Raw genomic sequence first — 120,081 nt, 5'->3', positions numbered from 1 at the left:
TCTCACTCTCCATCCTTCTATCTAGATTATCTCTCAATCTCCACCCTTCTATCTAGATTCTCTCTCACTCTCCATCCTTCAATCTAGATTATCTCTCACTCTCACTCTCCATCCTTCTATCTAGATTATCTCTCACTCTCCACCCTTCTATCTAGATTCTCTCTCACTCTCCATCCTTCAATCTAGATTATCTCTCACTCTCACTCTCCATCCTTCTATCTAGATTATCTCTCACTCTCCATCCTTCTATCTAGATTATCTCTCACTCTCCACCCTTCTATCTAGATTCTCTCTCACTCTCCATCCTTCAATCTAGATTATCTCTCACTCTCACTCTCCATCCTTCAATCTAGATTATCTCTCACTCTCACTCTCCATCCTTCTATCTAGATTATCTCACTCTCCACCCTTCTATCTAGATTCTCTCTCACTTTCCCCCTTCAATCTAGATTATCTCTCACTCACTCTCCATCCTTCTATCTAGATTCTCTCTCACTCTCCACCCTTCTATCTAGATTCTCTCTCACTCTCCACCCTTCTATCTAGATTCCCTCTCACTCTCCACCCTTCTATCTAGATTCTCTCTCACTCTCCCCCTTCAATCTAGATTCCCTCTCACTCTCCACCCTTCTATCTAGATTCCTTCTCACTCTCCACTCTTCTATCTAGATTCTCTCTCACTCTCCACCCTTCTATCTAGATTCCCTCTCTCAGACACCCCCCTGGGGAGGAACATGTCACTCTCTAGGGAGAGGTTGCTTCCCAGGTCGGCCATGCGGCTCCGCAGCAGGAAGTGTGTCCTCCTCTGCAGCAGCCTCTGCTGCTCCTGCTTCAGCTCCACGTAGGACCGCGAGAAGGTGTGGAAGATGGAGGTGACGGGGAAGGCCATGAGGAGGATCCCGCTCAGGATGCTGCTCAGAGCCACCACCTGGCCTGGGATGCTCCTTGGCACCATGTCCCCGTAGCCCACTGTCGTCATGGTGATGACAGCCCACCAGTAGGTAGCAGGGATGCTGGTGAACTCCTGCGTGGTGGCCATTTCATTCTCAATCAAGTACAGCAAGGGGGAATACAGTGCTATGGCAACGCACAGGAAGAGGAGGAGCAGTCCGAACTCCCGTGTGCAGCGGCGTGCCGTCAGGCCCAGAGTCTGCAGGCCCAGCGAATGGCGAGCCAGCCGCATCACGTAGAGGATACGCAGGGCTCTCAGGACGCGTAGCACCAATCCCACCTTGTCCAAGTAGCTGTTGCCAGAGCCCAGGCGCTTCTCTTCGTTGGAGGTGCTGTCCACCACCAGGGTGATGTAGTACGGCAGGATGGCCACCACGTCTATCAGGTTCAGCGGCTGCCTGAGGAAGGCCAGCTTGCTGCGGTCTTGAATGAAGCGCAGGGTGAACTCAAGGGAGAACCAGGCCACACACACCGTCTCCACGATGAAGATGTTGTAGCACATCTGGGAACACATGCCCTGTTAAAGACACTTGGGTTAGCATGTGCATCATCGGCATGTGCATGTGGTAGCTGTCGTCACTAGAGGGAACCACGTCTCTGTGAAATCAAGAAGCTCAGCACTTTGAGATGCTGCAGCATTGCACACAACCTGCAAAATGTTTCTACAACAAATGAAATATAGAAAGGAAAGATATTTGCTCATCATAGAAGAAGATCGCATACAAAATGGTTCTTCTGCAATTTTAAACGTTTTAGGAACGTCAGTTATGATTTAATGTATGAGTCGTGCCATAAATAAAAACAACAACTGTTCACTCAAAAATTGTCCTTCAGAATGCATGTTTTGAGCTTTATTTGGAAAGCTTTTTGTTTTGTGTGACGAGAGTGATGATGCTGAATCAAAGCGTGGCTGAGGAGGCTCAAAGCATTTCAAAGCACATAGCACATGGCACGGAGCCTTTGAATGCAGTCCATATCAGGGCAAAATATCATTATGAAACACACTCCCACAGAGGAGGAGAGGGTTTGAGTAGACCCATACAAGCACCTGAAAACTCCAGTAAACCTGTTCTCACTCCGAGAGAGGAACACTGACACACTTAATGCAACACTTTGTTGTCTGGCTGCGGAGTTGTTAGAACGCGATTACTGGCACTTTTAATTAAAAGGCGTGATTGAGACATGCACCGAGCATATAGCATATGGAAATACAAAGCAAGTGTGTCAAATATAATACTGGAACTTCATCAGTGCAGTTGTTGTACTTCTTTAATTTTCTTTTCATTATCCATATTACATGTTCCCATAATATTGACTAATGATTGACTTGATGACTGTACAAGAGATGATGTTTAAACTGCTTAAGCTAATGTATTATTTGCTTTGAAATAAAATCTGATTATTCATTGTTGTAAATATGATAGATGTAATGTTATTTCATCTTATGTATGCACAACTGATTTCACGAGTAGGATTCTTTTCCTAAAGAATAGTTGTTACCGAACGGTTGATTTATCATTTTATGGTAAAAGTAGTAATTCTAAGCTAATAAACATTTTTTTTACCAAAACCAGATGTGCTTTATGACAACTGTGGACATTGGCCCCTTCACTGTGACAAGCGTGGGAAGTGCAACCTGTGTCCAAAGGGTGTGTTGAGATGGAAATGTCAGAAGCGCAACATTTTCCAGTGTTTGAATGCAAACCAGCAATGCTTTGTAGCATACCATGAGCAATAAAGTGGATCTAATGCACAGTTGACGACTGTTGAGACTAAAATGTTATACATGCAATGTTTTTCTGTGTTTTGCAGTGTTCCCTTTGTTTGAATCTACTGTTTTGGTATTTGTATGTAACTACTTTTACCATGTAGTGACATCTCAACCGTACACCTGGTAAAAAAAATGCGGGGAGATTGTTGTTATTACTGGCCCAAAGAATTAAAGAAAATGCAAAGAAATCATTTTTCCATTACTTTTTTCTTGGTGAGGACATTAAAGGGTGCCTCTGAAGCCACATGACTAAATGAAAGTCGGCCTGCTGGATCTGAAAGCAGCATGACTCGCGTTTAGCAGTTACTCTCAAATGAAAGAACGTTGCGATTTTGGTTTCGCTTTCCACCCACTGACAGTACACCACATACCGCATCTGTACTTGACTTCCTGAGTGTATACAAGAAGTAAAAGTAGAACATTTGAAAACCAGTAAAGCGTTTTTTGTTTTTTGTTTAAATGGAAAGCAAAGTAGTGGCTGTTGCTCTCCACTTTCCATCCAGAGTAGATATTTCTACAAAAAGAGAGATACAATAATTAATTAAAAACCTTTAAGCACTTTCCTCTGAAAGAAAATAATGTGTGTTGCTCAATTATTTCCCTTTAATTTGAACTGAAAAGGCCAGTGTGCCAATTATGGTTGTGATTGAAGTCAGACATAAATATGAAAGCAGACTGAGACGTCTTCAAAAATATATTTCTTTCTTAAATGGCAAAACAATCTGCTTTCTAAGCAGCCGGCTGTTTTAAATGACATGACAGATGAGACATGCCATCATTAGAGTTTTCTAATGACTGCTTTTCAGAATAACATGTCAATTTCCCTCACTGGTGCGTTTGAATACAACTCAGATAAAGACGATCTCGGGGTTCAAATGTTCCCCCGTCTTCACTTTGGTGTGTCTTTATGTGGTTTGACAATGAAGTCGTGTTGCGTGTCTTCACTTTTACTTCTCCTCACTGACATGACAACACTTGACTCTGACAACAACATGTTTTGTACTTTCACTAACTTTTCTTGTGTTATATTAAAAGTCATTAGCCTATACTCACCGCCTCCTCCTCCTCCCTCATGGCAGGCATGGTGCTGATGGACAGGTTGACGGCAGTGATGGTGACAAACATCACTGACAAACAAGCAAAGATCTTCCCCGGCAGGCCGGAGTGAGGCCTCTCCACCATGTCTCTTAGGCTTCCCATGCACCGATTGACTCTGGATTCGGTTGCGTTCTCCCTGCGTCCACTGTCTGAATCCAGCAGATCCTCCAGGAGTTCCTCCTCCTCCTCCGCTCTCTCCATCGCTTCAAACTCCTGCACGCGCTGCAGCAGACGCCGGCGACAGCACCACTCCAGGCTCTCCTCGGGGACCCCCCAGTAGAGCAGCTCCTCCCTGAAGGAGAGGGCGCACATCTCCCTGAGGGACCGCAGCTTACCCGCCCGCAGAAAGGTCAGGATGGTACGGAAGGCAGAGGGGCTACGGTCGAAGAAGAACTCATTGTGTGTCACGTCGTAGTCATCACAAATACACATGATCTCGTCAAAGCTGCTGCAGAGGTGCAGCTGGCCCAGACGAGACAGGGGGAAGTCCTCCAAGGTGGTCCAGGGCAGCTGGTAACGCAGGCCACCCACATTGATGATGGCGTGGAGCTTACGGGCGCTGGACAGTGAGGTGTCGTTGCGGATGGAGCGGAGCTCAGGGGCACGCTGCGCCCTCTTGTAGAAGACCCCCTTTTGAGCCTCCTCTTCTTGTAGGGGAGGGAGGTTGAAGGAGGAATCAGAGGCACAGCTCAGGACACTGTAGTCATAGTCGGAGCCATCACCCGCCAACAGGGTCATCTTTACTGGTCCACTCACATCCCTATGCTCAGCCTGCCACCATCACACTGTCACCTTTAATGGGGAAACAGAGAATGAACAGTCTCATAGAAAGGCATTTATATTTTACAAATTCATTAAATTGATTTTTTGAAGAGCTTCCATTAATAGTTTGAAGTAAGACAGTAAATTGTAAACTGACTGTGATTTACAGTAAAGAGTCAGAGCAATACTGACACTTAGGCCCTAATGCTTTACCACTGAAACCATGGAAATCCCTTTTACCGAAGGACGAGTAAGACCATGCTGCAGCATTATTGCAGCAGGAGGCACTTAGATTATTGATATTGTAATGGCCACATGAAGGCAAGCATACACCTGCTTGAAATATTCCACCACAAGACCTCTGATAATGTGAAGATGAAAAATGAATTGTAATTGTTTTTTATGCTGCTCAACCAACCTCGTTTTTCCAATAGTTAAATTATGTCGACCTACATTTTAAAAAGAAATATGAGAAAATCCCAGTTGTGAAGGGTAAACTTTATTAAAGCTGTGACTGTGTTCCAGTAGTACACAAGGTTTGTCAAAAGGAACAGTCGATCCTGTAGAAGTAGTCTCCGTTACGTCACCCGTTGATTTTTGAAGTACCATTGTGAAGCTGAAAGTGAGCGGCTCCGGCGGTCGCCATCTTGGCGGGGATGATACAGTTTATGAGTGGGAGTATATTTATTGCTTTTCAACATGGCGACGACGACGACATCATTCATATTTTGTACCAGACTGTAAACATTTCTGCTATGAAGTTGGGTATTAACATGGTGATCTATGGGGATTGACTCGCTTTTGGAGCCAGACTGAATTGAGGAACCTCCGTTTTTGGCACTGAGGTTGCCACTCGGGGACTATGATATGCACTTTGTTGCTTTTGCTGCTGAGATTTTGCTGCTGAGATTTTTCTGCGTAGACTGATACCACTATCATCTAATTACAGAGCAGCAATCACGTGTTGCTTAGCTTAGCTCAGTTTAGCTTAGCATAACGTTTGAAGCGGGGGGGAAACGAGCACAATGTAAATCCACAACTTTGATTTCTGCTTTTGTACGAATTAAACAAACGAGATGGAATTATGGAGCTTTATCTGCTGGTACGAGGATTATTTTAACTGTGGAGAGAACCGGGCCCCTACTTTTAATCGTTAGTCTAATAAATAATAAACTCTGGCCCAGAGCTTCATGATCAGCGCATGTCAGATGTATTGAACTTCTCTTGTCACTCTTAGAAGAAAAGCAATTAAGCGTGCTTCGAAAAATGTCAAATTACTAAAACAATTGAATTAAGCTTCCAGAACTTCAACCTGTAGCCACAAATTGAATTACAAAATCAACATGTCTGTGCCATTATCTATGAATATCTCAGTTGCGTGTCATTAAGCATGATCACTGATCTTGATACATTAGGCATCGAGGGATAACACTTTCACTCCCAACTGTGTGCATGAACATCTGTTACAGGCAGCAGCCTGGGAATTATACATAATGGCCTGATGTTATACTGGCTGTTAGATAATTCACTGATGTAACTGCTTTGTGCAGCTACTGAACACACAGTTATTTCCAGTTTGTTCTCGGCATTAAGATGATTTAAAAACAAAACCAGAGAGATAAATCAACAGAAAGAGAGAGACAAAGCAACAATATATCTAAAAATAGGTGCGAGAAGATGTTGACTGCAATGCAGGGGGTACCTTGTGTCCTGTGTCCAAACTAATTTAATCAATTACAGTAATTTAGGGGGAGGCAAGTTAGCCAGTCAGGAATTAAAATGTCAGTGCCTGGATTTGCTGCACCACTAATTCTGGGTCAGGAAGGAGGCCCCAGTTTCTAAAAACGGGGATGTGAATGTGTCACTGAATAGTTATTAGGCACCTGCACTATCAGCCTCTGTGAGCCCCTGATTACAGTCAGCACCATCTCCCGCCCATGAAATTAGAGCAAACTCTCCAACACTCTGCCGGCTTCTGGTGTTTCATTTTGGGCATTATTTGAAAGAAAATCTGAAACTAAAATATGTCTCTTATGCATCCTTAGCTGCACATTTTCCATATTTTGAGTACAACTATTGTCTATCAAATAATCACTGATTAATTAAAAACCAACAGACAAGAAAAATAAAATAAATATTTCTCAAAAACGAGTAAAATCCCTCTTTTTTTGCTGCCAGAAATCCATAAATTCTCACATTCTCCCTCCATGGGGCGGAGGTTATCGATACGCCTACAATCCATCACCAGTGCACATGCCTCCGCCACTCTCCTGCTAGATTAAATCACACTTAACCCCTTCAGGCTGTTTGATTTCTCCCTCTCTCTCTTAAATCGACTGTGCTTTTGCCTCTCCGAAGTCACAAGAGCATTTTTTAAACTGCTCTCCGTTGCGTTGTTCCTCAGATGTCTCTTCCGGGGGACGAAGTCTATCTCGGAAGGAGAGATGAAACACTGCAAAGGCAGCGAAGGCTGTTCTCCCCACCAGATCGGCTGAGGTCTGGCCTCTCTCTGTGCCAGCGTTATCACAGCTAAGCCACAGGGCATGTTCTCCAGATTGCCGGGTGAGTCACATGGGTTGTGAGTCTATGGTGCCCGACTGCATTGAGCATGCATTACCCCACAGTGCATCACTATCTGCAATATTAATTGAGATGATTATAATGTAGCGTAACTGCCCTCGATGGACTGGCGGCCTGTCCAGGGTGTCCCCTGCCTTCGCCCTATGTCAGCTGGGATAGGCTCCAGCGTCCCCGCGACCCTAATGAGGATAAGCTGTATTGAAAATGGATGGATGGATAATGTAGCGTAACAATAACGATAACTATCACTGCGAGGTCAAAGCAGAGCAAATATTCAAAGAATTCTGAAGCCTTTCAAGAAGGTGAAGTTCATTCTCTGCCGAGAAATGTGTGAAATATTCCTCTTTATTAGGATGCTCCTGATTGATCAAATATATTTAAAATGAACACGTGCAGGGTATGCGTCTCACAAAGAGACACGAATATCTCAGCTATTCATGATTACTATTTATGGCTGCATATCTGCGTATTGGTGGAAGTGCTGTGCAATTTGAAAAGAGACAGGATCGGACCGATTTTTCCAATCTGTCTCGGAATCGAAGGATTTGCAATTCAATGACTCAAACACATGGTAATTAAATGGGTGATCGGGAGTTCTGATGAAAATCTGAAGCGCAGAGACTTACAATCAAAGGAAACATATTTAACAGCTGTTAGCCTTCTGGTGACAGCTGTTCAGAGTGCCGCCTTATTTTCTTGCACATAACCGAACAACCGTATCTATTCGTAGTGGCATGGAAATATTCTCTCTTCCTCTCTCTATCTCTCTCTCTCTCTCTCTCTCTCTCTCACTCTCTCACTCTCTCTCAGGCCTAATGACCATTAAGATCCCACAATTTCTCTTTTTTCTCCCCTACAACCAACACTCCCATCCCCCTAACGTTCTCTAATGGTCCATAAGAGGGTGGTTTTCCAAAAATGGACCTGAGACCACCGAGACCCAACTTGCTCTCCCTTTCTCTCTCTGGAATCTGGTTCAACGCTGAAACAGTCAGGAATGCTAGAAGCATTTCCACCCCAGGAGCCCTCTTCCTTACAGTAAGTCCAGCAGGAATAGTTGTAAACATAAATGTCTCTTTTGTGGTGCGAGTGGGCGGCTTTAATGCATACTGAAACCCCCAGAAGAAGCTATAGCTCCGGGGCAATATGTGTCTCCCTAACTCGACTAGATGCGGTCCACCACAATGTGTTGCTCTCTGTTTCTGAAGTGCAGAGAAATAGGCTGTGGAAGTAATGCACTTCAATAATAAGCTACGTTTGCATTAAAGGTTGTTTCATTTTGTGTTTTTGTTTATCTTTTTTTGAAAAAGCTTCATGATCATATTGTAAATGCTGAACAGACAGTAACCTTTTGAAATGGCCTCCATCTTTGGGTAAAATGTCTCCGTAACAAAGAGCAAATGAGAAGCGTCACAGCCCGGTCATTTTTCGGTCTACAGTTTGTTTTTCCAGCCCATCCCCCGTATGTCCGTCCTCTCGAAGCACTATATCCCCCAAACAGGGTCTGAGCCAACCCACCAAATCCTCAGCACTCCTTAGCACTAACAAACTGTGACATACAAAATCTAATCATCCCGCAAAACATCTCACCATCGCCTCAACTTCACACCTATACATATTCAGTGTATACGAGTGGATGATTCTACACTCCCCAGTGCTCAACTACCTTGATTATCTAAAGATTGCATAACATTAAGTTCTCTGCATTGTCTGTGTGGGCATTAACCAATTCTCGCTTTTCATATTTTGATTCCCTTTTCCAGCTGCAGTCAGTGGTGCTGAGGCCGGGCATGTGCAGGCAGGCACGACCTCATCCCGGTGAAGACCCCGTCTGTCTGTCACTATAGAGACAGAGTGTTTCAAAGGATCTCTGCAGCGGGTCACAGCGCACGTCCCCGCGGGATGAGGTGACAGAAAGTACAAGCAGAGACCAGTCAAAGATAGGTGATGGAAAGCTCTTAGCACCATTACACTGATTGAAAACGTACTTTAGTTGATGGGATGGATTAAATGGACCAGACAAACAACCACACAGGGCCCTTCTTTCGGGCTGGGTCGATGGTTGCGAAGTGAGTCTACGTGAAGAAATAAGATCATCGAGTGATGGGAAGCACTTTAAATGTTTGGTGTTGAGTGTAGAAAACTACAGTTTCCCTGTCACTGGATATGACAGGCCGTGTGAAAAAAAAGGTGCAAGTGACAAGTAGCCTTTAGTGTGGATAGGTCCGTTCCTCCGTTGAACCAGGATATGAAAGAAGCAAATCTCATTCAAACACAGACCAAATGCCCAGCCTGCAATGTGTTTGCTAAAAGCTGTGATCGCGGAGAGAAAAAATAACTGTATCCTCCATCCACTTTCATAGCAGATCCATCACTCGATTTGTGTTCCGTCTGAGCCTTGACTGAAGATCTTTGCTGCTGGGACATAGTGACACTGTTGGGACCGCAACTCTTCGATCCGCTCTAATGAAACTTAAGGACGTGTATCCCAGATACCTTACACATAAAGGCACCTGGGAATAGCAGATTATAATTCATTTGTGAGCCCATCTTTGTGGGGGAGAATCAGACTATTAGCTGTCAGAACAGGAAAAAGTAATTAGTTCATCTCATTACGGTCACAATTATCTGGAGGAGGGAGCGAGGATGATGTATTACGAGTCATATCTCCCTGATCCAGAGTCTAACAGAGGCATTTGCGACTCATAATCACGTTATGGGGCATAATCTAACATCATCTTCACAATGAGACCATGTGCTGTTTTGAAAGTGATCTCTCACTGGCACCAACATCAGGCATGAGTCACTGTTTGGAGGACTTGAAGTGGCTCTCAGATTCAAAAGTTTTTCTCGCATCGATTTTCATTTTTGAAATTAGAGGATTTTTTTGTAGCTGCACGAAAAGCCTCTGTAAACATATAGAGCGCGCCAGAGAAAGTGTCTCTCTACAACCGTGAACCTTGATCCTTACTGATCGTAACACGCTGTAGCTGCAACCTTGTTACCATGGTGTAGTGCAGGGTATACGGTATGCACATGCTTATCTCCGTTAAAGAGATGATGTACAGGGGTCGAAAGATCCCAAATAAAATAATGCCGCTTTTAATCGAAAGTGCAATCTTTTAACGAGCTTAAAGCATTAAACAATACACAAATAAGTGCACTGCATAATTCACAACTCAAAATGAAATACAGTATCCAAACAATAATCTTAATATCAACCCTAATCAGCCGTGCCATTTCCAACGTCTTTCTGTGAGAAGAAAAAAACACTGTGCTGCATGTGACAAACTCTCAAAGTGTGACTTACAACTACAAAAGTGTGTCTCAATGCACAACAAACGGCAAGTTTGACCACGTGAACATTGTGAAATAGAAAAGAAAATACTCACTGTGCTCCAGAATCATCAGCTGTTAGTTCGCTGAAGGTGCTGAGAAGAATGCACATGAAGGAAAACATGAAATCTGTGTTCAGCTTCTGCTGCTTCCTCGTCTACCTCTGCTCCATCAATGCACATCAGGCACCAGGCTTGTGGAGCACGAGGTGGATATTTGATGATCATGAGCAACAGGCTGCCCTCCCCTCCCTCATTCCCTTATTCCCTCTTTCACTTCCCTTTGCCCTCGTCTCTCCCTCTCCCTCTCTCGCTCAACTCATTGCTCAACGCTGACATCAGAGGTGGGTGTGCCATAATACCAAAAGCTTTTGAGAGAAAGCCATGGCAACTAACATCCAGAGAGCCGTGCGTCCATTCTACCTTTAAATGAGAATATTCCCAGTTTTTGTCAATCTTTTTTTTTTCTCACAAAAGGTTTATATTAGTGCAGTGGGTAAACCGACTGAGGAGGAGGTAAGGAGGGAGGGAGGGAGGGAGGGAGGAGAGGAGAGGAGAGGAGAGATGGGGAGGGCCGCTGGAGGCTGGCTCAGACTCACCGGGGTGTCCAATTTTAGACAAGTGGTGGGAAACACTATCATGAGGTATGATAAGGAGGAGGGGACAGCCCATACGGAGAATGCTTATTGCCCAGAGAAAATGCTCCCTTTATGTTTTTGCTTCTTAACGTTTGTTCCCAATGGCCAATGAAGTATGTCTTGTCTTTAGATGATATGACAGATGATAGTGTTTACATTCAGGCGGTGGTAATATTTTCCTAAGTGATTGAGTAAATGCAATTTGATAGAGAAAAAATATAAAATACTTTTGGTATGTGTGCATACCAAATCATTTGCGATTCAGCATGCGTGGCACGTCTGCCTGTCTTGGATGTAAACACACATTGACACATCAATCTCAGTGGATTAGTTTCACCTCAGTTCTGTTATTACCCATAATGGGGAAGTGGAAAAAAAAGAAAATGTCCATCACTGTTTTGGTGCAGGTTCTCTTCCAGCCTGCTGTGTATGACTAGTGTTTTTTTTTTTTTAAAAGAAGAAGATTAATATGTTATGACTGTGGGCTGATCACTGAGTGTGTGTTTTCATAAAGAGATATATTGTAACAGAAAGTATGCATGTAATTTATGTGTGCTATGATGATATCTCAAGAGCAGAGCTGTTTTCTAGCCGGGTGACCAAAGGCAACTGAAGATAATGATACAGACAAAGAATGAGAATACAGCATTGTTACGGCACACAATCCTCAACCAGACCGTGCCGCACGGTATTCTAAAGCGCTGATTTCATGCAGCAATACGAGAAATGTTGCCTTTGTCAAAACAAACACATTTAAAGGATTATCATCTACATGCTGTTGCATCCACCAGGCTGCATGTCTTATTTGGTTTTGACTGAGCTTCAACAGCACATAGCCAGACCACCGTGGCAAACCAGGGACGTGATCATGTCCCATGACATCAAGACTAAGAAGCACCAGACATCCTTCATGTTAGCAACGAAAGGGCCGTAATGTCAAGTTGAATTACAGTGCATGGGAATGGTTGGATTTCTCCTCTTAATTAAAATAGACAAGACTAAGGGTCGACAGACTAGCAGCTCTGTGAGGGTGCACAGTGCTCTGAGCTAATTGCCTCTATATTCTATGTTTAGCAGGTATAATGTTGATCACTTTCCCCATTTTAGCTTACTATGTTAGCGCGCTAACATTTACCAATCAACACAATAAGGTACAGCGGAGGTGGATGGGAATAGAATTTTAGTTGAACAGGTCATAAACCAAATAATTTTAAGTGTTTTAAATTCTAGCTGACAAGTTAACACATCACCACAATGACAACAGTTGGGGACGTGAAGGAATAAAACCTGCGCGCTGATTTATTTAAATTGTTATAACTTCAATTGTTTCAAACCAGTTTGAGCAATAAAAACCGTGGAGATGGTCTTGATGACTTGCGAGTCTATTTCAGTCTGGACAAATCCTCAAAAGATCCAACGTGGGGGACCGACCAGAACCAGACCAGCACAGAGCCAGTCGGCTAATGAGGCTAAAAATATGTGCTCACTTTCATGTTGCAGCTTTTGGTGCCAAGATTGTGCATTTCTTGATTTAGATTAAAGATGGCTTGTTGTTCATAAGTTTTGATAAATGCTAATTTTGGCTTGACACGTGAGTGGGCCAGTTTATGGGTGTTAACGAAGGCTCAGTTAGACTGCATGGCACAAACTAAGGGTCTAAATGTATTCTGAAATCACATCAGTAACAAGTCCACATTGCTGTATTTGCAATTCATAACTATTAACCACAGTACATGAGGATTCAGGCATGCTGTGTTTCCTAAAAATCAGTTTGAAGGACTACCTGGAATAGAAAATCATCCAAAAATGAAAAGAAACCAGCAGGCGATGTTTTGTGAAGCTGTTTCACCAAGACAGCCCCAGCAGTGATTGCACCGACGGGTGTTTGCCTGCTGATTGTTGATTGCTAATTAGGCTGCTGATACAATTTTAACACATTTTTATTCTATAACTCTCTATTTCTCCCACCGTTTTCTCAGTGGCGAATTGCTGTCTTTCCACTGTTTCAAGAGGTAAAAGTGTCTTTGGCTAAATCATCAAATATCATTTTCAAGGCAGCTCGTTTTTTCAACAATGTTGACGCTACTTTACTTAAGCTTACAGATGATCACACATGTGACTCATTGTTGTGGAAATTTATCATATTGTACTTATTAGATGTAACTGTATAGCTTAACTTTCACATTGTTGTACATGCGGACGTTGCAAAGTAAAACTTATGTTGTAGACTCAGACTGCCAGTTGTGGGAGCTTATGTGAAGCACATACAGGTATACTCTGTAAAACCTTTTGACTTGTTGACCTCTGTGGGGAAGAGCTGAATTATTCTAAGTGTCTGCTTAATAAAATACTTTCATCACCATTACAGTCATTTCTCACAAGGAGGTTGAAAAAGATTAATTTCCACCACAGACATGACTCGTCGTGCTACTTGATAAATGGTAAACAAACAGAACTCGTTTCCCTTTTAAACATTTTAAAGTTATCTAAATCTTAATAAAGAAAACAGGCCCATTCTAGATTAATGTGGCTTCATTTTTGCTTCACTGAGTAGTATTTGAGCCACTGGGCTCAAATATTGGCTACCAAGTACCTTTTAGCATAAGGAAATAAGCAAACTCCTGGAGAACAAATGGTTTTGAGTGTTTTGGCCAGGGTGTATGTCTGGGAACATATTTCTTCCCCAGACATACAGTATAGCGTTGCAGCCACATCACATTCAGCTCCACTGGGTGATGTGTAGATAACTTCATGGTTCTGTAAGAGGGATTTACGTTATGGTCAGATTTTGTGGGAGCCAATATTCTTCATTACCGGTATTTTAACTTTAATTTCTAACACTTTCTGGCAGTGGTGCATTAACAGCTCAGGACATTGTGCTACTGTTCAGTCAGAGCCATCTTTACTTTCTCTCCATTTCCCACAGACATCTAATTACCGTCGCACTTCCAATGCGGATCAGTCTAGGGCAAAAACTGTGGTTGAGTGAAAAAAAGAAAGAAAAGAAAAAGCACTCAGTAGTTAATCCTAATTGTTTTTGACAAGTATGTCTGCTGCTTGGTGAGAGGAACCCATTGAGCTTTGTTCCAACCCGGCTCAGACACTGCAACACGGATGGGAGACCAGACGAGTTAAAAAACGATAGATAGACATGTATTCAAAGAATAACACAACTAGCTTAAACAAACAAAACAAATGCTCTGGAGTGGAGCGCAGCCAGCCAATCAAGGGAGCAACCTCTGTCTCCAGGTGTTACCTTTTTATAGCAGCCTCCAGGCTCAGGTGTGGCTCATCAGCTGATGAACAGCCTGAAAGACAAAACACAAAGCAAACAGGACCCAGACCCCTAGTGGAAGGGAGGGGTCATCACAGCTTTTTTACTGACAGTCAAGAAGAAAATCTTGAGAGTGGCTGCTTGTGTCTTTTCAGTTTGTAAATTGGCTTGGCCACTGTGGTCTTTTGAGACAGGATAATCTGGTGATCTAGAAGATTCATACTCTCCGGTTTGTAGGGATAGACTTAGAACCAATAAGAAATAGTCCAAATGACTCGTTGTTTACCCACTGACAGAGTTCTGACAGTCGAGACGAATAAAAGCCGTCCATGTTTGCCTCTACTGTTTCAACCATGAAGAGAGAACGAGGTGAAGACTTTGTGGGAGGAATTCTTTCAATAATAACGGACAAATAAGCTCTTTCACTCACATAATTGTGTAGGTTCAACTGCTTTTGTTCCCTGCCATCGCCAGAGAAGCTGAAATGGCTTTCTTTGTTAGCAGCGCTCGCTCATTGCAGCAATCCTGAAGACATTCATTTAAAAAAAACTGTCATTGTCCGTTTTAATGACAGTTTTGAACGGAAACATATTCCAGGAATTGCTGCTTGGGGTTCTCAGAAAGACATTCAGCATGCCCGAATTGAGTGTAGGAGGGGAAAATTTGATTGATCATCTAATTTTCTTGTTAGCTGACCTGTTGTGGCAAGAAAAAAGTATGTTATACAGGATCTGCACAGAGGTCGATAGAACAGCAGCAAGGTATAATGTGCAACCTGCAGCAATGATTCCATTGGAGCAGACGCCCAGTGGCTTTGCTTTGATATTATGTGATTTCCAGTGGTGGAGGAAGGGTTCAGATGCCGACTCTAAGGGGACACATCTGGAGTGCCATACCAACCTACAAACTGTGAATAAGACTACACGTTTTGTGGGCTGCATTGAGAAAACATGCGAGTCAACAAGCCATTCAGATTTGGCTCCCCTTTCATCTAATGCAGGTTTATTGTAAAATGTAACCTACTTTGTGCCCCTGCCAAAGGATCACAAGATACATCTGAGGTGGATGAGATGTTTAATGAAGAAAAAAAAAAATGTTTTCTCATCTTTGTTCGTATGGTAAAATGTTGGATATTTAGACCTTGAACATCAAAATGAATCCATCTGAGAAGCTTAGAGGTGAAATGTCTCTGGGCACTGACAGGGGCACCCAATGTGATACTGCTTTACTGTAAGCCGAAAAGGTCTGTAAGAAATGTGATCTGTAAATAATAATAGCTGTCAGGTAAATGTAGCGGAGTCTATGTAAATACTACACTTAACAAACTCAAGAACAGGAGGTAAGTACAACTACCTCAAAGTCTTGATTGAGCAGTTATAGGTCATAGGGATGTGCAGAGAGCCCAGTATTTGTATCTGTAACAATTTGTTATGGCAGCTAAATATTTGTATTCCAATGGAGGCAATCTCCTCCTTCAGGTCAAGTACACTCCACAAGGCAAGAAGTTAGTTGTAATAAATTACCTCAGCAAACCAGAAGGTAAAAAAAACAACTGATGAAAGCATAGCCATGTTCATGTTTTAGCTATATTTTAAAAATGTTTTTACCAAATGAAGATTTGTAAAACTAGTTATGCTTGGCCAAATACCGGTTTTGGCTCCTCCTTTTGGTAATTTAGCTAATAAACGTAAGCTAAACCTTGACCTATGACAGCATGGCTCACGATCACATGCGTCATATATGATTTCTGACGCATTATGTTTAATGCTGCTCGAGTAAATGTACTTATTTCCTTCACACCACCGGCGATTTTTTTGATACTTCACTATTTTTTAGCATACAAAACGTTAAAAATCCAAACCAAAATGAGGTTGCGGTGCCAAAGAGGCACAGCTGCATTTGTTTGACTGAGATCAGTAATAATCTGGGCTTTACCTTGCAAACTCAACTGAGTTGATCCGGTATTGCAAGTGTAAATATTATAACCGAGTGTGAGTGTTAGATAAAGATAACTTCATGTGCTGGAATCAAATAAGAGAAGCACGAGTTCACAGTATAGAGAGAACGGCTATCCCGGAGCGGAAGAGTCGGAACACGATGTATGACAGTGTGGAAAAGTGTGGGAGGTGTCTGTGACCTCAGCTTATTTCTGACAGCGGCCAGGCCTATAGTGTTGGTTCAAACAACACACTCGTCATGCTAATCACATGTGAAAAACACTCGATACATCTACCACGAACAACTGTACATTATGTACGAAGATATGCATTTTTGGGCTTGTGCAATCCGTTTTTTTATACAAAATATGCAAGACACATTACATTTATTTGGTTCATGGTCCCAATAAAAACATCATAATATTAGATATACAGGAAAAGAAAACCTAAAAAAAGAAGAAATTGTGTGATGACACATTTTCAGCCAATCGTGAAATGTTAAATCGTCCACCTGGACGGTGTACAAATCTTCCAGTAGTAACTCAGGGATCTATTCCAAACCCATTTTTTTGGCATGTAAAGTGGTCCATCTGTTGGGTGGGCCAGTTTGCATAGTTCCTAAAATATGTGCTCATTTTGAAAAGAATGTCATTTAAAGTGTCTTAAACAGCGTTATAAAGACTCCAGTGAGACACTAAAGGTTTAAAAGCTGCCGGGTCAAACTGGCTGAAGAGGTTGATGAATTTGCCTTCTGATTCAGGAGCAGGGTTCAAAATCAGCTCAATCTGTAAAGTCATGGCAGAGCCTCCCACCACTCACATACACACAGCAGTTATGATGCATTACATTACATTACATGTCATTTAGCTGACGCTTTTATCCAAAGCGACTTACAATAAGTGCATTAAACCATGCGTTCCCTTTACCTCGGAAATCAAAAGTCGAAGCCAACGTTACTCAAAGTTATGTGACAAATAAGTCAACATTTGGACATTGGATGACAGGCCAACTGGTGCCTTCAATGGTATTCATGCTTTAATAGAAAGATCAGAATAGAAAACCAGAAAACATCTCCATCTAAAAAAGGAAGTGAGATTAATCCCGTTGCAGAGGAAGCCTACCAGTTTCCCCTCTTTCAGAGACTCTTTGACTGAGTCTTCAAAGAAAGGGATCAGGACATTTTCAGTGACGAATTCAAGCTACAAAAGCAGGTAAACTGGCGAGAGCAGAAGGTGTATATCCAGTGGAGAAAAAAGAAAAAATATATACATACATAAACACTGTGTTTACTTGATTTTAACCACACACTGTTTTACAGTCATAAAATAATAGAAAATTGAAATTAAGAGAAAAATGTCATCTTATTTCCACTGGATAAAATAGTGTGATGGAAATGTCCCTCCTGTTAGAGCACTCATTTTTAGTGATGCTTACATCTTTAATCTAAATACCAACATTTATTGTTCTTTTTTTTCCTAATATTTAGTTTGAATTTTGTCCTTTTCTTTCAACAATACATCATTTGTCGGTCAGCATGCGACTGTCAGGAGAGGATTTTATCTCATGTTTCAGACCATAGCTGTGACCATAGTATTTTATTTTAAAATATTTGTAATGGTTTTGGAAGGCACAGACAACCTGCTGACTTTGTCGGATCAGAAAATGCTTGGATGTTTCATTTCTTATGGTTTATAGATTCACAAATTAGGCAAACAATTCAGAATAGTACATTTTAACACATTCAACTTGAATCCAGTCTCAAAATAGAGACGTTTCTTCTGAAGTTACGTACGTGATTCGATGAAAAATATTAAAGATGAACTTTTCTGACCTCCAGTGAGTGAAACTGATTGCTTCATTCATATTGAAAGGGGGATAACATGAATAATTCACTTCTCGTGCACATACATTTGGGTATCTGGAGTGCCCATCAGCCCACAATCTTTCAAAAAAAATTATTCATTATTATTATAAACAGAATATCTTAAACAGTATATAAGTATGTAACACACCACTAAATCTTACACACTTGGCCTTTAAAGAGACAGGTGCTTTAACAGAGCATCTCAGACAGAAGGTGAATACAAGTATATTCAGACAGTATGAGAAAAAGGTTTTTTAACAGTAAAGCATGCAAACATATCCTTGTAGAAACCCAAAATACAAGTATGAACCTGAAAATGAACATTATATGTCCCCTTTAAGTACTGCAACTCTTTCAAAACGTTTTTGTTTAAGTGTCTCCTTATCAGCAGGTGAGTAAATACATATATTACAGCAGAACATTGAGCTGAGAGAATCATATTTTCCTCTGCAGAAACTGTTACAGAACTTAACATCCAGCAATAACAGAACACAAGCAGAGTTTTTAGAACGGAGACTGCAAATTATATAGTATGCTGTTCTCATCTAGAAGAATAATACACAATTTAAATACAGTGTCCTCCATTCATAATTCTTGGAAAGCCCTTTGGCCGACATGACACGAGGATAAGTATAAATTTAATGAGCTACAGCGGTTGATGACAAAATGCAATTATACCACTGTTTCACATACAATGAAGTAGAAACCACAGTTGGCATAGTAATATCAGAGCCACATTTCTGCCGCTTGAATATCACAGGAGTAAACATGGCTTTATACCAAAAATAGCACAAGGTCTTAGCCTAGCATCCAGTTTTCTCAAGATGAACATGCTGCGACGGCAGAATAATGATTTGTGTTATTAGTGCTGTTGCTGCCGTGGACACAATGTCTCCTTTCCTCCCTCCCTCTCTTTTCCAGAGTGTTTTTGCTCAGCCTGACCTGCATGACTTCATCCTTAATTCCCCGAGCAGGCTAATCTTAGTGCTGAGACTGCTGTTAAAGCACACAATACAAAAGTTGATAGATACATAGACTGACATTTCAGATCCGTTGCTCCCCAATAACTCTTCTTACAATTTGTTGCAAACTGTCACATGATGTCATCTTTTCTTTCTACTCGATCAAAGCGCTCAGCACAGGCCATTTAAAATGTAAAATATCAAAAACATTTTGATTGAGGTGGAACTAATGCATTAACGATGGCTATGTTCCATCAAGTGTCCCTGGAGGCCTCCCCTGTGAGCCGGCATGTGCAAATACCAATTTGTCCTCTGCAGCCACTGAAAATGAGGGATACATATTTCTCCACTTGCCCACTCTTGACTTGAACTTGCTCCGTTAGGCTGAATGCTGCACACACACAATCCAGCATCACGTTCCACTATACTCCTGCTGCCACCGAAGCACAACAAGTGTTACATCATTTTCCAGGTCTCCCGAACAACTTCCTGTTCTAACAAGACGATCCGGTGCACGGTCCTTCTCAGCAAAGTGTGAGCTGGTGCAGATCAGATGCTGAACAAGTGGTGGTCAGCACTGTTCCTCCACAGTAAGGAGGATCCTGATGGGATTCCCCTCTGTTGACAACATTGCTGCATTTTGAAACCGGTGCTGGTCCACGCAAACGAGGTGACAGTGGCCACTTGCAGGGCTAATGGGGAACCGCTGGAGCTGGCAAGCTCCCGGAGCTTTCTGTCTATTTTCCATTGTTCTGTTTACTTTCCTCTGGCATTTTGTTCAACAGTGCACACGATTGGTAATGAATAATAATAGTTATTGAAGAGGGGCAATAAAGCTCTCCAAGCGTCAGTTAACAAACTAGCTTGTTAGCTTAGCTTAATCACAAGGTTCAGTTCATACAGAAGATGTATTCGTACCAACATTTTTGATTTGCATTTGTGATAAAGAAGTTTAAATGAGAAGCTAATGGTCTATGATAGCTTCCACTGTTGACTTTTGGACTCCCTGGCTCTCTGTTGCCTCAAAGGTCAACACTGCCAGAACTGCTCGACCAATCGGGTCAATGGAACAAACTTGCGAAAGTTCACTGAAGTTGAACTCTACTCGGAACAATTGCAAAGACACATTTTTCTTCTGCATTATGAGCCTCTGATTGCACCGATTCCATTGGAGTAAACATGTTTTTGCCATTTAATATCATGGTGTCTCCAGACCTTGATAATTGAAGTTGGTTGATTGGAGACTTGTTGTTCTCTAAAATGTAGAAGCACCATCTTTTATCTTAAGTGAGAGCTTTTTAGTAAAAGCTACACTGTTCCTGTATTTTATGTTCATTTGTGTTTTTTAAGCATTCCACATGAATTCATACACGATTGCAAATAAATAATAGGAAAAAAAAGGAATTGATGAAAACAAAAAGTCAGTGGTGATGTGGACACCATCAAGCTATACTTTATCAATTTAGTGACTGCTAGAGGAAGCCATAGTATAATCGTGGTCTCTGAAACTGGAGATACGTTGACCAATTAGTAATGAATTTTACTGGCTTTCATTTTTCCACCGGATTTGAGTACTTTTCTCTCTATTATTTCTTTTCTGCTTCTTCTCCTGCTTTCAGTCTGAACAACTGTATAACAGTAATTCTCCTTAACTTGATTACACTAATGTAATGTTCTCCACTGTGCCTTGACCTTTTTTGGACTGAGACGTTTGGTGCAATACATAATGATATTACAACTCAGGTCACACTAGAGTTCAAGTATGAAATCCTCACCAGATGAACATTAAACAAATGTGATACATTAAGTACAAACACTGTTTTAATAGTGTCTGGAAAAACACAGATGAATGCAAATCCTTATTCAAGCATCAATACCATCATGTGAGCATTGAAATATTAGGTCAATTTAAACAATCTTAAGCCACCCGTCAAACATCGTCAAGGCTTTCATTACTTCCCAGTGAAATAAATAGCTTTCTGCAGAAGACACTGCTTTACACAAGAAAATGAGGATTCCTACTGTGCAGCCAGCTTTTAAGGATCACATCCCAGTGACGGTGAGCAGCTGATGACCTTTGGCTTGGCAGCGAGCAGCAGGACTCTCATCCCTGTGCAAACAGAGTCATCTGATCACTCAGGGGGTTGTGAAAATGAGTAACACATGCTGTACATGCTCTTGAAAATGGCTTGAAAGGTCACTGTGGTAGAGAGGTCAGTGACCAGAAAGAGTGCATCCCTAAAAATAGCGGAAGATCCAGCTGTTCAAAGACACACTTGACATCATCTGTCAGTCGAGAGCAACACATGGAGCTCCGAATGTCTGAATGAAGGCATTTTCCGGGTGACATGGATTGTATTGTGAGGCTTTACTTCGTCACCATATGGAGTAGGACATGAAACAGCTGTATCCAGAATTCAATATCATACCTTAAGATCACAGTGTTAACATTATTTCATTTATTCAGGCTCTTGAGATTAATGTGCCTAATGTGTGAAGGAATAATTGCAAGCAGTGACAGTCAGGTGCGGAGTGCATCTCATGTTAATCTACTTCATTATTGTGAATTTATTTTCAAGAATAAACTTTCCATCCTCTGTCTGTAAAGCAGGCCAACCTAGTCTCCTAGAAATGATGCTTATACAGTACACAATTATATTCCCAGTTACGTTGTGGTGACAATTGTAACCGCAGGCTGGAGGTTTTGGTGGTGGAAGGTCTAACCCTGAACCTGGACACCAGAGCCGGGCCTTGTCCTCACTGCCGGTTGTGATTATGTTTAGGCAACAAAAGTTAAATATCAATATGTCTCAAGTTACTGATTTTATTTTAATGGTGCAAAAACAAAACAGTTACAAAAATGGTATGAACAGAATACACCTATAAAACTAAACCTACTATACATATATATATTTAAAAGATCTACAAGGATTAACGTATTATCATAATAATTATGATACGATGCAGTTACTGTGATTCAGACCAAAAACAGATGGGGTGAAGTGAATGCACAGGTGTCGCCAGACGGCCGACGCACGTGTCAAACGAATGCTAGTGTTGCTCTCTAACTGCAGAGCGTGTAAATACTGAAAGCAGCTGCTTGCAAACAAGTGTTCCATATCAATGTTAGTGTTGTGTTCACAACCTGACCCTCACGACTGAGGAAGATTGGGTGATATGATCAAAAGCTTGTGGTGAGATTATCTAGTCAACTGTTTTCCAAGATGAAGAATGAGCTCAGCTCTTGAGTGGTAATGAGTCCCAGAATCAGAGTTGAAAATCCTGTTGATGGGATGGCCGTCTAATTGAAACAGATCATCGCAGCTCAGCTCCTCAAATAATTTAAAGACAACGCTTTATAGAATCATCCATTACTATTTAAACTTTAAATATCGAAAAACTATTCTTTAAATTTTAAAGAATAGTTTTCGATGAAGATAGAAATATCCTTTGTTTTAAGTTTAATTAAGTTTCTCCTTGGTTGCTATGTGACAGAGTAAGAGTTTGAGATTGTATGTGGCATGTAAAGGTATGTGATGCATGTACAGTCTATGTGTTTATGACAAGGGAAACTATTGCTTTTGCTGTCCATTTTATAATAATAGGGATATTATTTTTGCAGAATCAGTCTGCAGTGATGACAATTTCAGTATTGATAGGTACTAGCAAGTTATTTCAGTAACATGTTATAGATGTCTATGCAAGTCTATCTGCTCTTTTCTGCAAATATCCACCTCAAATTTGATTTTGAATTATACAGTGGTGAGGATAACCATTCCATTTAAGCTAAACACTGAATATGGCCCGTTTAACCGCTTACGTGAACCAAAAGGGTTCATTTCATCATTGAAGCTGGTTCCTGCTGTTCTCTGTTTCTCAGCATTATTTGAAGTCTCTTTGTTTTTGTGATCAGGCTCCACAGGAACAACTAATGATTAAAGAGAGAGAGCACATGAATACGTCAACAAATATGTATTCTTTTGCTGTCTTTCCTTCTGTTCCGCTTCTCTCGACTTACAGTGTGAGAAGTTGATGTCTGCTGTCAGTGTTGAGATGTCAGTTTATAACTCAGCAGGTCTGTTGATCACTGTGGGTTTGATTATAGCTGTGGGAAATAACAGCTCCCCTCTCAGTGCAATCTGCGCAGACATTTCCTCTGCCGGCTCCGCTGCGTGCCATTTTACAGGCTCCTTTGTTTCCTTGATGCTTTTCGCTGATCATAGTTATCATCCGCAATGTATTACTGGTATAACAATGTCCTTTTTGCCCTTTGGCTAGTTGGTAAGTACACCCAGGTATTTATGTATGCTTTCTCCCATCAGTAGTCTAACTAAAATGATTCAAGCCGTGCTCTAAACTGCATGTTGTGCTTTGGTGCTTGACCAACTATGACCTCATGGGACGTTAGCAGAAGCTGTGATTTATTTCCAAACTCTAAGCTTCTGACGGTTGTAAAAATGTGTCATTGGTTCATCATTGCACAAGGTTATTTACACCATTTGGACTGAGATGCAGTCTCTGCTAGATGTAAATGATGTATTTTGATGAAGGAGCAGGGGGCCTTTGGTGTCTGTTCTAAACTCAACAGATAGATCCCCTCCCTCATCTTTCTCACGCTTTGCACAAAGACAATATGGCAAACTTTCCAACATGGCACTTTAGGTCATAAATGCACAACATTATGTACAGAATATGTTGAATATTTATGTTGGTAATAAATTGTGAAGCAAATTAACTCATTGTCTCTTGGGTTTGAATGTTTTGCTCAGTTTAAGCACTGGAACAAGGGCATTAAGAATATATATTATCATACAGTGTGGAACCGCTGCAACATAATCACTGAGAGAAACAGAATAAGATCATCTAGCACTTGAAATAATTAGGAACTCTCTTTAAATATCAATTATAAAGCAGAATGGGTTAAATCTGCTTACACACTTAAGCTTTTCCGTTAATGTAAATGTAGATATTGGACCATGTCAAAGTCTTTGCTTGTTTAGTTAATTTACGACAGATCATAAAATACATCACTACTAGTCATTATCTCAAAATAACTTACATTCAACATTTTAATTTTTCTGGTTTAAAAAAATAAAACACTGACACTTTTCCAAAAAAGGAGTCATGGTGCAGGGCAGCAGTCTGAAGGTCAGGCAGGCTGCCCATTAGGCTGAGAAGCTAGGATGGAACAATAGACAATCTGGAAAGGAGTGTGTGGAGTGGGCTGGTATATGTACTCACAGGGCTGATGAGTGAAAGTGGAACCAGGTGAGCATGGTGAATGACAGGTGACTGGGACAGTTGGATAATTGTGAGGGCATCTGGTGGATGGATGGAGAATGACATGGTTTCTGATGAAATGCACAGGCCTGGGGGAAGTGAGAAGTGATGGGGGCAGACTCAGTCAAATGAAAACAAATGAGGCAGACGTTGTGACATAAAACCACTGATGACAAAGTCAGAGGGCCACAGGAAAAAAAACGGGGTTCACCAAAGTCATTTGGATACATCGTGTGAACATAACGTTGTGCCAATCCATGCAGTAGCCGTTGAGATGATCCACGAAGTAAACGAAGACTTTTACTTACCAGCAAGCAGTCGGACGATCTTCATCCTCTTAAGTTCATGAATGTACACAAATCTGTATGAAATGTATAACCAATGAGCAAGAGCTTCTGTTCAGATGTTCCTCCATCAACAAAGCAATGTCACAATAACATACTGTGTGTGTTGTGTGAGGGGCGAGGCTTCATGATACATATGGCACAATGGTCACTAACTAGTCGACGACCTTACCTGCAACCACACACACACACACCTACCTTTGATGGAAGTCATTTCAGGGAAACGCATGTTATGGGGAACAGAGATATTTATAATATCCGATTGATTGAATCTGAGCGTGTTATTAATACTGCGAGAACACATCACTCTGCAGTGATCGGATTGCATATCTAGATTAACGAACCGATGAGGTCGGATGATGTACTTGCTTTAAAAATGATGTCTTTCCATAAATCCAGATACTTTCTATGAATATCCTGCCAATTACTCCCTTGTCAGGAGTGGACTGCAGTCAGAAAGAAGCGTTATGTAAACATGAGAACTCTGACACGGGAGAGAAGTAAAGAGCTGATCTATGGATCAGTGTGTTGCCCGTGTTGTTGTTGGTGGGCGGCAGCTGTATTTACCACTCAAGCCTGTTGTTTCCTCTGACTTAATGAGCATCACGGCCACTTCACAGCTGATGTCACTGTTCACCTAGAAACGGAAGTGGGATTTTACCAGCTGGTTATGATAATAATAATAATAATAAACCATTATAACAGTTTGGACAGCTCTCTGCACTCTCTGCTTTAGTTTGGCCACTGTAACATGTCAGTGGAAGTGTGCTCTGCTGCACGAGGACATTGTATCACTTGACATTTGAATACTAATAGAAGAGAAGGGAGGCTGCACCGTGTTGGGAGTTAATTTGGGGAAGTAGCTTTCTGTATAGCTAATGTCAAGTCTAATCAGTAGTTATTGTGTTTTTCAAATACAGTCGTATTGCTGCATTTTCAATTATTTATATCATTACAGTGTTTCTGTTCCTTGTATGTTACCTGTTTCCTGAGTCCTCCAGGGAAAAAGCAAAGGCTGTAGCCATTGAGTATTGATATGTTATAGTTGATCAGACCCATAGACTGCATATGGACATCACCATCACCCTACTGGTCCAAACCAACTTATTATGATTTATAAGTGGAGCTCAGAACTTAAAGCCTTAGTTCAATGTGTGATATGCAATATGACTTCAGTTTTAAATGATACAGAGCAAAGTAATGCTGTGGATTAAACTAAGAAACCAGTTGATATTGGACATCAGTATGTATGAAGGCCAAAGAGACGTGCATTACTTTGTTTTGCTTATTGTAAAACGTGTTCACATTTATGGTTTGCCTCTTATTGCTATTCAAATGTGGGTTAGTAAAAATGACTTGGGCTTGACTAACGTTGCTCCCTCACAATAGCCCACAATCACAGAGTTGCTTCAAAGGGCTTTACAATCTGTGCAACAAACAAATGCTTTTTGTTATGTCCTCAGAAGTTGCAAGAATGGAAACGGCTTTCGACCGACTATGAAATAATTAAATTCACTGCAGTTGTTGAAATGCTAAAATGTCTTCAGAAAAGCTAAATAAAGCAGACAGCTGTTTTGTCAAAGAAGCTTTTGTAAGCTGCTTCATTGGACTCAATTTGCAATACTGACTGCATTTTCCAGTTCAGTGGTAAAAATACACTGTGTTGTCGTATTCCCTTCTGTTCTCTAGCTGCCTCAGTAAAAGTCTCTTGATTCCAGTGCTGCTGAACAAACATTCACAACTTCTTGTCTCCCCCTGCAGGACACAAGCAGAGCCCACCACTCACTTTTAGTTTTCTCCTGCTACACTAGCTGTCACTATAACACAGGGTATGGACATACGGTCGTGTACTTGTGCATACAGTGTTGCCATGCACAGCTGCATCATTCATGTAACCACGTGAGGGCAACACAGACTAGATTGGACTATTTTAAGTATGGCCTAAAAACCTTTTTATTCAGGAAGGCGTTTTTAAATCACTGCCAGCTAGTTTATTTTATATTATAGTTTGTTGTTGTTTTTGAATGAAAAGTGCTTTATAAATAAAATCATCAGACCTGTATTTTCCCCAACCATGTTTCTCCTGGGTCCAAGTAAGATTATGTTAGAAACTTTACCACAAAATGATTGAGAAACGGGTGGCATATTTCTTTTATTGAGACAAAGACCAGCAGATTAAAAATAACATCATACAACTCTAACATTTAGATTTAATTTAATTTAAATTAAATTAATACATTTAATCATTGCCTTAATTTGGATAATGTTTGAATGCAACTTTTCTCAATCTATATTCCACCTAATAATTCAATAAGACAAACTATACTTTCACATTCAGAAGGGGGATTTACACACCTGAAGCCCAGGAAACTGACTCATGGCTGAAAAAAAATGATGTGGAGTTTTTCTGAAGCAAATGGACAATGTCATCTTTATTCCACACAAACAGCCCATTATACTGTTGCTCTGCAGCGGACCGTGCCTCTATTTTTTATACTTTATTCCTCTGGTAACACCATATCAACCCACCTGAGTGGTGCAGTAAAAGATTGGTCAAATGAATAATACAGCCAGTTCAAAATCTAAACTCACTGGTAGGTTTTTAATTTACATTTGAAAAAAAAGATGTAACTATCGTTGCGGCCCGAGCAAATTGATGCCCTTTTTGTCACGATGAGCTCAGTCCTTTTTTTTTTTTTTAATAACGCAAAAGAAAGCGAGCTGAATGGAATGCCAAGCTCATCATGCATTTCATTCTTTTTCGATTTCACACAGTAAATCTGTATGCGCTCCAAACTCATTACACCATCCAGTGCTAAAGGGCGCGTGAGTCATCGTGGCATCTCTCTACGAGTGGGCTGTATGAGACGGCTCATGCAGAGAAGCCCACGTGCTGCTTTTTTACCCCTGGTGATGTCATAACCAGAGACTTCCTGAACACAAGGTTCATTCACAGAGTCCTCCTTCCGACATGGGGACCAAGCACCAAACAAGCTGTCTCCATAGCAACTGCAGCCTCCGGGGGTGAAGCTGTGTGCGCCACTGTACACGGACGTGTTTGTCTATGTAAATAGCACATACTTTTACCAGGGTTAAACTATTTTAAAGTTAAATGAAATAAATTGTCAACAAACATGTTGAGTCTCCCTTGAGTCTGTCTGTTCAGGACAAGAGGGGAGCACTTGATGAGTCACTGTCTACTCATTTTCAATTTTCCTCTCATAATCGGGAGCATAGAGAGTGAAGAGACACCTTTGAGCCGTCTTCACTGCACACACTGACGGTACTAACAGACCGCATTATGTTCTGGGGTCAGGACATTCAATGGATGTTTAATATTCAGTCATTCATGCGTTCTTTCATTCATGAGAGTTAACTGGGGAATAATACATCAAAACGAAGACAATTGCGATGTATATGGTTATTATTTATTGCTACTTTTAAGGATACAAAAATAGCATGAAACTGAATTTTTAACGTGGCACAAAGTCTAGTAGACACAACATCAACAAAGAAAAAAAAAAAAAGACAGTATTAATTAAACAGTTTCATTACTAATGATTTTTTTAAAGATTGTAAAATAATAAAAACTGCAGAAACAAAAATATAACCTTTTAAGGGCAGATTTAAACATTTTAGATAATGTATCATAATTCCCTTTGGAAAAAGTCTTACATTTAAAAAAAACAGATAAGATATGATGATAACTAGAACTTTGTGTAATTTATATACACAAGACATGTAACAGATACTCAACAAACAACATATTGTTTCTATTTTTATCATAAGACGTTGACAGTTACACCCTAATATTTACAGAAAAGGGGGAACATTATTTAATATAGATTACATTCAAGAAATGTCAAATGCACTGGCTCAATGAACAATATCATTAATAGATCGATATTAGTTTTACTAATATTACAAAATAAAATCTTATTTTATATCAAATAGGTGCATTTCAAATATTACAAATCGAGATTCAGTCTTACATTTTCCCTTAATTGTGTTTTTACCGCTTTACTTCACTTGCAACAATTTTCTCTTTACAATCATAGAAAATGGCACTATGCACTTTCAATATACTCCAATTCACTCAGTGATATATTACAAAAATATCTTTTTTTAAATACAGCCTTTCCCATCAAAGCAAGCTGCATTAGCACATGAGTTATACACACTGTGTTCCCGTACTGTGCTTACAGTGTGTATGAAGTACAATGACATCATATTGCTCTTTACGTCAGAAAGCATGACGCTTCTGCATAGGCAGGCATGTAGCTTTGAGTATAACGATTGTCATTATGGACTATACACAAAACAATACACACAGTATAAACTTTGGAATATTTGGTTTGAGACTGTGGAAGCAGCCACATGTGTTATTACAATCAAATTTAAGAGCAATACATTGGACACAAACATTGGATTAAAAAAGCAAGAAAACCATCTTGAAATTTTTCGGGTACAAAATCTCTTACTTAGCTAGCCAGATACATTTTTTAATTATTTTTATTGCAAGATTGGAAATAAACTAAATCAACTCCAGCAAAGAAAACATTACAAAAATGTAGACTCATGCTATCGCTGTCGCATGGCAGGCCCCTGCGGAGCCACTTTGGCACTATGACCTGAATATAATGCAATATAGATTTTACGAATATAAAATGGTAAGTTATTCACATGACTCAAATATTATGTAAAAAAGTAAGAACATTGACCCCCTGTTATTGAAAACAGTGCATATTAGGAGGTGTCACAATAGTTCATTTAAAAATGGTTACGGCAGTGTGCGCTTCACTTCAATCCGAAAACTGCACTAAAAATGAGATGATCAGCATGTAAGCTTAAGACAATCTTTTCATGTAAAACTGCATATGAAGTCAAACAGTCAACACATTTTGTGCAAGAAGAATGAAACTAAAAGATGACAAGCTTTTGGCCACAATACATATTCTATATTTATTTTTTGGGCTGAATCTTGGGAACAAAATCAAGCTATTGACAAACCAATTTACTTGAAATAGAAAATCCCAAATTTTAAACTGCTGCATGCTACATGACTGTCATTCACTAGTATGAGGCAAACATGTGAGAGGCAAACCGGTGTGAGCTCATTACCTGAACAGTATGGCTAATGCTTTATTTAATTTTATTGCTATTCCTCTGTAAAGAAAACTGCATCCAATATTCAACAGGAAATATTTAAAAAAATAAGGCACATTCGCCTGTTGTTTCAGTTTGTTGGAAACCTGCTGGGTGTCTGTGGCAGACGTTATGGTTCAAATTAATTCTTCTGTTTGCCAAATGAAACTGTTTATAGCAAGAAAACATCCAAAAGCAAACACAGCAGCCGGGAGCTGATATTTATTTCTCTATGGCTAAAGAAAATGAGGAAGAGAAGGTCTGATTGTCGGTGAATGTGCGTCACCGCCTGTGTGTGTGTGTGTGTGTGTGTGTGTGTGTGTGTGTGTGTGTGTGTGTGTGTGTGTGTGTGTGTGTGCTGTGCTGTGCTGTAATTTCCTGCTCGTATCCGTCCTCTATGTCTGCCCGCTGGCCTGAACGCCCGTCAGATCTTTACTTATGATCTCATTCACTGTAAAGCAAAGAAAGAGAAGGATGTTGAACAGTGACTGGATCAATTTAAGTAATTTAACAACAACATTCCAAAATAGTATTAAAACAGCCAACATCCAAACAGTGAAATTGATCATATAACTGAAATACTGTTGACTTCTTCCTTATGGTCTGATTGACATTTCTGTGCAGTGCCTTGATGGAGGATGAATACAGGCTGCATTAATGTTGAGTAACCACTAGAGGTAGAGCTATGCAAGAGTCTATAAGTGATAACTCCCTGTTGCTCGGATGATTTAAAGTGTGTGTACCCACAACAACAAAAGAGGGCGGTTGAAATGGAAACTTTTGGTGTCATGGTTCCCAAAATAGAATCATGATGTGATATGATAGTGTGTGTGTGTGTGTGTGTGTGTGTGTGTGTGTGTGTGTGTGTGGGAGGGGGGGGGGGGGGGGGGGGGGGGGGGCATGAAACCAGTGTAATACATTGAACATTAAACTAAAAAAAAGATATTCTTCACATCTGCCAACATGTAAGTATTTGAAGCGGGAGTGACTGTCGTGTCATATCTGTGTAGATATGTCACATCGTCTGTGTGGAGCGTTGGCATTTATCTGGGAGTCCGGGCCTGGAAGCCTCCTGTGTGTCTGTGTGTGTGTACACTGGCACTTGGAGACATTATAGGCTGGTGCCACTGCTTCCACCAAGCCTCGGGGAACTCATTAGGGTCGATGAGTAATACAAGTATTTCAATGTGGGCCAAAAAAGCTTTTTGCCTGTAACCAAGCCATTACAGAGCATATTGCGTCTGAGATTTTGTAACCCTGGTAACGGGATTGGGTTATTCAACCAAAGTTAAAAATGAATATCAGTATCATTAGCGGTTTGTAAAAACATTAATGGCGGACGTTATTGGCGTACACATTTTTGTTGAGTATTAACCATAAAAAATTATGTTGTTATAGTTCATTTGCTTTCTTGCCATGAGTTAGATGAGAAGATCCGCTCTCTGTAAACTCTGAAGCTACAGCCCCAGCCAATTAGCGTAGCTTACCATCAAGACTGAAAATGAGGGGAAAAGGCTAACCTGGTTTGTTTTTTACAAGAAACAAACCAAAACTAATGTATTAATTAGTAAGCTTGTGAAATGTTTATAGTTGGCTAGCGGTTTACTCAATTTCACATTAATAAACCTTGCACCGCTATAACAAAAAAAAACTGTATACACTTTCATTTTTATTTTATTTTTACATTTTCATTTTCCTTTATTATTATTTTAACTATTTTATTTTATTGTATTGTATATATGTAAACATATTTGCTGCTGCTTCAAAAAATTTCCCCCTGGGGATGAATAAAGTAATATCTTATCTTATCTTAGCCTCATTTTTAATTGACTAATATGAAAATCTTATCTGTTCTAACTATTAGTAAGAAGGCTATTAAATCAAACTATTCCCCTAAACTCAAAAGGATGAATGAAAGCTGAAAACTGGGAAGCTATCTATAACAATCGCCATTAAAATAACCTCCAGCTGTTCAAAAATACTGAATGTTGCTACCTTGCACTGCCATATTTTAAAGATTGAGAGACTTTATTCAGTTGGCTCGTGTTCGCTCTATTTAAAGCCTCGATTGCGAGGCAAAGGGTGCAATTATTAAAACACATGTTAAACGAAAGCAGACACCACCTCACCAACACAACACCTTCTGTACGCAGATGAGAGATGGTTAAGGGCTAAAGCATTTAAGTCCCAAAGTGGTGGCATATTTTTCTTAAAGATTAGAAGGTGCAAATAAAAGCATATGGATCTATTTGTCCCTGGAGAGAAAATATTGCTTATAATTGAAATTATGAAGTGCAGTGTTATGAAATATACTTAAGCTACGAGACATCCTCGAGATATCCTCTTCCATCCAACAAAACCAATCGTTGTCTGACTCTCTTTCTATCTGATCATTTGCAGATGTGAAAGAGAAAACAAGCTATTACAGCAGCTCAACACTGAGCACATTTTATAGCCAGAGCAAAATGGGTTGCAAAACCTACAGCAGCAGCCAAACTGGGTGCTCTGCTGTTGTCACAGCATCAGCATTCCTGTTTATTTTAGTCTGTAGTAGAATTCCCTGTGACACCTAATGCCTTAAAGAAACGTTCATCTCCCCCAACGGTGCCACAGGATTTTTCCTGAACATAAAAAAAGCTCAGAGAAGCAGCAGAAGCGCCGCAGTGGGGCGACATACAGTGGGGCTTTACTGAATCTAATGAAGGGTTGGCACGGGTCGGCTATTTGAGGCTGGCCCGGGGAACACTCAGGCCAGTCTGTTCAATAGGTAAGTGTCTGGCTCCTGAGTTCTGCACCAATGAGCGGCACTGTTGACCAACCGACTGTGAGAGGCGAGAGAGTAGCTGACTCAGTCGCTGCACACTGCCCGCTGCGAGCTGGAATGTGTGTGTTTGAGTGTCTGCACGCATTTGCATGATACTACAGTGTGTGTGCGTGTGCGTGTGTGTGTGTTGAAAGGCGCACAGTCCGTTCATAGCTAACGAGGGATTGTAATGACAGCGTGAAGCTGAAAACCAAAAGAGAGAAAAGAGAAAGTAAAGTCAGCAGACTTGACAGCTAACCACCAATCCATTGACAGTTATGGTGAGTCATTGGTCACATTTCATTGATGTCTTCAATGTCTTCAAACACTGCTGACACACTCATATTTAAAAAGTTATCGGCTGCTGCTGGAGTTGATTCTTTCTACACTATGTGAACAGATCTCTTTTTAATATCATTCCAATGAAACATTTCTCCATCTCTGTGTTTAAATGTATTCTAAAGTTTAAATGAAGCTTCTATGAGGCTTCGGGAGTCGGGGTTAGGACCCGTCTCCACAAGTACAGATATTTTTTAATAATAAATAAAATAAAATGATGTCCACTCAACCTTTGTTTTACAATATATCTCCGTACACATCAAAACTCCAAACGCTCGCCGGGGCCAGTAGGTCTCGATAAAGGCCACGTCAGCGATACGTCAAATACCAGAGAAGAAGTGAATGCGAAGAGAGCTTATTTTTCTTTGTTAACAAATAGTAACTTATAGCTAGTAAACAACAGTGATGTATTTCTTTATTCACACAAATTTGTTATTTGGTGCTATGGTGAAAACTAAATTGTACTTATATGTGTAGACGGACCACAACGTGGAGTTTTTTAATAACGAGTAATGATAAATACTCAGTTGTTTCAACTGCCCCTCCAACAAAGATCAGCAACATCGTCTATGGAACCACAAAGAGGGAATTTGGCACTAAGAAAGACAATTTTGGAAGATATCCACAATTAGTTTAGCAATACCTTTTCCTTCATGCTAGCAGCATCACTCTGGGGATATTGGTTGGTTGGTTGTTCATTCCGTCCATCACTTAAAATATTATTATTAGGCAATGAATTATTGTAAAGACATTCATGGTCCCCAGAGGATGAATTCTAATAATTATTGTGCGCTAGGATGAAAAAAAATGTTGTTTTTGGATCTCAACAACTCAGCTAGGTTGTTGTAATATTTGGAAACACATTTATCTTCCCCTGAATTGTAATAACCTTGGTAGAGGCATGACTTTTCATCTGACCCCACCACCAGGTCAGTTTCCTTTTGTCCAATATATCGCTCCCTGGACACTTCAACATGAGGTCAGCTGGAGAGAGGGATGGAACCGTTTACCTTCTGGTTCAAGAACAACCTGCTCTTGGAGTAGATCTCTTCACAGTATGGAGAGTATGAACCAAATCACAGCAACTGATGAATCCTGCACTCAGTCCACTGTACATATGGTCCGATGAGCATTGTTTCAATAAGTTGACAAAAATCTACACGTATGGACAAACTAACTGAAATTACTCGTAAATGTAACAAATAACGGTTTTAGAGCAGTTGTGCTCATCAATGCGGTTGTAACAAAGCTCATCAATGCGGTTGTAACAAAGCTCATCAATGCGGTTGTAACAAAGCTGTGTATTTGATCAAGCCTTTCAAATGGGATGGAAGTGAGCTGAGACTAATGCGTGTCCACCAGGCTGTTGCTGTGTGCTTTATCTCTCCCGCCCCTGATCTCTACCTGCTGGAACAATTTCACCTGCTCCACTGCCTCTGCCTCTTAATTCCACACCCACTAAATGTGTCAATCTCAGCCTTTTGTAGACTAGGCCAGTGGCTCTTTTACTGTTTTCACTGTGTGGCACGCAGTGAGACATGCTGGATGTTCTTGACCTTTGTGGTCCGAAGGCAAGGCAGACTCCCACACAGGTATCTTTTCTTTTCTTCAGCTGAATAGATGGATATTTGTATTTATTTCCATGAATATCTCTTGTTTGAGCACCAACAAGGAGGCATGGGAACTTGCGTGAGGGCTGGAGATACAAGAACCTCTGTGTGGGAGACTGTGAGCCAAGTTTGGGCACAAAATAAAATACCTGACTTTCAGTTAACACTCTTCACTAAAGCTGACACAGTTCAAGCATGTTCAGATGTGACAGTTATCGACCACAACACTGTGACAGTAGCAGGATGTGGCATCCTCCTCTTTTCACAGATGACAACAGACTGAAACACATGTCTCTATGAGTAATGTTAACAATCTCACTTTCGTAAAGACGTGTTTGATGGCCACTACTTAAACAACTTAAATGTTGCAGTCACACACAGAGGGGATTTCTTTGACTCACTTATCTTCTCACTCGTCTAAAAAGTTTTTATTTTTTTATTTTTATATTGGGAAGTCCCCCTTATTTTCATCACTAAAACGTCAATAAATTGATGCTACAATGATGGCGGGGTGAGTGAATTATCACCAGCAGGAGGATTCAGACTATTCAGCATTATGAATATAGTTTACATTCAGGGATGTGGTATTGTAGAAGAATCATTTTATTGTAGTTTAAAAAAATTTGAATAAATCTCCTGCAGTTCTCTGGACAAAAGAAGGCCAATAAAACAAAGTAACTGCAATTAGTTTTGACATGGTTTCCAGAAGATAGTGGGCTATTTAAAATAAAAACTGAAATTGAACAAAGATGCAAAGGAAACTGGCACCGCTGACTGACGGTCATCAATTCTTGATGATGGGAGGATCAAACAGTTCGACTGTTCCTCCGACTCTGTTAATTCACCGACTCACAGCCCTGTTGCTGTTTATTGTGGAGGGAAACCCTGCAAGTTCCATCCAAAAAACACAAATTCCATTGGCCCTTTTTCTTCGTTTCATTTTTTCCATTGAAACACACACACACACACACGCAGCCCCTTCCCTTTTCCTGAAAATACCCTCCTCCCTCCCGCTATCTTACAGGGATCAGCCTGGTCTTCTGGAGGAGAGCAGCTGCAAATAGGAATTTCTTGTGCCAGATTGGCAGAATCCCGTGGTCGGAAAAAAAAATAATCCTCTGGTGGGTTCCCCCACAGAATCGAGGGGCGTAAGGCCAAGGAGAAGCTCTGTCCAACTATAACAAACAAAGAGGCTTTCCCCAGCTCTCCCAGGCAGCTCGTTCCACTGTTTGACAATGGTTGCCATGGAAGTTGTTTTTCACTTCATAACAGTGTCAACATGTCCAGGCAGCCAGCGGAGTGACATTTTTTTTTCTCCCTCCCTCTCTAACACGAGATATAAAAAATGTATATTCCTGCCAGGCAAACCCCTGCGACCAGAGGAATGAGCATTATTGATTGGAGCGACGTGATGATGACAACCTCAATCTGCCTTTCAGACCTATTATTAAAACATAATATAGTTTGGAAAACCTTTAAACTGCAAACTAAAGAAGAGGTTCAACGTCCTGCCTGTGGCTGGATGTGGCCTGACATTAATTCTGTCAGAGGGTAATGGGGTTGACAAGAGTAAAAGTATAAACACATGACTCATAATCCCTGTTATTTCCACCTTGAGTGGAACATAACTACACCTCCTGGCGAGGATTGTTTTAACAGTGTGAACTTTTTCTGTTGGCTTAGTTCAGAGGGATACTATAGGACGTAGATCATACTGTAAATATCCTTGAATTGTTCTTATCATCCATCTTTTTAAACAGAGAGAATTCCACAGATCAATCACTTATTTGCCTGCTTTTTGTCCCACCTCACACCTTTCAGCTGATGAAGACACACACTGTGAACACAACAAGCTATCCCACTCACACAGAGTATAAAAGCATTAACTTACACTCACCATCATCTAGGTAGGCCTGGTCCAAGTTCTCCTCCTTGACCGTCACCCTCCTCTGTCTGTCTCCCGGAGCCTCCATGTCCTCCGTGCCAGGCGGAGCCCGGCCTTTCTGCTGCTCCTTCTGCACGTAAGGTTGCTGCTGGATAACGGTGGGATAGTGCTGTGGGTGGGTGACCGCTGTCTGAGCCTGGGGGGGTGTGGGCGAGTTGGCGGCGGCCGCCTGTGGGGAGTAGCCATCGCAGTAGATGACCTGCTGGTCGTCGGGCTGCGGATCAGTGAGAGGTTGAGGGTCACCTCCCCGAAGCAGGTGGTGGTTGGTGGGAGAGAACTGGATGATGGAAGGGTGCTGGCCTGCACCGATGGGACCTACAGAGTGAGCCGGGGAGCCCGTGTGGACCAGGACCGACCGGTGGGAGTCGGGCATCAACCCTCCAGTCTGCTGATAAAGGCCGGGGCTGCCGCTCAGACTCTTGCCCCCGCGGGAGTACACGATGGCCGGGCTCTGCTGCTGGAAACGTGCGTCTTGGCTCGGAATGCTGGAGCTGAGACGCTGGCAGGAGGCCATGCTGGAGACCAGGCCGTTGTCTGGATGAAGGATGCTGCGCGGGTTATGGTAGTAGGAATGGGGGGATAGGCCCAAGATCTGAGGCACGGTGAAACCCATGTGGTCTGCGTCATATTCATCTATGGGCTCGGTCTTGATGGATGGAGCTGAAAACAAAACCCGAGAGATAGCTGTAAACATTCTGAGAGACGGTGGTGAGAAAGATTCGTTATGCTCTAATAACAAGTAATCATGATGGCTGTACATTACCACACGAAGCATAGCACAAAGAGTCTGAGAAGCATTCTTACATGACAGTGGTGTGTAGGAGAAATGCTGAGGCTGGCTGCGCTTCCTCTTGCCATTAATGACGTAGAAGTTGACTTTGACAAAATGGCCGACAGACGAGTCTCGGTATGACGGCACCTCCACAAACAGCATACTCTGCAAGACAGCGCTTTGTTATGTGCCGAAACTGGTTTGAACTGAACTACTAAATCATGACAATTGACTCTTTTAGTGCATTGTCATACAAGCATTGAACAAGCAGTTCTAAATAATACATACGGGCTGGCTCTTGTCTTTGTCCACCGTTGCTTCCATTTCCCAGATTTGCTGCCCATCTATATGGAAGAAAAGAGAGAAAAGTGAAAAGAGAGTCTTACACAATGTGGTAATTAACTCGTCAGTAGAGTAAGTAAGGTTGATCGTTTCAAGACGCACTAGACGGTGGTATAATTCTGCGGGTCTGTAGCCTGTACATTTGGAAAATTCGGAATCCCAAGCGATCAAGAAATACCCTTATTCTGAAGTCTTTGTATTTTCCGAACACTAGTTTATTATATTCCACTAATGTGAATACAGTTACAGACACCGTAGATGTGTAGCCACCATAACATAACGTCTGTCTGGCAACAATTGGTTCAAAAGTTGCGTGCACAGAAAAGGCCTCTTTGTGCGCGCAACTTCCTGTCTCACCACCGAGCACAGCTGAAGGTAGAGATGGTCTGCAGGTTTAACGCGAACACATGGCAGCCTTCCACTAATCAGAAAGAGTGGCTGCGACAGACGCACTTTTGAGCTCTCGAATGCAGCACTGACGACACACATTATTGGCCTGAATGTGGCGAGAACAGGCTTTGCTCTGGTTCATGACTGTCACGATTACGGTTTATGTAACGTTACGGAACACTTCATCAGATTACAGTCAAGCGCTTGTTTAGGTGAAGAAGCTAAACAAGCTAAATGTGCTCGACAATGTAAACTCCATATGCCCTAATGATACGACACGTGCTGCAGGGAGTTCTGTTTCTGTAGGTGGGAAACCCTCTGTCGAATTAAAAACACATGGCTAAAATGAGTCAGCAGGAGAAAGGGGGATTCCACACACCTCGCCAACTTTTCTTCTGAACCTTATTTTCATGATCAACTCTCTCCACGTCTTACTGCTGCTTTCTTGGCGACGGTATTTGTTTGCGTTTTGTTGCAATTTTCTACTCTCAGGGATACCCCGACTCTTGTTCTCCCTTTTGGGATAATTGTGTGCGCAGGTGGAAAGGAGGAGCGAACAAGAGAAACTGGACAGAGAGCCCGGGCAGGCTTGGCTTGGCCAGCTTCCCTTCGCTTCGTAAAACCCTCCCTGTCCAAGCACGGGAGCCAGGGGAGCTCCAGCCAGAGGTCGCTGTCTCTCATTCTGAGGGCTTTCACAGCTGCAATGGTCCAGAACTGTGTGTCATACAGAAAGTCTCCAAAAACAATGGCAATCCCTCCGTGTACAGTGTCTCTGTCTTACTATCCATTGCTGTTGTGTGTCGTAACACATCGGCAGGGAACCCCGGAGAAGAGGAAAGAAGAGAAAGTAGCCGGGGGGTATAGCATGAGCCTTCAGAAAGCAAAGCTCTCCAACAGCAGTGGAGTCAGTGAGTCACAATATCAGACAAGTATTTTAACAGAACTGTTCACCTTTGAAAGAACCTAACATTACATAATAAAAAGATAAAAAATATGTATTTCACTGCCTTGAATAGACCATAAATGCTTTCCTTTCATCCAGATGCAGTTGTCACGTGACACACAGAGCTATTAATCATAGAACAAAAGGGATAATACATCCTAGGAGACAGGGAGGAAGAAAAGGACAAAGGGAAGTGAGACTGCAGGGTCATCACTGGGATCATGCAAATAACTTGTGTGGCTCCAGCTATACAATGATGGTGGAGAAATGTGTGACACACAGACATGGATACTTATGAGTGATTGTTAACACTTGACTGTGACACTTTGTAGCAGAACTAACAGATGCCTAAAGCATACAAAGGTTGTATAGATTACATCATAGGTCTAAAAGCCTAAAAGCCTGTAAAAATATTGTTTGAGTACAGAATATTACTCTTTCCTACAGGTTGCGTGTGATGCCAGGGATGATGCGATTGGATGCCACTCACCCTGGGTTTTCTCCAAAAAAATGACCTTGGAATCGGAGCTGAAGTTTTGCCCAGTCAGGATCATCTGCTGGCCGCCCAGAACGGAGCAGCTGTCCATGTCCTGCTTCTCCACCATGGGAAGCTCATGTGCCGAGCGCTGGGCTGCCGGGACACAAGGAGGGGCGGTGTGTTACATTGACCGTCTATCTGCTGTCACACACACACACACACACACACACACACACTCACGTAGGGAGAATGTTTAGCACATAAACCAGTGTTTACTAAAAGTAGAGCTGAAATGATCACTGGATTAATTGATTGACAAGAAGAAGAATTGGCAACTCTTTTGATAATCAGTTGTCGTAGTCGTGTTTAATTTCCTTTTTTTGTTTGGTGGGAAATATGCATATAGTTATGTCCAGGGCATCAATGATGTTTCCATCTGATGAAATAGGAGTACAGGGTTTGAATAAAGGAGTTATGAGTTAATAATAGTCGGACTTCCCCATGTTGCACCTTATTGTCAACCGATCGTGAGTGTGGAGCCATAACTCCACAGTCACTGAGGCGAGCCGAGGTGTCGACAAACAACGCGGTGACCTTTAAACAGGTTTGTTCGCCCTACTACAGTGGATGACACCAGCGGGGGGTGGGGGAGGGGGCTCCTCAAACACACCCTAGCACTGACAGGCTGCTTATCAACGGGCCTGACAGATGTGTCTCAGGTGTCATTGTGACAGCACTTCTACACTCCATTGTTTTTCTTTACGACAGACGGGTAATACCGGTTGTTCTGTGATCGTAAAAAACAGATTTACACAAATTAAAAAAGGAGCATATTGCATGCAGCCCATCATGATAAGATGAATACTGTGTCTGGACCAGGGTGTTAGTCAAAGCTAGATAAAGGGCCTTCTTGTTTGAGTTTTGATTACACCCAGGGCTTTAATAACACTGTGTACACATGCGCTGATGTACCCAAACACAGCCTTTACTACTGCACACATGCAAACAGATACACTGACACACACAGCGCCCACCTACTGGAGGGAAGGCCCGGTTGCATAAAGACATCTTTGTGTGCAGGACTCTGGACTATCTGACCAGCTCCAAACTCGTGTTTGAATGAGGGTTCCTCTTTTCTTATTTTTAATAAAGTTTTGTTAACTGATGAAAACATCAGCAGTGGGACCTCAAAAGGAAGCACGTGTTCATAATTCATAAATCTTCTAGTGAATCGAAACCGTTTTTTTTTTTTTATTAAAGAAAATAAAAAAGCAGTTTAAAAAGCATATCACCAAAGTGTTTTATAAGTAGCTGCTTACAGCACTCGATAGGATGCGAGGCCACTTGGAGAGAGACGTGCTGTCCTCCAGGCTGAGGTATGTGCACACGAAACACGAGGCGGACGCGAGTGTTTTTCCGACCGACGTCCGTCTCGCCCTTCCGCAGCTCGATGTCAGCGTTCCTGAGCTTCAGGATCCCAGCGCAGTCGATTCTGTGCGAAGGGATGAATGTGTGAGCAAAGCTGACAATGGACAAAGATAGATCATTAAATAAATGCTCATTCTATTCTCACATTGCTCTCATGTTGTTCTTTGGCTCCAGCGGGATCTCAAGGACTTTGGTGCCGTGGATAACCTTCTCGTAGCTGGTGGTTGTAACCGTTTTACCAGTGATGCGGTGGACTTGATAAAAGGCGTGGGGCTTGAGGATGCGCTCATCAGCTGTTCCAATGAAGATCTGCAGGCCGAGTGGCTCCGTGCCTCTGTAGCCATGTAACTGCAGACATAAAAAGAAAAACATGTCTTAATCTTAAAAACAAACTTCACTGAAAGCTCGTGCTACCAGGCAATGAAACAGAGAACACTGTTTGACTGAAATCACTTTAAACTGGTTTGTTTTCTCCGCAGCCGCTTGTTCTAACTCTGCCTTTCCAGATGTTGTTTCCCCCAGAGGTGACTAATCAGTGTCAGACCCACGTGTAAACGCTTGAGCCTCCTTTCTGCAGCCTTGAGCAACCAGCAGAGAGCTCACATCGTACAGCCTGGTGCTGGTTCTTTTAGAACTAGATGAAGAGTCCTGACTAGTGTCCTCAACATCCAGCCTGTTTGACACATCTGTCATACAAGTATTGAGATAGGTGAAGCTGTGAACTGGAGAGAGAGAGAGTCAGAGAGAGAGAGAGAGAGAGAGAGAGATGTTACGTTTAACCTGAGAGTGCCTCCTGAGGAAACCTGCAGAAACCACAAACAGTGTTGTGCATAACCTTTATGATATAATATAACCATGAACTGTGTTGCAGAGGGACTGCACAAACACTACATGTAACTTATTTTTAAGACTAATTTAACTATATAAAGTTATGCTGCAGTTAGTCTCAATGGTATTATTTTCACACCAGAAGGTATTTTTCCTATTTGGACCGTTTCTTTTTCATTGTGGTCAGAAAAGAAAAACTACATGTGGCATACATACATCATTCACATTTTAGAAACGGTATTTGTGACTGGATGTAACTGGCAGACTCCACAGCAGCTGCTGGATGTGAGCTGGAGCGATGGCAACATGAATGAGCATGCGGGCGCCGTATAATCCAGGTAGCTGACACTCGGGGTGAAACAGAGGAAGCTGACTGCAAACACTCAACGGGCCATGTGAGCAGTCGGCGAGTTGTCATGGCAGTGGCAGGAGCAGTGAGTCATGACAGAAAGCAGTGTAGGAAAAGTAAAGTGGAGGGTACGAGGCTCAGAGAGAGAGAGAGAGAGAAGAAGAAGAAGGGAGGAAGGAGAGAAAACAGAGAGAGCAAAGGAGGAGAAGAGGATGGAAAGACGAGGTGAAGGAGTGCAGTTGTGGCTAGCCAGGCCTGACCATCTGATTGGCCTGGCAAACCAGGCAGAACTGACCTCAGGGTGAGGCCTTTGGGGATGGGCAGAAAATGGAAAAGAAGCGAGAGAAGCGATATTTCCAACGAGACCCTACTATCAACCAACAAAAAAAAAAACAGCTTGGAAATGTTGCCGCGGTAGCGCGGAGAAAGGGAAGTTGAACCATATGCTCGGACTGTACAGCGAGCCACAACTGTGTCACGACTAATTTCAACACGCTGCGTTTGAATTCCGTGTTGTGACTGTAAGAGAAATATTAGCAGACTTTCTCCCCCCCCCCTTCTCCGACAATTATCTTAACCACAGGCCCTATTCATGTTCTTTTACACATGTCTGGAGAGTGTTTCAACACTTCAGCTAATATACGAAACCCACGTAGTCAACACACCAGTGTGTAAAAGGAAGTCAGGGACAACATGAACACAGGCCTGCTTGTGTGGTTAAAACCATGGGGGCGAGGGCGCACAACGGCAAACTATTTTAAGCTGGGAGGCAGAAAAAAAGCTTGTGTTGCTCACTGACCCGAGTTCAGTTCTGAGGCTTTTCATGAGGCTACGGGGCGGTTACAGTGTGTCATATATGTCTGGGGTTACGGCACGCTTTAATTATTTGTTTTAGAAAGTAAGAAATAAGAAAAGGTGCTATGAGAGAAGCCAGAGTAACTCTTCATACTGCTGGCCCCGGGCTATAACACCACCACTGAGTGCATAATGAGTAGGAAATAGCATCACGTATCGGGGCCACCTCAGGCTCCCAAATTGGAAGGTTACTGTGATGTACTGCACAAACCTGACAGCAGGCCTTCATATGGTTGTTCAGCACTTTGCCTTAAAGTGTTGAATGCAAAACTGTGTATACTAGTTTCAATGACTTTGAGTGCTTCGTTAATTCCAACCTGTTTTTCAGCCGTACCTGCACAATAGAATGTCCTCCTGTGGGGGCTTTGACTGCACCCCTGCTTCCCTCGGTCTCATAGTGAGCTCTGTGATGGGGTTTGGGCTGCACCTCAATGTGGAGTTCATACTGGTCTGTGCGTCTGGGGATCGGCCATTCCAGCGGGGGTAGAGACGCCACAGGGATGCTACAGGACATACAGAACACAGAAGAGGAGATCAATAATTGGAAATCATTAAAAGGTATCCTCTTAGAAGATGGAAATGTGTCTTTCGTGGATCGTGTCAGCCGCGAGAAAGAAGCCCTGACCTCCCCGCTAATTTACCTGCAGATGCTGGAAACCAGCGGCTTGGACCAGATTGGAGGGATAACAAAGAATGGCTCTGCAGCAGGTTTGTTTTTTATGTCCTCGTCGCAGGACACCAAGTAGTTCCCTTCTGCGTTGTTCTCTGGGTACAGAGTGTAAACCTGGTTCGACGTCTTGACTATTTTAGTGGGCACCAGGCCTGGCTGCCCGGTGCCAAAACCATTCATGGCATCAGCGAGGCTGCTGTGTGTATAGTGGGCACCTATGTTGTGATCTTCATGGCCGCTGTGAGGGGAGGGACTGCGGGAGCGGTGCCCTGGGACTAAGCCGGGATTCCTGTACATGTCGTAGGTGCGTTTGCCCTGTGGGGAGGTGGAGCGGGAGCCAGGTTTGGAGGAAGGCGAGCGGGTTCCCAGGCAGCCGTCCTCGGCTAGGCTGTTGCGAGGGGAGGTGCCAGGGGAGGTGCGCGGGGAGCCAGTGTGGATGTTCTGTAACCTGGGGCACAGGTCTCCGGGGTTCTGCCCGCTGCTGGGGGACACACAAGGAGACGCCCAGGGGGAGTAACTCTCCGAGTGCCAGCTGGTGGAGGAGTTGCTGCTGGCGGGACTCAGGCACTGAGGCTCACGGTACGATTGGTTTTCATGGCCAGGCACAGTGAGGGTGGGTCTTGGGCTAATGTTCAGGTGGTGGTTCTGCAGGGAGTCCCGACCATGGTTGTAGTGCTCACGGGAGGGGGTGATTTCGATCCGCGGGCTCAGGGCCAGGCCTGCAGGCCGGGTATTGTCCAGGTAGTGTCTGGCCTCCTGGTTCTCATATCCTGAGAGAACCTCAGTGTTGTGGTCACTGTAGGAGGGACTGCAGGACTTGATGCCGTAAGGGGAGGCCTCCTCCAGACGGAACGCCTGCTCACACTCAGGGCTGAGGATTTTGTGAGCTGCGAGGTTTGGATCATCTGCAGGGGAGGGAAGATGAAATGTCATCACAACAGAGCATTTTTTGCAGTATTTTAGGGAATAACAGCATTATTTCTCAATTCATCCGAGACATTAATGTGCACCTCTTTAAAATCAAAGTCAAATTGTTTTAAAAGAAACAAAACCCCACATCTTTCAGCTAAACAAAAAGCTGACAAATTCGACATTTTCTCTCACACAGCTACTACCACAAGTCAGAAGCACCATCAAAATGCCTGTCACATGTACTTCCTGGTTTTCTTCTTCATTCGCGTGAATATGAATGAATGAATTCACATTAATTCGGAGCCTTAAAATAACGGAGAACTGGAGAGAGGAGTCAACTCAGGTTGCCAAGGAGCCCCGGACAAACCTTGATCTCCCGCAGCAAAGTCGCTGCAAGGTGGTTCATATTCAAACAAGTACTCAAACTCCAGATCCTCATCAGGGCAGTTGACTCGACTGAGCTCTTCCTCCAAATCCTTGTCGTCGTAAAAAGAGGTCATCTGTCTTCTCCTGTAGGCTACGACTCCTTCGAGTCCGGGCGAAGCGACGCAGACGTGGTGGGGGTGGTGCGGCGCTGGTGTGGGTTTTTTTTTGTGGGGAACCTGCTCAAGTGTCAACTAAATGCATCGGTGAGCCGGCAAGAGGTGAAGAGCACAAGTTTCCTGTTTCAGCCCGCAGCAGTTATTTTCAGATGAAGGCGGGTCTATTTTCACAATGAATGCTCTGAGTTCATCTCTGCGTCTGATCACGCCTCTCCTCCTCTTCGTTGATGCGTCGAGGAAGACCAAGAAGAGGGTGATGAACATTTAAAAAAAAAAGCAAACGTACAGCTTGGATGTGATGAACGGAGTGCTCCATTCAATCCGATTATTGCGAGTCTTCTGACAGACTGTGCAGCCTGGTGCTGCCCCCGGGTGTCTGACACGTGACAATGACTCAGCAGGGTGCTGACTGGGCGCATCACCTGTTCAACAACTGGCTTACACTATCCATGTAAACAGGGCTCAGGTGTTTGTGTGTTGTAATAGTAGTAGATGGCTGGTTAGATTCATCGCGTGGATTGGATTTCATGACATTAATCAGCCAACCTGGAGATGCAATATTTAGCAGTTCATACATAACGTACTCCTGAGGGAATCCCCAGATTTACGCACGACGCAGCGCAGACACTCGGGCGTTCCTTCCTGTTGTAGCAGCACATGCTCAGTCAGCAAAACAAACAGACGCACAGCGCCCATGGAAAACCTTACATTTAAATGTGTTGATCATTTCGGTGGTGATTAAGTTAAATTAAATGATTTGATTATTGGCTAATTTTGGCATTGAACCAAAATGGACCAAAGTGTCAAAAAATATACATCAGCCAGAACATTAATCTGAGCATTCGAGTCGAAAATACTACATTTGAATTTTAGGATGAACCTGGGACCACATAACACAACCAATAGTCAAGTAAGCTCAGGTGATTTGAAAATATAAAAAAATAGTCTTCGTTCCCATATGATGACATTAAAGTAAGTCTAAAGTTGGATAGCATGTCATAAAAAGTGCCTCTTCCGCTTTGCACCGATTAAATAAAGTTGAGAGTATTTCCTCATTAATTATAACACTTATTTGCGTCTCTATGGCTTCCATCCACCATATCTTAGTGCTTGACGGTGATGCGGAATGCATCGGAACGTCAACATCCCAACCATCTGTGAGCGATCAGACAGTCAACTGACACAAGACATTGCAGCTCACATCATCACAGACTTCAACACCGCAGGGCTAACACTCCATCAATTAAAAATCAAATGGTTTGATTACCAGATAATCACAACACTTCAGCAGTACCTTGATCCATCGACCTCATGGTGTGGTACTGTGCCAGCCTCCAAGTCTCTCTAAACATCTGGATACAAAAACGAAAAACAAATTTAAAAATGTAAAAAAAGAAAAAAGAGTTACAAAATACTCTCCGCTAAAAGCCACAGCGGAGGAAGCTCTCTTCGGTTGAAAAGGTTGAAAGGAGACACACACAAAAAAAGGAGACCTCTCTGTATGTCTACGCGTTCAAAAACTTCAAGCTGCGAATCAGCAGCTGCGCGTAAAACTCTCTTTCTTTTCAGAAAAGCATGCGGCCGCAGCAGCTACAGGAACGGTTCTGGTATGAAGTCCCCCTTCCTCGAGCTCTATAAGGATTACTTGTGTATCAAGAGCGGCTTCCTTCCCCGCTCTGGGTGTTTATAATGCTCCAATGCTGTAAAATAACGGGATTCCCTCAGTGTTTCCTCCTGTTTGTGCGCCTTTGCTATGGAAACCTGGAGCCGGTCCATGTCGGAGACTGAGGGCTTTCCTGCAAAGCCCCACACTCAGGAATCCATGACGTCTCCGGGTCCTGCGCCAAGGCATTTCTGCGGCTTCTCTCAGACAGTAGCACACAAGAACTCCATTGTAGGGATGAAGAAATTACTGTAGGACACAGTAGAGAGAGCGAGAGAACAGCTCTAGAAGTTTGACTACACTCCACATTAAATGTATTTTACACCGTTTTCTGTAGCAGTTCACTCTTGTCTTCAGATTTTAAAATGTAGACCAGACAGCTTTACAATCTTTCTGTGTTTCGAGTCAATTGAAGTGGCCATGGTTAGTTAATGCTTACAACATGGAATATAGAGAATTCCATTGTTCCATTGAGGGAAGAAGCTGCTCTCCGTTTCCATTTCCTAATGGAAATATGCAGCATCTTCTGACACTTGACTGGAAAAAAAGGCTGAACAAGACCACTACATAGAATGACCCCAGTAGTCATGAGGTCAAATTCTCAATAGAAGTTACGTAATGTACAATCCAATGTAAAAAAACAAACATAATTCAGATATTTGGGATTCATCTGTGCTCAAGTCTTTTGATGTTTTATTTCAATGTTATTACATTTCCACAAATAACTTCATCAGTTGCTTGCAATGTGGCAAAAGGTCACTGAACCATTCGCCATGTAGTGGCCATTTCTCAGAACATTTCTATGTTTCTAAAACTATAGGTTCACCAAGGTGCATGCTGGTCCTATACCTGCCTGCCTAAGCCCAGAGGGTGCCACAGTGTTACCCAATTCTAATTAATTCAATATTCTAAACAAGAAAGAAATAACGACACTAAATGAATAACTAACAAAAGAAAACACTATAATTTTTTTAAATTTTAAATAAAGCAAACATCGAACATAATTAATCAACAATTCTACTTATTATCAGTAAAACAACAACTAAATACCAACAACAACAATATCACCTCCTACATCCCAGACTGGGACTTCTTTGAGTAAATCTAGTATAAAAGTGAGGATGGGGACATTTGTTGCAGTGGAGCCTTCGTCATGTCACTGGGAACTGCCTCATGCTACTTTAAATCCCACACTGACCTTACTCCATGTGTTGGCAAACAATCTGTGAGTAAATCCAATATTCACGTCTGTTTTGTTATGGGGTTCCCTTTTAATTTCTAAACAGATAACGAATGAAAGCTCTGGAGGAATGAGGAAGTTCTAAGACCTTAAATCATGCGGCAACATAAACATTTCGTGGTATGAGAGATGTTTGAACCATGACATGTATACAGTAGATCAAGCTTCTGGTAAACTGTATTGTAATGTGATCACTAATACAGTTAGGTGGCTTTCTCAGGTAGTCGAGAACACACACAAAGGCTCTAAATCAATCCTGAATACATTTGCTTCGGCCAATAAGCAGCTTAGACTTCATCAGGTTGACATATTGCCGCGGAGAGGAAGCTGTAGAGTACGCCAGCCAGAAGCCCAGTGGAACTATACATTACTGTTTCAGAGCCATGAATTGATGCCTGCTCTGGTTCTGCTATTAGTGCGCATATTGAAAAATATAGCTTCAAAAAAAGAAAACAATTGGATTTGGCAACAAAAAAACGTTTCTCTTTTAAACTAATCCAAACTGAGAATCAACTTTCCAAATTTCCAGCTAATTTCACCGTTGCAGATTTTTCAAACCTTACAGATGACAGTGATATTGATCATCTAACTATTGGCCAGAACGCTAATAAGCCTAAATCCCCAAATGCTCTATCTATTATATTAAGTATATCGTATACATCACACATGCAGTCCACATTGGACGTCGTACATGGACGTGGGAAGCAGGGGTGCAGCACCACCTAAAATCAGGCAAAACTAAGAAAAACATTGATTCCTTCGAGTGTTTTCCCTTCTCACTTGTGGTGCTTCATTTATTGTCATTTGTATTAGTTGCAGCAGGTCGGAGCTTTTCTATCCTGTGTGATCATATCTGAAAGTCATCAGAGCACTGATCCCCTGGGGAGAGGTGAATCCCCTCAGCTTCCCAGTAGCTAGAGTACATGCAGTAACTGCACAGTGACACCTCAAGGCCATTTGGACAAGGTGATATCACTGTTAATTTGACAAATGTTGAAACATACTCCTTGTTTAGTTTAGTTTATTATGTTTTAGTTTATTTATTTAGTTTTTTAACTTTTAAAGTTATAATCCTGGCCATTGAAATGAATAGAGAGCTGCAGGAAGGAAGAATAGGTATAACTTTTGCATTTCTGTTCCCTCATCTCAAAGTCAATGGTTTTTTTTAATGGGTATTTTTTGTTTGATGCCAGAGATCTGAGGTCTGTGGTTAACACAAGATTAAAAGTTGTTAGAGTTTGTTCTGCAATATGAAATACATCAGTAGATGCCCCACTCTTAAAAAAGTCGGTTGCTAACAAGTGGCCAAATGAGACGACTAGACGCCATCACATGAACAGGAGTTAGCCGTTAGCTTCGTGGTGGCGTCGTCCATTTGTAGCCTAGCGTTAGCTTTTGACTCGTGGCTCGCTTGCATTTACGCCTCACAAACTAGTGTTCACGTGTGAACATTATCTTGCTGAGCACAACACGTATCACAGAAACCACAGAGTTTATTGTCTGCAATAATCCATAATCAAGTGGGAGAACCCCATTGGCTTTTTGTCAAGGGAACCAATGTGATGCTAACTTCGGGGGTGGCCGACAATAATAATTCTTCCCTGCCGCGCTCCATGTCGCCCAGCATTTAGTATGACATCATTAGAAAGACTTTCAAGACGCACAACGACGTTCAGAAATTTGATACCAATCCAGTGAGCTTTATTTGTTTCGCCCCCAAATAAAACACCTTCCCTATATTGCATGTGCTGAAGCCTTCTGCGTAGCCCCAGCGACTGATCCCACGCTCACATCAGTCATGTCAGACCCGAGGCCATTCATAGGAAAAAGTGTGTACTTGAGAGAGCGGTAACCAGAGGATCTGTTTGGGATTGAGACATGGATTAGTCCGAGTGAGGGCGCCTGCGCAATGGCCGTCGTTCTCGGGGTAACTAACCATCCGGCAGCTTCGTCTACCAGATGTAAATTCCTCCACTGTTACGGGACTCTTACGCAACTCAAATTATGAATGAGTAAGTGAATACGACACGCGCTTAAGAGAAGGAAAACCGCCTGTGTCCAGACGGCCGAGTTTGCACCTCCGGCATTTTTTATTTTTTTTTTCTCAGAGCGCCCACGTTTTCCAAGTTCATGCAGTTTTTTCCATCACTGTAAAAACAGCTCATTGAGGTAAAGTTGTCTGGGTTAGAGCGTTGCCCTCCTTCATGTGTGATTAAGCTTTTAAATCCAAGCAGTGGAACTTTGATATGGAAATGGTACAACGTATCGTGTCTCATGGAAAACCTTCCACGGGAATTCGAGGGGCAAATTGAAGCGTGGACTTTGTACTTCTCTACATTCTCTCTGATTAAAAACAGGTTTGTGAAGAGCGTTAGATGTGTAGACTGATACCACTTGTGTCTGTGGGCTAAATATGACACTCCAGCCAGCTGCCAGCTAATTTAATAAGCATATTCTCCAAAATGTAATCACGATCTGTGTCTGAGTTTCCAAGTGTAGGGATTTAATAATAGAATTCAACATAGTCTGTTTTAAAGGAGGTGTAGCACAACAATCGGGAATCTGTGGCTGATCTTTTAATGATGAAGTAGCATAGAGAAATGAGGTTGTGTTTCATAATTATCAATAGATGTTGGAGCTGCTGAGGCGCTGCTGCTAGGGTTTCAGTCCGGGCAGCGCTGGCATGTCATTGTGCAATAAGGAATCCGATTTCCTTCCCAACACAACTTGAGATCCCTGGAAAACATTTTCCTTATTTTTCCGTATTGTATGAATTAACTAATATGTTCCATTAACATGGAAACCACATACGTCCACGGTGGATGTAACCGCCTTGTTATGTAACAGGATTCTGATCAATACCGGAATGTTTGTAGAAAGAATTCATGCGTCTTAAGTCCTGTGGAAAAGTGGTGAACCCCCCCCCCCCACCCCCCTCCCCTCTTGCAGACACTTTTTTCTGTTCTGTCTTGTCCTGGTTTCCAATTCCATCCATACAGTATTTCATAACTTCAACATCTCTCTGTATCAGCACAGTATGGATGCACGAAAGTCAACATTTGTATAGTCAAAACAAAGTGGAGTAAACCCATTCAGCGTTGCAGCTGAAAGTAGAATTCAGTCTTCCCATTGCAGCTCCATTCTTAACTGACTGTCTTTCAGCCTCAACAATCACAATTAATCACTCGTTGCACCGGTTAGAAAACGTGTTTAAAGTAATTTGGGCGGTTTCGTTCAGTTGTTTTGGGACACATTACCCAGCGTCATTAGAGATCATGGGGAGAGAAAGGAAAACACATCTGCAGCCGTTCTTTAACAGTGGGTGCTAAGACAAATCAAAGCCAGGCCCACAGAGCTATAAATAGTGCCCGAGGAGGGTGTGTTCATGCTTTGAGATGTTTCTGTCGTTTACAAAATCCAGTGTTTACACAGAGCCATAACAGGGTGTAGTAAACACTTCACCTGCACTATGTTGTGCATTATTTGGTCTCATCCGTCAAGGGTTTCTGTTATTTCAAAACTGCATCAAGCAGACAAGTTTAATGTGGCATATAATCCTCGGAGCATTATGCGAGTTAGTTCATTAGGCCCACGAACCAATGAGATGTGACGCAGGAAGAACAGCTGGAACCTTGCAGCAGGAGTTCAGTGTTCAGGGCCAGTGACCCCGTCGATGTGGTCGCCTTGGCCTGAAGGTCGGACATGGATCCCACAAGGTTCCATGCGATCATTTGCACTAAGTGCACAAGTGGGGACCCCGTGACAGTTTGCGGTCGACTCTGGAGAGCACATTCATGGTCGTCGCTCCCGCTCTCGTGCATTGTTCCACTGGCAGCAGTGTGTGAGATGTTTCCAAGCTGGAAACAGATTCCTGTCTTGGAGTGCCAAAGATAAAAATGCACCGACCTCGTGCTAATTAGCCTGGATACGTTGCATAACAGTGAGTGAAAATCCAAAGCTTGTAAAATGCAAAGTACATTTTAAAATTTACTGGGACTCTGATTGGATTGTGGACTTGGCGGTAGAACAGCAGGGGGGGGGAGGGGCTCCCATAGCTGGCTTCAAGAGGAAAGACCACGAATGTTAAGGTTAGCAGGCCGTTCTGTTGATTCTGGAGTGGAATTTCACTTTTCATGGGACTGATTAAGTTAAATGGTTTCTTTTAATGGTATAACGTACGCATTCGGGCCGTGGAACAAGAAAAAAGAAGTTGGACATGCGCTGTCGTTTTAATTTGGCCGTGTGTTGAAAAAAAAAAAGGAAAACATTTTATGCCTGAGAATCCAATCTAAGTAAAACATGTGAGCTTCAACACTTTTGTAACTTTAACAAAAGTTCCTTCTGATAACTCTTGACTTCCAATAAAAATGCTGTCTGTAGAGTTTGAACTTTTAGTGATTTAAGAAAGGTTTAATTCATGTCTCATAAATAAAGTTACACAGTTTGTGTTACTTTGCTTTTAGATTGTGAACAACCAGAGTTATTTAGGATGCAACTGTGAGGGAGAAAACACAACAGCGTCTCCGGACATCAGGGACTCCCTCCTCTGGTGAGAGAGCACCAAGCACCCGGACTCAGCAGTGTGTGCTCTGTGTAACTCACACCTCATCAGCAACTGGGCCGAGGAGGAACACAACCATAATGGCTATAATTGTTTTTGCATACAAACTGTGATTGATGGTTTCAGTCTAAATTCAGTTTCCATGTTTGGGGAATGTCCTGGGAAAAGGGAAATAGTACCGTTAGTTGCATTCACAATAAAATACAACAAAATCTTTGACTTACTTTTCTGATCACAGCTGCATGTGGACGACCTCACTTTGAATTTAATTCAGACTCAGTTTGAGGCCACACACATTGTCAGGCCACATTAAGATCAATAGTTGCACTTTTATAATTCATGAAAACATAATTAAGCCACTTTAAGTTCAATTATTACATGTTGTGGCTATGTTTCCCCATAAGTCCTCAAAAAACTCATCATACGAATCACATAAAATCAGTGGGTACGTAAACATAAATGTTCCTCCTCTACTACACAAACACTGTAGTTTTTGAGTCAACCCCACAACAGTCCTGCTGCCCTAAATACTCATGAGAGTACCCCATGTGTATAAATCAATGTGTATAAATCCTCAGGTACAAATATCACTTTTTTTACTCCAGCTGTTTAAGATAGTTAGTGAGCCTTTAAAAAAAAAAATATTCCTTTGATCTTTTCTTGAGACAATGATATATACAAATAATAATAATAAAATAACACCAGCCTCATCTTTTCAAACAGTTTAGCCATAAACTTTTCTCTTTTTATTGTCACATTGAAGAAAAACACAGGAAAAGAAAACATGAGATTTATTAATCATTATCACAATACTGACATCAACACAATTCTCCCTTTTTGTTCTTCTCATTCGAGTGCAATAAACACCATTAAATAAAACGTGTTAATACATAAAAAATAAAAACAGGTTATTTACAAACAACAAACTTAATTTAACATCATTTATGTTTTGTGATTCTATTAAAACATAAAAATAAATTAATTGGTTGTACGGAACAAAATTATGTGCAAACAGCGTACTGAATTCAGTGGGGATTACAATATCCGTCGAACATATTAAAGAAATGATAACTCATGGCCCCCTGGATGCTCCGTTTGAAGTGATTTGAAATAAGTGTCAGTGTAGTCGTGTTATTCTGTTAGTCGTTGATTATTTACAGTGTCTCCACCGTCACACCACCAGAGAAATGACACACCAGAGTTGTGGAATCAGTTTCTTTGCTCTCGCTGGGCAGTTGTAATATTTATTGACACTATTCACATTGTATTTAACAGACAAGAGAGGATTTGATCCCCTTTTTTTTCACCCTTTCAGAGCTGAACTGTGTGGGTTATTAGAAGGGAGCGGGGCCCCGGATTAAACGACATGAAAGTGGGCAGCTGGATGCAGGTCACGGGGGTATTTCCAGTTATGGCTTCATGTCACTGTTACAGTGAGTCATCATGCAATGCTGAAGCGTGGCTGCCGCTGCCGGCCCACATGAGAGGCCGCACATTCCCCTGCGGACGCACAGCCTGACGGGAGCCCCGGCGGAAGGTTCAGGCTGCAAATAACCAGCACTCCTCTGTGGCCGTGTTTGACCGCGCTCCCCAAACACTAACAACTCCGGGTCCGTACAAAGAGACAGACAGATTTAACGTCAGACGCCACACGGCTCATGCTAAAAGAAACTACCCCGCCACCTCCGCCCGTGTCGGGCCGTCGCATCGCAGTGACGCAGAAACAAAATACACAAACTTGCAGACGTGTGTGTTTTATGCAAAGTCTAGCCAGTCAACTTTTTTTTCTCTTTATCTGTATAATTCTCAAACTCCATTTAGAAATCACTGTTTAAGGAGAGTGTGAATCAAGTCCTGAGTGAGGATGCTACGTCAATTCCAGTGTCTAACAATACCAACGCTTTGACCATTTCAGATGGAAGTGGACATTAGAGAAATTAATTTCCAGTCCGGGTGGAACATCTACAAAGCCAAGTGAGAGGCTTTCCATGATATGATTTGTGACATTATAAAACAAACTGGATCTGCATAATGAAATAAGCTGATTCCGACCCTTGATTTATTAAATACAGGCTAAATAGCCGCAGGTTTTTACACAAGATATTTACATTTATGTTCAGCACATTTGTTAGTCTGCTGACAATAAATAGGTCAGTTAAACTAACCCAACCTACAATTCACTGGAGACGTTCTCCATAACTGAATTCATCAGTTAGTCTTTGCATCAAACACGTGCAGCAGGTAACACTGCTTCGCAACACAAACCGGTCCCGGACATAAAGTGTCGGTCCCTCCCATTTCCAAGTGGAACCTTTTGGAACAAATTAAAAAGGGGGACGAATCCATGTTTGATTCTCTGGTCTAAGCGCAGGCTCTGCTGGATGAAGACAGGGGCGCCTTTCGGTTGGTTCTCTCCAAAAGCAAATGAAGCCAGAGTCTCCTCTCAGTCTTTAAGAGGTCAGCTTGGAGTAGCTGGGCGGGGAGAAGCGTCTGCGGAGGTACTTGAGGATGTAAAGGGGCAGACAGCTCACCAGCGTGATGACAGTCACCTTCCACAGGAACGATACGGTGGTGATGAAGTATACGTCTGGCATGGACGAAGGGGCAGAGATCAGAATGAGGTTGTGGGACACAGACATACATTAATACGCATCATTTAAGACTGGAGGCACACCCATGTGCTTCTAATGCAGATCCTTAAAAAGGTCCAGTGTGTACGATCTACAGGGCTCTGCTGGCAGAAATTAAATATGATGTTCTCATTCGTGTACCTGAAACTAAATAGGTTGTGTTTTCATTAGCTTAGAATGAGCCGTTCACATTTCACATCTACATAGAAAGCCGGTCTGCCATGTTGCACATCTATGTTTCTACAGTAGCCCAGAATGGACAAAACAATCGGTTGTTTTCAATCTGCAACCACACTGCTAGATGACACTAAATCCTTCACACTGCTCCTTTAAATACATAATAAATAGGTTTTATTTTCATTAAAAGTATGCCAAATTAGCATTTAGTAGTTCCTGTTTGCAGTGTACCCAAAGATGTATAGGCAACTCCCACTGGATTACGATGATACTGAAGAATCCTTTCACATGTATATTCCCCCCCTCCCCATACTTTATAATCTGATTTGCGGCTGTTGTGATTCCGTCTTAAGATGGTTTCTAGTTTTTCTATGATTTCCAAGCCTATTTATGTACATTTACTTGGACATCATAACGTATAAATCACACACTTAATCTAAACATATTTGCATGTTTGTTCACATTTGATTGAGTTACGATTCATTGACACAAACTACCGCAATCGGGCAATCTCTCTCTCCATCTCTCCCTTTACAGACTGTCTATGTTTGAAAGTAAGTAATGAGTATAATATCATTTCTCTCTGGACTTGACAAAATCTTTAGTTTTAACCGTATCAATCCTCGACCGCAGGAGACAAATGAATCATTACAGTTTCAACCAAATGTTGTACTAAAGTGTCCAACTAACTGTGTAAACCTCACATGCACCAGAAGAATAGCCTTTAAAATCTATTCCAGTCTGACTTCAAGGAGGGAGGAAAAGTGTCCAAAAAGGGTACATTTGACCGCATGTCAGTCATGATCCTCAGTGGTCGAGATTGGAGGCTGAAAATGGAACTCCACGCCCCACATAAAGCTGAAAATAAAGGCTTGGAAAGCTCCTGGTTAGGATATTGTATATGTCACAAGTCTTAATATGGCACAACTAAAATTGGCTTCTTTTTTGTCCAATAGCCTGGCAACATGCAGGCTGTAATAGAAACACATAAACACCAACAGAAAAAGTTGTTGATGTTTCAGCCTTCTGAATGTGTTTCTATCCAACAATACGTAGTTGTATATTTGTTGCCAGTGTTTCCTGCCATGCCGTGGCGATCCAGAGGAAACTAACAGGACTGATGGCATTTCCTCTTTGATACTACGGCGTGCTTGAGCGTCGTCATCATTGGGACACTTTGTTAGCCTTCCTCATATCCAGAAGACCACAGCTAATTGCACACCAGAGGCATAACATGAATAAACATGTTCACCTGACTGCTGACGCACTATTTCAAGGTCGGCAAAAGCACAATAACATCGATCAGACTGCGGTGAATTGAACGCAGACTGCATTCGTTTTCTTGGCTCGGTGAGCTACGCCGCTAACGGCCTCAGAGTCACCTTCTGTGTGGGGGAAGCATCAGTTCATGTCCGGGTGTTTGTGTTCGCTCACCTATGAACTCGTGCAGGAAGACGAGTGAGGCAACGTAGCAGGCCAAGCTCAGGAGCTCTCCGACTATCATGAGCCAGTGCCACGTCTGTATGGTCAGGGCCACCATCAGCAGCTCAGTCAGGATGAGAGCGGTGAAGGAAATGGCGACGGCGTGGACGAATTCTGAATCGAAGAGCAGCAGCGCCCCGTACATGATGATGCTCCCTGTGGAGGTAAAAGAGGGCACAGCGACATTTAACGATGGGATCCACAATCTGGCGCGACAGTCGATGTTTAGTCTGAAAAAGAGTGAGCAAAGAGTGATTGAAATACTATGCAAAAAAACAGTTTAAGTAATGCATACCATAGAAGAAATTGAACATTTTCATAGAAATTTGTAAAATCCCACCAACGGTTCCTTATCAATTACAAACTAATGAAGCTGCTGCATTGATTTGCTAACGGATGCCTTACTGAAACAAAAGTCAAGAAAACATTGCAAAGTGCAGAATTAATTTGAGCCAAATTAAATTAGATAAAACCTCTGTACACTACTGAGAGCTTTTGAGGAAGAACACACTTCATTTGAGGGAGGCCCTTTGGCTCCAGGGAAAAGCCCAGATCTGTCGAGTAATAACTAAGCTACTGCAGAGATCCTTTATACGGTTCCACATTCACCAGCCGGCTGTGGACCGGACTCAGATGAGCAGAGTCCAAACTGCTGTATGGTAATCAAACCGTGTCATCTTAAGTGTGTTTAGCTTTGAATCTTCTCAGACTTCATTATCTCCATTATGCTACCAGTGTTTTTCAGTAGACAAGCTACTGTAGTCAAAGAATCCTCTCAATTGCTTCACTGATGTTAAAATGAAGAATTAATAAGATTTTCCTAAAAGACACTGTATAGACCCACACAAAAATAACCCCACTGACCCGCTAGAAGTGTGTGGGGGTGTCTCCGTACCAAAATGGTGGACAAAGCGCTGAAAAAACTCCAGCAAAAACCGCAAGGCGAAAAACCAAGCAGACAAAGCTCCGTCCAAAACAAGAGGGAATCTGGGTTTGGCTTTCAACAGCTGGCGAGCACCAAGGTCCAGAAATACTAAAACCCCAAATCAAAGACCGAGCCGTAGCGAAGGGCGGCTGGAACGATGCCACACGTCCTCTGTGTCTTGGCCACAGAAATTGCATAAAATTGCAGTCGCAAAGACGACAGTGAACGGCCGACTAGCATTTTCTGCGCCTGTTGATGTATACGAGCCGTTGTTATGATACATACATGAAACAAAGCAGCGTTCCACTTTAACACCACTCGTGTATTGGAATGACCAGATGAGATGAGGATGAAAAATGAATATGACCCAACATCCAAAAGGTTTGGCCACCCCTGGGTTATGAGTTTCAGCCAATAGCTGGAGTTATTGACTGTGATTATCAGAAGTTTGTATAAACTCTTCCTTACCTTGATAGATACTTATTAGGACCCATATTAGAAATGTCTTGAAAGATAGTGGTCGGCCCTGTGGAACGAAAACAGTAGAACACATCATATTTACCATTTACCATGTATGTTTCTGTATCATATTTGGCTGCACTCTGGCAGTCAGTGTGTTATCACACATGAAATACCTTCAAGAGATCCTTGTATAATTCTGGGTATAACATGGCAACCTCTGACTTCACATCTTTGTCCAACACCAGGGAGAAGACGGGGAACATTGTGTAGATGGTTGAGTAGCTGAAACGGACACAATCATGTGTCTTTAGTGTGAGGAATATTCCCCGGATAAAAGGCCACATGTCCTTGAAGCTTCACACATTTCATTGTTAGATTCAGCAGTGAAATACATCGGTCCAGTCGAGACTTCGTCATATCATATTTTCCCTTCTCACATTTAAAGAGCGCTTTAACAAAGAGGAAATGCCAGAGAGCCCCAGCAGCCAAATGCTCTCTTGATAAGTCACAGCCACACTGAGTTGTTATCTCACCCAATAACCAGGAATCCTTGGTAGAGTGGGACTGAAGCAAAGTGGAAAACAGAGGAGAACACCGCCTAGGGAAACATACAAATACTTTCATAAACACTCAAAGGCCATAACAGATGATAATGCAAGAAAACAGGGGTATCACTTTCCAAATTCTAAAAGTCAGAAACCTTCAGAGAAATAGAAGTAAATGAAAGGTGCAGCATGAATCAGGCAACATAAATCAGTAAATCACAAGTCAATGAGCTATAATGCAACATCTCAATAATCCTCAATCTCCCAAAGTGCTACTGCCAGAGAATGAGAGCTTCCCTGACTAATTCTAGCATGTGTCTTGAACTTATGGATGTTACCAATATTGGGCAGTCAACTAGTCAGCCGACCATCCAGGCAGCCCCAAACCAGACAGGTCACAGCTGCGGTTGGTGTTAACGCCAGACATGTGGAGAAGGGCCGCCTTAAAACCCCAAAGTCCACGTGCAGTGACTCATGGGCTGTCCCTGCATGGCGGGGGCTGAGGTTGGCGACGGTGTTGCGTATGCGTGGGGGCCGGCTTAGAAGGGCACCACTTACTGACTCATCATGCACCCCACCCTTCCATGACCACCCCTAAAACTTCGCCCTGCCTTGACCCCAATCATTTCTTCCTCGCATTTAGATTTAAGGTGTTGTGGATAAACCCAACTCGTATCTCCCTGCCCAAAGTTTAAAGTTACAATCTTGAAAATCTCAGTTTGGTTCTCTTCGGCTCTTAATTTGCAACAAGTGTTGGGAACTTTTGGGAATATCGCCACAGACACCCAGTTTGTAACACTGCTAATGCCCGGCCACAGGCTCAATCCCCATGGTGGTAGCTCATTCGGCGATAGATAGAACAGACAATTAAAATGTTACAATGCATTACGTGTCTGTTACAATGGTTTAGATGATAACACTTACTAGTGATTGGAACATCTAAGGTTGGACATTTTAAAAACAAATGTTATGGTGGGAACAGAAAAGTGAAGTAAAATCTCAACCCTGCCTTGAATGTCTGCTAAATCAGACTCTGGACTTTATTATTTATTTTTATTGTAATATATCTTATTAAACAAACAAAATGAGTAAGTCAGTCTTGCTCTACATCCATTCTCATTGCTAATTGTATAATTTTGTGGTAAAATTCATGGTAAAACATAACTGTTATTATGCTCAGTATGTGATATTTTATCTAATTTGATAAACTGTTTCACGTAATGTGCTATGTAACGTTTTTCAGGGAGAATTTCATGTTTTTTTACCGTTGTGAAAATGAAGAAAAGGCCATTTAAAAATACTTCATTTAAATGTATCATTTCAACACGACTGGTAGTTGAACTCTACCTGCATGGTGCTGATGCACAGGCTCCTGTGGATGACGAACTGGCTGAGGGCTGCAGACCTTTTGTAGCTGTTCCGACCGTGGACCATGAGCAGACGGCCCAAATGTTTGAACTGAGTCACAGAGAAGTCGGCCGCCAGCGAGGCTTGCTTTCCTTCCTGTCAAACACACAGTACAGAGGGGCAGTGAGGACACGCTTCAAGAAGTCCGTACAATATTATGATTGTTCAGTGATATAGATATACATAGCTTGTTTATAAGGAAACACAGAAATCAGACAGATGGGGGACAAATACTCTCTGCAGACATGGCATGCATGGAAATATAACAACTTTGAATATGCCATATTAAATTCAAGATTTTTTAAATATTCTGCCGATTTCTCAATTAGTTGATTAATTGTGTTCAAAACCCAAGAAATTCAGTCATTCATTTTCACTAAGAAAATGTAAACATATTTACATTTTGAAATGCTTATTTGTTTTACACTGTTTTATGCACTGAGGTCTTGGCTTTATGATAATATCAGCTAACTGGTCGCTATCTTTAATGGACAGATTTAAGTGTGGTGTCAATCCTCTCAACTAACTCTTACAAGAAAGGGAGTAACAATAAGAATTTCCCAAAAAAAGTGAAACACTCTTAAAGTAATAACATTGCTGACGCATGTATGAGGTCCATGTCTGAGAAAACTTGATATCGTGACGGGGAATTTACAGAGAGAAGCGCAAGAGAATCACAATGAGACTCACAAAGGCCCCCTGTCATCTTTTGTTTCCTCTACTCAGACAATGGATCCTCGTAAAGAGGAATCATCTGTGTGCATGTCTCTCTACATGTCTCTGGACGTGAGAGAAATCTTGACCGGAAACCCAAAGTCAAAATCTGTGAGAGCGACACGTCAATGTGAGGCGATGAGATGGAGCGAGAGTCTTACTTTTCCCTCCACTCCCACGCCACAGTCGGCTTCCTGGATCATGCTGACATCGTTTCCTCCATCCCCTAAGAGAAAACAAAAGCCATGGAGGTGTCGGGATTCACATCAGTGACTCACCAATACAAACTTTTAGTGAGAGAGTCGTGCATGTGTTTCATGGGGGACACACCCTTAATTTGTCCTGATTAAGAGATCAGAACTACGGCCACAGACAGTTGTTTAAAATGTGCCACATAGTGGGTGAGATAAAGGGGCAGTGTGAAATGACTGAAAAACACATTAATAAAGATAACGGTCCAATGACACAATAATAAACACATGTAAAATGATTGCTGTTCAGTTCAGTGAGCTGTGTTACGTTACAAAACTCTTCACGTGTGAGAAACCTCAATAATTGATTTACTTTTCAGTTACAAGTTTCTACTAATTGCTGATATCAATGTCAAAACTTTGTAGGAAAACAACTTAAGATTCTCGTCAAAGACAATAACAATAATAGGAATCATCAACATCATGGGTGTCAATATCTTCAAGTGACGCATAGCATATTAGCATAAATGCACACTTAAAATCAGCTCTGCTTTATTGTGACATTGTATTAGTGTTACTGGGAGTACTGGTGAGATGAGCAGAAGTGAGTGAGAAAGGTTTGTTGCTGCAGGAAAAAAATATGTTTAGAGGAGGATGTGCAAAGAAGGTTAAATGTTAAAAACTTACAGTAAAAAAAAAAAAAATAACATTTTTTTTTAAAAAGGAGCTGTACAGACTAAATCCCAGCATGAAAAAGCAGTTGGGCCAGTTTCTATTTCCGACTCACCTACGGCACAGGTGAGTTTTCCTGTGCGCTCTTGCAGCAGCCGGACTATCTGAGCCTTCTGAGTGGGGGTACATCGGCAGCAAACCACAGCGGGACACTGACATGCAAGCTCCATGAACTCATACTCGTAGTATTTCAGACAAACCTGCAAGAAACCCACCAAATGGACTAGTGAGAAAACGTAGGCCCCCCGAATAGAACTGATCTCATCTGTGTCTCTTCAAAACCTCATTGCAACTTACAGTTTAACTCCTTTTTAGAAAGTGACTCTAACCACATATACCACTGCCAGAGATGCATCCGTTGCAGTGATATTATCATGCATCACCCAGAAAACATGTCAAAGTTTCATACGCAGAGATAAGCCAGTGGGAGGAGAGACATGCACAGATGCACTCAAGAGTTTACCTCAAGCGAGTCTCCTGATATCACCAGCGCGCAGTCGTGTTTTCTCCTGAAAGCGTTGAGCTCCAGGTGGGCTTCCCCTCGTGTTGTCACCTAGGGCAATGGCAACCGCATTTGAAAAGCAAGCACAAAACACACTCGCAAATAATAAGGTTATCAAGGATGACAATCTGTCTGCCTTTGCATCCTGATTGTTATCAGACGGGTCGCCTCAAAGAAGAGCAGCTCGTTTTCCCTCCAGTTGCAATGATGGCAAATGTTAAAGCAACCAAATACCTGCCAAACATCCAACTAACTAAACATGCAACTGATGAGGCTGGATGATAGGCTATGCATTTCACCCCATACTATTTGCATGGAAACATTACTTCAAATAAAAATATTTTTGTAAAAACAATTTCATGGCATAATCATATGATCAGGACACACATCCCCTGTCAAGTCAATAACATGATAACAATTTAATTAGCACTATATTAAGTGAGCAATGTGCCCACAAGTGAAACAATAAATATCTAGAGTATATCAAGCAATTATAATAAAATTGCAGTAACACTTTAATTTAGAAGTATATAACCATAATGGTGAAGGCTTTAAAACACAATATAATGCACTTAAATATTTCCTTAGATCTTTGTAAAAATAGATTATAGTGCTTTATAAACCATTTGTTAAATGTTTATGGAGTGCTTTCAAATGCTTAATAGGATTAGGATTAATAGGATTAAGCAATAAAATCTAACTTGTAATGGGAAATTGGGAAGTGGAAGAATAGACTGTGTTATAAAATTCAATTCAAAGTTCAAATATAGACCTAAAAATCTCTCCAGAAATGCAGCACTGACAGGGCATGGTGTAAATCTGTCAACAAGAGTTATGTTCGGGAATGGATATCCTTCAGCCGCCGACTATTCATACGTCAATCCAGATCAGGCCATTGGTGGCCACCAGGAAACTAATCCAGATGTATGTGTTGCAGGCCCAGTCAGCACTCCCCCCGTCCACTGGGACTGAGGTTTTCAAGCCGTGCCAACCATTGTTATGCTCTTCCAGTAACCGCAGTTGTACGCAAGTTGTAACCTTCCCATATGGCAGGCGCTCCTTCTGCTCTGGCACGGTTCCAGAGGGGAAGGCAGAAGGGGACTATCAAAGCTGCGAAAGAGCCCGAAACCTGCAAAACAAATTAGGAAGTGAGCCCTCTGCGTGTTCCCTCTGGGAGTGGTTCAGATGGTTTCTCCTTTCTGTTTGAGCGAAGGCCCGTTTGTTCTCATTGACAGCGGCTTGGATGCTTTCGCTGGTGGGAGGTGATTTATTCAGCCGTGTGGATGCGGACTGGGGCTGCATGCATAGTTGTGTGCGGCAGTATGACCACGAGCTAATGGGGCCCGGTCGCGCAGAGGATGGATGCCCGTGGGTCAGGAAACTGTCAGTACTGCATTGAACTGGGAAGAACCCTGTGCTACTAAAAATCAACTATTACCACTTTACATCCATATCAGAGGAAGAGAGGTCAATGTCCAGCACTCACGGATCTGAAGATATGGATGTCCTGGTTGCGTGTGATCAGATGGGCGTTCTTAGCGGTGCATGTCGCCGTCTCAAGCTTGTCTCCCGTTAGCATCCAAACCTGCACAGAAACCAGAAAGGAACATGAAGCAAAAGTTTTTTTGTAATTCAGAAGATGCAACGTGTTACTGCATGACACAAAATGTTTCCATCATCGGTTTGTTAAATCAGTTAACAAAAGCTTAACTCCAGGGATCGAAGACTCTAATCACTGACTTCAAGACAACCTGGAACTGCTGTCTGGGAGTCAGGTTTGTCAACTTATCTCACTATCAAACATGGTTTCCTTCATTGTAGCATTTGTGCTTCAAACAGAAGATAAAAACCAGTGATCGTATAGATTGGCATCACAGTAGCCAAACTGTCTGTCTCGGATTGATTGTTAATGGTGGTTGCTTATAGCAGAGTTTAAATGGTTAAAGTAAAACAATAATTACCGTCTCGCGGTTGTAAGCTTCTGCCAACTATGAAAGTTCATCACCTCGCGACATAATTATATCCCATTAAACATCTGTGTGAAATGTTCATAATAAACATATGAAGTCTTTATTCCCAAAGATGTGAGGAAACTCTGACCTTTGACCACCTAATTCTAATCACTTCATTCTTGAGTGGACGTTTCTGCTAAATTTGGAGAAATTCTGTCAAAGCAGAAGAAATAGCTATTGATCATTTTAAATGTAATTTCTTAAATGATGTTTTTTTTAATTTATTTTTACTGGTTTATTTGATAAGTGACAGTGCACATTAATAAAAACGTTTCTGTAAATGTGCCAGAGTTAGCCAAGAGGCCATTTTTCATCTGTAGTCCCGAGAGACAGATGTCACAAAACAAACCTAAAAACAGAGATAAGATTACACATACAAGGTTTATACAATATTGACGCTATGTGAGCAACTGAAATCTCATTCAACCGCCGCACTTAAGCGATCTGCACCGTTACCACCGGAGCCAAGTGAGTACATGTGTTTTTACATATTTGTGGTGAGCCTTTAAATTAAGAAAAGGGACCATCAGCCCAACTTTTACTTCTGTGACTTCACTTCTTTTTCCTTGCACAAAACCAAATTCTCATTTCCAATAAATGAAAAAAATTTGTATAATATTCCACATCAACCATCTAAAGTGTGTCAACCAAAACCGCTTAAAACTGTCCTTCAAATTAGATATAACTTGTTTTTTCTACAAACGAAAAAAGGCACTTGGACGAGGCTTGTTCTTGTCAGTAGATATGAAAAACACATGTTCTTGTCTCGTCTCCATGTTTTTGTTTTCTTAGTTTTTGTTGCTACTGTGAGCTATGAGTCTGTCTGGCTCCCAGACCTTGATGCCTGCGTTGTGGAGGATCTCCAGGGTAGGCCTGACATCAGTCTGGAGCTGGTCCTCGACACCAGTCAGACACAGCAGCTCCATCTCCATCTCCAGACTCTCAATTACTGTGGCCACCTTTAGAGAGCGGTCATGGACGCTGAGCTTGGCCTGGACGTACCGGGCCTGGGGAGCAAAAGAGGACGGGAATATTTTGAGTGGGAGGAGATGAAAACAGTCAAATAAAGTTGAATTGCTGTAAGACCAAAGAAGGAAACCAGCCAGGGAAAGAAGGAGAAAACATCAATATATGGCCACCAGCCAAGGAAGTCATGGCAAACACAGAGACAAAAGTATTAAAAACATCAAGATATTTCCCCCCTCAAGCATGAATTATCATCATTAAACACACACAGAAAGATCCATATCAAAGTTTTAGTTGACATATACACTTTTAGGTATTTGCCTGCAAGCAGCAATAAAAGCTACAATGTTTTAGAAAGCTTGAAATACAGAGCAGTCATGATCAATTGGTTAACGCCCAGCTCCAGCTTTTCAGCTCCAGGGCAATTAGCTAGTGAGATAAAACAAAAACAATCTGAGAGTGACTCATACAGGAACACAAACTCAGTGTGTGTGTGACTCAGTTGATGACTCACTGCTGCCCACCAGCTCTGCTTATACAATTATACACTTCAGTAATGGGCCTGGGGCTGAGGACTGCAGGGGAGACAGCCCTGCCCTGCTCAAACAATGAGTGGGGTGTGTGTGTGAGAGGGTGGGGTGTGTGGACTGGAGGGACGAGGGGTCAGAGGTCACTCTAATTACTCAGCAACACACTTTGACATTTAGAAATACTGAACAATGTCTGCATAAATATCATTCTGCATCTGTGTGTAATTTGAGGATAATCTGCACAGAGGAGATATCCAACAAATTGTTGATATTTCTGCGGTTTAGCAGCCTCAATGGCTTCATTAAACATAAGACTGATAAACTATAAAGTATTGTCCTGTTCTTGGATGAATCAGATCGCTCTGTGTTAATCTCATGAGACGCTGACTTGCCTCAAAATCTTGATACTGCTCGTCTGTGAGAGACTTCTTTGAGACCACAAGGACCCTCAGGCCTTCCCTCGCCATATTCCCGCACTAGAAAAAAAGAGTCAGCAACATCTGGTTTTAGCACGTTAGTCTGCGAGTTATTTATAACAGGGGTAAAATCACTGTTGTTACAGCCTCATCATGTCTTGTTAAAAAGAAGGAGCCCTACCTCCTCTTCCAGCCAGTCGTTATACTGCACGATGCCCGCCATCACCACATCAGCACCCTTCATGTAGAACGTGATCTCTCCTGTAGACTCATCCTTGAAAACAATAATCCACAGTTTATTCAGATTTAAAACAGGAAAGAAAAGCCGTTACATCTTACCCAGTGGGTTTCACGCAGACAGGATTTCCAGTCCATAGTTGTGTGAGCAAAAGGTGCACGTGCACTATTTTATGACTGTGTTGCCTAAAAATGTGAAACTTATTTTGGTATTCACATGGGCTCCAGGCTTCCTGAGTTCTCGCCTGGCCAACAAACATAAGGTTAGTCATCAGACATAGTCAGAGGTTATAAGGTGAGGGTTTTCACAGATAATGTGATTAATATTAATCCGTTTTCTGTTTTGTTTTGTTTGGCTAGAGTGACAAATCGCCCTCCTAGCAACACACGCTGACCTACATTATTACTAACAGAAGTATTTCAGCAATTGGTCAAACCAATTTCAAAATACACATCAGCGCCTGAAATGTAACTGACAGAAGAGTAACACAGTTATCTTGGCACTCACTCGCACTATGATGCCCATCCTCTTGCTCTCATAGGTGAAGGGAAATATCTGCAGGATGGTGAAGTTCAGTATTTGGCCAGTAGGGGTCCGCAGCTGCATGGAGGAATGGTCTCTTCCCACCAGTGTCAGACCAACACTCTCAGTCCACTGCACTAGCGACACCTATCAACGTCACATTGTAAAGGCTTTAATGGGTGAGAACAAAAATGGTCAGGCTGCAATATTTCTCTAACTGCCAATACTTTATATTTTTACTAAATAATAAAACATAATCATCGTGGAAGTACAGCAAGGGAGCAAAAGGGACAACTGCTGGTTTTTATTGTTCTCACGATGAAGCCATTATGTCAATATGATATTCCATTACTTGAGTTACAAAACAAAAAGTCAAGGGCACTTTGGACTGAGTAGGATGCCAAAGAGCACAGTGACCATTTAGTCTTAATCAATAGCGCAAACATTTTCTGCACTCAAGACTATTGATTAATAAATTCGGGAATTGTCCATTTCTGAAAAAAAAATATATACTTTTTGAAGGACACGACAGACAGACAACATTGATTAATTAATTGTTAACGTGTGTGAGTCTGTGTGGAGAGACGACATTTCCCGATAACTTCCAGACCAGAAGTCAGATCACATTCATCATTCATCTTCTGACAGGTCTAATGGCAGAGTGGCCAAATGGACACAGATGAGAGAAAACAACAACGATTTCCACAATAAAATTTTGAAACCGCAAGTTTTGTAGTGGTGAAATTACTTATTTTGGAAATGCATGACAAGCACGTCAGAAACGCTAAGATTACTGTAATGTTCCTTATCCAGGAAATATGAAGATTGTGCTTAGTCACAGTCTAGAAATATTCATTGCGGGGGCATTCTTGGATCTGGTGTCTGCCACGGCAGCACCACCTTGTCATAGCAGCTTCTGGGTTGGCTGCAGATTTGTAACTGGACTGAATAAACCAGTTGTAACCAGAATGTAACCAGTTTGCTTGACTCAGAACCTCCACATGGCTGACAAGTTTTTTTATAAGCTATAAGAAAAGGAACATGATTCAGATATCAATTCTCAGTGGTAAATTACACATAAGACACTGTGAGACATCCTTTTGATTATCATTACTTGTGTATAAGATATGTATGTGTATATATATATATTTATATATATATATAGATGTATGCAGTTTTGGAGAAAATGTAAGGTCAATAATAGTCAGTGCTTAATTATGAACAATTCAATTTCAAGTTACAAATGACTATGTTGTCAATTTTAGTTCTCAGAATGAAGGAAAGAAAGAAAACTGGATTCAGTAAAGATAAATATAAATCTTTATAAATCTGAATCGCCAGATCAGACTTTTGAAAAATCTGAATCTGCAAATTGCAATTGAGCCATTTCTAGTCATCTTTTAAGTGTGACAAGAGCGTAGTAACATGTCTGTTTTGACTGCATTGGTAAAAACCATTAATTCAGTGTTATTGTGTCCATAGTGCTCACAGACAAAACCAGATCTATATTAAGACTTCCTGAAAGCAAACTGAAGCTTGCTAGATTTGATCAAACTGATAAAATGCACCTTTCAGGACAAAGCAACAACAAAAAAAAGAAAAGAAAACAGTTAAGAGTCTTTATTCTGTTTGACCTCAAAACATTAAAACGGCTCAATTTCCTTCCCACAACATAAACCACGGGTCTCTAATCACAACAGATGTACGTGGCTCTATTAAAATATGCTATCAAAGAGGAAATTCAAAAGGGTATAAGTGCAATGGGCTGGGGAGCACATTAAGGAAATCCGTATTTACGCCGCAGGAAATGGATCGAAGTCAAATTCCGCAGCCCTCTTCCTGATGTTCAAAGAATTCATACAGATCAAGGACATGAATGTAGAATGCCTTTTGGTTTGTGAACGTTCCCCTTCATGTAAGAAAACAGGGAAGACACTTGAGAAAATGGCCTTTACTGATATCTTGAGATCGGAAGTCTGTTCTCCTGCCGGGCCTTCCGTGTTTGTCCTTGAGAACAAGTTTAAGTAGATTAAGTGTACATTTTCCAACAGGTCAAGTTGACGTACATCAACATGTAGGTTGTGTAATAACGTATATCATGGGATGGATATACTGAAACTGTTTGTATAATAAATGTGGTAAACGTCCACACAGATGCATAAAAAACACTTTGTTGGTTGAAAGTGTTTCTAATCAATAATTCCCTGCTTCTTTTTTATTTTCCTCTTTGTGCAACTGATTTGTATTTTACTCCTCTTTTCACATGAATTGTTATATTTTAAATTGCTTGATTGTTTTGTTTTGTGAAGCAGTTTGCGCCGCATTTCTTGTCGGAAAGGTTCTACCAGTATATGATTAAAGTAAAAATTGGTACTCTACGTTTTTTCCTATCAACCCTGAAGGTTTTACGAAAACTAGAAATAACACGAGTGTCACAAGACACTGGAGGAGCGTGTATCGGGTTTGGGGTGGCCGGCCGTCGTACCTCATCTGGGCTGGAAGCCTGGTAGACTCTGCACGTGTCTTCATAATGCTGTTCAGCCTCGGCCTGGTCGGTCACGCCGTTGGCCTCGTATACGGGCGTCACGTTGTGCACCAGGGCGATGGCCTTCACTGCCTCGTGAACTCTACTGATGATGGTCTTGCGGACCTTAGTGGCTGCTGGAGCCCTGGAGGCTGAAAGGTCATGGGTGGGCTGGAGACAATTACAGAAGGTACTGTGATGAAAATAATGGCATACAGGAATCTCAAAAGAGGTATAATCTTTCATTCATTGTGGTCAAAGTCAAGAGGGCAACTATCGTAGCCAGTAGAACTAATAATAAAGCAAAAACAAAAAAGAGCTGTATGAACATGTCAAATCCTGTTTACAACAATAAAGGAAACACACGTTCAAAAAGCTCATTCTAAAATAATGATAACTAACTGCAGAATGTTTTGTTCCTAGAAACAAGCTACTTCACTAATGGCAGTTCCAATGATTGCCGTGATAGTGGCCTGTAAATATAACCAGATGTGTTAAGTAAATATGAACAATTTGCTTTTGCGTTGTGGCCTTTCTATTTTTAGAAGCCTGTGCGTACCAGGGGTTAATGGTAGCGTCATTTAAGAAGTCCGGTCATTGCTTTGCTTGTGGGCTAATCCTGTTTCCTGCTTCGCTAACCTCTGGTGTCAAGGGGGACAAAGAGTGCCATCTGAGGTCAGGAAGCATTCAACCAAACAATAATCACAAACTGATATGTTTCTTAAAACAATGCTCATGTCTGTTTGTGTTACCCTTTCCCATGATTTAGGCATTTAAATCTTTTGTTTTCTCAATGGCCAGAGCACTGGCGAGACTCATGCATGTTATTTTTCCTTCTTTTTACCTGCGTGTAGACGCTGAACACAAGGCTCTGGACTTCATCCATCGAGTCCATCCCATATGCCACAGTTCCAAGATGGAGGCGCCTGAACACCATTTCATTTTGAGTAAGAGTTCCTGGTAAAAGGTTAAATTACAGCCATTCAAAGAAGTGGAAACCCGTTAAAAAAAGAATTACAATTGAAAGAGTTTTAACATATTGTGCAACACGTCACACACTTCTGCATAATGGTTGACGGGACAAAAAAATTACACGCTTCAGATTTGAGTTTCTAAATGGATGTCATTTTGAAAACATCTCAAGCATCAATATCCGTAAAGTGTTACCACATTGTTTATGCGTTTGGATTTACAAAACAGTAATCGGTTACTTAAAAGAGTTTGCATGTCACATATGGTGATTGTAAGGAAGCCAGCAGCCTTCCCTTCAACACTACACACAACCTCTGTATCCTCACACTCACTTTAAAAGCATTTTCCGCTAGTATATCAAAAAGACCTCAGGGGTCTTGCACGTACATTGGCCTGAACTGCAGACCCCACCGGCCTTATCACGCTCTGGATGGGGTAAAAGGCTGATCAGTTTATTGGGCATGAGGGCTATAAATCTGACGTGTAACACCTCGCGCCTGAGGAAGTGCACTAGTGGAGGTGTTGTGCTCTTAAGGTGTGTATGGATGAGAGACTTTGGGGCTTTTTTTATGATTTAATGGTCCAATAAGTAGCAGGTCTCCGGGAGCAGAAGCCCGACCACAGAGCAAAACCCCCAAGGGAAGGAAACGACTTAACTCTGTCCCACTGGATACTTCCTTGGCAAATCCACAGCACTATAACTCCTCATTTCAGTACTCCACACGCTGGCCTCTTCTGGCCACAAACAAGGCTATTTTTATATTAAGTGTGTTGCTTTCCCAAGCCATTCCCTGCAGTCTAACCTGTTTTGTCAGTCAGCAGGTAGGAGATGCGTCCAAGCTGTTCGGGTATGGTGCTTGACCTCACCATCGTCCCAGGGATCTTGGAGTCTTTCTTAATCATCCAACTGAAAACCATCTTTCCCATATCCAGATTGACTCGCAAACTGCATCAAATAAAAACAGTACATGATTTAACGCCTCACATGTGAATACAAAGCAACACTGCAGATGACTTTGAAGTAGAGGAGGTTACCTAATCGGCACGATGTTGGACAAGAGCAGCAGGAAGCGCATGATCTGGAGGTACCACCGGCCAGTAAAGTGCTGAAGGGCCACCATGACCAGTGACACCATCATAAGAGCCCCAAACAGGATCTTAGTCAAACAGTTCACTTCCAAGTCAAACAAACCCACCTATCATGAGCAATGGAGGCAAAGATTAGGAGTCAAATGAATGTGAAAACAAATGGTGTGTGTGTGTATATGCAATATCTAGGTCCAAGTAAATAAAAAAAGTTGAATAAATTGCACAATTAACCAATTAAGGATGAATTCATAAGAAACCAGCATCTTCATGCAAACTAAATGATCAGATGTTGGTCTTCCGGCTCTGGTTCACACTACTGTACCTTGTGTCTGGGGTTGGAGGTGTTCATGACACTGCGCAGCTCCTTGCCGGTGTAAATCACAACCCCCACCACTGTCCCTGGAGAGAGAGAGAGGAAAAGACCTGAAAAAAACCTACCTCGGGTCAATATAATAAAAAGAACGACATAAAACACACAGTACGTCAAGGAGATGTTTCCCAGAAACATAATCTTGACAATAATAGACTTTTTAAAATGATCAATGACATTTGGAATATAGGATGCAGATTTCAAATTGCTTAATGGATAACACATGTCAGCGCGGGTTAGTGTCTTCTATGGAAGAAGCACACTTGCCTTACCATTATGGGTAGCTGCCCCAGAGCTATTTAGAAATAACTGTGGGTTTTGGTTGGACCCGTCTACAGATCAACAGTTGTGAATTAAACAATGCTTCAGTGCAGCTTTTTGTGCTAGAGGCAAAAGACAGTCTGGGTTACTTCCTGGGTTTTAGCTGCGTTATCGACAGAGCTGCACGACCCGTCGTGTATTTACCAGAGGCGACAACGCTGCTGGCCCACAGGGTGTTCTCAATGCACAGACTTTCGTTGACTGGAGGGTCTGCATCCTCCTGTAACAATTAAGACGACACAGATTCACAATGATGAGGGGAGACAGAAACGGGTTAAATAATTGCTATGTCTGGTAAAGAAGTTTTGTAAACATTACTGGCTACATCTATCTGTTAGCGAACCAATGTTTGGTTTGTTCTCACACAAGATGCATCACTGATGAATTTTAAAACATATCTTGCCATTTAAGACTCAATTAGTGACTTGTATGCTCGTACCAGGCTTAATCTCCTTTACCCCAGTCCGACCGAGCAAGATTTGCGGCGTGACTCAGGCATTATTATTCAGACGTAAGACCGACATGTTACATTGCCATCAGGTGAACATAAAGGGGCTTTGGGTTCAACAGAATAGTAACGTAAGCACTCACCCTGGTGAAAGTTCCAGTAAAGTTATGGATATCAATGTTTGGTTCTTCTGCGTACACATACGATCTTATTTGTAGAAGGTCCTGTGGGACATCGAAAACACCGTTTAGGATCACTGACGGGAAAAAGTGATTGGATATTGAAAGTCGTTTGAACAAGCAAAGCTTTGCCTTACATGCTTATGAAACATTATGCCACTACCTCTGATAATATGTCCCTTACATGGAGACCAGATCCATTTAATCCTACACAGTCCTTCACAGTTTATGCAGTGTTGTCTCTATGGTTTTGCACATTACATTGAAAACCTTCTCTTGAGGCTATAATTTGACAGTAGTCAGTCTGACACCTTCAAAACATGTTTGGTATATTTACTTGACAAATATGACGGTTATTGTATTTTTACAAGTCTGTCCGGATGCACATGTTGTTTACTCTCAAAAGGTATACTGTCACCAGAAGCTCAGAGAGCAGGAGATGACAGAAACAGGTGGGAGAAGTAGCACTTTAGGGTTGAGTTAGACCTTGGGCTGCAATTAACAATAATTTGTATTATTGATTAATCTTAAGATTATTATCTTGATTTGTCAATAAAATTGGTCTATACAATATTAGAAAATAGTTAAAGATGCCTATCACAATTTCCCAGGGCAAAAGTTCCCATCGTTCCGTTTCGTCTGAACTCACAGATGCTCAGGAAGAAGAAAAAACTGAAAATATTCGCATTTGAATCAATAGAATCAAGTCGGAATCAAACCAAATAATAGATTTTCAAAATAGTTGTTAATTAATTTTCTGTCAATGGACTTGTTTTGGCTTCGGACCAATACATCAGTTTGCCAATTTAAGTCGTGTACTGCAAATCAAATAACAGCAATGCCCTAAAATTTGGATTGAAATAATAAATCACTAAATAAATACTTTTATATATTGAATTTGACGGTATCATACTTTTATTGTTAAACGTATTGACTAAGTGACAATTTAAAAAAAAATTTAAAATCTGCGTGAGTAATTGCCTTTAACCAAAACTGGTCCGACACTGAAGAACTACAAAAGCAAACAATACGGGCCTGAGTGAACCTTTGACCTTGGCGTCCGGGCCACCCTGCAAATGACCACTCTGTCCTCATGTCTTGATTCTCTGAGACCAGTCAGCATGTATTCATCAGTTAGCGTAAACAGTGTAACAACATACAACGTTCTCCTGAATGCCTCTCCATCTTTATTTTATGACTCACGGCGGCAGTTGGCAGTCTCTGTGTGCAGGCCACTGGGAGGCGTAGTTTCCAGTCCGTCTCTCCATCCAGCTGGTCAGTGCGCAGGAAGCAGGAGCCTGGGAAGGGGAGGACAAGAGCTGCCAATGAAGCCAGACAGAAACACATTCACCCCTAGGGGGCAACCATAGATTGGCTTTTAGTTAAAGGGGGTATGTCACAATCTTGAACTGCTTGAACAAATCAAAACATTTATATTTCAATAGATACTGAAAGCTACTGTCCCGGTTGCTGCTTTCTGATTTTATTTGCTATAATACACATTGTACTTTATTTTTCCAAGTTGCTGGGTTGAATAAACACATGAAAAAATATCTGTGAATGGTACTAAGCTTCATATCACTGTTGGGACAGAAGTGATGGCAGCCATCACTGGCTTGCATGCATCATCCTGCCCAAAACTAAATCCTGGCCTATAGGCACTTCATAATTGACCTAATGGCCTCCACATGGAAGAGAGATAACCAATAACTATTTCCAGTAATACAAAGCTGTTGTTTTTCTTCCTTCGAACAGGAAGACGCAACGAAAAGAACAAGATGCAACGAATCAGATCAAAAGATTAAAATAAAGTGTGTCCCTGTGATGTGCTTTTTGATGTGCTGTGCCTTGGAGGTTGTTATTTTGAATGGACTTGCGTGGATTTTGTATATGTGCAAATAAACATTGCAACGCATTTGGCCAAGTTTGTGTTATCACTGACAAATCTGGTCTTAATCCATATTTGATTATTCAGATGAGGCATCCTCCACGCATGTCTCCTGTTTTCTCTTTGCATTAGATTTTGTTGCGTCCTCGATTTTCCTTTTCATGATCTTCTCATTTGAAAGACAAAATGAGTCATCAAAAGGTGAAGAGAGAACCAGGTCTCGTCTACAATGCACATCTCACCATTACGCGGAGGAGTGACCCTCCACCGCACCGCGCTGTGAGTGATAGTTTAGTACTGGACCTAATTACAATTTAGACGTTGTAGGACTTCCTGTCCTGGCTCAGGGCTAATCCCTGCACCTCAGCGCCTTTTTAAACAAGTCATTTCCCCAGCCAGCCAGCCGGGCCGCCAGCCTGTTGTGGCGATCTGGATGAATGACCAGCAGATGTTTACCATTTCTTTCAGAGGTCCTTAAAAAGATCATGTCAGCAGGAACACGCTGGTTCTACAAAGAAAGGCAGAAAGAAAAACATCACTTCAACATCCCTTCCTGAGCCTGCACTTTTCCTCCTCCCTCCTCTGCTCTTTAACTGTAGAAAAGTAAGACTTTTGGCTTTTCATGTGCCACATTACCAACAGCCAGTCAGTCAAAAATAATAAGCCCTCCAGCAAATCATTCAGTCATGGCCTGAACAGGACCCTGACCAGGTTTTACACTCTGCCTGACCTGGTCCCTGCACGACACCAGACAAATTCTCCATTCAATTCATCTGGACAGCTTCCGAAAAAATGAACCGTGCATGGAATATTGGCAAGTAGTCAATAGTCTAACAAAGATATTTTATACGAGTGTTCAAATGCATGTCAATTAAAATAATTCTAGCGCTTTCTTTTTTGTCGGCTACTGGTTTCACCACCGCCGAGTTATAAATCACATAACTCTGAATCACTCAGTCATATCAGTGAAACTTATAGGACAACATGTGTGACCTTTCCTTCAGCTGCTTTGAAATGAGCGATTCAGAAGGAAGCCCTTAGTTGGAAACTGAAGACAGGACCCACTTCTCATGTTTCATGTGCGAAGGGCTCAGAGAATCCACTGTGTCCACGAGGAGAGCAACAGATGAAAACTTAAACTGACTTCGATATTTTAAACCAACGGAAAAAAACATACTTGGGATTTCAAGATGAAGACGATTTTATCAATAAATAGTAGTTAATTGAATTTGTGTGTGCGCTCTAATGAAAGGCATATTAGGTTCACGTGTGCTGTTCATGCATTGAGCTTGACAGGCTGAGGCTCAGCATTGATCACCTGATTACAAAATCTTTACTAACTCCTTTCACCTCAGTCACCAGTGGAGCAGAGAAGATTAATAACCCCCTCATTATTCTCTGTCATATAAATGGTAACGTGACAGTCCTGAAAAGCAAAACTATTCACAGATGTGGATGAAACAATCTTTAACAAACCTTCTCCACGATTATGAGATCTCCAACTTGAATACCGCTGCTTTTCACCTTCGCTGTGCCTGAAATACACGGAACAAGTTAATTTAAAGAGTTCAGTAACTTTGTACATTATTTGATGGATTCCATATTATGCTTAAAAACCATGTAGTTGAAATCCTAAATAAATATTGGCTGACCATTCTAATACTATCTAGATCATGTCTAAAAACACATGAAGTTCTCCTGTGTTTTATTTAACGACATTGAGTGACCTAAATGCACAAATGTCTTCTTTGAGTGAACCGTTGCTCTGCATGCCTCACCAGTCACCTTAGTGAATTTGGGAAAGTCATTTTCCTCGCAGATTTGAAAGAATGCTGGGGGAGTTGAGCCTTTTCTCTCATTCCATTTGGAACAAACAGGCAAAATTGTTTGGAAGAGATCACTGAACCTTGACCTCTGTCGTGACCTCTGGGCTTTGCATATGTAAGACATTAAAGCACATTAATATTGCTATGCAGTAGCCTTCAAGGAACTTTAGATTAGTTCTCTTAACATTTTACAGATTACCCAGCAGCATGTAACATGTAACACCATTAGGAAACAAAAAGTGACAACACATACTTTATCTCAAATACAAGAGGAAGCTTTCATGGATATAAGAAAGTGCTTCTATGTGAAGATCTCATTTTCATGTGTTGTATGTGAGCAGAGCTGCAACAGTTCATTTGTTTAACTGATTAGTCGATTAATAGAAGACTAGCCTGCAACTACTTCAATAAATCGATTCATCACTTTTAATGGTGTATTCATTCAAACTTACAGCCAGCCACAAAATGTTTGGCTTGACTTTTGGGGAGCTGTCATGGTGCTGCAGCGGCAGCATGAGAAAAACTTCCCTCCATGTTGCTACTGGAGACCAGAGTAGAAGAGTAGGCCCTAATATACTGGATCTTTTATGGGCAAAACTGAAATGCACTCAATTCACTTAAAGAATAACCTTATTTTAAGTCTTATTTAGATGCAACTATTTGTTAATTAGCAGGAATGTAACATAACATGAATATGAAAGCAGTGCTCTGTTAATTTAATTTGGGGTAAAAGGTTTTGGGACCGATACAGTGTGAATAAGGACCAGTCTATTTGGAGTTAAAGCGCTACTCTGTTGATTTTATATGTGAAACTGCAAAAAAAAAACATTCTTTGACCCTAAAATGATAATTGTGATAATTAATCACAATCTCAATATTTAAAAAAGTATGATTATATTATTTTGGGCCGTAATTGTGTAGCCCTCATATGACAGTAAACTGAATATTGCTTAAATCTCCTTGAGCAGTAGGAAATTAAAACAAGCAATTTCTTCTTGTTGTTATGGATAAAATGATTAATAGATGAATAAACAAAATACCTTCAATCACGTTCTTCTTTGGTTAGAAAACAACACATCCAGTTCTGACACCATAAAGTTTCTATAAACCGCAAGATATGCAAGGGGGGCGCTATCATGGAGGCAACCAGTCATTGTGTTTATGGGTAAAACAAGCTGCCACATCAAAGGGGAAAAGTGATGGAAACCACAAGAGGTCTCCTGCTTTTTATTGCTGGTAGCACTTTATACCAAGGCCTCTTATGTGCACTTTTACATCTCTGCTTTGAATTAACCACCAGCTCCCCTAGCCCCAATAAGTTTTAATAGGACCAACCTCCTACAGTTAATAGACGCTGATGCAAAGATTCAGATATCAACACAACCAAAACATAACCAATGTTGTTTCTCAAAGCCACCAATCAGTTACCTCTTGTTGAAAGCTTGCTGTAAATCTGAGAGTTTATCTCTTTGTCTCGAATGCAGCATCTTATTTCTTCAACTGCCTCTCTCATGATGGTAATAGCCAAAACGAGCCCCTGGAGAGTGAAATGTCAAAATCAAAACATTCTTCAATGTAGAGAACAACAAACCAACGTGATAGAAGTGAGTGCTGCGGCAACTGTGTTTGTGGGAAATACCAGAACATTTCCATAACAACAAAAGACATGACAAAGATGCACTGAGCACTAATAAAGTCTACAAAAAAGGAGATGATTGACCAAAACAATTAACAGTTAGTGAGATGCCACATACCAGAGGGACCCAGTAGGTGTAGAGGCCACCCAAGCGTAGCTCATTGATAAATTGAGAGCAGGCCAAAAGCAAAAAGTATAAGTTGAAGAAGTACTTGAACTGATTGAACAGCACCTGTGAACATAAAGCAAAAGAGCACAGAGTGAAATATTTCCCGTGTGGAAACTTATTGTGCATGCAGGTGTATCTGACATGTACTGGCCATGATGGATTTTGATAGAAAATGTATTGGACACCATTGGTCTCCATTTGCCTTATTATAATGTTTTAGTGGCCTGGAGAACAAAAGTCATCTCAACATGTATAAACAGAAAATGCTAAAGAAAAGAAAAATAATACAAAATAATAAATAATTTTAAAAATGACTTCAGGTTTACATAAAACATTTGCTTTAACAAAACGTCTATATTTTTTCTGGGACAATTTTAACAAGTTTTAAAACTGCCCTCACAGAACAAGTATCCCAGCAAACATAGTGTATGTACGTGTGTGTGTGTGTGTGTGTGTGTGTGTGTGTGATAAACCATTCATTTAAATTATTTTCAAGCAAAATTAACATGTCGTTGCTTCTCAAATGTAAATATTTTCAGGTTTTAAGTCTTCTATGAAAAAGAGAGGATTATAGCCTCATTCTCCTCACACCCAATGGGAAATTGATAGATTCATCTTTTATAGACCAAAGAATTCATTGATTTATTAGGAAAGAATTCTGAAAATTAACCAATAATGAAAATGATCTTTAGTTCTAATCAAACAACTTTCTTAATGTCAACACAAAAATCAAATTCTAATATTTTCCACAATCATTGTCCTCGTTGGCCTTCTAACAACAACCTACAAGATATGAAACAATATCCAAAGACATTTAGCAGCTTTCCTCCTCTTACGTCATTCTTAAAATAAACAATGCTTCAACTTTGCCCTATTTCATTACCACCAGTGTGCAAGATCACCAGCAGCTGAAAACAGGTCTTGCGACTCATCACTTCCCAAACTGGTGCCAAGAAAGTAGAGAACATGAAACAATGTATGAATACAAACAGACAAACGTATGTTCTAGTGAGAAGAACTTCTTGGCTCCAACCAAAGTAAATAAAAAGCATCACAATTTGCAATGCAAAAAGGCTCTGCTCTTGTCTTTGGCTCTCCAAACAAATTTGAGCTACTTTTAATGTCTGACAAAAAAAAGTCATAAGATCTTAAGACAACTAATGTCTGAAAAACAAATGCATATGTAAATCAGGCCGGGGAACACGAAGCTTAGTAACTGCTGCCAATGTAAGGAATCGCAAAACCAGTGTCACATCTGGCCCTTCCATGTTCTTCTAAGAATATGAATGTGGTTTGATGCTATGAGACCATGCTGCTGACTGTTCGTCCAAATGTGTCATGCTTCTCTTGTCATCACTAAAATATCTTCATTTTAAGAAGAATTTTAAGTCATTCCAAAATGTATGAATTACAAATGACCTCCTTATACTGTCAGCATGTGAAGTGAAGCCTCACCAACATATCAGACTGGTGGTACATTCCTATGAAAAACTATGTCCTCTGCCATATGTCATATAATCATAGATGTAGCCGATTGGTATTTTGATAATTTATCAATTATTTTCTTTTTTACATTATTGCGAACTGATTATCTTTGGGTTTTTAAAACAGTTGGTCAGACAACACAAGTGATTTATCAACAACAAGCTCCGAGAGTTTCTCATGGCATGTTTTGTTATATTCCTGATAATTTATAGACAACATTAGTAATCAATTAATCTGGAAAATAACCGTCAGCTCAGCTCGATGGTGATCCTCTGATCCACGGCCATTTCAAATGAGTCAAACACAACAATGACCACCCACTGTTGCAAATAAAGTGGGTGATACAAGATGAATTGATTCCTCAGATTATGATTGTGTTAATGGGAAAATATGTCTGACAAGTGACAGTGAATCAGAGCCAGGCTGAGAGAGGTGGGTGGTGGTTCTGGGGTTTAAGGGAGGGGTTGGGGGTGTGGGGTGTGGGGGGGGGGATGACCTTTGACTGACACTAACCAAAGGCAGGAAGGTGAAAAAGTTGTACTTCTGGTTGTTAATGACATTCCTTGGGTATCTCTGCTCCCTCTTTTCTGGGTGGCCGAGCCACACGGTGCGGGGTCGGAAGTCACCCATGCCACAGCATCTCGACCACGGGCAGCACCTGAGAGGAAGAGATGGCGACGGTTAAGATATCGCAGATTCAATCTCACCATTTGGTTCAATAGTTTAAAAAAAACATCCTATTAAAAAACATAGGCGTGACAAATATCAAGCATCTATTTGATGCACACAAAATGGTTACTTTCAGAGTAGGGGCATTAGGAACAAAATTGTTTTATGACAGATACATTTTTCTTTTAAACAATAAGAACGTTTCAAAAGTTGTCTGCCAGGCCTGACAACACTGCAGTTAATTCCTCGCCAGCCTACTGTGTGATAACCCTGTGATGGATGGCACCCCCTTAATACGCTAGAGCTGGGGTTCCTGTATGGCTCGTATCCAGGGAGACAACAACATATTATATCAGGCCTAAATATGAAGAGATATTCTTGTTGCTGCATTTAAAGATACACGTCTTGTATATGTTGGAGAATAAAACTGACCAGAATAATAAAGCAATTGAGTCATGTTGCTCTTTTTGGACCTCAGAAGTCTCTCGCAGAGACAGCAAACCTAATGTGCAACTGACGCAGGGCTGCACAATTATCAAACATTTAGTATAATCACAATATGGCCTACTGCAATTGTCTTGGACTTCACATCATGTTCTACAGACTACAAAATCAAACTATAAACATTGTAATATATTTTCTCAATGAAAATAACAATAATGATGTAAAGATTACCCTTCCCTCCAATATTGCAAATCCTCTTTTCAGCTGAAAGAGATACTTTATTGGTATGTTGAACACTATTAAGAGTCTTAGGTACACTCAGATGCCAGTTTATTAGGTACCTAGATAAGGCAAAAACTAATGCATTCAATACAACAGCAATAAATCCTACTTTCATCAAGGTTATAATGTTTTGTTTTTGTTGAAACTGTTTAAAAAAGGTGTTGATTCAGCTTTAGGTTACATTTTGAGTATGCACTTTTTGGGGCATGATAAAGAGATGCATTTATTTTATTTAGCAAACCCTCCTTCTTGTATAGTCTATAATAACCTCATGAAGGTAGGATGTATCGTATTAGACAGCATTAGTTGTACCTAGACTGGCAGTTGAGTGCACTGCCATGTCAAGGTGAACAGGTGAATCGGATGAATCGGGCTCGACTATAAATTATCCTGCAAAATACAGAAAATATTGTACACCGAGCAGCTAGCTGCAGGCCAATATTTCTGCATTATGCACATTATTATTTGTAATCGTTTTTGTCTTTACGTTCATTCATACCGGATGTGACGTCATCGTGACAGCCTGACCAGACTATTGGCTGCATTTCAAGCACTTAACTCTGCCCTGCACGTCTGTCTCCATCATCAACATGAATGAGGCCTGCCCCTTCATGTGCTGGGTCAAAAAAAAATAACACCACAAAAAGCACAACTGGGTCCGCATGTGAATGTCGCACACATTCCGTCTCATGACCGACGTGCACGCGCTATTCCCGGCTCTCTGGCAGACAAGCGCTCCGGGTATGCCGAGCAAATATTGACATGGGCGTCAAATGCACTTGCTCCCGGCTGCACCCCGGAACAAGGATGTCTGCTGGAGCTACTGCTAACGTTAGCAGCTGTAAAGCTGCCGGGAAATACCACATCATTTAACGTTAGAAGTAACGTGCCTGTGTCCGTTAGCCGCTGTTTCTTTTTACCCTCGGCACAGCTATGCTAACCTAGTCATAGAGACAATGTCGACGTGCTTCTTGTAAACAATTTAACGGCTACTCAGACATCAGCAGAAGCAGCCGACGAACGCACAATTCGTCAACAGTTCCGGCTTCATATTGCTGTCGGTGTGCGTTATAACGTCCTTACCCATTTCTGTGTTTACCGTCTTGTCTTTTCGGCCGCCTCACGGGCTGTAGGGGGATATTGTCGGTCATTGCGGCTCCTGGTAGCGGGTGGAGGCTGTAGACAGCACGCCTGGCTGTCGCGGTTCTGGGCGGAGGCTTCCCAGCTGTCACTCACACAGGACGGTGCAGATGGCCGCTGGGACCCAGCACGCTTATCTCAGCTATCAGTTTGATAGTATCACACTTTGGTATTTTGAGCACTACATTTATTTATAAAATGAGTTTGTCATCAAATTGGAGTGAAGTTTACCGAGCATTATTCCTCGTGATATGAATATTTATCAACGTGCCTCATATGTTTTTGGGTGTTATCATTGAGCAGTGATAAGCACCTAAGTGTAGATAGGCTACATTTATATTTGTATATTGCACGACGTGTATTTAACTGCAGTTACAAGTCTCTTTGAATCCACATTACAAAGACATATAATCAACAGCATATGGCTTAGGAAGCATGCATTAAATACATGGTGTCTTCAGCATGTGTGGCTGATCAGACCTGCTCAGGTTGGACCTGTACAAAGATATGTACTAATAAAAATGGCACCTTGTTCTGCAAAAAAAATTAACAGGTAAATGAGAGAGGGAAGACCATGTCTGTGTGGGATCTGCAGTTGGCAATATATATGCATTAATAGCTGCACTTCAACCATGGTGACATTGAAATGTTGCTTGCATTTCAATCCAATACTTTATTGCTAAATCAACACATTTATTAAGATCTGGGTATTTTTTCCATCACTGGCAGAAGAAAAATATTGGTAACACTTTGCAATATTTTGTCCAATGGTTCAGGCACCAGGCGATTTACATGTATTTCAGCGATAATACAAGGCATAGTCAAGAATGTAATCCGAATGCAGATCTGACTTATAGATCTAAATCATTGTCGGGGCCAAAAGAACATCTTGATAGATTTACACATGCTTCTAAAAACAGGTGTAAAAACGTATTAAAGGAAATGGAAAGAGGAGACATGAGCGAGTGTAAAATTTTACTATTTGTATAATGCGTGCCACAACTTTGTCTTCAGTGTGTAATGTAGAAGAGTCTTTGTTGTGATTAGGGGGAGCCACCACAATGAAAACAGTTGCATTAACATTTCAGTGTTTCTATCCTGTGCCATGCTTTATATATAAAACAGTGTTTAATTTTAATCTTTGTGTCTCCAAGTCTTCATTTTTTTATTCTGTGAATGGACAAGTGTGTTGTGTTGTCCAAGACAGAAACAAATCCAAGTCTTATACACAACAAAACCTCAATAGACTGTGGTTGTATTTATAGTAGCGCAAACATATTGGAGATCAAGGGTTTCTGACTACACCCACTACTAATTTGAGTGCACCATAAGCACATTGAAGCATTATTGTATCATGTAAAGATCGTAAAAGACCAGTGTATAATTGACGCAAAATGGAATGTGGACAGGATTAGAGTCAGGATTCAGTTGTGGATGCAAATCGTCGCTCACGGAGGATGCAAAACGGCAGGGATTAATGTCTACTGGTCCGTCGGGAGAATAGCAAATAATACTTGAGTCATCTGAAGGTGAAAATGATGTAAATTAGGGTTTAAATGTACATGAAAACTCGCCTCGACGCTGTCAAATAAGTTTCCAGCCCGCATGCGATTAGAGACACATTTCATTCTTTGTTCTCAGCTCAAATCAGTTTGGGAACAATAAAGTACGCAAAGTAATGACAGGAAAAATATTGAAAAAGTCACCCTGATTTTATTTTTCAAAATCAGAAAATATTTTAGGTGTAGGAAACATTTGAAGAACCAAAAAAACATTTACATTGTAAACAGACCAAATTGGCTCAACATTACTTGAATTGGAGAGACCAACTTTAAAGCAGTTTTGACATGGTTTGCTAAAGAAAGGCACAACTTGGCAAATGCATATCGATAAGGAATGTACAGCAGGGGCCTACAAAGTACTCTGACCATTCTGAGTTGTGTAAAGTGTCCAGTGATACATTCATTACTGTTCAACTCAGCAGGTTGAGAATGAAAATCTTTGTGTACACAAGAATGTATCGGAAAATGTACAGAGCATAGCGTTGAGCGTCGGGGGCAAGGACAACTAAAAGCTAAACGAGGTAGAACGTACCCCCTAGACTCAAGCATTTTGTGAAATATAAATAAATGAATGATGCTACGATAACCTAGAAAGAAAGGTTCCGACGATTGGTTGAGTCACACAAAATCTGACAGGATGGGAAAGTTGACAATTTCTGATTTGCCCTTTCCTTGTTCAGCCATCACAATAAAAGCAGTGACATGTAACTTTAACATGTAAACATACCCAAACCTGAAATAAAGTGCAGGCATGAGATCATTAAGCATATAGTAGCCTTCAGCTCTCAGCCAACTAAGTTTGAATCTGCAGATTTACAAGTGGAATATGTTTGGGGGGGGAACTTGACTTTTCTTTAACTGATATATGAAATACAATGCAACGCTACAATGTCATATGGTTCAACACAGAGCCTTCATAACAACCTTATGGCGCAGTGAAAGACAACAGCAACATTGTACAATTCAATTGAGGCACTTGTCAAAAAGGTCATTAGCTACTGTATCTTGGCCTATTTTGTAACCTACATTCTCCGAAACAGACGAGTGAACTGTTGCACCTTGAGTTAATGGAGAACACACTGGAATAAGTCAGTCTGATCAAAACCCCCTTCAAAAATGAGACATGCTAATGACATTTACCACTAGAAACATGTACAATGTCATAAAACCTATGGCACACAATAGGAGGGAAAGTAGTCAGTCATTCTAGATACATACATTAACTACACCATCATTTCTGAACACTGAGACATGGTGTTCTTAAAAAAAGCCATGCCCTGAAACTTCCTATTAGTCAAAATCCTTCCAAAAAAAAAAAATAAACTATCGAGGAGACAGTCTGAATTAAAGCAGTTTCAAGTAAGTTAAACATTCAAACTTCTGGATAGACAGCAAAACAAAAATACCCGCATATATATTTATATCAAATAAAATACAACTACAGTAGTTCTATCAAGTTCAACTAAAAATAACACTTAGAATCAAGAGGAGAGAGAGCTGCAATGAAGTTACTGAAAAAATAATAATATCAAAAACACATCTAAGTTCTACAAGGTTCTCTGTGAATATTGATTGTACCTCATTCAAAAAGAGACATTCAAAAACTGAGTTCAGGTGGTAGATTGATTGAAGGCTAAAAGAAAACCTAGTTAACTGCAATTTTACCCTCCTCCATGAAATGTGGGAACTGTAATTTTGGCACGCTGTCGGAACTGGTCTTCTCCATTTCTGCCATGGTGGCAGGCAAGCCAGAGTGGGATCCATTCATCTTCATGAGGCCTCCAGTGGATCCAATCAGAGGCCCACCAGCAGGACTCCCAGGGAGTGGGATGCCACCACCCTGGATGACAGAAATTTCATTGGTCTTCATGGTGAGGCCCCCACTAAAGGCAGAAGCATACTGGTTCCACAGAGACTGGTCAAAGTTCATTGGTGGAGCACCCAGTTCTTTGGGGGCATGCAGGATTTCTGGCATCATCTTAGCCTCGGAGCTCATTGCCATCAGCGCCATGGGGTTATCCAGGGACAGACGCTGGCCACGCCGCGGCGTGTTGTTCCACATGTGAGTGCCGATATGCACCTAAAGACAAGACAGTTGTTTACCATCACACCACAACACTTGAGATTACATTACTCCAAAGAACACGCTTAAAAATGGCCAATTCAGCACCTTGCCAGACAAAGAGGACTTACCTTTAGATTTCCTTTGGTGGTGAAAGCCCTGCCGCAGATGTTGCAGGCAAAAGGCTTCTCCCCTGTATGAGTGCGCTCGTGGATCTGCAAGGCGCTGGCGGAGGAGAAGTTCTTGCCACATGCATGACACACGTGCTGTTTGGATGAGCGTCGCGGTGCACTGGAGATGGAAGAGGGCAAGGCTGTTCCCTGAGGCATGTGGGAGCTGAACAAACCATGAGAGCCCAAGGGATTCTCAGGAGGAAGCTTCATCTCCAGGCTGGCCAGACTTGATGGCATCCTCACGAAGGTCATGTTGCCGGGAACTGTTTGAATAAGGGGAGGTGGAAAATTAGAGCAAAGCATCCAACATGATAAATTCATGACTCAAATTATTCTTTCTAATAGACTCACCATAATCTCCATTTGTGAATAGCATACCAGGCTCTTCTTTGATCGCTTTGGGTGTGAAGCTGCTGGAAGCTGTGAGGTCAAGGGCCCCATTGGACTCAGTGCCACCTTGAGCACCACCATCAGATTCTACTTTAGACACACTGCGGGCAAAGTCATCAACAGCAGACTCGGTAGACTTGCCAATACTCATGTTGTTGTTCAGTGGAGAAAATGAGTGAAAAGACATGGCAGAGTCAGAAATGGCCGGACTGCGGCCAGTCTGATATTCCTGCTCTTTGGGAGCTGAAGGGGATTCTTTAGACGTTGCCTCACTTTCCGAAGCGGTGCTACTCTGTCGTTTCAGTGCAAGAGCAGAGGTAAGATTCTTCAAAACGTCTAGGCTGGAAAGAATGGTGGGAGCAGTATGCTTCTGTGGTGGTTCCTCAGAGGCAGGTGGGAGGGAATCGGAGGTGTCGTTTGGCTTCTGGGAGTTCAGCTCTGGCTCATGATCCTCCAAGCTTTCATCAAAACCATTCATATCCATAGACTGCTCCTCTGATAGAGATGATTCCATTACGTCTGCTGCGTCAAACTGGTTTTCTGGTATCGGGGTGTTGGGGATCTGCCCACCCATGTGCATACGAATGTGCTGCTGCAGAACCACAGCGTTGGTGAACTTCTTCTGGCAGATGGGACACGAGTGCTGCATTTTAAGGGGAGTGTTAGCCCTGTGCACTCCGTAATGGGCCTTGAGGTTACCCTTGGTGGAGAATGCGCGGCCACAGATTTTGCACTTGTAGGGCCTCTCGCCGGTGTGTGTGCGGTAATGCATTTTGAGTGAGCTCTGGCAACTCAGCACTCTATGGCAGATTACACACTCATTGGGGTCACTGGTCCTCTTGTCCAGGCCGTCCACCATCTGCTGAAGTTTTGCAGTACCAGAGCTTTGTTCTCCTATGAGAGCATCGCCATTCATATGATGCAGTACTCCAAACATTTCTTTAGCATCCCTCTGAATGGGATCTCCTCCCATCTCTTGGATAAACGCATGAGAGGAAACAGATGGGGAGCCATCCCTTGTTGGGGAGGGTCTCTGAGAAAATTGGTCCCCTGCAAAGCTGTCAAATGTTGTCTTGAATCCTGGTGCGGGTGACGGGTGGAAGGGGGCAGCAGTATGACCTAGCATAGGCTTGCTGTCGGTCATATTTGACTCGTCTATGGGTACAGACATGCCAAAGGGAATGCCACTGCTGGTGGGGATGTTGTCAAGATGCTCTGGCACAGGATGTGGGTTCATGCCAATGGTGGGATACTTGTCTTTATGCCTCTGGAAATGCACTTTGAGGTTTCCTTTGGTTGTGAAGCGGTTTCCGCAAATGTTACACTTGAAGGGCCTTTCGCCGGTGTGAGAACGCAGGTGAATCTGGAGAGCACTGTCATTGCCAAAGGACTTTCCGCAGTACTTACACTTGTGCCTATATAACGAGTCACCAGTCTTTGGTTCTGGTGGGGGGGTCAGCATTTTCGTCTTCACTTTTTTGGAGGACTCAATCCCTGATTGGATACCGTTGACTGTGTCAGTGAAACCCATGACACTTTGTGACTGTGGCAGTTGTGCGGGGAAGCGGATAGCCATATCTGGAATGACCTTCACAATGTCTGTTTTAGAAGTCATAGATTCCAGTCCTCTGGGTAGAGATGTAGGGATGCCAGTGGACAGAGGGAGTTTACCTTGTTTCATGGTCTCCATAGAAAGAGAAAGGCTCTGACTGCCAGTCCTTTTTCCTATCAGAGCTGCTGCAGCAGACAGCTGTTGAGAGAGATGTGCACCGAGAGCTTTCAAAGGGTCCATTGCTGCTCCTACTGATGACTGGAGACCCTGTGGAGTCATTGTGGCTACTTGGATTCGGATCTGTTCTGTGAGCTGGATTTGATGTAGCTGCTGTTGCTGAAGGAACACCAACTGTTCCAAGATAGTCGGGATGGCCTGCAGGACCTCTTGTGATGAGGTCAGAGATGTAATATTTGAATAATGTTGGGAGACAGCCACTTTGGTGTCTGCCATGGTTTCAAGAGTGACATTTGAATTTTGCATTTTCAGTGAGGGAAGGAAAGTCATCTCAGGGCTAGCAGGCATTTCTGTCTGATCCTGCTGTCCCGAGTCATCTGCAGTCATGCTAGACTCCTCCTCCTCCGTTCTTTCCAGATGGTCTGTATTGACATTTGATAGGGAATGGCTGCTGGACTGGCTATCGTCATGGTCACTGGTGAAGCCTTCGGGAGAGCCTTGAGAATATTCCTCAGGCACTTCATGGCCATCTCCATCTTTCATGACGACAACTTGTGGACTTTTAGTGCATTTTTTCTCATGTTCAAGAAATTCTGCTTCATCAAAGAATTCAGCACAACACTTGTTGCAGACCCTGGTCTCGTCGACTCTGAATCTCTTTGCTTCATTTGCAGTTTCCTTAGCTTGATCATCAGGAGGAATCCCTATAAAAACATTTTTTTTAAAAAGAGAGAGAAAACAAGATTTTGATTAATGCACTTCATATAGTTATGTCAATATCTAACCAATCAAAAAATAAATAAAAAATGTATGCAATAATAAAAGACATGTTTAACAAATAGTATTATTGGTAATCCATCGAGAATTGTAAAATGTTTTTATTGATTTTTTTGTCATTGTGATTTTTAGGCTTTGGTGTTGTATTCATTGGATTATCTTGTGAGACGTTCCTTTTCTTTTGTCGACTCCCTGTAGGTCACTGCACTGTGCTGTTGGGGACTTTGAATTTGCCTCCAGGGCCAGCAGAGGGCAATCACCTCCCTTTGACATTAACCAGAATAATGTCCAGAAAGACAAAGAAACATGGGCATTAAATTACTGTTTCTGAAACAATCCACCAAATACTTTGCAAAAATCGGATCTGTTTACAGTGTTACGTGTGGGGCAAAACTAATCAAACTAACACCAAGTGAAATATAAATGTAGGTTTCACAATGAGCATCAATTTCTAGAAACTGCATTTTGATGTGCCGGTTGATATAATAGACAGGAAAATAACTAAATTAAAGTTTACTATGCAAACATAGGCTGAACAAAATGATATGAATGGGGCAATGTAATGTTTATTACCTCCAAGGATTTTCACAGCCTGTGAAAGCCTGATAAGTGCTCCAAGTGAGCATTTTAATTTGCCTGCTAACCAAGAGGCCATTTCACAACTGGGTGTATTGTTAAATGCTAATGCCTCTGAGAAAAAGGGGGTAGACCACCTGTTTGCATTTGCCCAAGGAAACTGTTGGACTTGTTAATTGCTCACCAGGAGGTATTGAAGCCAGGGTCACAAAAAAAAGAAAAAAGAAGTCGCGAACTGCATTACACTGTGATTTGTGAGGAAACAGTACCCAGGGTTCAGCCACACACACACACACACACACACACACTGCTCTTTAGAGTACAGCCATTCATAACATAATGCAATTAACTTAGATGGGAACAATACACACACGGACTAACTGAGGAATATTTAACTCCTACTCTTTCCCATAAAAATCACAAGCTGTCCATTATGAAGTTAAAGAAATAAAAAAATTAAAAAGGGAGCAACGCTATAGTTTACCACTTGACGGCGCATGACCTGTACAGATCACCTTTGGTGGGGTATATGACACGAGGTCAGACTAAATATTCAATATATGATCCTGTGTGGTTCTCCAAATGTGTAATAGTTAATCGACCAACGATGTTGATATAAAAAGAAAAGAATGCAACACCGTGTTAACAAGGTTTCCTAATTATAAAAAAAAAGAAGGGGGGGAGGTCTACGCCAGCAGTTTCGGGAGTTTGCTTATGGCAACACCAAAACGCACCCCCACCCAGTCTCCACAAAAAGGCCACTGCTCCATCCCCCACTTCTCCATATATGTACGAAAGGAAACAGTCATGCATTAAACTGGGGGATTTATTGCCTTTAGCGCAGCTTACTCCAGAGTCACATTTCATTCAGTTTTTATGTACCTTTGTTTAAAAACTCAATATTGGCGCATGCTTGCAAACAAATGCCACATAATAATAATAATAATAATAATAATAGGGAAATGACCCAATGTGTAAGTTGTTACATTACATGAAGCCACATGACAAAATACAAGATGTTAATCAATCAATTGAGAAGAAGTCAGACAATGGCAATAGGCCACCCTTTAAATTCGGTTAAAGACATTTGAAAGTACGCATTAATATTTGCTCCGATTAAAACTGCCGTTACGTGATAAATGAGACCATGTTAGTGATATCAGAATGATATAAAGAAAGAAAGAATACACAGCGGACATCCAGCACAGGCTCATTCAATGCCTCCAACGTATCCTAAAATCAACAGGTAGCAGCATATGCTTCAACTAAGCCACACACAAAACCAAAAAAAAGTTCAAACAGAGTCGCCGACTTTTGCCCACGTAAAACCTACACGACAAGTACTCGATTTAGGGTGAAATGTATCATTTAGTTCAATGTTATACACAGGCTAAATGATAACTTCACGGTTTGACCCTTCTCCACGAGAGCCAAGCGAACACATACAGTGTTGTAATATCGTGTAAAAATTGTTTTTATTATTTCCCCCAAAATGAAAAAGAAAAAAAAAGTGTCGCCTGCCATGACTGCGGTTTAAGTTTGACTCCCGGTCAACCCAAACGGACAGCGGCAGGTCAAAGTGCGAGCGACCCCAACTCTGGGTTAAAATGTCGATAGTTTGCCTTATGGCTCGGCGGAGCTACTCGACACATTTTGCCGGAGCCGCAGCTCTCACGTCTAGTGTAAACTTACCATTTTGTGACGAACCGGGCTCGTCGGAGTTGATCTGCTGCGGTTTGGCTTGCTTGCGCCTCGACATGGTGCAACCATCAGGAGCAAAAGAGTTGCCAACAATATTCCTCTCCTTCTTCAACAAATTCTTCGGCTCGGAAAATTAACCCCTCAAGTAGAAATGCGCATGTCAACGTAATTATTATTATCAATAATGCATTGCGATTTATCACGGTCCTCTGACAGCTGATTGGCTCCAGTCCAAGTGCTCGCACATTATTCAAATGAAATCCCCCATCGATGAGCGCGGCGCACAGGGCAGGAGGGGGCGGGAGGAGCCGTGCTAGTGGATGGACGGCAGGATGGAGGCAGGGTTAATAACACCCAACTCATCGCTCTTTGCCTGGTTCCTGAACGAAATACATATCAGCCGAGCACCATCCTCTTAAACTGGTCGTCTGTTAATAATCTGTGGCACTTATAAACTTCAATCATTAAGAAAAACACATTACATTACCTCACGTACTGGTATATATTTAACCATTAGCTGAGTTTTATCTTTTATGTATATCTTTTTTTATCTTCTGCAGTGATTAATGCGCTACACTTACATTATACTTCATATGTCATATCTTCATTCTACTACAGGTTTACTGCAATCATAAAGTCAGGAACAGTTTTCAAGTTGGTTTGCTCATATATGGATTTTTTTTTGGTGACAACAAATAAACACAGTGCCAAATTCAAGAGACTTGATATAAAATTGAAAAAAATATATATTATTAAAAAAAAAATAATAATAATAAATAGGTTTTGTAAAAATGTATATGCTTTTAAAATGGAAGTAATATATATATATATATATATCCCAAGGAATATTGTGAGAAGGTAGACTATACATACATATAGACACACATAGACCATGTATATATATATATATATATATATACATACATGGTCATTTATAGATATATTTGGACATTCTTCCAACAAATATAATGGTATTGCTGTTTATTAGTAGTAAGGGTATAAATGTCAAAACACAGTCAAAAGGTTAGAGCAGTTTTGTCTCAGGAATGTACTGTAATCGAGAATATACACACAGGTCAACTCTTTTTGCACCGCTTTTTTAAGGCTATATACAGAAGTATTTATGGCGTATGTTTACGTTATCAAATATAGAACCAAACGAGACATGAAAATAAAGTAACAGACATCTTTTTTTTTTGGTTCATGGTGTTTGACACTGTGAATGGAAGTTGCCCAGTAAGCCCAAGTAACTTATGTCACTGCTCCAAAAATGTATCCTTTAATGTTACAGACAGAGATCAATTAAATGCTGTGAACATTCAAGCTACTGCAAACAAGTAGAAGCAATCAAACCAGTGTTTCCTTTGCATTTTCTCCCCTTGCTGTGATGCATTATTTATTAGTAAAGATGAATTTGTCACATACTGTCCTGTGTTTCCCACATGTCAACGTGCTGAGCTCTAATGTCCTAAAACATACTCTTATTAGAGTTTATTTTGGAGCATTATGTCAGCCAAAACGACAAATGTCTTCAAATGTATTGGGGCTGATGTCACTGCTCCAAAAATGTATCCTTTAATGTTACAGACAGAGATCAATTAAATGCTGTGAACATTCAAGCTACTGCAAACAAGTAGAAGCAATCAAACCAGTGTTTCCTTTGCATTTTCTCCCCTTGCTGTGATGCATTATTTATTAGTAAAGATGAATTTGTCACATACTGTCCTGTGTTTCCCACATGTCAACGTGCTGAGCTCTAATGTCCTAAAACATACTCTTATTAGAGTTTATTTTGGAGCATTATGTCAGCCAAAACGACAAATGTCTTCAAATGTATTGGGGCTGATGTCACTGCTCCAAAAATGTATCCTTTAATGTTACAGACAGAGATCAATTAAATGCTGTGAACATTCAAGCTACTGCAAACAAGTAGAAGCAATCAAACCAGTGTTTCCTTTGCATTTTCTCCCCTTGCTGTGATGCATTATTTATTAGTAAAGATGAATTTGTCACATACTGTCCTGTGTTTCCCACATGTCAACGTGCTGAGCTCTAATGTCCTAAAACATACTCTTATTAGAGTTTATTTTGGAGCATTATGTCAGCCAAAACGACAAATGTCTTCAAATGTATTGGGGCTGATGTCGTACTGGCTCCATTGTTGTGGTGTTGTGAAATGTTGATGTGCCAAAAAATAGTGTCGCAATCATGTCTTTCAGATTTAATGTGACCTCTATAACAACTAAAGTGGTTTAGACGGGTGTAGTAGAAAAAAAAGGAATGGATTATCAACTAATCAATAACCCGACATTACATCGTCTGATAACACTAAAATCTGTGAGGGTAAAGATCCCGACATGTTCGGTGATAACACAGCTTTGGTTTTACATAAGAATCCAGACCACAACTTTCAAGATGTATAAATGTTCAGTGCATGAATACATGAGGTATGCATGTGCAGGACATGTATAGCGCCTGACTTGTACTTGTATATTACCTTATGCAGGCAGGAATTTATTTTTGGATTGTGACCCATTGAGGACATACCAAGCTGTGTGCAGGGGTCAGCTGAGATCATTGGAGTGTGGGAAAATGTATTTTTGGATACAATATTATTATACATGAGACATAGAAGAAGAGAGAGAGGAGAGTATTCTGTATGTGACAAGCTCCTCCAGGCTTTCGGAGAGTAAACCGTGTCAACAAAAAGCAGTGAACACAACACCAAAGATTATTAATGAAGTTCTCAGTTCGGACTCTCAACTTGTGATGAGCGTTTATTTAAAGACAACAAATACACGGAAAAGTAATTCATACATTTGCTGAGAATGCAAAGTCAAACTCTATACCTATCATTTAAATGAGCTGATATAAGTGATGTTGGCCATTCATCATTCTATTTCAGTCTGAAAGGCCTCTGCATGTGTTATATAATGCCACAGCTGATAAGTGTGAGACAAAGACAAGCCAATATATTCAGATAAACAAATGCCCTTTAAGGGACTGGGTGAAGGTGAAAAAGAGGGGAGTGCTGTCTAGACGGTTTATTGCCCCAATAAGAAACTATGCTTGAATACGCTGTTTCTTCTACGTTCAATCTAAACAAGACAAACCGTGTGCAGTTGTAAAACTGCATTTGTGGGAAGCAGATGGATACATCAGCCACATGGGCATAGCTCTTTTTTGAAAATCAAATAATATGACAATCGATCTCAAATAATCAAAATACAACGATATTACAATAGATAAGTTGATTGAAAATGAAATACGGTGTTCACTTTGACAGGCGCAATCAATGGAGACAGTGACGGGGAAATAAATCCATCTTGCAGCTTCGTACTCGTTCTGTTAAAAGCAAGAAGCCATATGGACAGATAGATCCTCGGCCTTTTCTTCTGCCTGTTGTTAAAGTGATAATAGTTTGTCAGCTGCTGAGGTCCATTGTGATCATCCTGTTGTATTGAGCACAGAAACCATATAGTGCGTCCTTGACCAGATCATGTATCTGACAATATCTTGATTATATTCACAGTTACAATTCATTCCTACATCCTGGCTGCTCCTCTATTCCCTCCGGAGTTTACACAACGCTGCGAGCTGGAGAGACGTAAAGTTTCTCACATGTCATTTGTCGACTTTTACGATGACCTTGCAGTGGACAAACAATAATGGCCTCAACACTTGTTGAGGAATTGTGAATTGAACATGTGTTTTTTAAGCACTCAGTAAAAGATGAAAGGCACTGACCGACTTGGGAAGTTGTGAAGGAGTGTGACAATCACTACTGTTGTCAAAACGAGCCCATTTCTTTTATGAAAAAAAAGCCTGATTCACTAATCAGTTCGCTCAATCTTGAGTTGTAAGTTAAAATAACTTAACAACCCCCCCCTCAGAAACATGTTGGGCTCATTGTTTGACCCCCAGTGTGCAGAACTCTGTATTCCTGGTTTGACACCAGAAGGCTTATTTTACATTTAACTGCTGAAGAAGGAATACCGCCGCCTTAAATCTGACCTAGGCATGATTTTGTGATATCACAAATATCTTGAAAAACAAATCATGGTTCAATATGCAACCTAAACGTGTGATAAGGAAACCTTACAGCACACATACATAGATAACTGATGCTTCAGTGAAGAAGGAGACATCTAGTGTCATGCAACCTTTGAAATATAACAGATATGTGTACTCTTGACTTAATGAGAGAGCTTTTTAAAAATAGTTTATTGACTATATCTGGGGTGGAGAAACCATACCAGACATACAATCTGGTAGTCTTTAAAGCGGAGTATCTTTTTTTGACTTTGTATATTTCTGGAGGGGAAATTCACAAATACTTGGACTCAAATAGTTTTATGATCGGCAATGGGTGCAAAAGGTACCCAGAAACCCTTCCCCGCTTGTCATAACCTTTTAATATTTATAATGACATTTCCGTGTATTCGTAAACTCCCTGCATTGAATCACACACTAGATAAGTGCTAGATTGCAAACGCTTAAATGCCTTCTGGAGAAACACAGTAAAAAACAACATTTTCACATCCGATAGGACCGATTAAAAAACGAAAGTCGCCTTTCATATCGCACCATTTCAGATGTCTACTCTTCAACAGTGGGACGCCAGAAATACTCTTTTAATGGTTGACCAGTTTCTTGCTTACTGAAACCAGTATTTCTTCTGAGAGTATTTCCTATATTCTGTTTTATTATTTTATCCTCTGTTGGTTTTTCTTCAGGTGCCCCTTAAAACATTTCCTCCCTTGTAGTCATAAATAACGTCATTAAACTCACACAAAGGACAAAGGGAAAAGTTTGTTTTTTCATGCGAGGCTTGATGCCCACGGAAAGGGTAAGTAATGCTGAGGATAGGCAAGCACAAATGAAAACAGTCCCGCTGACCTTTTGTTGTTACTTAGACTATACATAGGTCCTGTGTTTCCTTCCACACATGTTAGTCATATCACAACATAAGCTTTGCGTGGAGGCAATCAATCCGCCTTTTTATATGAGAGCACTGGGAAGACTATACACTGCTTTTCCCTGCCACTCTTTGTTTTCAGCGTACAATCATCTAAATACAGCGTTTATCTAGCAAAGACAAGTGTAAAGGCTCACGGCAATCACTATAGTGTCCGACTGTGTTCATCATCGATCAGCAAACATCCTTTAAAATGTCCACCTTGAACACATGTACTTAGTTCTTTTGTTGGGTAACATCAGCCTAGAATAGAGACTGAGGGCCTTGAGGTGAAATGTAATAGGTGTTTGTCTGCTGTACCAATATTGTTTTTTCACCCCATTAAATGTAGCTCTTTTGAAAAGCACTGCTCATATGAGTCCTACAACATGCCACATGTACCTACTAGTCAACTGTATACACAATGTATATATAAAGGATTTTCTGTGATACATTGAATTTTGAATTTTATAGCCCCCCCCCCCCCCCCCCCCCCCCCCATTTTGTGACATCACAGCTGGTTTAGAAGCCAAGATGTAATTTACACAAGTGTGATGTGGAAATGAGACTTTTCATTGAAGAATACATCTTCAATATTTTCCTAATCATAGATATTTTCATTTCGTCATTTTTTGTGTGCGTAGAAAAAACCTATTAGACAAATTATTATTCAAATCAGAGCATTGTTATGTGTCTTAAAACATGTCTGGAGGGGATCTTTGAATACAAAATATGACCAAATACAAAGTCAAATTTAACCCATTTGTTTGCATGTTAATTAAGAGTTCAACCTGAAATGGCTGTGCCACCTATCAGGAAGTAGAAAGGACTCTGTCTGTTTCTTTAGAGATAACAAGAGGACTGCTTATTTGTCTCACACTGTTGACTGTGAGGTTGGGGCGTTCTTGGTGCTGGAGGAAATAATGTGCCACAGCATTCCCCAAACAACCTCTGGTCATGATTTCTTAAAATTGTGTTTTGGATAATAATTCTTCGTCAATGTTTTTTTTTTACAAACATTTCAGTTTGTGACACGATGTGGGTTTCTTTCTTGACGGTCCTTGTTTATAGTGACGGTAATGTCCTAATATCCTGCTCAACCCTGAGTGTGTGATCAGTGCGAGTGTGTGTTGGATGCCGGAGTGGGCGGGTGAGGGGAGAGATCAGTGGCCCACACATGGCTGTAATTTAATGGAGAATTGCCCAGTGGTTCCTGTGCAGAGGTAAACACACCAATAGTCAGGCTTTTGTTATTGCATGACTATGACAAGCACCTCCATCAATAAACAATAGAGTGTTGAGGGGCAACAAGGACTCACTGTATGAAGAGAGAACCCCACTGTGTCCACTTTTCCCCATTCTCTTCTAATCAATGGCACAGCGAAGAAGCGTATGTTGAGTTCAATAATGAGCCTGAAGAGCTGAAGTCACACATTGGAGAGAAAGTAAAGCACAGCCAAGGATCTAGCACTTTCAGGGATCCATTCAAATCAGAGAACCCGACAACTCTGCTTTTAATTTATACATATCAATACGTTTATCGAGATGAAATGTAGTTTTGGGAATGAAGAGGTCAAACTTGAAGAATTTGAAACACAACAAACAAAGAGATAGGGAGAGCTTGGCAGTCACTATCAAGCTGTGAGTCAACAGGGGGCCAATCCTTCAAATCTGAGATGCAATCTGGTCCAGGGTCATAAACATTTACAGGGTGGGAAGTGCTGAGCAGAGGGCCTGCAGGATATCAGTCCTTTCTCACTTCTAATTTAGCTTATGAGAATGCACCACTTACACAATCGCATACTGCAAACTCCTATTTCGGTGATGTCCAAGTTCTTTCAAAACAAAAGGGCAATGTTAAAAATGTCTAATCCATCTAACATGTATATAAACAGAGTTTCATATCAGATTCATGCATGGCCGTCAGAAAACATGACCGTAAAACTACAAATGGCTGCTCTTTCTTGTATCTAGACTATATCTACTGCACAACGTCAGTATCATTTCAAGGGTCAAATATTTCAACATTGACGGATTCATTTTTGTGGAAAATGCAACCAGATGGCAAAGTGACCAGTATGGCACTGATGAAACATTGATGATTGTAACGCTCCCATGTTAACATGATCTCATGCTGACACGTGTGCACGTGTGTCTACTTCCAATGAAGCGTGAGTGCATTAGGGCTGTTGATTGATCATATTGCAGTCGCATTTATTTAAACGCATGAAAATAAAAGAACGTGCAGAAATTGTATTATGAAATGAATGTCCGTTGTGAGATCGGCCTCTACAACAATGCATGGGGCAAAGATCAGGCCCTTCTGAATTACACAGTTTTGAGAAAGAGCTTCTGTTAAATAAAAAAATTGCTATATATTCCCTTGAAAGAGCCAAACCCTCGCTGTCATGTTTTCTCTTCATGTAGCAATCTTTAATTAAATTATGCAAAAAGTATAAATAGAGTATAATATATATAATAATATACATCATAATAATGTATTATTTGTTTTATTTTCTATTGTATTATTGTCATATACAGATATATACAGAGTAATATGTATGTTGATGTGGTCCAATGTTCAGATTTGATCATGTGACAAGGCAATACAATATACGGTTCCTCCTGTGAACTTCACAAAGATGCAGTTGTCTGACGTTACACAACAAATTGTTAACCATCAACTTAAATGCAACATAAAGTATGTAATTAAACACAATAATACACACTATCATTAGTATGATTTAGTAAAAACCTGTCGATGTCAAAATATGTCACCAATGTTAATGGTAGCTGGTTACGGTAAACAATCTCTGAAAGTTATCTTTGCACAAAAAGCATAGGGACATTTTTTTTAAAAATGTCAAAAAAAATGCATCCTGCACTGCTGAGAGTTCAATTGAAACATTGGTTTGTCACGGTCAGCCACGTTTTTATTTACGTTTGGCATTGTGCACCGGGAACGCTTGGAAGTTGGACATTTAAACATGAAAATGCACACCGCCGAGCTGTCTGGAAGGCTGCATGAGTAACTAAGGGCCTCAGTGATAACAGCGTGCACTGGGGCCCGTCAACGCCTCCAATTAAGCGTGAGCAAAAAGCTCTCAAAAGTGCCCGTGGGTGTTGAAGGGTAAAAACTTCCTAAAATACAAAAGAAACATGCAGCATAAAGCACTTGACAGTGAATGTGGTCATTCTTCATGGGGCTCAAAGACTATAAGACACCTGGTGGGTTTTCAGGCTCTTCAATGTAGGTTTACAGCGGCAATTGACAAAGACAGCCGCGGACCTCAGAGGTAACGACCACCCCCTGAGACCGCTGAAGGGAAACTCTTAATCCCCAAAGCCTCTGCCTACTGTATTCAACAACATTCACTTCCTGGCTCTAAAAGGAAAAATCTGCTCACCTATATTTAATATTATGGTGTTCTTGTGCTTCCCGGTTCCATAATATCGGAGATTGAATAAGATAGATTTTGTTTATAAAAAGAGAAATATCAAAAGACATGGTTAAGTTTGTTGTTGCTTCTTCTTGTCAAAGAACCAGCGCTCATATACTACCACGAGCACGGGGACATGAATACGAGTGTATTATGGTTGTTATGGCAACCACAGAAATGGCTTCTATGCTGAACAATAGTGAGATGGGCTGTGTGGAGGCCCAATGGAAACCCCCTCCACACCCACATCTGCTGCCCCCACATTCAGACTTATGGGATGTTCTGCCGATTATTTTCTGTCCTGCTTCCCCCTTTCAAAACTGACAGGCTCAGAGAATGAGAATGAAATTAGGAATCCTGCCAACATCTGTGCAGGAACTGCGCCGCAGTAAGCTCCTGTAACACGCATCTGATAGGAAGTTAAGAAAAAGAAAAGAGACATATGTGGGCCCGTTGAAGTTATTCAATTCAATGGGGTGAAAAAGGGGCGTGACAAAAGTTATTATGTGCTGTGCACAGCTTATAATGGCAAACAATTCCAGAGGAAGAGCCAGAAACATCCAGTTGGATGATCTGTGAATAATAACCAGAGGGGTACGCCGAGGCAGAATATGTATGCTTCCAGGACTTTCTTTTTTTTTTGTGGCTTTTATTGGTCACACATAGTGGGGGCAGGTGAATAAGCAAAACATACAAACAAAACATAGATACAATTAAGACATAAGTACGATATTTCAAAGACTAGTGCTTGTGTGTGAGCTATAAATGTGTCGGTGTGAGAGTTGATGCAGACTTTTCTGATTTCCTAAAGGCACTGAGAGAATGAATTCAACGGATGCGGAAACCACAGCAACCTCCCTCTCCGACGAGGAAAATATGAGCACGCAAGAGAGAGAGAGAGAGATGGTGGTTTACTTTATGGGAGACACAACTGTAAATCACAAGCTCGACAAAAAGGAGAAAACCCTAAAGTGCCTTTTGTCCTCCGATTCCTCGCGGACAGCAGCCACAGTGGAATTGGATTGAAGCCACCTGCCTGTCTGCAAAGCCACCGTGGAGAAAAGAGAGAGACGACTGTTGCTTCCCTTAATGATGGAGGTAGAATTTAAGCTTTTTAGTCAAAAAGTGTGTGACCCCCCCTCCCCCCCCCTTCCCCCTGCAGCCCCCTAAAAGAAAACTGACATCACAAACAATGTCAGGAGGAGCATCAGAGGAGGGATCCCTCTTCCACCCTTGCAATATTTGTAGTAAAGAAGTCTTTGTCATGCCAAGTGTCCAAACTTGTATTACTTGAATCCCTGTGCCATTTGACGAGTCCCCTCCTGAACGTCCCTCTCAGGTATCACACTCACTCACTTACTGTATACTCACACAGATGCTATTAAAAACCTGAGTTAATCTTCACACATCGTGACCACTGATCCATTTAAAGGCCAGAAAAAAATGGGGGAAAGAAAGACTTCTCTGCGAAGGAGGGTTTCCAAACCCCCGCATCCATATTGATTAAACAAATTTGCCACAAATCATATTACAAATGCCCGGTGGGGGGCTATAGAAGTTGGTGGAAATAGCCCATTCATGCTTTGTCCTCCCCCGCAGGGCTGAAGCCTCGACTCTTGGCTCGTTTAAGCGTGCTGACAGCCTCTGATCCTCTGGCCATCTGCAGGGTGGGCTGGCTAGCGCCGAGGGGTCTTTGTGTTTTAAACTTTAGGAGATTTAACAGTGGAACAGAGAGAAGAAAAAAAAATCTGACGGTGAAGGATCCCCCTCATGATTCTGGTTCTAGCTCATTGGCAAGACACACAAATCAAACTGTGAAGTCAAAATGGCACGGAGAAAAGTACTCGTAAATTGCATCGATAAGCATCTTCATGATAAACATTTTGTTCTTTTCACAATAAAAGTACCACTTGGACAGATATGTGATGACTTTCCCTGCAGCACACAGCAGATGCCCAGTGAGCTCATTCACTGACTCGGCCCCCTGTTCCACAACTCCGCCCCCCCTCGCCACGCTCTTCTTTGTGAATGAAGATGGGTGGAGACAACTATGCGGTGGGGTGTATGTACATGTGGGTGAGTATTTTGAAAGCATGGGAGTGAGTGTGTGCATGTGTGTGTACATGTGCTGAGCCGTTGCCTTGCAGGGGAAATTAAACAGGCAGGTGTGTACAGGTTGAAGGGAATATACCAAAACACGAATAACAAAATTGAATTATTATTGATTTTTTTTTGGTTTTGTTTCAATGTCTGCATAAATTTCAATTTCTGAATTTGCCTGGTCTGCTGTTCACTTTGTTCTATCTTATTTAGCTGAGGTGTTCAGCAATGTAAAATGACCTTTTGGCGGCTACCAATGAATTAAATAATCACCAACAGCTAATCAAAACGGAAGCTGCATGTATAGTTAATAATGGCAATTAATGGAGGAGAGAATACAATCATAACAACTGACTCCATCAGTCGTGCCCTCCCTGCAGCGTTGACATTACTGATGTTGTATCATCACATCCTCTCCAGGTTCTCGTACGTTGAGGCAAACTTCTGCCGCCTCCAGTGCGACGGTCTTAACTCCGTGTAAAGGGGCAGCCCTTCCCCTTCTCATAACCTCAAACACATGGTCAGCTCCTATTATTTTAACTGCTTCCAGTGACTTCAGATCTTGCTCGACCTCTGAGTGCAATCAGGAGAAGGAATGGCCACATTAAAATAAGCAGGTCGACAACAGCTTAGGTTACCCCCAGTTATGAAGGATTCAATATAACTCTGAAGCTTCACATGTACATAAATGAGTGATCGGTGTCTCTGGGACTCATTATGGAAGGCTATGAATGACCAAAAGATACAAAATGTTGCTATTTTGGTGACATGATTTGTTTAGCTGCCAAATAAAAAAAGAAACAGCCTTCACATGCATGTACTCGATGAATCTGGTGCCACGCTGACCTTAAAACTCTTGTTTATCGCGGGAACACGAGTCTGGAAATGATCTTGCTTCTGTTCATACAGAGGTCAAAAAATGCATGATGAGTAGGCTCAGAGGGAGCAGCTGATTTGGTGTCTGCCGAGAACAACACACAGGTAATGTTTACAACAGCTGTCTCACTGTTCATGTGTGTATAAGAAGGCACCCACTTGCGGCTGAATGGGGTTTCCACCACCACACAAATATGGCAGCATTTCTATCATTCACAAAGTCGGACTGGTACAAACATGTGCACTGGATTATATGCATATCAAACGTCACAGCAAACATTTATGGGGGGGGGGGGGGGGGGGGGGTTTGAATCTGTTCCTGTATTTCTCCGCAAACAGGCCGTCCCTAAATGCTTCCCCAGAAACCTAATCCAACAAAACAGCCCATCGCTCATAAAGACGCCACATGAGTGACGTGAGCAGAGCGAGTTATCGTGACCCTGGGACACACAACTCTTCCCCGTTCTCCGACGCACAAATTCCACTGATTTGAGCTCATCTGTGTTCTCGGACAACTGTCGCATCAGTTTCCGTGTAGCGTGATTATAATGCTTTTTACTTTACCTGTAAAAATGGCCAGGTTTGTTTGAAAAAAAGCAGCAGCTTTATTCAACAAACATATAATTCAACTGTCTGATTGCAACTATTGACAAGAAGCTGCTTTGGAGACGTAAAATCAATATCTTTTTTTTTTTTTTTTTTCATGTTTGCTGCTGCTGTATATGGAGGACTGAGCCAATTGTAAGCTGCTGATAATGGAGATACAAATATCTTCTTTGTTTTATTTTGAGGATAGCTAATTAAAAACGTTGTGCAAGAATATTTTTTCGCAAATTTCATCACACTGTAAAGATAACCATGTTGTTGGGTTTGAGCAGACATTGAAGGATGGAACATATGGAGGTCAAAAGATTTAATGAAAACCTCGCCCACTGATATTATTTATGAAAGAGAGGCTAAATGAAATCTCTTCAGATGTGTACTAGTGGTGAGCGGGCAAACCCACTCACACGCCTCGTCCCCCCCTATGTATCCGATTCTCTCTCGACCCACCTAGTCGGAAGTTACAGAGGCTTCGTTTTCCACACAATGAGATAAATATACTTCTCCACTCTTGCCTGCAGATTTTTCTCATAAAAAACCCTTTGATAGTTTAGCCATCTGGCCAGAGCCAAAAAAAGTCCTCATAAAAGAGGCCCAAATAAGGTCAGGGGTCACTCCCTCCCTAGGTCAGGGGCCCTGGAAGGTTGTTATAGTGGACTTTACTAAAGTTGTCAGCTCAGATCCCCTTGACAAATTAAAGCACATTCTTGCCTTTTTAACAAGTATTCCATTACAGTCAGACTAATCTAAAGGAAATGTTGCTCATACTCTGTTCCTTTGTGGGTAGAGATGGGGAGGTAGGTTGCACAGATACGGGATGTACACACACACACACACACACACACACACACACACCTTTGTGCTGTATGATTGGAGATTCACTAGAAATCAGACAATACTTTTTTTCCCACAATAAACCAGTGATAGGTTTTCATCAATGTGTCATTATCAAAATCCTTTTATGTGTAAGTATATGACTGTTTTCTTTTCAAAACCATTATCCATAACCACCCTTTACTCAACACGTAGTACATTAAAGGTGCACCGACAACCCGTCATTAACCCCGACCTGGCTGTGTCTCCGTCCGATTGTCCAGAGGATGAAAGGCTTGGGTTGGACTTATCACACAGACACATTTAGCTGGCTGCTGGCGGATCTCTGCCTGCTAACGTGACACAGACACTGTGGAGTTTTGCTATGAGATACAGACGACAGAGATTTCTCTCTCAAACGTTAAAATGGCAAACATGTCCACATTTCAGAGTTGCGATTGACATTTTGTAGCTTCATATTTAGCACACTGACGTGTAAATTAATAGATTTCCTCATCGTACTTTTAGCCAGAACGCAAATAATAATAACTTTATTTAAAGTGCTTTGACAGACAAAGCAGCAAATAAACATATTTCCCAAGATGTCAAATGGATGATTCTTATGGATGTTGGTGAAAAACATAGAGGCACTTTGATCTTCTGACAATCTGAAAACTGAGTTCAAACACCACAACCCAGCTGATTCTTCCAGCACACGGTGGTATAACATCACAGAGGAGGTGGGAAAGTGGGAGTTAGGCAATGCTACATCTGTCTTTATACCCTGTGACTTCCACACACATACGAATGTGTTTGGTTCCACCCCACATGCATTCAAAACCCCATCTCAAACAGTCAAACAAATGTTCGGCGTATGACAGCCCCTATGCGACTGTGGCAAGGTTTGGACAAAGGCAAGTGTTTTCCACCACACAGCTGCTTGGCTGGAAAGTTGTCCTGTGCTCATTGTCTCACTCTTTTAAGAGACGCGTTAAAGCTCTCGCTCCATGCTCCAGTCGCTTCCTAAGAAAGGTGCTGTTGGATGAAACATGGGCAGAAGTGTCCAGTTTCAGAGGAAATGGTGAGAGAATTGGTCGGGAACGATGAGCTCCATTAAACACCACCGGGGGAGTGGACCTCGCAAGAGCAATCAATACTGCACACGCTACAGGTGGGGTACGAGGAGTGAGGCAATGCAACACTTTGGTCAGGGGAAAGTGGGTATTATATCCGGTTAAAGGCAGTTATGCAGTGGAGGGATATATGAATTTGAGCAAATGAAAGCTCAGCGGGATTAAAAAAATGGTAATTAGCAGAAGCCATATTTAGAATTACATTTAAGGGGCGTCCCTACAAGTGGGTGGATGTATCAGTTTTAACTGATAACACCATTTAAGAGAATAAATTTTTTTGCATTAGAAGTTTCTGAAATTGTCTTGTTGGAATATGCAAATGACACAATATCATTGTGTTATCAAAGAGAAATAAGAGAAATATGTGCTAATCTTGCATACAGATCCTGGACAGAAATCTACACACTTGATACTGTCAGGTTCAAACATCTTGTTTCCATTTGTTGAAATATTAAAGTAAAACGTTTTTACAGATGGACTATGCGTTTGTATCACTCCATAAGTCAAAATAAGTGTAAATCTGGTTATGAATGATACAAACTCCTTCAGAATATAAATAGGAATGAAACTTTCTGACTCAGAGTCTGAGACTAACTAATAGATATTACCATGAAACTTGATTACTTCAATTAAGACAATTATTTGTATTACAAGTTTTGAGAAATGTTATGTTTGAATAACTTTTGATGAATTTATGAGAACTGTTTTTTGGGGTTTTCCACTATTCTGAAACAGACGTGTTATGGAAGCAAAATAGTGTCTCAAATTGATCAATGCATGAAAAAACAATGTCTTTGCCTGTATGTAGATGTCTCGCCTTTAAAATGACACACAATGTCCTAATCATTTTGTCTTATAAAAAACCACATGCCCTCTTTTGTTCCATATTCAATTAACTGATGATGAAAGGTGACAGGGTGGTGGGAGGAGGGGAGGGGCACGCAAATTCCACGCAGACAAGACTGCAACGTCTCCAGTTTCTTACAATCAGCATGACTATGAAGGGTGAAAATAAACAAACACTTTTCCTCACAGAACTTTTTTGCCTGAGGGAACCATTATGAGGAGGGGCCTCATCATAAGCACACCGTTATTAATCTTTGTTAACTTCTCCACTCAAACGTCCCGCAGCTGCATTTGTCGTCATTAAACCTGTATATAGTGACCTACCTATTAACTGACCGACAACATAAGCGATTGATATTGAAATCTCGAGAACACAATTTTGTTCCACCAACGTGAAATAGTACGTGAAAGGATTCTCATATACTCTGCATTAAACTCCACATCTACACCACCTGAATGTTCAGGCGAAACCTGGTTATGAACAAATCTCTGACATAATAAGTGTATGCAGGAAGGAGCTAAATCAGAGTTTGGTGATGAGTTTTTAATTACTGCTCATGCTTAGTTGTAGATTATGACAGAGATTTGAAACAGTTCACTCTAACATAAATCCACTTGGCTGTTGGATGGATAAGCCTTGAGCAGACAGAAAATAACCACACTAAGCATACTGTAAGAGGACACACACACACACACGCACACACAGACATATTTTGTACCCCACTGCGCATGCAGCACTTTGTGAGCACCTGTTTTGCTGTTTCTGGTGCAGTAGGATGTGACATGACTTCAGTGCCCATAACACAGCTTGCATTCCATGTGTTGAACAGTAATGGTATCCTCTTTTGAAAAGGAATGCATCTTGGTGGAATAATTACCCTTACTCCTCTCTGGCCACTTAGTTAAAAGGGATTCAGATGGTTTGGGATCTCTCTCTCTCTCTCTCTCCCACCCCTCCTCCCATGAGGCGAGGAGAACTCGAGGGGGATGGGTGTGTTTGACTTAGGAGAGCTGAATTTGGAAGGGGGAATTAGCATTTACATAAAAGGCCACACTAAGTTTCACCCACAGAGAGTTACTGTTTTGTTGCCTGACAAGCATTGCTCTTAATCACAGTTGTTCTTCCCGGTATCAAGAACTGGTGCTAATGCTGCGGCTGGCATTCCACAGAGATTCCTTGAATTAACTTTCCAATAGAAGGCCTAACAGACATGGATTTCGGATTATAGTGGCGTTTTAGAGGTCACATGATCCTCTTGGATCAGGTAAAGACTTGGCTTCTTGTCACCTCTTGTTGCCAGAGCCAGCTGGGAGGTCCAAGTGGTCCATGCTGCAAGTGTGTTGCTCGGACAAGCAAATGCATGTGGCTGTGGCTTATCGGACCCTACATGTTCACACACACACACACACACACACACACACACACACACACACACACACACACACACACACACACACACACACGCACACACAACCTTGTACTACTATCTGTGTGAGGACATTGACATAATACATTTCCTAGTACCTGACCCTAACCACCACAACTAAATGCCTAACCCCAGGCTTAAGCTAAACCTAATTCTAACCTGAACTTTAAAGTCAAGTCTGAACCCACAAACGCACACACACACACACACAGCTATGCATTGCCTTTGTTAAGTGAACCATGGGCCAGCAAGCATAACCGGTTTTAGAGTTTTGCAATAAGTGCTGCAAGTGACATTTGAGGGAAATTAGTTTTGGGGGTTATTGTCTCATTGTGTGTTTTGCAGCAGGGTTTTTTTTCGCACACAAATTACCCACTTAAATCTCTCCTTAAGTTCACTCTCCAAGTGTATTTATAATAAAGTATTCACATCCTGTATTAGATTAAGGACTTAATTTAAGTTCAGCATAATTACATTCTGATGACATGAGGTAATACTGAAACATGTCTTAAACACCTTTATGGATCAAAATCCAGTAATCTCCACGGTGATTCATATTCTTTTTGATAACCTGCATTTTTCTAGCAGTCTATCTGAGGCCCAAGGTTGCGCTGACTCATTCATTGTGATTTAAAGGCCCGCACTGTCACTTTTATCCATTTTATTACAGATGGTCTATTTCTAACACGCGTCTGTCATCTCCAAGCCCGTAGTATCATGCTCCTGTGATTTTGTCAATTCTTTTGAGTCCATCCTATGTTTGCAACCCCACCCCCCGCCGTGGGGCTAATTAAAACAATTTCAAGGACAAAAGAGGGGAGTCTATTGTATCACACAACCAGCAGTGCAACGGATATGGTGCCAGAGGGGCACAGTTGTCAAGGATTAGCGCCCCTTCGCAGGCGCAGATGGATATATCAGCCTCCCACCGCCTGTGATGAGTGTCTGAGTAGGACGACTGCGTCAAATGAGCTTTTAGCAGGAATGTGGTTGCCGAAATACTTGAAATGAAGTAATGAGCCAGAGCGGATCAAAACCAAAGAGAATGCAGACAATGTCCGATTTACCTGTTGCTCAGATATTTCTGACTAAACCTGTTGTGCGAGAAATGCATGCAGCATATTTATTTCTGGAACAACAGGCTTTATCAGTCTTGTTCTTCATTCAATTGTGATGCAACACATAAGTTAAATATTTATTCTTATTTATAAAAAAAACTCCAGGTTTTTTTTTTTTTTCACATTCTTGAGCTGTGCGGAGCCCACCCCCTTCCTAAAAGACAGAGATCTTCAAACCAACTTCCTCTCCTCTCTTTCAACTCAAATAATGGCCCAATGAACTGGATTCTCTCCGTCCTGACTCACATCCTCCGTGCCATAATATTTATGCTGCCTATTCAGGAGCGGCCCTCATCAAATTGCAATGTGAATCACCCCACAGGCACCAGGGCACCTCATTTCATTCTGACTAATAGTCTGAATATTAGTCAGGGGTAATGTGATGCTGCCAACAATGGCTTACTGCGGAGTCATTCTAACTTTCCACATGCATTGTTAATTATAATAATGTTTTCCCACTCAGATGACCGGCTGACTGAGCTGAACTAGCGCAGTAATCTGGGCAGGATTCTTATAGATGGAGGTGTTGACAGTGAACATCTCATCCATGCTTTTAAGGCATTGTTGTTATCTCTGTGGCCAGGCCACACTTATCTCACAGAGGGAACTGTATGTGAGCAGAAACAATAGGCTTGATTGAGTGCATTCCCTAAAAGGTGTTAGGTTACATGGGCCTGCTCTATTTAATAGATGATATCTGTCTGAAGGGACTTTGCCATGTGATCTTTATCATTGGACTTTTTGAGAAATGGTGCATCATTCATACACTAACTAATTATCTGGCAAGAAGCTGTGATAACAGGAAATACCCAGAGGCTGTGTGAACCCGGGAAGAGTTGAGATGAGACATGGTATAATTGCAAATACAAATATGTTATCAACTTAAAATGTTCAAGCAAGTCACAAGAAAGCTTCAGTGTCCACAGTAAAAACTTTCATTTCCATTTGAATCTTATCCATAAGTGGTTGTACATTCATCCATAGGCCCAAATGGCCCCTACTTGATTTAAAAAATAAAAGCCACCATAATGCAATTACCCTAAGAAAGAAAATGGTAATCCTTGAGCCAGTATGAGTGCAGGGGTGGGATGCATCCGTAATGACTTGAGAATGCTTCTGAGGAATTTTCACACCCATAAGCTCCAGGAGAGCTAGACTAAAAATTACCACAACCACACATTCATATAGTGCTAATCTCTGTGTGGTGCAAGTTGAAAACAAAACACTTTATTCAAAAACATGCCATTCAGAAAACCCGGCTTCCTGGCTCAGTCACATGTTAAAATATGACTCTAAACCCAAACCCATTCATCAACTGGTGTAAATCCTTCACACGTTCTGTATTTACAGATATCAGGAACAGTATGGTGCATTATCAGACCACCAGTAGATTCATAGCTGGGGGTGAAATCGCATATGCTAATAAAGCAGATGTCCACAGTCCTCGACACATTCCAGCCTGCCTATAAAAACAAAGCGTCTCTCTTCCCCAAGGAGCAGAGCGCCATCTCTGACTGTCTCCAACAGCCACAAAGCTTCATATAAACATTTAGTGTTATAACCCGATGATCCCCCGGCAATACCCAGTCCCTCCCTGCCACTGTCTCTAAAACAACTGCCGCAATCCGATCCCTTCAGACCGCAAGCTTCCCCTCATTTTGGGAGCATTCTGTGTGTTTGGCCAAGGTGTGGGTCCTTGTCTAAAAACTTTCCATGACACTGGAAGTTTCGGGCCACGTCCCTGTGTCTCTGCTGTCCACTGTGCCCGACTCCCGCTGAATTCATCAGCCATTGTTTTCTTTGCACAGGCATTTATGATGTCACAGCAAACATAAGCTTTGTCCTCAGATGAAGGATCAGCCAGGGTTCGTGCCCTTATGGGGTCAAACAAACAGCAAATATGGACAGGCTATGACTTAGATCATGGGGTTGGGTGGACATTATGATGGCAGAAAGAGAACTTCATTTAAGAGGGGAAACAAAAGAATTGCCACCAATAGGGATAAAGGCACATATTTTCTTTTCTTTTTTTTTTATTGGTATACCAACACAAATAAAAGTGAATCCTTTTGCAACCACATAAGTCATGCTCATAGTAATACTTGAACAAGCGCAGCTTTAATCTTATCTTCTTTTCCTTTCCTCTCTCCACCCCTCCATTCTCGAAAAAAAACACCACTCCATATGAAAATGAAAACATTTCCTGGGTCTGAGTCATCATCCAGTGATGAAAAGCATAAAAATGCAACTTTGATGGACCAAACCACAACATCTAGGATGTTTAAAACATGTCTCGACCATGCATGAGGAATACAAATGTTTCACTATGTATGACAATAGGGCAACAAGGATCAACAACACTAATATGATGAAAAAAAACCAACTTATTGTTTAAATATTTTTATATATTATATTAGTAGATATTATGTATATTTTCTGTTAAGATGCTATAAAAACATTGCAGTGTTCGGCCTAATCGTTTAAGTATCAACAATAATCCATATTACACTTCTTTTGGAATAGTTTTTTATAGGTTTTACGATTGCATAAGAATGAATTTGGCAGCAGCAGTATTTGTGCGCATTAAGTGCTTTGAAAGCAAGGAAGGTAAACACAGACTTAAGCACACACGCACACACACACACACACACACACACACACACACACACACACACACACACACAACAATGGTTTGTGTCTGTAAAGATCAGATTTCCATCATGTTTGTTTTCTTAGGATAAGGCATGTGTTAACAAAGAAAATATGTTGCTTGCTCACAGCCATCTGTTGAAACCAGAGGAATTTCTAAAATTGTAAGTAGGGACACTGTTTTAAGACTGGCCACTGACTGAGGTAACATATACATATTCATTTAAAAGTCAAATGTTTGAATTGTGGATCCTACCAACTGCTTATAGTTTTTTGTTGTTGCCTAAACTGAATGTCCACATAACCCCACCGAACCCCATTCGTCTGTATGGTTATATCAGCTTTACTATTCCAGTTCTTCCCAAGCATAAGTTCATTTAATTATCGATGAAGAACAATCTAATCGCTCTATGATGGCAGACCGGCAATGAAAACAAATGTCGAAACCACACAAAAAGTGACTGTCCTGCACTTCAAGCGATGAGAACGCGGATAGAGAAAACACAAAGCAACATGCTGACACGTGAGAACGACCAGAGGCTGTCACAAAACTGAGCATGAAAAAACAACAAAAAAAGTCCTGTATCCCTGCAGAGCTAAACCTGATGGCGAGGCAAACACTTAACCACTGTTCCCCCAACGCAACTTGCATCCCACAAAAAAAATAAAAAAAATAATGGAATAAAAGGAAACAATTGAGCAATTGAGCAATTGTTCCAGCGTCAATACATGGCACCGTGTGCACGGTTAAAACCATGCAAACATTCATTTGTTTAGGGTTAGTGGCACAGAAACAGGGCTGGGAAAACAATGGCTAAATGTCTTTGTTTCCCAACCATAAAAGCTGATAGCTGCTTATTTGCATTCACAAGATCACACTCGGCGCTCATTGCTCAATTGGGAAACCCACATCGTTATGAAGGACTTTGTTAGAAAGGGCACTGGCTCTGTGTTGGAGGGCAGGAGATACTGTAACATGCCTTTGTCCATCAAAGGACTTTTATGGGCTTTGGCTCTCTCACCCCAGCCATGCCGATTGGCTCAACATTATACTTATTTTTGTGCCCCCTGAGGACTGCTTTTAAACTGCTGCTTTCAATCTTAAAGAAACAACAAAAGAGCCTGTCAGGTTAATGCTTCCTGACAACCCAAGATAGACAAAAAAAGACAAAGACAACACCCTAAACACTCAAATGCCGAATGAAAACCGGGAGAAAAAAAAGGAGACAAAGCTTCCAAGAAATGTGAAACAATCCTAATAAATGTGTAGATTTGAGCAATCACTTAAAATGTTGCATGATTTTGTTGAGAGAAAAAATAGAATCTGAAACACGCAACCTAAAGTTATGCTATCGATTCCACCCACAGGACACAACAATAGCCTAATTATGTCTTAGCAAATGATCACATCGCATTCAGAAAGGCAAATCAAAGTGTCGTTTTTTTGTTACATGGCTGATCAATTCGCTCCATCGTGTTGCGTTTCTATCACACGGAAGAAAAGCATTGAACAGGGACAAGAAGATAAAAGCCTGCAGCGCACTGAGGAATCAAAACTCACTTAAGATGTCAATAGTGTCACAGTTTAAAAAAAAAAAAAGAAGAGGTGCCTGCATTGGAAAACAAATCAATATCAATACTTTGCCAATCAGTTAATTTCATTAAGGCATTCAGTGCCATTTACTGATGGGATAGCGAATTGTGTGCAAACAAAGCAAAGGTCAGAAATGTATGGTTGAAGAGACAGATTGCACCCGGAGGAGCGCAGTCTGCACTCAGCGGCTGTCTGAACGATTCATAACCACCTCTGATGAAAGAAATGAGCACTAATACGAACTTCATTCCCATTTATTTTACAGTCCTTTCACATGTTCACACTATTTAAAGTAACGGCCCTCTTTTGCCAAAGCTTGTGTGTTGACCTGTTCTCGGCTTGTTGTCCTCCGACCACCTGGTCCTCTCTGGAAATGTTTATGTCCAGAAGGAATGCATCACAACTTACGATTTCTTTAAGCAGCTGTGAGTGGAAATGGCTTTTTGGGGAGACGTTTATGACACCCCCCCCCCCCCCCCACCACCACCACCACCATTCAAAGGCCCACATCTCAAACACAGGAAGGAAGGAACTGAGAAGAAGTGCAATACAGTATCAAGAGGTCCGTTTAAAACTCCTCTCCCTTTATTGAACAAAAGAAAGTTCAAATATTTTATGATAGAATGGATGCGATATTGTCTTTTTTTTTTAAAAAGCCTTAAATTAAGGTGACCTATTCATTCATAATGCAGCCAAAAAAATCCACCAAAATAAAGGTCAGCATGATTGTAACATTTCAAACTGCCCCCACAAGCTCTGAATATGTTTTTAGCTCACAGAAGAAGCACTTAACTCACCCATGTCGTCACATGTGGAGCAGGAGAGAGAGAGGGGGGGGGGGGGCTCTCCTCCTCAAGGGTGCTCAGGATTAGGGCCTGGAAGTCTGTTAGATAATAGATCAAAGAGAGCACTTCTTACTTTTCCCACATAACGCTCATCTTCATACAATTTCAGGGAGCATTTCTTGTTGTTGCAATTCCACCTGAAAATCAAGCGACAAGACTTTGGTCGTTGAATCAAACACAATGTTGAACAAGTTTTGGGATTACAATATAAATGTGAGCTCAAGGGCAGGAAGTGACGACGCAGGAGCAGAATTTATCCCAGTCCGGACCGATGAATCACAATGAGGTGCTCCGTATTAATGGGTTACGGGTTTCACTTTTCACCTGCGAAGTTGTGATGGATAAGTTGTTTATTAATTGTGGGAATATCTACTGCGACTTGAAGGAGGCCATTACAAGCAAAGGTCCTGCATTAAAAAATGTTTAAAGTATTATCAGCATTATGTAGACTTCTTACTTCTTGTAAGATAACTTAAATTGTACAGCAGGACGACTCCTTACTTAACATACTGGATTACTATTAGGCCTACTGATTCATGAAAGCAAAATGTAATGCATCATATCTTATAAACTGCTTTCTTGCAGAGTTAGATGAGAAGATCGATACCAGAGATCTAAGCGTCAATGTTCAATGTCCAACTCTCAACAATAAAGTAAATGTGTATTTTACAAAGTGTCAAACTAGTCATTTAATCAACTAACTAGTAGGTTAGCAAACTAGTAGCTGTATTAAAAAGTGTAGGACTGCCCTCATAAATGAAGTGAAGTAGAAGTGTAACTGTCATAAAATAATAGTACATCACTTAGTACAGCACTTGAGGTACTTTGTTACATTCCACCACTAAAACCATTCAGAAATGAATTTAGAAGTGTACCTCCACTCACAGACAATAAATTGACAATTAAAATATAGAGCATGCAATCCAACACCAACTTAAATATAAGGAGGCAAAAGGGACATGGTCTTCATATTCCTTTGATTGGTTAACATTTCCTTTTCCCCTTTTGAGACACAAACCAACTGTGAGGTGAAACTTCGGTCCTCCATCAAACAGACTTCATTTGAGTTTGTGGCCATGCTGCGTCTGCATCAGCGGAGCCATTAGTGCCGAGGGACGAGAGAGAAATCAATGGTCATCTGTTCACCGGAGACTCCTATTCAGGTGCAGCCTTCAATCTCTGCAAATACTAAGTGCTGAAGTCTGAGGGTAAAAATGGCCACAATAATGAATAGCCAAAAGCAGGACAGGCACTTTATTGAAAAATCTATTGGGTGAGTAACTTGGCTTTTCAAAACTATGACCTTCATATGCAATCTAATGTTTTCTCCCAAAAAACAGCCACATTATGGATTCAAAATGAGGACTTGAAAATGCTTCATTTCTAAAAGAAAAAAAAAGCTACACATACAGAATATGCATTATTAATACTGCAACACGCCACAATTTCAGAGTGAGCTTCCCCGCCACTCGTATCACTCTGCTGCCACCTACTGGACAATTTGGAGAAGTCTGTGGCACAAACAATGTTCAATTTCATGTCCAGGCTTCTTCTTCATTCCTTTTTTTTCTTCCTGAAGATGCTAAAAATAAACCTCCCTTTTAAATGAATAATTAATTACATTTAAAGTCTTTTTTTATTATTCACATTTCCAAATTGTGATGCCTCTAAAAATAACCCTTGCATATAGAGTATGCAACGGTTTCTCTGTACTATTGTGCTCAAACGAAAAAACCATTACTTTATTTATTTTTTTTACCATTATTTTTTCTTCAGTTTTTCCTGATGGCATATTTGTAATTTGTGATTTTGGGCTATACAAAATAAACTGAATTGAATTGAAATTGAAAATGACTTGTTTAAATGGCTAGAAACAAAAAAAAAGCAGTTATTGGTAACAGCCTGCACACATGTAACCTTTAGGCCGAAGAGTTCATACTGGCAAAGAAATAGCTTATGATGCCGTTTACAGTCTTTCAATTTTCAGGAAAACACACCAAGCCCCCCCACTCACTGTGGGATGTCTTCCAGTGTGTGTGTATCGGAGTACAGTGCGTGAGGAGAGAGCTGCTCTATCGTCTGCTGCGGCCGAGTGGACACGATGAGTGGAACACCGTGGATGACCACGTTCTGGCTGCAAAGGCTGATGTTTGGCACCAGCAACACACTTTCCTCACAGGGTAAGGCACTCCCCCCGACCGCAACTGCCCCTGCTGGCTTCGACATGTCCTCCGATGGACCACACATCACGTTGGCTGGAGTTGCTGTCGCCGCCATGGCGGCGTTCCCTTCTGTCACCACTGTCACCTCCGTGCCACCTTCCTGGATCAAGGCGTTGAGGCCCTCCAGCTCTGAGCAGGTGGTGATGAAAGTCTGCGTGCCGCTGCTGGCGTCCTGAGCGGTGATGGCGGTCTGCAGCAGGGCCTGGTGGAGCGGGTTGTTGGTGTCACCGGGGCCGAGCTGCGTCAACAGCACCGTCTGAGTTTCTAGGGCGGCCTCTGCAGTCTGGCACGACCCGAGGGGTTGCATTGGTGCGAGCAAGTTCACCTGCTGGATCATGGAGTGGACGACCATGTCCTGGCTTTCTGGGCTGAGCAGGACCATGCTGGTCTTATGCGAACCATCCACACCACCTGAAAGTAAGGGGTTCTCCTGGCCCAGAGGTTGAGATACAAGGATTTTGAGCTGCGCACTGCTGTAAGGAGCCATTGAGTCAGACGGGATAGGAACCTCAAGCTGGGTGTTGCTCTGCGCCGTTGTCACAGGAACCAAGTGGACATCCGCTGGGGCGGAGAGCTGGAGCTGATACACATTCTGTGAGTCTCGATGCTGCCTCTTGTGGCTCCGCAGGGAGTCTTCTCTCACAAAGGAAGCGTTGCACGAGTCACAGCAGAACGCTCGAGCCGCTTCTAGTTTGGCCCGGTACCTGGAGCCCACCGGCTTTGGAGAGTCCCCTCCTCCACTTTTCCCTCCCCCCCTGCCACCTCCGCCCTTTTCAGGCTTATCCGAGTGGCACTTCCTTTTGTGGATGACGAGGTTGCTGCGCTGCTTGGAGGCAAAGTTGCAGAAGTCACATTTAAAGGGGCGATCCTCTGAGTGGACCCTCTCGTGGACTTTGAGCGCCCCCTTGCTGGCGCAGGAGTAAGTGCACTCGGAACACTGGATGGGCTGAATGGGTTGGTGTTCTCGCGTGTGCTCTCGCAGGGCAGCCTTGCTGGCACACTGGAAGTCACAGTGCTCACAGTGGAAGGAGTTCTCGGTGCCATGCTTGAGCTGAACGTGAGATTTCAGGTTGCCTTTCATGGCGCAGCGGTACTCACAAAAGTTACACTCGTATGGTTTTTCCCCGGAGTGAATCCGGACGTGCCTCTTCAGGTCCGAGTTAATTTTGAACTTTGCATCACACTGTTGGCACTGGAAAGGTGCATCCCCTTGAAATGAAATCAAACAAAAAGACAGGACAAAAACACAATGTGATTCTCAATGATTTGATTCTCAAAAACACCACATCACCCTGCAGTTGCAGACAATTGTGGCTGTGTCCCATCCAGTGCTACCTACCAGTGTGCGAGCGCAGGTGGACAGTGAGTTGGCTGGAGTTGCGGCTGGCGTAAGGACAGATCTGGCACTTAAACGGCCGCTCATCATAGTGGATTCGCAGGTGCTTCTTCAAACTGCTGCTGTCTGCTGCTGCGTAGGGACAGTGCTTACACTTGTGCGGCTTCTCGCCCGTGTGTGAGCGGCTGTGCATGTTGAGCTTGTCCCGCCGGCTGAAGCGTTTGTGGCACAGCTCACATTCAAATGGCTTCTCACCTGTATGGCGGATGAGAAGAAAGAAAGAAGAAGAAGAAACGTGTCAATATCAGATTGTCAAGTGCTTAAATGAAGCAAGAGAGAATCACATGTGCAAAGCATTGACATACCGGTGTGGGTTTTGAGATGCCTCTCCATGTCTTTTTGGCCATACTGCGTCTTGAAAGTGCAACCTGCAGATCAACAGAAATAGTTGCTTTTACAAGGCGCGTGTAGACTCTGCGCTTGTGGAAAGTCAATCTAAAAGAGTCCTAAATAAATAAGAGCTAATGACATGGGTCTTGGCAAGAAGTACTGTTTCCTCTGCTTGGCAGCCAAAAAGAGGGGATGTGTTACAGTCGTAAACGGCGTGAGGCACTAACCTGAGAAGCAGCAGCTGTGTCTCTTTGAAGTCAGGGAAGGTTTTAATTTTTTGGAAGGTGTTTTCTGTGCTTTGGTCAGGATCTTTTTAACACCTCTCATAACACACGTCTGGTAGGTTTCCTCGAAAACAAACTCGGTGCTGGAATCTGAGCAGAACACGCATATGACAGGATTTGAGGGCACGAGATGGCAAACTGGGACTCAAATCTACGTGCACACTATTGACTACAAAATACGGAAGTGTAGTATTTTACCTGTGAGAGTGGTGGTTGCAGTGGTAGCTGGTGTGTCAGAGGTTGGTAGGGAGCATCCATTTTGCTTATGGGCGAGAAAGACCTCAAAATTATTATACTGCTGCTTGCAGAAGCCACATATATGGATGTCTGGACTCAATTCCACCACAACAGAATGTCCTGCACCGATATAGGAAGGTAGAAAACACAGAAAGAAACCCACGATATTAATAGAAAGTTGCGTGAGGTACGTGCATGAAACTGGCAAAAAGATGACTGCAATATAACGACGCTAAATCATAACTGGGATGTTTGAGATATGGGTGTAGTTAGGGGTCAGTTTCCTTTACCGTCGGCGTTGTATGTTGCCATTTTTTCGAGCTTGTTTAGATGGGGATCAACTCATCTTCTGGCTCCTCAAAGCCTACACGCCGTCCACCATATTGTTTAAATGTACCGGCTCGAGTGGAGGCGCTGCCAGCGCAACTATTATCATAGTTCAAAACTCGAGATACACCGCAGTTTGGATATCAATGGCAAAAACCGTTTACTTCTTTAACAACAACAGATACAAATCGGGTTTACGACATGTTACGGGGGGTTTACGGCCGTTAAGCAAGCGCTGTGTCCGGGTGACGTCACATGATGCTTTTAAGACTGTGGGAAAAATCTAAATTACCTCCCCTCAACATGTACGTCCGGATAGGATGGAAGTGGGGTGTTTGTTTTGTTACATGACTATTTTTGTAATAATAATTTGATATAATGTATATTTCGTGATTTTCTTAAGAAGTGTTAAGTATTTATTATTAATTTGGACAAGACCACAGTGAGTCTAAGCCTTATGCCCTCCCCCCCTCGCTATTCTGCCTGTGCATCAGGTTACACGCTGTCTTATGGCTGTCTTAATTGTGGAACAAATAATATAAATAAAAACAATATCCAAGATGGCTAATGATTTAGGAAATGAAACTGGAGTCATTGACATAAGGTATTTTCGAGTCCCTGAATGCAGCATTACTCTTGAAGCGAGTAATTGGGATTCCAAAGCGAGGCCGTTAAGTCAACGTTACTGCCACCTGTCGTATTGGAAGTCCAATGAAAAGGCCATACAAAGGCAACCATGCACACTTCTACTATTCGTTTTTCTGAACGACACACATTTTATCTGACACAGTCCGACGTTGGCCTGATTTGTTTAGTGGCTGCAACGTTAGCACATTTTCAGAATATAGCCGCAGCCTTTGCTATATTACACATGCAACGACTTCAAGGTAAGCTTTCAGATGTAGAAGTCGCTGTAGGGCACTTAACTATACATAGCCTACTCAACCGTCTCTCAAGTAAGGACAATTTACTGTGAATGAGAATGCCTTTTTTTTTTTTTTTTTGTATATGCCAGAGCACTCGTGCTCGTGTGAATAAGCCATGAAAGTGACTGACACACAGCTCCATTTTCAGTGGCAGGTCCTTAACTGCCTGATTGCCACTGTGAAGCTCAGGAATTTCCTTACGCTGACTTTCCTGCGTGGCAAAGGCACAGGACTGATTTCTTCCCTGCTGAAACAGCAAATCCGTAAAACAGACAGACACACACACGCGCGCCTGCCCAAACGAATCTGACTATTTGGTTACTGCTGCCTTTGAATTGGATTCTGTCAGGATTGTCCCCATTGATTCAACAACGTGTATGGGAACAATTTGTTATAATAGTACAAAGCTACATGTTTTTTTCTGGAAAATTGATGACTCTGATGACTGATGGAAAAATACATGAAAAGGAGTGGATTAAATACA

At 41.6% G+C, this 120,081-nt stretch overlaps 5 protein-coding genes across 7 annotated transcripts; all 5 read right to left on the bottom strand.

Annotated features, from left to right (window-relative positions):
• Nucleotides 1-661: 661 nt before the first annotated feature.
• kcng1 (potassium voltage-gated channel, subfamily G, member 1) lies at nucleotides 662-4,558 on the bottom strand. Its single transcript, XM_034537807.1, has 2 exons — nucleotides 3,776-4,558; nucleotides 662-1,468 (listed from the first exon to the last, which is right to left on the bottom strand). Exons 1-2 carry the CDS (start codon nucleotides 4,556-4,558, stop codon nucleotides 662-664), a joined length of 1,590 nt encoding a protein of 529 aa, XP_034393698.1.
• A 23,644-nt stretch (nucleotides 4,559-28,202) lies between these two features.
• nfatc2a (nuclear factor of activated T cells 2a) lies at nucleotides 28,203-45,627 on the bottom strand. Of its 2 annotated transcripts, none has more exons than XM_034536478.1 (10): nucleotides 44,973-45,627; nucleotides 43,665-44,598; nucleotides 43,358-43,526; nucleotides 41,137-41,339; nucleotides 40,883-41,055; nucleotides 39,576-39,716; nucleotides 37,699-37,754; nucleotides 37,443-37,575; nucleotides 36,585-37,298; nucleotides 28,203-30,392 (listed from the first exon to the last, which is right to left on the bottom strand). In XM_034536478.1, the coding sequence occupies exons 1-10, from the start codon at nucleotides 45,103-45,105 to the stop codon at nucleotides 30,337-30,339; spliced, it is 2,712 nt and encodes a 903-aa protein (XP_034392369.1). In that variant the 5' UTR covers nucleotides 45,106-45,627; the 3' UTR covers nucleotides 28,203-30,336. The 2 variants fall into 2 exon arrangements, with proteins under 2 accessions (XP_034392369.1, XP_034392370.1); XM_034536479.1 differs by having other exon boundaries at nucleotides 36,591-37,298; nucleotides 44,973-45,626.
• Nucleotides 45,628-53,334: 7,707 nt separating this feature from the next.
• On the bottom strand, nucleotides 53,335-82,583 carry LOC117733097 (probable phospholipid-transporting ATPase IIA). Its single transcript, XM_034536465.1, has 28 exons — nucleotides 82,448-82,583; nucleotides 80,483-80,627; nucleotides 78,434-78,547; nucleotides 78,108-78,216; nucleotides 76,330-76,388; nucleotides 75,310-75,361; nucleotides 74,169-74,263; nucleotides 72,930-73,010; nucleotides 72,483-72,558; nucleotides 71,970-72,046; nucleotides 71,594-71,754; nucleotides 71,362-71,504; nucleotides 70,431-70,543; nucleotides 69,548-69,757; nucleotides 67,048-67,209; nucleotides 66,484-66,576; nucleotides 66,279-66,362; nucleotides 65,227-65,397; nucleotides 63,865-63,963; nucleotides 62,340-62,429; nucleotides 61,932-62,076; nucleotides 61,115-61,179; nucleotides 60,180-60,335; nucleotides 58,821-58,885; nucleotides 58,461-58,569; nucleotides 58,294-58,351; nucleotides 56,853-57,056; nucleotides 53,335-55,198 (listed from the first exon to the last, which is right to left on the bottom strand). Exons 1-28 carry the CDS (start codon nucleotides 82,513-82,515, stop codon nucleotides 55,062-55,064), a joined length of 3,141 nt encoding a protein of 1,046 aa, XP_034392356.1. The 5' UTR covers nucleotides 82,516-82,583; the 3' UTR covers nucleotides 53,335-55,061.
• Nucleotides 82,584-84,317: 1,734 nt separating this feature from the next.
• Nucleotides 84,318-91,534, bottom strand: sall4 (spalt-like transcription factor 4). Its single transcript, XM_034536464.1, has 4 exons — nucleotides 91,466-91,534; nucleotides 86,653-89,124; nucleotides 86,260-86,564; nucleotides 84,318-86,146 (listed from the first exon to the last, which is right to left on the bottom strand). Exons 1-4 carry the CDS (start codon nucleotides 91,530-91,532, stop codon nucleotides 85,712-85,714), a joined length of 3,279 nt encoding a protein of 1,092 aa, XP_034392355.1. The 5' UTR covers nucleotides 91,533-91,534; the 3' UTR covers nucleotides 84,318-85,711.
• A 23,580-nt stretch (nucleotides 91,535-115,114) lies between these two features.
• zfp64 (zinc finger protein 64 homolog (mouse)) lies at nucleotides 115,115-118,910 on the bottom strand. 2 transcript variants are annotated; one of them, XM_034536497.1, is made up of 6 exons: nucleotides 118,635-118,910; nucleotides 118,306-118,464; nucleotides 118,051-118,197; nucleotides 117,799-117,861; nucleotides 117,437-117,688; nucleotides 115,115-117,306 (listed from the first exon to the last, which is right to left on the bottom strand). In XM_034536497.1, the coding sequence occupies exons 1-6, from the start codon at nucleotides 118,654-118,656 to the stop codon at nucleotides 115,886-115,888; spliced, it is 2,064 nt and encodes a 687-aa protein (XP_034392388.1). In that variant the 5' UTR covers nucleotides 118,657-118,910; the 3' UTR covers nucleotides 115,115-115,885. The 2 variants fall into 2 exon arrangements, with proteins under 2 accessions (XP_034392388.1, XP_034392389.1); XM_034536498.1 differs by having other exon boundaries at nucleotides 118,306-118,369.
• Between the last annotated feature and the right edge of the window lie 1,171 nt (nucleotides 118,911-120,081).

Source organism: Cyclopterus lumpus, chromosome 7 (assembly GCF_009769545.1).
Source record: "Cyclopterus lumpus isolate fCycLum1 chromosome 7, fCycLum1.pri, whole genome shotgun sequence".
In the NCBI taxonomy this organism is placed as follows: Eukaryota; Metazoa; Chordata; class Actinopteri; order Perciformes; family Cyclopteridae; genus Cyclopterus; species Cyclopterus lumpus.
This window is presented reverse-complemented; position numbering and strand designations above follow the sequence as displayed.

Excerpts from the sequence above, each read along its gene's own strand:
- kcng1 (XM_034537807.1), bottom strand. The coding sequence starts at position 4,558 with ATGACCCTGTTGGCGGGTGATGGCTCCGACTATGACTACAGTGTCCTG. Across the intron at positions 1,469-3,775 it reads TGAGGGAGGAGGAGGAGGCG|GGCATGTGTTCCCAGATGTG; the intron begins GTGAGTATAGGC and ends TGTCTTTAACAG.
- nfatc2a (XM_034536478.1), bottom strand. The coding sequence starts at position 45,105 with ATGACCTCTTTTTACGACGACAAGGATTTGGAGGAAGAGCTCAGTCGA. Across the intron at positions 37,299-37,442 it reads CTCCTACACACCACTGTCAT|CTCCATCCATCAAGACCGAG; the intron begins GTAAGAATGCTT and ends TTTTGTTTTCAG. Across the intron at positions 30,393-36,584 it reads CTACCTAGATGATGGTGAGT|TGAATGAGATCATAAGTAAA; the intron begins GTAAGTTAATGC and ends TTTGCTTTACAG.
- LOC117733097 (XM_034536465.1), bottom strand. The coding sequence starts at position 82,515 with ATGACCGACAATATCCCCCTACAGCCCGTGAGGCGGCCGAAAAGACAA. Across the intron at positions 73,011-74,168 it reads AGAGACTGCCAACTGCCGCC|GACCTTCTACAAATAAGATC; the intron begins GTGAGTCATAAA and ends GATGTCCCACAG. Across the intron at positions 72,559-72,929 it reads TTACTGGAACTTTCACCAGG|GAGGATGCAGACCCTCCAGT; the intron begins GTGAGTGCTTAC and ends TAATTGTTACAG.
- sall4 (XM_034536464.1), bottom strand. The coding sequence starts at position 91,532 with ATGTCGAGGCGCAAGCAAGCCAAACCGCAGCAGATCAACTCCGACGAG. Across the intron at positions 89,125-91,465 it reads GCCCGGTTCGTCACAAAATG|GGATTCCTCCTGATGATCAA; the intron begins GTAAGTTTACAC and ends ATGTTTTTATAG. Across the intron at positions 86,565-86,652 it reads ATTCACAAATGGAGATTATG|TTCCCGGCAACATGACCTTC; the intron begins GTGAGTCTATTA and ends TTATTCAAACAG.
- zfp64 (XM_034536497.1), bottom strand. The coding sequence starts at position 118,656 with ATGGCAACATACAACGCCGACG. Across the intron at positions 117,862-118,050 it reads ACACAGCTGCTGCTTCTCAG|GTTGCACTTTCAAGACGCAG; the intron begins GTTAGTGCCTCA and ends GTTGATCTGCAG. Across the intron at positions 117,689-117,798 it reads GCATCTCAAAACCCACACCG|GTGAGAAGCCATTTGAATGT; the intron begins GTATGTCAATGC and ends TCCGCCATACAG.